The following is a 144,179-nucleotide window of genomic DNA, read 5'->3' on the forward strand; positions in this document are numbered from 1 at the left end:
GTCATGTGTGGGAAAACAAAGCTAATAATTTACAACCATCTCTTCCTAAGAGTAACAGTATGGTGAGTTACTACTGATACATCTTTAACAGCTGCATTTCATGTAGGTAGCATCACTCATTTAACCAGTCCTTTAGTGTTGATGAAGATTTAGGTTGTTTTCAGTTTTTACATAAGCATCCTTAATTAAGTAGCTTTTAAAAATTAAAAAAAAAAACAAAAAGAAAAGCATTAATACTGAAGAAATGTTGTCATAAAATTGTATGCAGGTATGTGAGCATATGTTCTATACATTCTGTGATGTCTTTAGACAATATCCTAAAGGCATCAATGTGGCTCAAAGAATATTCACAGTGTAAGTTAACTGCTCTCTAGAAAAGTTCTCCTAGAAAAGCCTGTATTCCCATTACCACCCTACATCACTCTTCCTTACATTTTTAGTTTTATCAGTCTGATAGACTAATTGTACTCTTTGATTGGTTTGACTTGCTTCCGTTGGTTACCACCAAGGATGATCATCTTTTTCATGAAATCCTGTTTGGGTCCCAGGTCCGCTATCACTTCCCCAGAGATGCCTTCCTGGAGTCCTTATCAAGGGAAGCCTCCCTGGTGTCAATTAACCTTATGTTTTTTAATTGCATGTTCATGCCTACTTCCATCAAGCAATTTTGATGATTGTTAACTATTTTCATAGGGTTTAATCATGGTGCCATGGTACCTTCAATACTGCTAGGTTCACATTGCAGAGAACTTACTGTTTTCTGTGCTTTTCAGTCTATCATTTCATTTAATCCACATAACAAATCTGTAGGATGAGCACTATGGTTATGTCCATTTTACAGATGAGAAGATTGAGGCTGCAGAATATTAGGTGACTCGCCAAAGATCACAGGGCTATCATACTGCCTACGTGCAGTTTTAACCTGCAGCTTAAAGAAGTTAATTCGCCTAAAGGAACACACACCCTGTAAACTGAAGAACTGTCATTCAAACTCCAGTCTGGGTTTTCTAACTTGAATTTAGTCCACTTACGGACTCATCACTATAATTTGCGGACGGATCTCTTTTCTAGATCTCTCCACTAGGTTTCCGAATCAGGTTCTTACAGCCACTTTCAGAATTTCCCTTTTTCACTTTAAACCACACGGCTATCTTCAATTAGGGGCTAAGAGTAGACAAGAAAAAGGGGCAAATAAGAATATTTTACTTAGCTCATTACTTTCCAAGGTGAAGAATGGAAATGGGGGCTTAGCTCATTCTATAAAGCACACCCTATTGTAAGTGATTTATACATGACATTCAATGTTATAAGGGAATTTTCAAATGGAAATACTCACCAGGTCATACGTATGACTTTATTTTTCTCTGTTCTCTTTCACGGACTGCTTCAATTCATTCAAAATAAGCCTGGGAAAGGTTAGTTGTTGTTGATGTTATTTTTTATACTAAAAAAAACTCCTATTAATCATAGCGTTAACCCTAGGGGTTAAAAATGGAGTATTTTGAAATGACTTTTTCGTAACCAGGGGGAAGGCCATAGGAGCCAGTAAGGCTCGGGTTTCCAAACAGAGTATAAATAAAATCAAACATTATCTCAACATCGTGTCCATAAATCCTTTCTCAAATCACGCTACCACATTTCCTTTACTCTTCCAATTTTTTTCCTGTTTCCTCTTAAAAGGGGACCGATAACTTGCCTCTGTCACTGACATAGAATTTTCTTTGTATATTTAAAAGAAAATTAACGTATCCGATTTCTCCAATTTCATGAGTTATTTCCTCATCGCGTTTACCCCCTTCTGACATCTATAGGAACTATTTAGATTTAAATCTCACCATCCTTCTTGAGCTGTGATCTCACGTATTTCCTCAGGTTCACCTGGGAAATAGTCTGGAAAAAGAATCTTCTCTAGACTTTCAATGTTAATGTCACTTTCCAAAACCTCTTTTGAACACTGCCTTAAAAGTTAATGTGATATTCTAGAAATTTGGAAATCTCACTCAGGTTATTTAATCCTTACAGCATTAAAAATTCTCATCTCTGAGGGTCTAGGGGTACCAGACTTAGCGATAAGGGATGCTGGTACCCCTTCCCTTCCTATAGATGGTCATAGTTAGTCCACTGGGGCCACAAAGAAGATCCTGTACACAACCTTATTCTTATCTCTATAGCCTTATCACTCATTGAAGTCTCTTCTGTGACTCGTAGGAAATAGCTAAATGCACCACTCAAAATATTATGTAATTATATACTTCATAACATGAGTGGTGAGTAGGTGAGTAACTGAGGTGAGCAGACCAGTTAAACCACCCAAAACAGAGGAAAATTTCTCCAGGCCTTCCAGGGGAATGGCACTAGTCTTAATATAGCACAACGTGCTCCAAATCCTAAAAGATAATCCAAAATAAACAGAGAATAGCATCAGTGAGTAATTTTCATGAATCCGTTCTCTGGATTATATGCTTTCCAGAAATGTCATTTGATCTAATTTATATTTTAACTCACCCATCACAGGATGAACAGTGTTTCTACCAAGGCTTTGCTTCAGAGAATCTGAATTTTAAAAATGCAGCCATCTGGGAGTTTAAATAATTTTTTTACTAAATTAGGGAAAATGGACTGTGCAAACTGTGATGATGGTAGAAGTGTATCTCAAAGCATCATCTTATCATCTTTATATCCAGTTTGGCTCAATTCTAGTGGGAACTCTGAGGAACAGTCCCGATCATGCTAAGCAGATTAGATGGTATGTGTCTATTGGCCCGTCTTTCGATAATCTAGGAAAATACTGAGAAAAGCTCATTTCTGTGAATGCAGTAAGTGTGCTGCTTTGACCCTTCTCCCTTTCCCTGTCACTCCAGGGGACAACCCTCCTTATCCCAAACGCTTCATCACCTTTCCCAGGATTCAACACCACCATTAAAATTTCTTTCTGAGCTTCCAACGTTTTGAGTGTCTATTTCATCTATAGGTATATGAATATCCAATTATCTGCAGCACTGCTGAATTTCCAAAGCACCTGCCTTTCTCCATGTGATGTGCAGTTTTCTACGCCCACCTTTTCCATGCAACATCAGATGTCCTTGCATCTTTTTAAAGGCTGACCACAATCGGAACTCTCCCTTCCTTCTCTGGTTTTGTACTGCCTGAATTTTCTGGCCTTTTGGAAAGATCATTCTCTAAACCTCATAGCTTGTTAAGTAATTGTCAAGTGCACAGAGGAGCCATTGAATTTGAGACAAATCAACTAAAAGAGCAGTCAGTACAGCAGAGAAGATCAAGAAAATGAGATTGACTTGTTTCAGTTCAGGTGTGGCTCTGCCTCTTCCTAGCTGTGTGACCTTGAACATGGTATTTCTTCTGTCTAGAGTTTAGCTTCTTCACGGCTAAAGCAAGGATAATTGCAGGAAGCATCTTCAAGATTAATGGTGAGAGAAAACTCATGTGGAGAATTTAGCATAGTTTCTGGCACCTAATACTCCCTTATTGTTTTTATTAAATATGTAGTATTTACAATTCATAGAAATAATGGGAAATGGGAAATTTATCTTCATTGGCAACTTCAACATAAAATATATTACGCATCTCTAAGTACCAGTCACTTGCATAGAGAAAATCTGTAGGTTTTGTCCATGTGTTCGCCATAGTAGACATTTTCCTGCAGTAGAAGACAAACTGATCATTGATTCATGATTTCTTTTCTGTGTCACATGTACCTAAAGCTGCTAAACGTCAGAGCAGGGGACACACAGCGTGTGTGTTTATATATTCAATTGGTTCACTAACAAGAAGTTCATGAGCGGACCTTCTCAGGGACCATGAAATTTCAACACACACAACTGGGAAAAGAACAAGTTGACATTTAAAAAGTGTTTATGCTTGCTAATTTCCAGCAGTATTTTTGAAGAACATTATATCTACCGCATCACCTGCAGTAACCAAATCCAATCTAGAGAGGTATTTAGGTTATTTAAATGAGAGGCAAACTAACCACTGCCAACTTGATGCTTAAGAGTTGGAAAGGGTTTGTCTCTATTTGTTCTACTTTGGGTGGAACAGAAAGAGTGCCCTGCTAAGGAGACCTGCAGCCCTTTATTAGGGATACAATTGGTAACAGAGAATAAATATTACTGATACTTTGATGACAATTTTAATCAATAATCATTAGTAGTAGTGCTGATTCAAGCTTCCCTATGTATCTATAGTATATATTTTTGTTGACGCCCCCCCCCCCCATAAAAACATATTCTCCAAAGCAATATCTAGATATGCTATGGTCTAAAAGAAAAAAAAATTTTTAAGTGAAGATAAAATTTCTCCTACTTAAATCAGAGTTGTTCTAATATTCTAGGTTATGGAGAGTGGAAGTTGGCTCTATTAAAACAGAGCTAGTCTGCACTAAACAATGGGAAAATCATTTTTGTTCTCTGGAATCATCTCAGAATTCCTGTCTGTTTTTCACGGAGATATTTACACACAGAAACATTTTTAAAAACCTGTGAATCGGTAACAGTTTATAGGTGGGCACCGTTTTCTTCATCCTTGTAAAAGATGCATGCTTTTATGACATGTTCCTGGGACCACATCCATCTGGACGTATGGGGCCTTTGCTGTGCCATGACTTGCCAGTTTCTTATTCAAGTTTACTTCGGATATTTATTCTCTGATTTGCGATTCCCAACTACCAGCTGCCCATTTTTCCAGACTATTGACATTGGGTTATGAAAATTTCTGGAAAGTGTCTCTGTTTGTCAAGTTAATAATATGAAAACAGCATAATGATGGTCATCTTCAAGGTAGAAAAAAAAAAGGTCATCTGCCCTTTGTGACATACGAACTTCCAATCACCACAGCGTCCATTCCCAACCATCACCAGCACCTCCTGCTAATTGAGGATGCCTCTGAGTGACGCTCCTGAGGTCACAGCCTTGTTGCTTCCTGTTTGTAAACACACAGAACGGACTCTAATTAGGCTCCAGGGCAAATGTTGCCCAGGGAATAGATTGGAACCCACGGAGGTGCTCTGGCAATTCGAGGCTGTGCAGAGAGAGGCTGGTATTGTTGTGCGTGTGTTAGGCCTATTTTTGTTTCCCTGCAAAGCTTTATGAAATAAATGAAACCCCAATAAAGAATACGGATGGCAGGGTGATTTCGATTACATGTCTCAGGTATAAATGAGATGAATTATTCTACGGTAGCGCACCTGTTTCATTGTGCCTGAGAAACAAAAACTATTGAGTGCTTTTAAAGTGTATGCACTTTCATTGTAATTGAGTGAACATGATCGGTTGTGGTATTTGCCTTTGTATAAAACTTTCCCCTCATAATGACACTGCATCATTTTGGCATGTAACATTTCAAGGGACATTCAATCACCACGCTGGAACATTGACAATGGTTCCTAAGACCAGAAAATATTCTCCAAGCTACTTTTTTCACTCTGCAAATGAAGGAGAATTATAATTATCTTCTGCTATCATGCATACAACCGCCCAAAGTTGAGTGAGTTAAACTTCTCCTCTAATTACGTGGACTTCAAAGACCAATACCTCCCGGGTAATAAGTGGTTTTGGGACTCCAAGATACATGCTCCAAGGGCCAGAAAAGGAATGAATAAATTTTCATTACATGTGAAACTGTTCACTTATGGATAAAAAAATAGAATGCTGTTTCAATTGGCCATCACATTTCATTATACAGATGCAATAAGAAATCCTCTAACAACTCTTGCCAGTCCACCACACATAAAACATACTGCTTTATCCCATATATGCCAAATGATACACAGCAGCACAGAAAACCACTCAACTACTACAAAGTCTACATAAAACTCATCATTAAAGCTCAGCATTTGTTTGCGTCTCCAGATACCTAGAGACTGTTGAATTTCGTAAATAAATTGTCTGATGTATTTTGATCTCTCAAAAGCACTAATAATAGCAAAATGACAAATTAAGTCTGCCTTATTTGGATCTTGCTAATTAAGAAATTATGAAAATTCAGAAAGGCTTGGTTAATATTTACCTTTGTACTCTGTGTGGAAGGAACATTTTTCAATGAAAGTTAGGATGCAGGTGGCAGGGAGAGGCTTGACCACCGCAAAGACATCTTAAATTTTGAAGCCTGTGTTAATAACATTTATTGACATGCCAACTGGGAACATAGTCTTAAAGTTATTATCTAAAATAGGTCTAGCAGGTAACACTTTTAGCAATTTCTATCTATATTTAGTACGGTAAAGTTAGCAATTACTGCATGTTTTGGAAATAGTATAAAAACACACATAATTTAAAACATGTCCGTGTCAGCAATTCAAGCAGGATTTTTATTCCAAATCTTATTTTAATTACAAGTATACTTTAATTTTGTGCTTCCGCCTAATCTCTCTTCATCCAGGAAAATGTAAGGATTAAGAGCATGGGCTCCAGACAAAATCATATGGCATGAGTTCAAATTCAAGCTGTGACACTAGCTAGCAATCAAACACTAAGAATGTTACTTTGTCGGGACCTCAACTTCCTAAGCTGTAAAGGTGGTAACAATAGCTGCTTCAAGATGGTACTGTGAGGCTCTGTCGCCATAATATGTGGGCAGCCTGCACAATGCCTGAAACATAATATATACGTGCTTGCTACTGTTATTAACTACTAATCGGTAAGTACCAGGGAAAAACAGAAGATGAGAGAGTAAGAGGGAAGATGGGAAGGAAGAAAAGAAGGGACGACCAAACAGCATCACTCTGCGTCGTGATGTTAGTAAAAGCCAGAGGAATGCTTGCACGTGCTGGTGCCAGGATCCGTACGTTTTGTTGGAATCACTCTCAATTTTCCATTTTCTTTCGCTTTTGATCAATATGTCTGGGTCTCCGTAAGTTGTCTTAAATATCCAAGGATGGCAAAGTGAAAGGGCCTGCTGGATTCTGTTTTTAATGGAATGTGTTTATTCCATCACAGCAGTGGCGCATGACATACTAATAGTGCTGCCATACCCACCAATAAGTGGATTACAACGCTGATCAGCCATCGGATAATGTATCAATACCTAATTTAAGGGGAGTGTGTGTCTGCACGCGTGTGTGTTGCTTCAGCTACATTCACGCTCTTGGACCCTCGTGGAAAACAAAGGCTGCATCGGAGGGGCATCCAGGCAGGGCGAGGGGAAGCCTCTGGCCAGAGACAGTGACATCGGGGGCACATACATGGGCTGAACCCGCAACCTTCTGCACCGTGTATGTTCTCCTATTCAGCTGAGCCAGGTGGATACAGGTGATAAGACAGTTATCCGACTTGCCATCATTTCTCTCTTCTACTATTCGACTGCATCAGTAAGCACGATTTAACAACAGCTACTCTCAAGATGTGAAGCTAAATCTGTAATAATACCCTCTAGTTATTATTCATCTTCCCAGCAGAATTTAGAGCACGTGTATATGTGTAGTAAATAAAATATTATTAACATGATGTAAGCCATTGCTTCATAAGGGAGTACTCTGTGTTCACACAGCTCTTACTGAATGGCCACAGAGAGGCAGAGATCCAGAAACACTGAATGGAAAAACCCCTGATCCCAAAAGCATGACTCGCTATTCTGCTCATTTTACATAGAAATTATGCCCAGGAGTAGACGTTTACATTCTAAAGCCTCCGGACACAAATGTGGGCAGGCATTCCTTTAGGCTTAATACCTATAAATAAGCTCTCGGGGACTGGAATCTTTGTCACAGTTCTCTGCCAACGATTTAAACCAGAAACTACTTATAAAGAACATTAATAAAAAGTATATAAAGAAAAAGGAGAGAAAATTAGTGAGTGGGCATTGTCTGTCTTTCTTTGCTTTCTTTATGTGAATGCTTTCCTTTTCCTCCTGCCATCTTTTATGTGTATAATTATTTCAGTTGTCTACCTCCTGTGTGGATAAACAACGCACAGCAAATACAGCAGTTTATACAACTACGTCATTATCTCTTGGATAATCAAATTATATGAATATGATGTACCTAATGCATGGCTGTTTCTTATCATCCTTCATCCAAGTATAGGGAACCCACAGGTGATTATGCTGAATCTTTCTTGAAAGTTCTGAGGCGTTCAGATGTGTAAGAAAGAAGAAAAACACTGATACCTACCAATGTTGCTTATACCAGCAGAAGGTTCTTAATCAACCTGTTTACCTTTCATCACGGAAAAGCAAGTAAGCACACAAAACCCCTCAGCCTTACCTCCTCTGAGTTATTTTTTTCTTCTTCTCTGCCAGTATACAGTCATCAAGGACTTAATATTTTGGGGTGTGCAGAAATAGTTCAAAGCCCCTGTGCCCAAGAATAGATTTATGTATGCCCATAAGTGTGCCTTTAACCTAGGCTTATCTAAGTTTCTTTTTTTTTTTTTTTCTCAGTAAACTGTTTTTTAATGGATCTCAAATTATGTGATAGATTTTTGGTCAAGTTGTGTTCATTAAAAAGTACTGATTTTAAAAACTAATAACTTAAAACCGCCACACACAAAACAAACAGTCCACAAAGCATTCTCCTTTCCCCTTTCCTTCTGAAGATTTTACAGTACATTGTTATATTAACCTGTCTTTTACTATTAAACTTCAATGGCCGCTTGAGATAATGGTTCTGAGACCATTTCTCCACCACTGATTAAGGCTAGGGTGGCAGGTATTGCGGAAAATATTCATTTATAGGCTTATCTAAGTTTCTGATGATACAAATAGCCCCACAGAGAAAATAGGCAAAGGCAGTATTCCATTCTGATTGCGGAAATTAGAAAACTTTACTAAGCATCCTTTATCTAGTCTCTGTGAACCTCCATATCTGAGAGAACTTAAAGGATGAAAAGAAAACACAGTCACTTGGCCAAGAAGTCAAATGACTGTTTCATTAACACTAAATAATAATCAGCTTCACAAAATCTGCTGCCTGAATAAGCTCCTTGGCTGGGTATGAGATTCATTATGGTCTAAATGTTCTGTAAACTTCACATAAAAATAGTTACTGATGTAGATATCATTTAGGTCTTAATTATATTTTTCAGCAGGTTCTTTATTCCTATAATTTTCATTCTTGAAAAAATAAGAGAATACACAAATTGATTTGAAAAAGGTTGGCTTGGAAGTCAAAAAGAAAGAGTTTAGATAGATAGAAGGGATGAGAGTCATTCTCAGTATCAGTGATTCCAGGACGTGCAGCCTTCTGGGAAAATACCTGGCATGGTTGACCAGAAGCATTCATGAAGCCCCCACGCCAGAGGTCAAGGGGCTGGCTGGCTGACTTACGGTGCTGTGCGGCGCTGTTAGAGCGTGTGGGTTTCTTGCTGCTCCAAATTCCCTCTGTGTTGTTATTATCAAGTCTCTGAAGAGCGAATAACAGCTGTTTATTGATTGCTGCCCTGCTGGGGTAATGAAGCACTCAGCTCGCACCCGTGGATCTCACCGGATAATGGCTTTCTTGGATATCAAGCTACACTTTGCATAACTGGGTAACAAGCTACTTCTCGAGGCATTAAATCAACTCATTCTCTGTTTTCCTTGGAGCCTGAGTCACCGTTTACCCTGTTGACTCATCCTGCACCAAGGGTTCTGCTTTAAGAAATGGCTAGTGGCCAAAAGAACATGTTTCCTGGAAAAGGATGGTATAGCTGTGGTTGGCAAAGGATCAGGGCGGATCACGTGACTCTGGGTTTACTCATTCTTGACTTCTGAGCAAAATACTGTGATTCCCACCCCCCCCCATCCGCCCCCGCCGCTCTGTAAAGCAGATTTTTAAAGGATTGTGTTGAATTTTGGATTTTAACCTTTGGGCCCTGGGTAAACACGAGTTCTGTTTTGCAGAGTTACCCAGAGCACACCGTGAATCAGCAAGGCTTCCTCAAGAAGCCACTGCTTAGAGGTTTATCAGGCAATTATGTCACCCCTGAGCACATCTGACATAAGCAAACAGATGGACGTGCAAACCATAGAACCTGGGGGGGAAAATGCAGCTAATGAGGATGGATTTCTGTGCTTGTGGTAGGGCATTCTAGCTCCTGATTTGAGGACAGGTTGTTGGGAAATTATATTGAATGCAGCTGGGACCCGGAAAGAACTTTTTCCATTCAAATGAGGTGGAATTAACACAATGTTATGCAACCTTGTCTGCACATCGTCAGCACCTGGAAAACCTTCCATTATACTAATGCCTGAGTCCCGCCCCCAGAGGTGCTGATACAAGTGGCCCAGACTGTGACATAGTCATCCAAGTTTTTAAAATGTTCCCCAGGTGATTCCAACATGCAGCCAAAAAAGAGAACTCAGAGTAAAGGCGGGGGTGGATATAACATGGAAAGTAGACAGAAGATAAGGTTGTAGGACTCATGGATTTAAAAAACATGTTGCAATAACAAACACAGAATAACCCGGAAACAAGCCTCGTGTCCTCTGATAGCAAGTGGATTAATCAATGATCACAGGCACACAATGCCTTGTCGTTCAGTGGTGAAGAAATGGACCCCAGTGGCAACAGTCGACATCAGGGAATCTTACAAGCATAGCACCGGTTGGAAAAAAACACACTGCAGGAGAAAATATTTAATACAAAGTCATTTATGTACAATTCGAATATGCAAAACACCTATTGTAGGGACACATACATTTATTTTCAAGCTACAGAGAAAAGCAAGGAACTGATGTACACAAAATTCAGGGTGGCTGGTGGTCGGCTTTCTGGGAAGGGTATTTGGGAGCGTCAAAGCTCTTGGTAATACTCTAATTCTTCCTCTGAGTGGTAAGTATACTGTTTAGAAAGGAAATCCAGCTATAAAACATGCTATAATTCCTTTATGATCACTTTGAATTATTTCACTTTAAGAGCCTTGTGACTAGCTAAAAGTATGAGCTAGCTCAGAATGAAGGTGTGTTAATACAGTTTGAAGGTGCAACTGTAGACAGGAGGAAGAAAATGATCACGTTATATGAGGACAGGGAATAAGAATTCAAAAGCCACTCTCAGGAATTCTTAAGCGCATTGGAATGGCCCAAAAGTTCGTTGGGTTTTAAGTAAAAATAAAAGACGAATTTTTCATTTTCACAAAGAACTTTATGGAACGACATATTCATTAACTGAACTGAGTTTTTGGCCACCCCAGTACTTTCCTCTTAAATTACTGGGAGGGAGGGAGAGATAGAAAGACAGAGACAGGTAGGGTGGGAAAAGAGGGAGAGAGAGGCAAGTGGAGGAGAGACTCATTTTCCCTCATTCAGGGTGAAAATGAAAAGAGTATCTGTGTCCACTCCTGAGTGACTGAATATAGTCGCTGGGCTTTGTAGGTGAGCGTCAGAAAGCCTGAGTGTAGACTCCGCCACTCCACGCCTTAGGTGTTCTTGTAAGTAAAATAGCAATTATTATGGGAGAAGAAGCAAAGCCCTTAAAATGACAGACACAGATAAATGCTCAGTAAATATCAGCTTTATCTTTGTTTGTGTCCCTCAGTTGTCACTTGGCTTCCTACCTTCCTACTCTTGCATCCTTGGTTTCTCCCAGGCCTGCCTGGATGCAAACTGAGAACCTCGTAGTTTTGCTGGCATCGCTTTATTGAATGTATTTTATGAGAGATGATGGCTTTTCCATTGCACACCTCAGAGCAGCAGCTTCAACAACATTAGCGACCTCTGGTGCCCCGTGGTGCCTCTTCAATCCTTGTGCTCTAGTGGGCACCTCACCCAAACGGCTCAGATTTTGATCTCGTCTAGTACACAGAATAGGTTCTCTCTTCCAATGTCTCCTCCAAAGGGCTTGGAGAAAATTAAGTCAATGCTTTCTACAGAGTGGCTATCCAGTGACCAACAGCATCACCTGGGAGCTTTAAAGAAATTAAGATTCCTGGGTCTGCCCCACTGAATCACAATGTGCTGCCCCAGGTTCTCGGGTGTTTTCTATGCAAGGTGAGGTTTCAGAAGCACGGCTCTGCAACCCCAGAGTAGGGTGGCTACCCAGACAGAGGAAGGACCATTGCTCTCCTTTGAATATTTCTCAGCTGTTTTTTTTTTTTTTTTCACTTTAGAATGCAATTGCAGTCTCACTCAAAGCTCTAGACAACTTATCAAAACACATTTTCTAAACAAATATAATATTCTTCCCAGGAGGAATTCTGAAAAACAGTTTTCTGATATTGATCAGGATCATTCAGGAAGCCAGCTGTAGACCCTGAAGTACCGAATAAAGGAAGAATTACTAGCCATTCAGTTTTCTTCTTTCTCAGTCTTACTCACTGACCCAGAATTATGATCCTAGCAAAGCAAGGAAGACATTCTTTAGATTTAGAAGCAGTCCAGGGGAGAATGTTTATTTTGTTCTGCTGATTAAAGCTGTGAAGCATCTTGGCTTGATGATCCTAACTGAAGTTTCAGCTGTGCAAAGTATAAATACATTATTGGTAGAGGAAGAATGTGAAATTGTATTTCTGATATCCCCAGGGTAGAGAATCCTATTCAGGATGCCTGTAAATCACTCATTTTTCAAGAAGAAGTAATGATTTTGAAGCGTCTAAGTCGACCTATATATCATATCCTAGCTGATGGAGTTTGCTCTCTGATCAGTCTTAGCCTTTTGCTGTTGTATTTCCCCATAGTCTTAGCAATAATATAGATGATTTGTCTAACGCAGATGCAGTAAGGCATTTATCACTGTGCTACCTCAGACATTAAGTGGGACAGAAATTTTGAAGTTGAAGATACTCATAAAACTAGTTCACTTCTGTAAAACAGATATCTTCATTTCTCTATGTTACCTAAGTTAATGAGATCTATTTTGCCTTTTATTGAGTCTGCAACTTATAGGGTAGTAAATGATTCTTAGGCGGACCTGAATTCTTTAAGTATGTTTTTATTCTTTTGTGGCCTATTTTAGTTTTGTGCTGATTAACCCCTACTGTGTTGAGCTTAGATTTGTTTCTATGTATTGAATTTTGAAGCCAGGTTCTTCTTTATGTAACATCCTCTTTTGGAAGAGATGACCCAATATGCTCTTCCATCACCTTTTGCAAAATGGCTTGGCTCTTTCCTCCTCCCTTATTCCATGCAAAATAAGGGGCTTATTCATTGTTTTTTATGTATTTATTCCAAAAGACACTTCTCATTGAGGAGGACAGAGGGCATGTGTGGCTCGAAGATTTTCACCTTGCATTAGAGCTATTTAAATCTCTGGATGTCTTTTTTTTCCACTGAGCAACACCGTGATGAGCTGGTGGGAGGGGAGGGGGGTAAGGAAGGGGCTGGGTATGTTGGCAGCTTGCAAAGCCCTTGGTATCCCGGGACTTAACATCTCCTAAATAAAGTGGGCTTTCAGCTCAAGCCTTACTTAAAAAGAAAAGTCTTCTGCAGATGAAACAGATGCCAAATGGAAATTACTCTGCTGACTTTCTCCAAACAACCCTGCAGCTGTTACCTCTTCCATAACTTTTTCCAATGAAATTTTTAGGCTTCACCTGTTGGATGACATGATGGGATTTTTTGTCTTCCCTCCCCCATCCTAGCCTCACCCCCTCCCCAACTTCCCCTTAAAAGGAGAGCAGTCTGAACTCTTAGAAAGCTACAGCTCAGGGTGACATCCTCAATGTATCTGTTGCAGATGCAAAGGAAGACACCGCTTGGGGAGCTGGTAGACTGTAGTTAATTCCAGCTCATGGTCCATGGGCCCCGCTTCTCAGGGGGACAAGGCAAGCCGTGGAAAGGCAGGGACCCACTCCCACCCCACCCCACCCGCCCCCGCCCCTGCTGGTTGTTTCTCTGTATCACTCTTTAAAAACTGTTTTTCAGAACTTAGCTGAAGCTTGCGCAGTTAGGTATAGATACGACACCTCAGGCTGAGACCAGTGAAATGCAAACTTATGAATCAGATCCCAGCTATAAAGGCCAGATTCTCTTCAGCTGAAATTGACTTTAGGAGAGAAAGAAGGGAAAGGGAAGATTTTTCAGCCAAAGAAAGGAGTGCTTTCTCACTACCCTAGACAGATGGCTTCAGCCACTGGGGCCCGTCACTGGTATGCTTTCTTTTTTCTGAGATAATTAGTTCTATTGCACACACCGAATTTGATATTCAAGAATGAACTCCTAATAGAGCTCCCAAGCATCTGCTATCAAAGAAACATAAGACGGCATTAAAAGATGAAGAACTGATAGATACATTGAAAACTAGCGATAAAGTTAATTAACACTCCATAAAATAGTGGGTACAAGTTACATAACACAGCACATGCACTGCAGGCAGCCTACAATTTTCTAATGATTTCCATGATAAATTCCATTTGGGTTTCTCAGGTTAACTCACTCCTTGGGGTTGAAATGGATTTTTTTTTTCAAACTTTGTGATACTTCCCTGTTCTGCCAGCCCTGCCCTCTTCCCCCAGGTAGACGATTTCACCTGCTGCTTTCCAGGCAACAAAGCAGAAGCCCTAATATGGAAAAGCTCTCCTGGGCCGTCTCCAGCCCCTTCTTCCCTTCTGACAAGGGCAAGAGCTGAATGCACTTATCTGTGGTATCCTCCTCACCCCTCACCTTTTTAGGAACCTTATTTGACCAATTTCCTCTTCTCTCAGTTGTACGGTCAACCTTTCTCTGTCCACGGATTCATCCTCACTTGCTCTTATGACGGTCATTTTTCAGGTATTAAAACAAAAACCTTCAACCTAGCATCACCTTGAGGCTGCCCATCCTGTCTTCTTTTGGCATTTGGAATCAGGCATCTTAACCAATGTGTATCTCTATAGATATACAGTTTTTGGTTTTTTTACAAGAGACATTTATATGAAATACCTTGGCCCACCCTCTGTTTCCTCCTGAGAGCTCCCCAAGAGAGAAAGGATAAATTTAAAAGAAGGAACCTAGCATGCTTGGCTCTTTATTGAATAAAAAAACCACATAAACCACCTCCACAGAGAAAGACTAGCAGGGAGACAAGCTTTCAAGGCCCAGAACATTCAAAGAGGTGAGGACAGCCAGTGTTTTATAACACACAGGCCAGAAATACTGGTTCTCAAAAGGCTCTGGGATGAGAGCGGCAGCCCAGCTGCCTGACCTCAGGAATCCACGAGGGTAGTTTTTCTCTAGCTGAACAGACTGTGGCAATGAGAGAAAGACGTCGCTTTGATTTGCTCTGAGTGTGTTTCATGGGCTCAAAGATACACAGAAAATAGGGGCCCTGGATATTGTGGCACAGATCTAAAAACGCCTGCTCAGGGAGGAAACAAGCACTGTGTCCCTAGAGAAACAAACAGCACAGCATCTAGGCGTCAGGAAGGCGGCTTAGAGGGAAAGTGGCAAAAGGCAACCTCCGTGAAAACCGGGTGCCTGGGGCGGCCAGAAACTCCAACCAGCTTCGTAAATTTGGGTGAACATCTTAACCAACCGGTACTGCAGTCTCCATATTTATAAACTAGGGTTGATAATAAAAACTAGCCCCTGTGATGATTTCAAGTGGACTGAAGGATGCCCAGATCACCAGTAAAACACGATTTCTGGGTGTGTCCGTGAGAGTATTTCCTGAAGAGATTAGCATTTGAGTCAATGAACTGAACAAAGCAGGTGGTCCTGCCCCGTGTAGGTGGGCTTCACCCCATCTCCTGAGGGATGATAGGGGACAAAAAGACAGAGGAAGGGTGAATTCTCACTCCCCCTTCTGGAACGGGGGGTCATGCACCTCTCCTGCGCTCAGATATCAGAGGCCCTGGTTCTTCGGTCTCTGGACCACAGGATCAGGACTTATACAAGCACCCCACCCCCACCCCGTCCCTCAGTTCATAGGCCATCAGACTGAATTATAGCAATACCACTGGCTTTCCTGGTTCCCTTGCTTGTAGACAGCATCTCTTGGTTCTTTTCACCTTCATAATTTCATGAGGCAGTTGCCATCATAAATCTCTTATCTACCTATATTCACACACATCCTCTATCTATATTTCTATGTCTCTTCTTGGTTCTGCTTCCCTGGAGAAGCCTTGATCGGTATACCCACCTTCCTTAGAGGGTCATCAGTGAACGCATATAAGGCACTTAGTGTCTGCCACCTATTATATTTCTGCTGTGTTATATAACCGCTCCTCTAAGAAAGAAAATATGCGTAGACATTTTTATCAGCCCTTTCCCACACACATGTGTACTAATTAACAGAATAGATGTCTCCCAGTGGGATTTAATTCCAACTCATGAAAATGAGACAACTGTCATCCTCTGTGTCTTGGGTCACCCTGGAGAGCCTGAGGCTTAGATTTTTTTTCCTATTTCTCTCAAACTCGAGCCTTTTCTATGGTGTTGGACCACAGGCATCTGATGAGATAATACCACTGACTGCTCTAGGGCTGCAGGTTAGCTTCTTACTCTATTTTTCGAGTTTCCATTTGGTGCTGTGAACTCATCTATGGACTCAGAGAACAGAGAATTAAACTAAGTAAACATCTGGAGCCCTGAAAGTATTCGTTTCGAGATGAAGATATCCCCTGCTTGCAGCAGCTAAAGGAACCCCTACTTCATCTTTCTAATGAAATAAAACTTTCTGGCCAAGACAGGCCATGAGATGATTTTATTTTTACATTAAATTTGGACATTGACCTAGGAGTTATGGGCTTTATATAATATTTGTGCTTTTAGGTCTCCTTGTGAATTTTGAAACAAATGGAGATTTGTATCGAACTTTTGGAAATCTCCATGTGGCTGTGTTATATTATATTGTATCACCCTTGTTCCATCATTTAATTTTATTCCCCATAATCTCCCTTGAGCGCCAGACAATACACCCGGGCAGAATTTGAAATGTGAGACAAATTATAAAACACTCCTAGAAATCAATAAGGAAAAGAGGAACCCAAAGCAAAATGGCAAGAGCCTGAAACAGGTGCATCATAAAAGATGTTAAATTACATATATGAAGATACCGTTAACTTCGTTATTCATGAGGGGAAGAGAAATTAAATCCCAACTGAGATAGCACTACCTGCCCACCAGGATATGCACGCTTTTTGGGAAAAGACTCTTGATACCCATCCTCGGCCAGGATGTAGAGCAATTGGTGGGAGGCAGAGGCAGCCAGCGCTCCGTATCCACAGCTGCAGATTCAACTAATCACGTGTCGTGGAGCAGATCCGTGGTGAGCTGAATCCTTGGGTGCGGCACCACGGATACGAGGGCCGACCGTGCTACGCAATTTTGCATAAGGGTCTTAAGTATACACGGATTTTGGTATCTGCGGGGGTCCTGGGCACCCATCCACCATGGACACAGAGGGCCAGCTCTGCTGCTTTGGGGCAAATGGAGTTGTAAAACCACTCTGCAGAACTATTTGGTAGTAACTACTAAACTGGAACATAAGCATCCCACACGACCCCGCAATTTTACCCCTAGATATATAACAACACAGAAACAAACACATGTTCACCAAAGGACACATACACAAATTTTCTTAGCAACACTCTTTGTATAGTGACAAACTACAGATAACACCACAAATAACTCTTTTAAGTTGTGACAAGGTTGGATCTTCAAAGGATCAACAAAATGGTTTTAATTAGAGAGAGAGAGAGAAATACGTATATTTGGTGGGGGTCACGGTTTAGTCCCCCGCCCCCGATTATAGAGATTTGGGGAAAATTGAGAGACCCTTATGAACATACGGTCACAGTTCTTCATCACATTAGTGAGACGTACCTCTCATCATCTCCTATGACCCCACAGGAAAAGACTCCACCCTGAAGGTAGAAATGATATGCTCCCAAATTCCATCATGTTTAGGAAAAATAAAACCTGCTTGTTCGCCCACTCAATTGCAGTTAAGCATAATTTCTCACTGCGGTCAATATGTTTGTGTCTAGCAATTCCCTTCTAGCTCTTTTATTTTTCTTAACTGCTTACTGTTAATTTTCTGTGGGCTCAGTTCGAGGACTTTGCTACCTTTCTTTTGTCTATTCTAGACATCTTTTTTTCTCTTTCTCAGCAATTTTGGTAAAGTGACATTTAGATCAGTAAGCTCTTTTACTACACTTTAAAATACTTTGTTCCCACATTCTTGTGAGTTAAGACTTTGAAGTTACCCAAAGATGTACCTTTAATGAATGCCATGTCAGAATTAGGAATGAATGCAAGGAGAGTTTTTAAACTGAGTTCAAAAGAAATTGATTATTTTCTTCTCTATGGGTTGAGAAAGATTTTATCTACTGACTAAATTCTCCAAATGGTCATAGTGAAGAAGATCAGCGAGGGAAATTCAAGAAGACGCAGACACGTGTCAATAATGATACAAGGAAATCCACCAAAATCCCACTGCATCTGTGTTCTTTCACTCAGTAAATGTCTGAGAGAGAAGCATGTATATAGCTCTGGCATGAAGTCCTGGTGATAGAATAGTGAAAAACAAACTCACACACACACACACTCACACACACAGTCTGCTCACAAAACCATGCCATCAAACGAGTGTCATGGAGTAGTCAGTGGACAATTTCTGTGTAGCACAGTCTGAGCTATCACAGAAACAGATCTCATGCTGTGCAAATACGTTCCACAGAGCACCTCCATGCAAGGTTTGTAAAGCATCGAACACACAGGCACTGTGTGGGCCGCAGGAGAGCAGAAGATTCTAATTGTGGGAGACAAGACAAAGTCAGAAAGCAATATATAATTCAGGATGGGACAAGATTCAGTATGAAATGAGTGTTCAAACCCTTTCGAGGGAATAGGAACTAATAGAAAGGAGAGCCCGCCTGTCGGAAAAATTTTAAAGAGGTGGTAGTATTTAAGAAACGTGGGGTTGACTCTGGGCAGCAGAGGAGGACAAAGAAGGTCAGTGATTATGTCTAGATTTATGAGGTCTCAGTTCCTGGCCGTTGGGACAGAATAAGTTGTTTTTATTTATAATGATTTTGATTTCATGCTTTTGAAACCATGAATAGCACGACGGCCTTGACTAACCTAACCTGAGGTGTGCTGTAGGTACCAGTTAATGGACACGGTATTTGCCGCAACTGAACCTTCTTATAAATTATCCAAACTACCGAGATGGCATATGCCATGTGTACATAATGGCCTTAATTTGTTTAGGGAAATATTATTGGATTAAAAACCAGACGTTTTTAATTTAATAGAGCTCCACAGAAAGAGTCATAAATGACTCACCCAAGTGCCTCTTCACGGTTCAATGTTCATTTAACACCAATATAAAAATAGTAAAAAATAACATACATAGAATTTAACCTTAAGCACTTGACAGATGAGCACTAGAACCAGTTTTAAAGATAACATGGGAGGCACCCACTGAAAGATTATATAAACACTTTGGAGAAAAGAGTAGAACAAAAGAAAGGAATCACGGTTTAAATGCAAGCAATTAAAGAACACAGTACCCAGTCGGGCATATGGGCTTAAATATGCTGCAGGTCCTTCTCCATCTGGATTTTAATAAGCTTTGAGTTATTGCCAATAAAATACCAAGGAGGCCTCTTCCGGCATTCAAGGGCATCTGCCCGCGTGGTTCAAACAGGCAGCTGATAGGCTGTAGTTGATGATGAGGTCATTATCAAGAAGGATGCTAGCGTTTCAGAGTGCGCCAAGGTTTCACAAGCTACATCACCGAGACTCCAACCTCAACTAGTATTTGCTCACGTATCATTTCAAATAATTTTAAAGAACTCTGAATTCTCTCTCGTATTTTTAAGTAGACGTGTTGATATGTGTAAGTCTTCATCTAAAGTTTAAGTAGTGCTACAGGCTATATTTTTAGTGTGTTGTAAATATTACATTTTTTGGGGGGGGGTACACCCAGTTCAATCATCTGTTTTTATACACATATCCCCGTATTCCCTCCCTCCCTCGACTCCCCCCCCCTCCCCGTCCCACTCCTCTAAGGCATCTTCCATCCTCGAGTGGAACTCCCTTTGTTATACAACAACTTCCCACTGGCTATCTGTTTTACAGTTGGTTGTATATACATGTCTGTGCTACTCTCTCACTTTGTCTCAGCTTCCCCTTCACCCCCCACCCCCCCAAACCTCGAGTTCTCCAGCCCATTCTCTGCATCTGCGTCCTTGTTCTTGTCTTGTCACTGAGTTCCTCGGTACCATTTTTAGATTCCGTATATGTGAGTTAGCATACAATATTTGTCTTTCTCTTTCTGATAAATATTAGTTTTTTAACACCATAACCCCACTCTTTCAACATGATTTGCAGAATCGAAACTCCAAAGGTATTTGGTAAGCATCACTATCTACTCAAGTAATACGTGAACCAGCTTCTCAATGCCCAGAAATATGACTGGACCTAGTCTCCTCTTCGTATTTCCATTTTTCTTTCCCAAGGGAATTTTATATAAACTTCTTTTTTTTTTCCTTCATGTTAGCCATTCTGGAAGGTATATGTAGTGGAATCACATGGTAATTTTGATTTGCATTTCCATAATGGTGTCATTATTTCTAAAACTTACTTGGTAAATTATCAATATTTTAATTATTAAAGTTTTGACATATTTTCTATGTTACAGACATGGCATTTGATAAGACACTTTTTTAAATTAATTAATTAATTAATTAATTGGCTGCGTTGGGTCTTCGTTGCTGCACATGGGCTTTCTGTAGTTGCGGCGAGCAGGGGCTACTCTTCATTGTGGTGCACAGGCTTCTCATCATGGTGGCTTCTCTTGTTGCAGAGCACAGGCTCTAGGTGCATGGGCTTCAGTAGCTGCGGCACACAGGCTCAATAGTTGTGGCGCACGGGCTTAGTTGCTCCGCGGCATGTGGGATCTTCCCGGAGCAGGGCTCGAACCCGTGTCCCCTGCACTGGCAGGTGGATTCTTAACCACTGTGCCACCAGGGAAGCCCTGATAAAACACTTTTTACACTGACTCTATGTTTGACATCCTCCTCCCACCAGGACCTTTACTATGTAAGCTCTTTATGTATGTATGAATGGTTAAGACCAATAAAATTTGTAAGTTAGACTTTCAAGCCATCTCCAACTTCTGCTCCATCTCTCATTTCTGATATTCAAGAAGGACTCCAGGGTGAGTATCAGACATGGAATGAAGATACTGGTTTCACACATTATTTGCTGACAGAAGAAAATTGAAATCATATTTTGGGGGTCGTGATAAAGATGTGAAAATTTAGAAGGTCTAGCATCAAGTAGCCCATTTTGTCATAATGTCCTTTGAAATCTATGCAAAGTAGGCATTTTGTCTGAATATAGAGTATTAAAATCTAATTTATCTGCTCTTTCGAATTAAACTATGATTCAAATTCAGTAGACGTTCAATTTGACTGTGGCTTTGTCCCTAATGAGCTGGTTCAGACTTCAGGTTTGTTCATCTGCAGAATGAAACCCTGAAGGTGCTGACATTTCTGATAAGTCGGTGTCATCAGTTCTGCTCACATGTTGTGAAGGCTGAGGTCACGGGTACTAAGTTCAGCACTAAGGCTCCTCTAATCAGCATCCGACACTTTTATCAATTAAGCCCCATCTGGAATATTTTATTAATACACTGTCTGTTCTTTCACATTTTACAAATATAGTGTTTACAATAACTCCACGTATTTGCCCATAGGATTTTTGAGGGGATTCACGTATAATGTTCCTGGAACCTACAGTGTATATACATACTAAAATGGTTCTAAAGGAGACCAGTTGTACCAGAAATTACCACATGGAAAATAATGGAAAAATCCAGCAAAGGCTTAAAAAAAGGTGAAGTGGAGGAGACGTAATCTTCAAATATTTGATGAGTTGAGTGTGCAGAGGGGAAGGAAGTGACCATCGAGGCACAGGCAGATGGACCGTCAAAGGCTGTAGTACGAGCACGGCCTACAGGTGATCCCTGTAAGATTTACAGTATATGCGGCGCAGCGTGTCTAGGAGGAAAGCTGGGACTGCCTCAGAGGCAGTACTTGGGGCCTGATTCCCTACTGGCCTGTCCCCATAGCCTGTAGCAGGTCCACCATCACTGTAGTGAAGCCACTTAACCTCCACTGTAAACCCAGGACCTGGATGGGTCCAACCCAAATAATACAGGATTCTTGTAGAGATGCAGTAAAATAATATCCACGAATAGTTTTTGAAAAAAAAAAAAAATAGGGCATAAATGAAACAAGAAGTGGTCTCTGTAAAAAATAAGCCATGCAAAATCAGGAAAATGAAAACTGCTTGTCATTAAACAAAGGATTCAATGGATGGTGTACTCTGAAATGGATATTTTCAAAGAGGAAGTTAGAGAGTTGAAGGACAGTACAGGTAATCTCACCCACAATGCAGGGAAGGTACAAAGGATTTTTTTTTTTTAACCAAAAATAGAGCTACCGTGTGATCCTATAATTCCACTCCTGGGCATATATCTGAAGGAAACTATAATTTGAAAAAATACATGCACCCCCGTGTTTGTAGCAGCACTATTTACAGCAGCCGGGCTGTGGAAGCAACCTCAATGTCCATCGACAGAGGAATGGGTAAAGAAGGTGTGGTACATGTATACAATGGACTATTACTCAGCCATAAAAAAGAATGCCATTTGCAGCAACACGGGTGGATCTAGAGATGATCATGCTAAGTGAGGTAAGCCAGACAGAGAAAGACAAATATCATATAATATTGCTTATATGTGGAATCAAAAAAAATGATACAAATGAACTTACTTACAAAACAGAAACAGCCTCACAGACAAAGAAAACAAATTTATGGTTACCAAAGGGGAAGCAGGGAGGGATAAATTAGGAGTTTGAGATTAACATATATTCGCTACCTACACTACCATATATAAAGTAGATGACCAACCAAGGACCTACTGTTTAGTACAGGGAACTAAACTCAGTATTTTATAATAACCCATAAGGGAAAAGAATCTTAAAAAGTATCTATATATATATTCAATATAACTGGATCACTTCACCATACATGTGAAACTGACACATTGTAAATCAACTATCCTTCAATAAAAAAAAATTTAAATCAATAATAAAAATTATTTAACCCTAAGAAAAGGATTAAAAAGATAACCCTTCAAAACAAGAGTGAGAGAATCGTGGATCGATAGACAGACAATGGGATTTCACAGAAACAGAATAGAGGAAATGGTAGAGAAAAAAACTCACCAATTTTTTTTAAATGCTAGAAATAACCAATGAGAATGGTATTATCAAATAAGGGCCACAGCACTATCTAAAGGCATTTAAATTCTTTTTTTCTTAAGCTGAGTAACAACCAAACCAAATTGAAATACTTGACAAATTTGGCCAGTAGCTTGCCAGTTTTCACAACTTACAGCAAATATCACTGATAAAGAATTAACATGGAAAAGAAACCATACAAGCCCTACCAACAGAACAAAACAAAACGAAAAAACCCTGCCATAATTAGCACAGTTATACTTCTTAAATTCAAACTTGATCTGCTCTCCATGTCAGTGTCTGTTAGGGTCACACGTGTGCCCAGCTGCTGGCAGGGAGGCTGCTTATATGCTGTGAAGTACCGCCGGGTTCATTTTGAAACCCTGGGGATCTGTTTCCACCATCAGGGGTTTGTGTTATTAGCAGCAATGCTCTCTATGCATAAATGCCCGGAAGTGTAGGACGGCTGATTTGTCAGCAATGAAACCCACAATAAGACTTCTCCTTCTCTCCTCTCTTTTCTCTACCCCACCTCCATTACATAATCGAGGGACTGTGAACAGCTCCTGGTCATGACCTCTGTGTAATAAAACAACTCTGAACTTTTGTTCCCACTGTCTTCATTCGTGAGTGTAATGTATGCTTTGTGCCACCATCACCAAAAAAGACTGAGATTTATAGATTGCAATTTACATCATCCTGGCTCTATTTTCCTTTAGCTTAATTTTTTTCTCATAAAAAAAAGGAGTAAAACCAGGGAAAGGGTAGAGTTTTAATAGGAAATGTGGGTCAACCTCAAATCCCTAAAAGACCTTCTAAACCAAAGGTATATTTTTGAACTACTCATATGTGGGATTCCAGATTAAGTGAATTCCTTACCACAGCTAAGGAACTGATTATTTTATGTATACATAAAATTGTTGTTTAGTGGTATATCTTGCAATTTCTTTTTTTAAAGAAGAAATTAGCCTGTGTTCTTTTCTGTCGTTTATAGAAAAGAGGAAAGACTATAGTTTTACTTCAATTTCAGGAAATTACCAATGTTTTTACAGCATTGGAGAGTTACTAAAACTAAAATGTTTGTATTTATAACTTATAACTTAAAAAAATTGAAATATATACACCTGAGCTCATTTTTTTTTCAGTAATTTAGAAGATTTCTCTCTGAGAAGAATAGAGAAGACTAGGATTCTCATGCCAATTTTTGCAGCTTGTTCCTAAAATACAAAAACAAGAAACTCGCTTGGCTTAGAGTAAACTGATTTGAACACTGAGACACAGATTTTTACTTGTAACTCTAAACAAAAATTTTAAGTTCTAAATTTGGAGAGTGCAATTCTAGTTTTTGTTTGTTTGTTTGTTTGTTTTTTAAAAGCTTTGCAGGGGCAAAATCTTTCCATCACTGCTTAATGAATCCATTTTCCTTCTCAAATAGGGTCACTTATAACTTCATAGCCAGGAAAGGACCTTTGGGCTCCAGGCAGTTACCGCTAGAGATTACTGTTTACATGCACCACTACATCTTATATCCCTTTAAGACCATCACTAATTGAACTGAATCAGGAATGTGCTTGAGATGGAAACTCATCGCATAGCTACCACTTTTCCTATATCACAAGAATGACCTCATAGGACTCACATGTACAGCGTTAAGCATATTTGTCAGATACATCTGCGTGTACATACTAATAAAAAGTGTAGACACCTCCCCGGAGGCATTGCAGGGAGGCGAGCAAGCATGCGTGGCTGGGTGTAGTCCTGTGTATTTGTAGGCACATCTTTCCGTCTTTATTGCATTTCTTTTCTTCCTAAGGGTTAAGCAGAACCAAGCTTAGAGCTAGGCACGTGTGGTCCAAAGGCTCCAAATAGCACAGGGTCACACAGCGCCCCCGCCCGGCCTCGCCCGCATCTCTTGTACTCTGTTCTTATAGCAAAAGTCCACTGAGTCCAAATGTCTTGACCTTTGGGTTTGGGCCACAACCCATGTAGGGGAGAGATGCTGCTTAAGAGTAAGGAGAGGGCTTGAGTGGTGGATACGCTTCACAAAGTGAGAAGGCAAATGAATTCATCCTTTTTGAGATAGCATGAGAGCAAAAGTCATTGGTTAAAGCATCTTTTTCTCAGTAATGCCCTTAGACTGCATTTTCTGGCTTCTCGTGTGTTCCAATTCATGATCGTGGAGATAGTCACAACAGTTGCTTAATGCTAAGAGTTATTAATATCTACGTCTTAGATGCAATTATGAACTTTAAAAACTGGTTCTTTACCAAATAGACATTGAATGCTAAATTCCTAATTAGTTTTATCTTATAAAATAACATAATTTAAGTAAATTTTCAAAATATAAATTTGAATTTCATCTTTGATTCTGATTTAGTGATATTTACTAATTATAAATCACATTTTGCTTTTTAATTTTAATAGATATTTTAGAATAAAAATAACTTTTGGAAATGTGTAAGAAAATTAATTTTATATATTTTGATTATGTTAATATAAAGTTAATATAAAATAGTTGTTATATAATTAAACATATCTAAAATATAACTTTGTATACTTTCACTACATTTATATTTAATTTTAAAACTTTAAAGCATATCTATCAACAGTATAGCAATTAGGTGAAAATATTGATTGTATAAATAATTGATTCTACTAGAATCAAGACAATGAAAATAAATGTTATTAAAATATACAATCAGTTATGAACTGTGTATATCTTTACTGCATTACTCATCCGAAGATTGCTGGCCTATGAGAATACCAGGCAGGCACAGTAAGAAGTGAATTTACTCATCTTTGGTATTTTGCCAACTTTCAGTCATATAAAAGCCAAACCTTTAAACAAATCCTTCAATTTTGTAATATGTGAAGATACATCTGCCAAGAACAGAACAGATTATATTTAACAGTTTGTTAGCTTGATATGTAACTTTTAAATATTTCACATATAAAATGTGGGCTTCCCTTTTTCCTCTTGCTCCAGGCCTTGCAAATGTCAGAAATGAGCTTGGTATCAAAGACATACACTAGAGATTCTACCTAAGGACCAATACTTAGAGACGTAAAAGCTAGTTCTTTGTCTCGATGGGAGGTCATAGCAGTCTTTCCAAAAAAAAAAATCATTAAGTAATAAGTATGTTATATAACTTAGTTTATGCTAATTTAGTTTCTGTCAAAGTAGAAAAATTCTATAATACTTTAATATACCCATAGTGGCAAGTTCCACATTTTAGGAAAAACATACAATTCCAATAATTCTTTGTTTTGGATAGACTGTTCCTCTAGATCTACTCCCTACCCCCTTGCCCAACTTGCTGTACAGCCGAGGAGGCAGATGTTGGCACACTGCACATTGAGGGTTTAGATGGCTGTCTCGCTTCCAGTTGGGTCTGACAGTATTGGAGGTGAGAGCGGGACAGGAGTGAGGTTCGCTGCTCTCTGCTTGGCCTACTCCTACAGGTGGGCTGCACCCACCCACTGCAGACCACAGCTTCCTTCCGGAGCCGCACCATTACTGCTCTTGACTCGGGTGCTGGCCTTAATGCTCGGGTATGCGCACGGACCCCTCACACACTCCGAGCACCACAGCATCCCTAGTCCCTTCTTCTCAACTCTATGCACATCTTTGCAAATAGCTCCCTTCCCCCATTTTAAACTCTTCCAATGACCAAATCGGCGTGTGCCGACTTTCCCACTCGCTGGTGGGAGATTGCATGGTTGTGACCACTGCACTTTCTACAGATGTAAGTATCACCTCGAACATCATCGTTCAGTTTTTGAGCCACGATCCCATGTTCCAACTCATAGAATGTAAGGGTTCTGCAGAAACTTAGTTTAAGAATAGAGAAGCAACTCTTTCTTGAAAGTACATGCAACGTAAAGACTCTTCCAGTTCGTTCTCTTTGGGGACTACCTCTAGCACAGAAAAGCGTTTCTGCTCATTACTCAATGAATGAATGTTGACTCAATAGTAAAGGACAAACTATGACTTCTCAGAGTCAAGGGTGAAAAAGCTTCCCTTCCTGAGTTGGTTTCCTTCATGTATCTGAGTGTCTACATTTCACCTCTGTATTTACCTGGGCTTGGGTGGTTGTGGTACCTGGAAGGGAAAAAAAAAAACTAGTGGAGGGGAGGTAACATTAGTTGAAGGGGATTTTAGCAGACTTTCAAAGGTATAACATCAAAATGTTTGTGAAAGCCTCCATCTTTGAGAGGCTAGGACTTGAATATCATCTGATTGACAAAGATATGTATATCAGGGAACATGCAAGGTGCACATCCCCTTGTCTTAATACAACTTCGTTACAAATTAAACTGAGGCTAGCTCCTTTCGAGGAAAATTGAGGTGGTATTTGCAGCTCTTTCCTCTACTCATTTTTGTCTTGTTGCTTTTCTACTTTCTGTGTTTAATATCATTTTATATTTTGAATGAGACAGTTATGTAATTTGTTATAACTTATTTTTATGGGCAATAATCCTATGCGACTGCATTTTCCAATGAAGTTATACATCATTCCCTATATTTCTTAAAAATATATTTTTACCAATAGTTTTACCCTCATTCTTGTTCCTAAAATTTCATATTTTTTTTGGTGTCCTAAAGGTGAAAAGAAAATGGGATTTCCTTAGCAAGTCCATTTCTTATGTTACCTAGACCATTAATTTCTGATTTTATATTTGTGAGTTCCTTTCCATACCCCTCACCTTTTTATTTTCTTCCTAGTGTCTACAGGTAAACGCCTATTGATTTGTTTTCACTTTGTGGTTAATAATAGCTGTGGAAGTGACTTCAGGCTGTGAGTTTGAACCTTGGCAGAAGCCCACAGTGGTCAGGCTACTGCCAACCACTAAATAGACTCTAATTGGAGCTTTAATTTTCTCGGTGATCTGAGAGTTATTTACAAGTACTTTCTCATTTCTGAAAACTCGAGGAGCTATAACCAGCTTATTAATTCCTAGGTATATTAACCAACTTATTAATTTCTAGGTATATTAACCAGCTTATTAATTTCTAGTTATATTACATTTAGTTAGAGAACACTGGTTACATGTTTAATAGAATGTGTTGACATTTCTTTGGGCCTTTAATGTGTTCAATTGATAAAATCTTGCAGACATGATAAAGTTATTATATATATTAGCTTCACATATATTATATATTACATATATATTACATATTATATATTATATTATATAATTATATATTATACATATTATATATTAATATATAATATATAAAGCTACTATATATATAATTGAGGTTTAAGAATGTTATTCAGATTCATTTTTCTTCTCCTTGAAACACATACACATATGTATATCATATACATATATACACATACACGTGTGTATATCATCTATTTGCCCAGTTTGCGTGTGCCAACTCCCTCCTGTTTGCTAGTGGTAGATCATATGCTTCTTGTGTTTCCTGTGCTTATAGGATCACATTCCCATTTTCCTGATGGCTCTAAACTGAGGGCCATCCCCAGCTTCTTCTAGGAAGGGCTCCCTTCCTTCGTTGCAAAACCATTAACTAGTTTGTTGGGTCAAGTCCAACCAAGTCAATTCCTTTCGTGTCACCTCTCTGACCTTTCTTCCATCATCACATCTCTGATCTCGGAGGCGAAGTTTCTCCACCTTAAAGACTCTTGGGATGAAATTGGGTCCACCTGAATAAACCAGATAATCTCTTCATCTGAAGATTCCTAACTTTAATCACACCTGCAAAGCTCTCTTTTTGGGATGCACACATCTTTGGGGAGACATTACTCTGTCTCCCACAAGTAGATGTGAAGCAGGTTTGGAGAGGAAAGCGTGGAATTATGCAGTAGCGAATGGATTTATCTGAATGATCTAAGTAACCGAAGGAGCCCTTTAATAACACAGATAAAATATATTGGCTAAAACTGTATCCAAACTGGCGAGATTTTCATCAGGGGTTTTCCAGTGCACAGACATTGGTTCCAGAACCATTGGTGAGGTGTAAATGCTTTCTGCCTATAAAGCAAATGCTGTGATCTTTATCCTGTTTAAGTCACACTTAGAAAGCTCAGCCCCCAATTTCCTCCCTTCAAAAGGGATTGTTGTTGTTGTTGTTTCAATCTTCAGCTAATTTCCTTTATTTATACTGCTTTTGTCGAGCCTGGATAACGTTGACCAACTTCAGGTATTTACAGCTTCGAAACAGCTGCAAACATATAATTAGATCTTATCAACTTTGGCCATATGTTTGCGAACAAAACTCTCTTCCCCTCTGCCACCAAAGAGCTAAAAACACTTTGGAACTTGGCAAGTTTACAAACTTCCGTATTCTTACTCTTCTGACAAGGAGCCTAGATCTTAACGAGCTTCCTCGACCTAATCTATGAGAATTGCAAGTCTATGACCTGTCTTTCCAGAATTGTTACCCAGTTTACTTTTACACGAAGGTTGTATATACTCACCCTTCTGGTGGTTTCCTCCATATCAAACACTCTACCTAGTACTATTGTATGCATGACAGTAAGGATGGCCCAATACTAATCTATAACAAAATCACCCATAGTTACCTATGACTCACTTCACAGGGAAAGGATCTCCTTTCTAAAAACTGAATATACCCAGATTCCTCCTCTTTACTCTGTCTCTTTAGGCATTTGAAATTTAGCTTTGATTTTCTTCAGCTAGAATATCACCGGGCACTTTCCCTTTAATATTGTGAATGCAGAGAGCATATTTCAGGAGAACAGATTCTACAAGACTCAGCTACTTAATACATTCTATTTTATTAGGGCAACTGCCATCTTTCTACCTACACCTCCTACTAGGAGATAACAAGTCTGATTTTAAACAGCTCACTCTGCTGGGAAAAAGTTTGTACTAACTGGTGTGAGTCATTACCTTGTTGAGATTTTATTCCTTTTTTTTTTTCCTTTAGCAAAAGGGAGTCAGTGATGAACTGCATTTGGAAACAGGGTAGAGACTTTTGACCCTTGGTTACTCTAATTCTGTAGAATCAGTAGCAAAGAAAACCGCAGAGATGATGGAAATCGAGGGAAAGCTAACATTAAAAAGTACAAGGAAGCGATTTCAGAAACAAAGCGTTTGATCTAAATTCAAATTAATTAAAAATGTTCTAGGTCAAAAAACATCTGCAATGAAATAACCCAGGATAAATGCATTGGGCTGTTTCAGCTGAGATTGCCGTTTTCCTTAAAAAATAGCATGTGATTTTTGAACTGCATAATACATCTTGCAGGCAGATAACATTAAATTTCATGTTTGTTGCAAGGAGCTAGGAAAAAGAGAATGGGAGGAAAGCGTGGGGCAGTATCTTCGCAAAGCTAATCTGTAGGATACAGGAATAAGAATGTTTGCATCAATCCCTTGCGTCATAGAGCCACAGCTATTGAAGAGTTTTAATCGGCATTTGTGTTTGAATGCAACCATGATTATCAGTAGTCAGTAAAGAGATCAAGGAAGTAAACGGATTTCATAGCTCATTTTACTTTTAAGCATGAATAGGTGCATATTGTCTTCCTTTCTTCCTGGGGGTGTGGGTGGGGTGGGGGACAAGGAGCAGAGGAGACACGACGTGGAGGCACTTTTGAACAAAGCTGAATTTAGCTTATATTTTAATTCACTTGTGTGGGTGCTCCTTTTCCGAGAAGACAGAATCCAAATGATCGCCGGGGAAAATCTGAGCCATAATGAAAGCAAAGCATGTTCTAGAACCAACCAGAACAGTGAAGCATTTTAGCTGCTCATTTCCAAATCCTATACCCTCTTGTAAAAAGGCTGATCTCATAAGTGTTTTTATGCACTTTTCTCCTTTCCTGCAAGATCCCTCCATCAGCTCTTTCTGATTAGATCCTCCACCTCCTTTAGGACTTCACCGATGCAGTTCTTTCAAGAAACCCTCACTCAAAGTCTGACGTGCTTTTCTTTGACATTTTCTTTACAAGTAAATATAACGGCACTTCTCGAGTCTGCCTAAGCAATTTCAGTCCTTGTGACAGAGCCGGAAAGCTCTCTTGGCAAATTCAGAACAGAATACAAATTAAAAGGCAAAACAGCAAACTTAAAATCTGCAACAAAGGAGAGTCAGTGGCTTCTGTTTCCATAAAGTTGTGCCTCTGAAGTTGCCTATTAGGAATGGGTGAAGACTAGAATATGTATGTTAGAGATAGCTGGTCCTCAGAGACACCCAGCTCCTCACTCTGCTTTGCATCTGGGTAAAGCCACGTGCCTAATTCTGCCCAAAGGACTGTGAGAGGAAAGGCAGGATGTTTCTTCCAGGCTGAGGCAGTAAAGCCCACGGGGTACCCTCTCTTCCCCTGACATACAACCCTGGGACTCATGGGTCCCAAATATTAGACCCACAAGCTGGGAGTGGCCTGCTCCGCGGCCCACTTGAGAGGAAGCGCCCAAGACAGACATCAGTCGGACGCAGAATGGTTTTCCATAAATGAGAAATAAATATGCACTGATATTTTGGGGTTAGTACCTCATCACAGAATGACCCAATCCCTCGTGACTTATTCAAAACACAAATATAAAGTTATAAAATTTGCAAATTCAGAAACAAAATTAGTAAACCATGATCCAGTGTGACCTGTTAAAAATAAACATGCAAATTAAAATCAGACAGTTTAATTTATGGTATAACAGCCTTCGGGAAAAAGCCATAATACCCATATGTCACTTGGTGCAGGGAAGCAGATGCTCATGCATGCTTGCTGAAAACGTAAGGGAAATGTTTTGGGAATTTTTCACTAAAAGCATGTGTCATTTTGATCCTGTATGTACACTTTTGATAATTAAGACAAAAAAGAAAATCAAAGGCTACAAAGAAAGCATCATATAAAATACGTGACTTCAGTGTTAGCGCAGGGGAAAAGAAAACACCTTAAATGTAAGGTAGTAAAGCATTTAAATAAACTATAATCAATCAGTGTGATTAATATCAATCAGCCACTGAAACACATTCACCTTCCCAACTGTCTGCCACTTAAGCTCTCGTTCCTGTAAAGATTTCAGCTCCAGATCTAAGATGGTCCCTTTTAATCCCTGCGTTTACAAGGTTTATGGTCCCCTTATTTTCAAAAGCAATTTTAAATGACAGGCAGTAAACCATATTTAAAGCAGGACACTCAAACAGTCAATGGTTGAGTTCAGAAACCATTCATGACTAAGCGGGTATAAAGAGGCGTGTGTCTTCCCGTGGCACCCCAGAACCGCTTTTTCTGTTACGCCCCTTTTTCATACGTGGTGATTCTTCACGGGCGGTGCTTTTTATTATGTGACCTGACATTAACTGAAGGGGGCGCTATGCAATTCCTTGCCTCCAACTGGGCCCGTCCATGTCTCCCTGTAGAGAACTTGGAATGGAGACGAAGGGGATGGATTCATCGCATGTAGAAAACACAGAGGAGAGAAATAAACCTGGGCCCTTAGGAGGGGAGAAAAAGGAAAAATTGTATAAGAAACTAGGGAGAAACAACGTTCTCATATGATAGTGCCTTAATTGGCAGCCTTTCCAAACCAGAGAAAATAGACATGAGTTGCTGCCTAGCATAGGGAGATCAACTGGACAATGGGGGATGCCTTAGAGGGCCAGGATAGGGAGGGTGGGAGGGAGTCATGGGAGGGAGGGGATATGGGGATATATGTATACATACAGCTGATTCACTTTGGTGTACCTCAAAAGCTGGCACAACAGTGTAAAGCAATTATCCTCCAATAAAGAGCTTAAAAAAAAAAAAGACATGAAAGTGTTTCTTACCTCATAGGAGGGAAATACAAATTAAATTTAATAGAATATTCAACTATAAAGGTATGGGTTATTATTGTATTTATTAGCGAATATAATACATTTATAATGTAAACGTTCATACATGAGATTCTGGGTTTCGATGGCCATTTAAATATGCACACAACAAAACAAACCACAAATCTCCAATGATGTGCCGCGGGTATTTTTAGAGCTGGTTTCTGTCTCTTAAGGCATCTGTATTTATTGCTTTGCTTATAACAATGAGAATCCAACCTGCAATTTTCCTAAAACACTAAACATCTTTTTTCAGAAGTTAAACAGGATTTCATTATGTTTACTGTACTGAAATGGAGGTACAATCATGTGTAAATAACTTAAAATATTTTCACAGGAAGGAAGCTGACTGTTTCTTAATTCTTGTGAAACAAAGTTTCATTTGTGTAGGCATGTTGATTTCATCATATCTTATTCCAAAGGCCCAGATATTTCATCAGAATACTTCCATTTTTTATGGAAAATTGAGTAAAATGCGTTTTATGTTAGATCACCAAAAATAGGAGAAAAGTAAAAATTATTTACATTTGAATTGAATCTGAAAATGGTCCTATTTCCTTTTGAACTTTCTGTTAGTCCCATCGGGTAGAGAGAAGATGCTTTGGGATGAGTAGAGAATTGGAGGACATTTTTAAAGACAAGAAGAATGTGAAATGCCGCTCAAATAAGATTTTAATCCTGGGATAAGTCAGCTTTCTTTTTGGAGATGGTGCACTTTGCAACCAATCACGTTTCAGTTCTGGGATGGCTTTGCTCCAGAACCACTTGGCACTTGAGTACCTTTCAGTTATTCTAATGCACATATGGCTTTTCCTACCTCTGCGTGGTGTTGCGTACTCTTCATTTGTCTTACATATTTAGGCTCTTGTTCCTTTCTAGTTCTCTCTGGTCACCATTTGCTGGCCCTGGTCCCTTAATTTTCTGTCTGGTTTTTACAGTTATCCTCCTCCCCCAACCACCACCACTACAAGGTCCCCTACAACTCATTGTGGATTTGGATAAAAACCTTGGATTCACCTTTTTGTGCCTAACATTCTAGTTAATTTTGGATAGATTATTTAATTTGCCTCTGTTTTTTCACGTGGAAAGTAGGGAAACTGAATAAAATTTGTTTTCATTAGCTGTTCTGAGCGTGAAATGAGACAACATCCCTGGCAACGTGCAGGGAGAGGTAATGAGTAAGTATCAATAGTACCAAAAGATAACGCGTTTGCCCCATCAGTATTAGCTAGGATCAGGAGTACACGATCTTCAGGAAGAGCTAATATTATCACTAGGGTATGAACGAACTGGGGGACAAGGCTGAAAACAAACGGGAAATGGAGGAAAGGTTTTAAAAAGGGGAGAGGAGTATTTATGAAAACATACAGTAAATCCATATGAACGAGTTCCTTTCCGAGAGCACAGCCGTTAAGTGCAATTTGTTCTTACGTCCAACAATGTTAGCCTAGGTCCGCCACTAACACAATCGGCTACACAGTACTGTACTGTAATATGTTTATAATACTTTTCACACCAATAGTACATAAAAACCAAACACAAAAAATAGAGGAAACATTTTTCATCTTACTGTACCTTGAAAAGTACAGCAGCACAGTACAACAGCTGGCACACAGGGGTGGCATCCAGTGAACAGGCAGGAAGAGTTACTGATGGAGGAGGGAGATGGTGGAGCTGAAGGACCGCCAGTGATAGGAGACGGACGGCGAGCTGCAATGTCACGCACTCCTGGCATGGATGGAACGCACGTTCACATCTTTGAAAGTTTGAAACGTGAAGGTTTGTATGTAGTGGACTTACCTATGAGGTGAAGAGAAGCCCGCCAGGGATGGGGAAGCACCCCGGGGCTGACTGCAGTGTGAAACTCTTACCAACCTAGGCTTATTTGAGCAAGATGAGGGACGGGGTCCAGAAACGCACACGGAGCTGTGGGGTAGAACCAACAGACAAGAGCGATGGCCTGTGGAAGAGGAAACCGGCTCCCCTCCCCACAGCCCAGCGGGGAGCCAGCCAAGGGAAGCGCTGACCTCACCCTCCTCCGCCGTCTCAGCACCAGCTGATGACCCCATAGGCTGAACCCAACTGGCCCGCGGAGGATGGAGGAGACGTGTAGATGAAAGCGACACCCTCTGAGGCTCAGAGCAAGGTGCGTCCTGGGCAAGAACCATCTCAGCTGCCAGAGGAAGCCGTTCGGCCCATCTGCCCGACTCCACCCTTGTCATGTCCCCAACGAAAACCGTGTGGCCGCAACACAAGGAACTCGCAAAATCCATTCTGCAGTCCTCACGGGTGATGTCATCTGGGCATAATACCACTTAAATCCCAAACTTTAGTCACCACCAGTTTTATTCACATAGAAGCGGGGAAAGAAACACGGGACATACCTGTTACAGTTCTCACTTCTACAGCTCGTCGTGGACCCCACACCGACAACCCCATCAATGTTCTCAGCGGCTCCACTGGTCCGGTTTCAGCCTGTGATTTTCCCATCTCATTCTGCCACCAACATGTATTTTGCAAATACAAACCCCATCATCATAAATTGATCGTAATTACTGTGCAACAATTAAATCCCTGGACTCACTGTACCTGCCCGTGTATATTAACTACACGTAGAGAACACGGGGACTGCACCAACATTACCACCTTTCACAAATGCTCGTTTTAGCATTACCTTACCAGAGACGTTGCATCAACCCAAAGAAGTGTTTCTGAGGTGGTGATTTTTAGAGCTGTACAAGTCAGTCCAGAAGCTATTTAAGGACAAACATTATCTGATGCTTCCCAAATTAGACCTCAGGCAGCCAACTGTGCTTTCAGTTTCAGAGGAGCTGTTGAGAAACTCAGATATACCAGGCTTGAATTTTAAATTGGAAAGGTAACGTATTTACTGTTGTCTTTATTTGTTAAATATCTGGCAGGATGTAACCCCACTGCGAAGGGATGAATGCACTCAGCAGAGTTTTGCAAACTCCTTAAAAGCATATATATATATTTTTCCTATTGTGTTAAAGACACTAACCTCCATCCTTACAACAGTGCCTGGCACATAGGAGGCCCTCCATAAATCTTTGTTGAAAAGAGAGGCAGGATCGGTAAAACAAAAATGACAAAAGGCAGCAGGGTACATAATAGGAAGTGACCATGAGGACACACAGATGAAGGCTGCATACTGTGACTCAAAGTGTTGAAACAGAAATATGTTTATTTGTGAACCAAGCAAGAGGCGCTTGGGGACCAGACCTGTTGCTTATAGAAATGTGACTCTGCAGCAATGGGACCAGTACCCTCCTGTGGAGTGACCGTGGGCTAGTTACATAATGATGTAAGCTGCAATTCTCTCAGCTGTAAAACTGGGGGAAAAAAACTGTCTCTACATGATAGGCCTTGCTCAGAGAAATTGTGGGTTCAGTTCCAGACACCCACAAAAAGCAAATATTGCAACAAAGCAAGCCACGTGAATGTTTGGTTTCCCAGTGCATATAAAAGGTATGTTTACACTATACTGCAGTCTATTAAGTGTGCAAGGCATTATGTCTTAAATAATGTACGTAACGTAATTAAAAAGTACTTTCTTGCTAAAAAATACTAACCATTATCTGAGCCTTCAGCGAGTCATACTAGTAACAAAGAGTACTGATCACCAATCACCGTGATAACAAAACGCTGAAAGATAGAAAGAAACGTTAGAATGTGACACAGAGACCCGACGTGAGCATATGCTGTTGGAAAAACAACACAAATAGACTTGCTCTGTGCAGGTTCATCACAAACCCTCAATTTGTAGCAACAACAGCAAAATGCAGCATCTGCACAGCACCGTGAAGTGAAGTGCAATGAAACCAGGTCTGCCTGTGCAGGGTTGACGGAAGGGTGAGGTAACCTGTAACGCCTGGCACACAGCTGCTGTTCGGTAATAGTAACACTATGACTACGGTCAGGCCTTCACATCCACGGGTTCTACACCCTCAGTGTCAACCAACTGTAGATGGAAAAAAATTGTTAATTTCAGAAAGTTCCAAAATGCAAAACTTGATTTTCTGCGGAGCAGCAATTATTTACATAGCATTTACATTGTACTAGATACTATAATAATCGAGAGATGAGGTAAAGTATATGGGAGGCTGTGTATAGGTTATATGCAAATACCGTGTCATTTCATATAAGGGGTTTGAGCATTTGCAGACGTTGGCAGCCACAGGGGTCCCAAAGTCCCAACATCCTGTAGATACCAAGGCACAACTCTTTTAACGTATTTAAATTGAACACAGTGTGCTCCCAGGTTCGGAACTTGGACTCTTTAACACTATATTTAATAAATAAAATCTTCTGGACTAAACCTTTTCCCCTAAACCATTATAGTGACATTCAAATCTCCTAAGAGTCTCTCTAGCTGGGGTACGGGGAAGCTGCTCTTGGATTTTTCCTGAAAATTTCCTTTTATTTGGGGAAGAAAACACACATTTAATAGAGATTGTCATTTGTAGCAGCAAGGTATAATAATTCCCTGACCTTCCCTGACTTTCTAGCCCAGCCACAGAACCTTTAAGTGCAACCAACGGAAGAGAAGGGAAGCGAAGGGAAAGGAAGCGGGGGAGGGGAATCAGGTCCTCTGCTTGGGGAGAGTCTCCCCAGGGTGATACAAGCTCCAAGATGCTTCCTCTTCATCTCCCTGGGGTGGACTGCTGAACCAGGCAGATTTCCTTATTCTAGAACATGTGATGGAGCCTGAGGTCTGAAATTGTGGTTGCTTTTGTTTTTCTGATGAGGACACTAAAGTATTTGGAGATATTTGATGTAAGGCAATTAGGAGTCTAGAACACCATTAGCTAGACAAAGGAGCAAAGCCCTTTCCTGGCAGAAATGTAGGCTGTAAAAGATGTTTATTGCCAGCCTTCTGCCTCTGTAATGAGATGCTTCAGGCAGCTTTGCCCTGCAGTTGGGACAGACTGCACAGGGAGCCTGATTAGGAGCAAATGACTGCAGTCTTTAGTGGAGGTGATGAATTGGAATTCTCAGATGTAAACAGAAATGGAAGACAGATTTTCATCTTTTGAAAGGAAGTTCCATCATGGTATTATGATTTCCAAAGCAAAAGTGTCAATAAAAAGGCTATATACCAGCTTCAGAAAGTTCAAATCTGTTTATGGAAAAAATTAAGTAATCACGCTATCTCCTGTGTCAAAAGAGTTTCCCTCAACTCATCCAATTCTTCGCAGAAAAGCTACATTATAGAAATAGTTTGGAGTAGCGTATGTCAGTTTTACATAATGTTCATTTTAAAATCATTGAGAAGAACCCTAACAACAGGTCCTTAACGACACGTGATGTAATAAGACTAGAACCTCCCAAAGGAAAGGGAGGACTGAAGCCGAACAGGACCCTGGGGGGCCCTCCCGGGTACAAAAGTCCCTGTGTCCCCTATTTCTTGTTTGTAGAAAAAAGGCTCTCGTCTCCTAGGCTTCCCCTAGTCCAAAGAACAGACCCAAGCATCTGATGATTTGAACAATAGAGTCACAGGGCTCCTGGCTCCTCCTGAAGGGATGCGGATAACCATCTGATACACATCTTTGAGTTGTTCTCCAACAAAGAGGACCACCTCCCACCCCCCAACCTGGTGTAGGATGGTGACTGTAAGCTAATTGCAAGCACACAGACCCCAGACTGTTTGGAACCAGAAGATGTTGATTAAGATTCCTGAAACATCACCCTGTTGCCTCACCACCAGCCAATCAGAAGAAGGTCCACAAGCTGACCAGGCATCCAACCATGCTCTTCTGTAACACTGTCTCTAAACACTCTGGCCTAAAAAGCCATCGGGGAGTTCAGGTCTTCTGAACATGAGCTGTCCATTCTCCTTGCTGGGCACTCTACAAATAAACCCTAACTCTGCTGCAAACACCCCTTGTCAGAGTTTGGCTTTCTGCACCTCAGACCCAGGAGCCCTGGTGTAAGCAGATGGGTTCGGGAATCCCCAGAGAAAGAGAACCAGGCGTGGCTTTCTGGACATGAGAACCCACGTGGGCCTAAGCCACTTTGTGATCTAGGCTTGGCCACAACGCTTGCCCTTGAACAGGTCTCAGGGACCAATGATCTTAAGGGAACAAAGGAACGCAGAACAGAGGAAAGGCAGTCGAATAAGAGTGCAGTGATGAAGCAGAGTCCTAGCTCCTCCTCGAGGGAGACACACAATGATATATCCTTGAGTCCTGCAGGAACCAAGGTCCCCACTCAGGTGGAGGACAGACAGATGCTGACCCTCCTGATTTCAATCAACTAAAGTTTGGACTCTGTCGACCTTTGTCCCAACTCTGTGCTGAATTCTCCTCTGCTCAAGCCCCTTCATGAACATGCATGTGTCCTTAGCCGAAAACTTCCTCGGTTTTGCTGCTGGGGAGACACTGCTTGGGGAAAGATCCCGGTGTTCTCCTCTCTTGCTGCGAGTAATAATAAATCCTAGTAGTAATAAATCCTTCCTTCTCCTGATCTTTGACTTGGTCGTGTCTATTGGCTTGACACCCACCAAGAGGCGAACCCAGTTTTTGGGTAACACTTGCTCAGTTACATAATTATGTAGCATATTAGTTTTTAATAGCGGTGCTCCTCTTTGAAAACATGACTTTTGAACAAAACAAATTTAAGGTCAGAGAGGTAACAGGAAAGGTGTCAGGAGGAAGCATGTTCCAGGTGAAGACAACTGTGAGCGCTAAGGATCTAAGTTGAAAACTTGTTTCCACTGTTTGAGGAACAGCATGGAAGCCAAGGTATTTGGAGCCAAGGGAGAGAGAAGCAGGAGAGAGAATCAAAGAAGGAAGGAAGGGTCAGATCACATAGACCTCAAAGGCCATTGCTGGGGAGGAAAAATTAGCCTTCTCCATCTAGGTGCTTTGACTGGTCTGATAATGGAAATAAAACAGGTTAATAAGAGAAAAACAAATTTTATATGCACAGATCCCCATAAACTATGACACCCAAGGGCAAATTGGATAATGAGGTTTTCACGCCATCTGAGCCAAGGTATGAGACGGGGGCCTGGGACTTCAAAGCAGAGGAGGGTGGTTCTCAGGACAAGAAGAGCAGATGTTTGGTGAGTAGATATACAGATAGGTCATTCAGGTAGAAGTTATCTCTGGAAAGAGCTCTCTCTCTGAGCCAGTCCCCCAATCTAAATTCTTTCAGGCAGTTAAAGGAGAGGCAAAAGTTTCTTCTTGAGTCTGCTGGGTCTCGCTTGCTTTCAGCTCAAAATAATCCACATGCCAAAGTGGCCTATTTTTGGATCGTGTATTCTGCTGCCCTGGACCAGGGAAAGGACTTTGCTTTCACTCTAAGTGAAACAGAAAACAATCACAAGGTTCTATTTATTTTATGTAATTATTTTTTAAATTTTTGGTTTCATTGGGTCTTCTTTGCTGCACGTGGGGCTTTCTTTAGTCACAGTGAGCAGGGGCTACTCTTCTTTGCAGTGCGTAGGCTTCTCATTGCGGTGGCTTCTATTGTTGTGGAGCACCGCCTCTAGAGTACGTGGGCTTCAATAGTTGTGATGCATGGGCTCAGTAGTTGTGGCGCACGGGCTTTGTTGCTCCACAGCATGTAGAATCTTCCCGGACCAGGAATGTAATCCGTGTCCCCTGCACTGGCAGGCGGATTCTTAACCACTGTGCTAGGGAAGTCCCAGAAAAGAATCACAAGGTTTTAGCAGAGCAAAGGCATGATTTATGGTTTTCAGTGATTCCTCTGATTGCTTTGTTGATAATAGACTGTAATAGAATAGGTTGGCCAGAAGCAGGGAACATGTTGAAAGTGAGTACAGTAATTCAAGCAAGAGGTGACAGGCATCCAAGTCCAAGGTGGTGATGTATAGACAGAACTGGGATGAGAGAGCCTGGCCTGAATTCATCCTTCCTAAGCATCAGCTCTTAGTTCCTATCATTTTAAGGAAGTGGGTGATAAAATGACATCTCACACTAGTTGTCTTTCCCAGAAAGACTGGTATAGTCTGTGAATAATATGGAGACGTTTACTGGACCGCAAAATTCCTCTTTCCCTCCGAGACCTAGTTCCATTCAATCCCGAATCTAATCAAAGTAACTGGTGTTTAGATTTTTTTTCCCCCTAACAACTTTATGATCACTAGCTTTTATGACTCTCTCATAAATCTGCCAATCTGGGAGTCTGTTTTATATGGTATTTTGGCTCTAGACCATTGAAAATAATGGTTTCACTCCCATCCATATTTTTGGCATCAACTACATTTTTCTACATCTGTTTACACTAATTTATTACCGTTTCCATTCCTTCCTATACACAATTTGCTTTCTCATCCTTGTTTTCTCAACTACAGTCTCAAACTATTTTAATTCATTCATCACTTAGTATCTTTACTTTAAAATTAGAAAAAGAAAGACAGATGCTGTCTAAAAACTCATTTTAGCCACAACTTTTGGCATAGATACGGTGAAACACACAAGTGGTTAATACCAGCTACCACAGGTGAAGACGTGGCTTGAAGGTGGATTTTAAAAATTGAAATACATTTGCCATTTTATACAAATATAGTTAACCAACATATGAATCAAAGCTAATTATTACAATTTCCATTCTGGGAAAGGTTATTCGTGGCCACGTTTGAAAAGCAAGGACTTGGTGCTAGGCAGGTATTGCCAGTTTGATAAATCTCAATACATTGTATACATATGTCTGAACATGATGCATTTTCTGGGGCAGGGGTGGGGTGGGAGATGTAATGTCCCCCCCTAAATTCAAGTTAATTTTATTCATTCATCCATCCATCCATCCATCCATCCATCCATCCAGCAATCATGTGTTGAATGCCTATTACATTTCAAGCACTAAGGCAGCACGAACAATAAAACATGGGACAAACACAGGAGTAATTCCTGCTTCCACGGAGCTTCAGGTCCAGGGCAGGTGCCTACATGGCCATTAAAAAACAATCACGCTAGTGAATGTGTCATTAAAAGTGGAGGAAAGTACGTCCAGATGAGAAACAATTTATAAAGCCACCATTCTGGGAGAATGAATTTCATAGAAAATAAAACAAGGCAAATGTTTGTGACTGTTCTTATCCAAGAACTTTGTTAAGGTTAACTTACAAATATTTAAAAAACTGAAAGTGAGGCATGTATTTAAAATCTCCACTATATTCAATATGGCAAACCATAAAGGAAAAGAATATATTAAAAAAGAATGTATATGTATACATTATATATAGTTATATATATATATAATTCAATCACTTTGCTATACAACAGGAATTAACAGAACCCTGTAAATCAAGTATATTTCCATATTAAAAAAAAAATCTCCTTGAAAATCTATAGATAGATGGTCACTCAGGATATCATTTCCCAAGAAGGAGACTCCACTCCCACGTATTGGTAATTTTCTTTTAATAATAAGAAAATGCCGAAAACAAGAGCTTACTTTAAGTTTACATTAACATGTATTCAATTTGGGGGTTTCCATTTCATTTTGTCCATTGCCGTGACCATTTGCTAAGCAGCTGTCATCCACAGAAATCTGGGAGAATGCCTCAGATTTCTGTTCATTTTCTTCCCCAATAAAGTATGCAAGGAAATTAGAAGGTGCTTACTTCTGCCCCAAATGTCCTGGACAAATCAGAAGTCCTTGTATTAGAGACAAGAAAGGACATTACATAGAGATCAAGGGATCCATTCAAGAAGAGGAGAAAACAATTATAAATATATATGCACACAATACAGGAGCACCTCAATACATAAGGCAAATGCTAACAACTATGAAAGAGGAAATGCAAGGCAGAAATAGAGACACAGATGCAGAGAACAAACACATGGACACCAAGTGGGGAAAGCGGGGAGGGTTGGGGGGGAATGAATTGGGAGATTGGGATACCACATTGTACACTCTAAATATATGCTGTTTATTGTCTGTTAACTGGATCTCAATAAAAGTTCTAAAAAAAAAAAGTCCTTGTATTAGTGAGCCTGCTGTGCTCTGTGATGCATACTGTGCTGAAGATTAAGAGTACAGCATAAGGCAGGTGGAGGAAGGTGTGGCTCAGAGAAATAAAGTGATCTCTCTAAGGACTCACAACTCCTAAAAAGCCATTCAGAAGTTCAAGCCCAAGTTTTCCAAAGCTAACGCACGTTCCATATTCAGCCTGACATCTTTGTTACAGGAGTACCATCGTTTTCTTTCAAGACGTTATCCGCAAGGCACATCTACTCTGATTAACAAACAAAATGACAACTGAGTAGGACACGTACGATGTACAGCCCAAACGGCACCAGCTCTTTTCATCCTAAAAAAACATGCTGACAAGTCATAAAAACTCTGTGAAAATACTTTGCGTCCTGTGACACGCCATGGAAACACAGGGTAGAGAAAGCAGTTTGACTCAGGAAGGCCTCAGATGAAACTTAGACAACCATCCAGTGTCTCCCCAGTGGTATCCATCTCTCATGCTTGATCATCTGTGCATTCTTTTTGTTTTCCTTTGAAAACCAGCTTTTTCTTTTTTAGTATTCCCATAATTTAACATGGCCACTCTTTCAGATTTGGGGGTTGCTACATTCTAGCAACCATTACCAACCAACTAGCATGTCTCAGTAAAAATTCATATTTTCCAGGGAGAGAATCTGATAGGCCTGGTCTCGCACAAGGGTTGACTTCAATTCCGGCACCCGTGGCTGGAGAGTAGAAGACATCGTGTATCATGACTAATAGGGACCCAAGCCCTACAGGAGCAAGGATCAGCAGAGAAAGAGAGTGAGAGATAGACACTCCAATAGCTGATCCCACAGGTCAGAACTTAAAGACAAGTTTTAAAATGTATGAAATTAACGATAAGGTGCCAATGTATAGCAAAGGGAACTACATTCAATATCCTGTAATAAACCATAATGGAAAAGAATATGAAAAAGAATATATATATATGTATAACTGAATCAATTTGCTGCATAGCATAAATTAGCACAACGTTGTAAATCAACTATATGTCAATAAAATTTAAGAAAATAAAATGGAAATAAAAATGAAGAGCACAGCATACAGTTAAAGTCTGAGGTCTCAAAATTGTTACAGACATTGCTGGGTGAAACAGTTCCAAGTGTGAAGGAGAAAATGAGGCTTTGAGCAGAGAGAGAAGTAAAATAAAGGTACTGCTATCAGGGCAAGATGGGAGAAAAACAGGCACACGAAGACGCAACGAGTGTTCACAAGGCAATGAGAAAGCTAAAGGGAAGAGGCTAGCGTGAATTAAGTACAAAAGGCTTACTAAAGACATAGCTGACATTTTTATTTCTGTAAGGGAAAAGTATGGCAGATTTTAAAAGCCCAGAGGAAAACTTAAAATCTTACAGGTTAATAGACAACTTGTTCTAAGTTTTGAACAGGAATTAGAAAACACAAATAGAATTTAAAGAAAGTAAATGTGGGAAAAAGCATCCTAATAATACTGTAGATGGTCCTGTAACACTGAGCTGGAGTCTAAAGTGTGCAAAATCTCAGTATTGGAAACATCAGGGCATGGAAAAAAGAGTTGTCGGAAACTATGTGTAATACAAGCTTGAAATGAAGGACTATTTGTTAGGACTGTGATACATTTAAGTGACCATATCATTAAATGGTAAATTGATAACTTTGAGTTTAGACAGAGCTTGTGGAAAAATAAATGAGGGAACAAGGAGATCACTGAGAATTTCCAAACTTCTTTTTTGTCATCTTTTTCTGTTTAAAAAAAAAAAAAAGGCAGTACCTTTGTGTAGTATACCTTCCATAAGCAGAAACATCTACTAAGATTATCAGGGGTTAGGTTGCTGTGTAATTAGGAGGTAGTTTGTATATAATTAAGAGAACTGGTTTACCAGCTGTTTAGTCCCAATAAGCACATGTTTCAAGATACTGAAAATCTTATATGTTCTTTTCCTTGAGGCTAAGTATTATTTTTTGCTTATTTACTCTTAAACCAAAATCTTCCATCAAATGTTGGAGGGTAGAGGCTTTAGAGTGGTGGTCAACTCTCCAAGAAGTGGTCTCTCTGGACCACCAATACACACACACACACACACACACACACACACACACACACGATTCTGGTAATATACGGTATACATACATTCCTGTGTGTATACTGTGTTACTGTAATATTTACTGGAATATACAATACACGGTGCCACTGTAATTTACATCCTCTTCTCACATGTGCAGCTTCTTTGCCCAGGACCTTTTCCACAACTCTTTCTGCTTTAAACGGTATCTGGAACAACCATCTCCAAAGAAAATCTCCTGTACAATTCTCTCCAATGGAGTTATTTTTTATCTCCCTCTGATCTCCCTGGGAGAGAAGAGGTCTGCCCAGGTCCTATTCCCACTTGTGAATAATAGTTCCCCGGCCCCAATCCAACTGCATTTCTTCTTGTGAAGTCTACAATTTCTGCTAAAATATCCTTTAAACATTCGATGATTAGGGAAAGACAGGCTCCAAGACGCATGTTCCTCTTCCTCCATTGTTTCTGCGTTTAGCTCACATTTTCCTTCTATGCCAGGTCCCCTGATCATCATCTGTATAATCTTTGAGAGTCACAGCCGTGAGCTGCACCCAAAACTCAGTTCCTTCACTCAATTTTGAAACCTTTAGTTCTATTCTGAGTGGTTACACAGCGCAGCAGTTAATGGCACAGACATTGGTGCCAGACTTCCTGGCTTAAAATCGTGTTTTTTCTTTAGAGATATGAGTGATATCTAACGTGCACAATTTGATGAGTGTGGACATGTGCAAAAAATACCTGTGATGCCATCACTCCAATCACGGTAACAGACACATCCAACATCTCCCAGAGTTTCTTTGTGCTGTGTCCCTGTGTGTGTGTGTGTCTGAGTGAGAGGGAAATGAACATGACATGAGATCGACCCTTTTAGATTCTGAGGTGCACAGCACCATATTGTCAATGATAGGGCACTATGGGGTGACATGGAGCATGTATTAACCTCCCTATGTGGTCCTTACCGCGTGTATTAAACAGGGATATTATCACTGTAGAACTCAGTGAGTTATCTTAGCAGTTCTCAAAGTTCAGTCTGCAGACTCCTGGGCATCCCCAAGACTCTTTCATGAAGTCCAAGAGATCAACATATGTGTATAATACTAGGACGTTATGTCTTTCACTGATGGTGGAAAAGCCGTAAGGGGTAAACCTGCTGATGCCTGAGTATAAGTTAAGGCAGGGGCACCGTGTGCTAATGCGTATACATGACATCTAAAGAAACGGTACTGATGAACCCAGTGACGGGGCAGGAATAAAGATGCAGACGTCGAGAACGGACTTGAGGACACGGCGGGGATGGGAAGGCTGGGAGGAAGTGAGAGAGTAGCATTGACATATACACACCACCAAATGTAAACTAGATCGCTCGTGGGAAGCTGCTGCAGAGCCCAGGGAGATCAGCTTGGTGCTTGGTGACCACCTAGAGGGGTGGGATAGGGAGGGTGGGGGGGAGGTTTACGAGGGAGGGGATATGGGGGTACATGTATACACATAGCTGATTCACTCTGTTGTACGGCAGAAACTAACACAACATCGTAAAGCAATTATACTCCAATAAAGATCTGAAAAAAAAATACCCAGAAAAAAAAAAAAAAAGGCAGGGGCACTAAACTGTACTTGGGGGTCATTGTGTTTCCATGACCATGCACGCACATGCAGTTAAAAAAAAAGCCAGTTTCACTTAGGAACATCCTTGAGGAAGAAGTATAATTTATTAATTTTATTAAATTCCCACCACTCAGTATCCATATTTTTAATTATTGTGTTAATGGAATTGGAAAGGTTCCTGAAACACCTCAGCTGCCTACTGAACTACAGTAGTTGTCTCAGGCTTATGCAATTCTTTGAGTGACAAGCTGAACTAGCTCCTTTTTTTTTGTTTTTAAGGAACACTATTTTTACTTGAAAGAACAATTGACAGACAACTATGGTTATTCAGACTTTGGTATTTGGCAGACATTTTCTTGAAAATGAAAAAAAAGTAAGCTTGTCAGTTCAAGGAACTAAACTGACAGTATTTGCTGCCGGTGATAAAATTTGAGCTTTCACGAGAAAACTGGAAGTTTGGAAACCTCATATTGGCCACTGTGAGCTTAACAATAGCTAAGATGTGTTGATTTTGACGGCAGTCAAATTCGGAACGGTGATATCTAGGTAACTAGGTCTCTCTACCGTGATATCTTATTATGCGCTGAATGTTTTTCTCATTAGTTTATGTGAATTCCATACATGCTGTAAGTTTTCCTCTTTGCCCTATATATGGCCAAAAGAAAAAAAAAGTTCCCATTTGTTTACCATCTCAGGTGATCCATCCTTTCCTTTAAGCATAGAAAGTAATCCCTACTGCAGTAATTTGATGAATAATTATCTTTAAAAATCCATGTCTAAGTTTAGGTGGCTTATTCTTTATTTCCAATTTATCTTGGTAGATAGTATAATATTCCCACTTACCTTTGCTTTATCATGTATACTCTTTTACATTATGACATAGATTGAAAACAGATACTCATTCATACATACTTATTTTTCTCACGGCACTTTCCTGAAGAGCTGAATTTATGTCGGCACCATGAAAGGCACTGAAAGAGCAGAATCAACACAGCCGGATTTACAGCAGTTGCCGTATAACACTGAAATTTGGTAGGGTTTTAACATTGCACTTCGTCTAGTTAGTTCACTTCACATAGCTTTCCTAGGGCACTCTGTCCTCAGAGTGAAACTGTTATTCATATTAATAGCTCAGGATTCAAAATTCTTATATGTTTTGGTAAATATGTGCTTTTCCTTTGGCCTGACAGATGTAACAGGCATGGCCCTGGGAGCACGCATGTTCTGATACAGCAAAATTATTTCCGCTCACTGATCAAAAGCTAGATCAACTAAAAAGGCTACAGAACATTTAACAACAAGAACAAAGCTCTTGGAGGTGTCCAGGAAGCAAGCAACGCAGGAAGGACTTGAGGATGTGAGATGCCGAGAGAGTCGACGTTGAGGTGAGTCGGACACTCTCTGCTTCTTTTCCATCTGAGGCTTGTGCATAAGCAGGGGAGGGGCTAAGAGGTAAAAGGAGCGGCTTAGAACTTTCAGGAGTATTACAATAGGAGCCAGAGATTGGGGTTCAGGGATACCAAGGCAGCAAGGACTTGAGGGACCAAGATTCCAGAGAGGAGGGACACAGATCTAAATCGAACATTCTGCGTCGATATTCCTTTTAGGCATTTGCTTACAGCAAACATGTGCAGGGGAGAGCCTGGGAAACCAAGCATAAAGGAGCAGTTTCAGGCTAAATAGCACAGCTATTGGTAGTCACATTATCATGTGAAATAAGATTTGGGTTTAAGCCAGGCTTCAGTGGAGACCCCATTAAGGTCTACACATCAGGAGAACCGGCATTCTGGAAACAGACCAACTCTCATAAATGCTAAAAACTTAGGCTGCTATAAGAAAAGCAAATACTTTCTGTAGAAGGAGACTATCTTCCAAAGTTTCAATAATTGTCCATACACGATAGCTGGTATCCAATAAAAAAAATCAAGAGGCATGCCATTAAACAGGATCCTAAAATAGTCACAGAAACTAGATGATCCATTCACTGGAGTTTCCAAATAGAAATTCTAAGTTAGTGATAATTAATATATGTAGAAACCTAGATGTCAGGCTTGATAATTTCAAAAAAGAGCTGGAACTTATTTTAAAAATCAAATAGAAGTCCCCAAACTGAAAAGTCCCCAAATTGAATCCAATAGATTGCAGTAGATCAGATAGGATGGAAGGGAATGATTCAATTTTAAGATATGTAAAATATCAGACAAACTCAGAAAGAGGAAATACAGAAAAGGACATAAGAAATAAGAGGAACATGGTGGAAAAGTCTAAAATGTTCCAAGAATAACAGGTGAAAGAGAATGGGTCAGAAATGACATTTGAAGAAATACTAATAATTTTCCAGACATGCTTAAATACATCAACCCACAGATTCAAATGTTTAGAAGCATTATTTATAATTGCCAAGATATGGAAGAACCTAGGTTTCCATCAACAGATGAATGGGTAAGGAAGATGTATATGTATGATATATACAAAGGAATACTACTCAGCCATTAAAAAGGAATGAAATTTTGTCATTGCAACAACATGTATAGACTTGCAGGGTATTATGCTAAGTGCCATAAATCAGACAGAAGGCAAATACTATATGATATCACTTATATGCAGAATCTAAAAAATACAACAAACTAATGAATATAACAAAAGAAGAAGCAGACTCAGAGATACAGGTTGTCCATAGTGATCTCAGTTTATAATAGCCTTTGCTCAAGTAAAATATTTGCTCTCTGGACGTGCAAAAGAATAAACAAGGGCTTTTTAATCAAGACATTAACAAACTAGTAGTTACCAATGGGGAGAAGGAAATGGGGGAGGGGCAGTATAGGGGTAGGAGATTAAGAGGTGCAAACTATTATGTATAAAATAAGCTACAAGGATGTATTGTACAACACAGGGAATATAGCCCATATTTTATAATAACTACAAATGGAGTATAACCTTTAAAAATTGTGAATTACTATATTGTGCACCTGAAACTTACAATATTGTACACCAGCTATACTTCAGTAAAGACAGAAACGAAGCTTAGCAAACTCCAAACGAGATGAACGAGAGCACCACCACATATAGGCATATCAAATGAAACCTGTGGGATATCAAAGGCAAAGAGACATTTTAAAAGTCACCTAGAGAAATGGACAAATTCCTTCCAATGGAAACACAGTAAGTTAGACATTTGGCTTATCAATGAAAAAGATGACATCCACAAGACCCTCCCCCAAAAGTTCACCTGTAAGTCTAAACTGAGCAAACGTTTTCAGCCACGAAGGTAAAATAAAGCTATGTTCAGAAAAACAAGTGCCAAGATAACGTGTCATCATCAACATGAAAGTAAGCATGAGAAGTCTTCTTTGACGGAACAGGATGCCAGTTGGAAGCACTAAGCTTGAGAAATAAAGCACAAAAGAAGGGTAATTATACGGATAAGTTTAAATAAATATTGATTTTAATAACATCACATAGGAGATAAAACATACTTGAAATAAAAACCCGTGATGAAGTAGAATTGAATACGGACGAGAAAAAATGAAGTTAGGATTCTGGAGTCTTTGCATTGTCCAGAAAGTGAGAAAAGCACTAATTCGTAGTCATAGACGTTGTACTTTGCTAACAGAGGAGGAAAATGAAGAAGTATTTGATCACTAAAAGAAAATAAAACATGAGAAATGCCTATTAATGGTAACACAATAAATACATAAAATTATACTCCAAACTGGAAATATAACATTGAAAAACTGGAAGTAGTTCAAATGTCTATCGGTAATATAGGGGATAATTAAATTAGGTATATTCATAGAATAGAATATTATGTAACAGTGGAAATGAAAAATGATAAAAATAAATTATAATGTTGAGCAAACATGTGTGACCCAAAAGATCCCATTTGCCTAAGATTTTTAAAAACAAGTAAAATTAATATGCTACAAGTTAAAATAGCGGTTATCTTTGTGCAGAAGGAATGACACAGAGGCAATCGGGAAATTTCTCCGGCGCCAGTATGTTCCATATCTTCATCTGGGTCATGGTTTCGTGGCCTTATCTTGTAAAATTTTATCAGACTGTACTTGTGATTTGTGCGATTCTGAAACTCCTCTACAGTACAGTTAAAAACAAGAAAGTTTACTGAAAAAGAAATTGGTGGTATATCACTAAATACTTCACATTCCTTCAAAGCATTGCTCAAAAGGCTAAGAATCAGTGTTGTAGACAGCATGATCTGCTCGTTTCTTCTGCTCTCTTATCTTATCACTCATATAAGCTCTGTGATATGCTTTACTGCCTGGCAGCCCAGTCCCTTCTTAAATTTTTAATTTTCACAAATGTCATCGCTAAGGGAAAATGTATTTACATATCTTTTAAAAGCTGGTGATTAGCTTATCTGATAAGCTAGGACATGTTTATTGTTCACAGTGAATGATGAAGATCGTGATGGCTACTTTTTAGTTAATAGCATTTATTGAGCACTGACTGTATACCCACATGGTTCTAATCACTTATATTAACTTGTTACCCTTGCAACCATCCTGTGATATATGAACATGCCTCAAAATATATCCGGGGCCCTGAAACTGGCTAGTTTTGTATTGATTGAATGCATTCAGGGTGCTTAGAACAAGTGTAAAAACATGATGTATCCCACGAAGAAATATATTTCTATGTACAAAAGTGATTTTACCATTATGAAAATTGTTTTCTGAAACTTCTTTCCATTTCTTGGTATCTGTTTCCTTCTTTTTCACTTCTTCTTCCTCTTCTTCTTCTCATTATTTTTTGCTCACATCACACAGCAGTGAAAGCACAGAGTCCTAACCACTGGACCGCCAAGAAATTCCTGGTAACTCTTTTATCCTGAAGTAGCTTTAAAAATGCTTTGTTCTGAATATAGGAGTTCCTTCATTGGCTCCTCTCTTTCTAGCCCATCCATTTCTTCTTGGGTATGTAATTTTCTTTTTTGTTTTGGGACGACAGAAGGCATTTGTACATTGCAAGAATTTCTCACGTTGCAGCTATAGATTATAATAGGTGATGATCTAAACCTCTTTAAGATTGTCAGCTGGTTTCTCCCCTCTGCCCCACCCCCAGGATCTGTTGAGAAAAATCTGCTGCTTATTAGCAAGGCTGCCCATAGTGATCTAAGTTTATACTAGCCTTTGCTCGAGTAAAATATTTGCTCTCTGGACATGCAAAAGAATAAACAAAGGCTTTTTATCAAGACATTAAACTTAGGATAATTAGATGACTGTGGTTCCATGGTACTGGGGACAGATGGAGAAAAGCCGTTAGTAAATGCACAGCCATCATCACGAAGCATTACCTCATCTTTCTCTTGCCACCACTAATGGGAATTTCCCAATGGTGACCCTCTGTAATTTTACCTATGCTTTGTCCTTCCACGTTTTCTTTTTTTTCCTGATAATTTTTAAAAAAATATTCTTGCCAGACCTCTGTCCTCTCTTAGCTGTCCCTAAATCCCTCCCTTCCCCTTTTTCCTGTGTCATTTATTAGCTGACTTAAATCATCTGATTGTGTCTACGATGAACTGAATTCTGGAAACACTTTTGCACCTGTTGTCAGCTCTTTCCTTAATGATTTGACAATATCTCATGAATGGAGCGCTTAATGGTTGTTAAGGAAACCAGAATTTACTACTACATAAAGAGAGACTTATTGTGCATTCCTGCTTCCTCTAAATTATTTTCATTTTGCTCTGTTAGAAGGTGGTGGGGGAGGCATGGCTGAGCTTGGGAAATATGTTTATTCCAGGAAAAGGGTTCATAGATGTGCTGATAGACTGACTCTCCTGAAATCAAGTCGGAGAGTTTATTCCAAGTCAATAGAACATTCAAGTAACTGAATCCTTCTGTTTAGCCAATTAGATCCCTGCTGTGACAACACCCATATACACTCAGATGCTGTTTATAGGAATCAGTATTGGAAAACTAGAAATGAGGAAGGATCTTAATTCGTGAATACTTTTAACAAGTTCCAAAGATGAGCCTGCCTTGCCAAGAAATTAAGCATGGTCACCAGACCCGTGGTCCCAGCATCATCTGGGGACTTGACGGGAAGGCAGATTCTGGGTCCCTTGAATCAGATTCTGGGGTTAGGACCTCTTAACCTGTGCTTTAATATTCTGCACGATTCTGGTTGCATTTAAGTCTGGGAAGCACTTGTGTTAAAACGAAAAAAAAAGTAGGCAGGGGTTTAGAGAGCAGGGTTAACATTACAGGGAGTTTTACTGATGGCAGCATGCGTTTCCAGAGGTCAGTGTGAGTGGGAGCATTTGAGAGGTAATAGAACCAGGGAAGACTGAGGCACGCACACATCCAGGTGGCAGAGGTCTGGGGGACCTGGACGTCCACTGGTGGTTGGGATGGAGGGTGTTCATCCTGATAGACTCTTAGAGGAAGACAAGAAATTGATTATCACTAGAGTTTTAGGAGGAGCAAGAGCTCAGCTTATCAGGAAGATATGATGCTCTGTTCCCTCCCTTGAATCTGATGTCTTCTGTGACTCAGAAGAATCAGTTAGAGGATGAAATAGCAAAACAGAGAAAACATCCATGGAGAAAACGGACTTCGAAGTTCATTGATCTCTATTGCATTGTACTGATCCACTCATTGACCTAACCCTTAACTAGTTAGAAACTGCAGAATAATGTGGCTACTTTACCCAAGCATTCACAAAATATACGACAAAGCTGGTTCATGGATTTTCTCTAGACCTTCGGCATTTGAATAAATCAATCATGTTTCTTCTAAAAGAGAGGAAAAAGTGATTTTCAAAGATCGGACTTGGGAATCCGAGCCCTTAGTCAAATACAGAACACATATCTCAATAGTAATAAAAATATAACATATGGGTCCTATACAACTTAGTAACTGATTTGCTATCTGAGTAAAAATGTAATTTCTTTGAAAACAGTCAATGCACCTAATGACCTAAAAGGACGTGAACCCTTGTCATATCATGTACTCTATACTGCTGTAATACTGATTTGTAAAATCACTAGCACTGTTAGTCAATGACTTCCCAGGTGTCTTTTAATTGCATATCATGATAACCTCAAGTCATACATTTTTATCCTAATTCATGATGTATAGTTGACCCTTGAACAAAACAGGTTTGACTGCATGGGTCCATTTATGTGCAATTTTTTTCAATAAATATGTGTATTACTGTAAATGTATTTTCTCTTCCTTATGATATTTTAAGAACATTCTTTTCCCTAGCTTACTTTACTGTAAGAATATAGCATATAACACATGTAATATAAAAAATATATGTCGATCGATAGTTCATGTTATCAGTAAGGTTTTCCATGAACACTAGGCTATTAGTAGGTGCGTTCTGGGGGGGAGTCAAAAATTACATGCAGATTTTTGCTGTGCAGGGGGTCCATGCCCCAATCCCTGTGTTTTCCAAGGGTCAGCTATAATTTGTTTTCCTAAAAAGGACTTTGCTTGAAGATACATTCAGAATGACAGTTCTATTGAAATATCTTTAAAGAGCAAAAAGTTACAGTGTTTAAGAGGAATAAACTGTAGAAAAATATCAAGAATATAAGACAGGATGAGTGCTGGGTAACGGACAACATCTTAACAATAAAAACTGAGGATAATGTTCATCTATACCTGGTTTCCAACCAGGTCAAGGACGTCCTCTGGCAGCTAATACGTGTTCAAACCATTCACCAGAACAAGCTTTGAGAGGGCCTCTTTCAAGGGGTTATGCCTATAGATTCCAGTAGACAAGGTATGTCAAGTCTTTACTTTACTCTTTGGTTTTCTACATGCATATGCTCATTTCTCTCTCTCTCTCTCTCTCTCACACACACACACACACATACATACACACACACACACACACACACACACACACACACACACACTGGATTTACTGTTAGCATGCAAAACTTTTGAGTGACCACACACTGGCAATCTAAATAGAGAAGGCAATATTCTCAAAACAAAGTTTACAAAAGGGGGAAGTACACTTAAATAGCATAGATCAGGTGACAGTAGAAAGCTAATAGGGAATTTGAGACTGGAATACCAAATTGTACACTCTAAATATATGCAGTTTATTGTAAAAAATAAACAAATAAAAAGTTTAAAAAAAAAAATTCCCCAACGGCTCACAATGTTTAAGATTCCATTTCTGTTGATGTACTCCTCTTTATTTCAGATACCATATTATACATTTCCACAGAAAAAATGCACATTTACTTCGTCCCAAAGGTTATTTCCATTCAGCATTTTTTTTTTAAAAGAAAGAAAAACAAGGCCCCAAAGAACTTCTTAATGTGATCAAAGTTACAAAGCAAATTACAGGCAGTGAAAGGATACAGGCCAATTTCACTCACCTCCAAAAGGTTTGTGTGCTCTGCCCACTACCTCAGGTAAAATTTATTGAGAATTTATGACTTTTCAGTTCTAAATGCCGCCCATGCACTAATTCATTGGAAACCTACCCACAACTGCAATCAACCAGATCCGCCTTGTAGGTGGCCCAGGGAGGCACAGGGAGAAGAACCTCATCCAAGATCATGTACCCGGCACGTAGCCGAGATGGAAGAAAAACTCAGCAGCTCCCGTAGGAGGAGGCAATTTTGCTGTCTGCAGTTCAGAACAAAGACTCTGAATCCAAACCCTTTAGGTTCCAACCAAGGCACTACCACTTACACCCGAGGGACCACAGAACCACTAATGAACCACTCGGCTCCTACAGAAAACATGCACAAGACCAGTACCCACTCAATAGTGGCGTTGTGGAGTTAATATGAGCAGTGTTTGCAGCAGTGGTCACCCCGTAAGAAGCACTTTGTTTGGGATGAGTTGTTCGCGTTGATGCCGCAGCTGTTGTTATTTGAAGGCCCCGCTGGTGAGTATGTTGACTCCGCCACAGTTGTGGTTCCTAAAAGCAGAGGGCGAGAGCCTTTAGAAATGTCCTTACACACGGACAAAGACCTCCCGATCATACTCAGGGCTATCCCTGCACCCTTGTCACCTCCTCTGTCGAAGATCGATGATTTCCTTCCTTCAAAAAAAAGTCTTATTTAGAGAAATGCTAGATGTTATTTTCTACACCACCCCCAGCCCCTTTGTTTACGGCGTTGTTTTATGCCAGGTTTTCTCGACTTCATTGCTATAGACATTTGGGGCCAGATCATTCTTTATCATGGGGGCCTGTCCTGTGCCTTGTAGGATGTTTACAGCATCCCTGGCCTCTACCCGCTAGACGTCTGTGGCACCAAACCCCTCCCCAGGTGTGACAACCCCAGATGCCTGTAGACATTGATAGAGGCCCCCCTCCACACCACAGACGACGTCCTCTCCTTGTTTGTGGCCCCTTGAATGCATCCAGTAGGGTTTGGGAGGGACGCCCACGGGCATCCTTCACGTTGAGGACACGTCTGACTCACCTGTGTATTTGTCAATAGAGCCCAGCCCAGTGGCAGATAGTAAATATTAAGTACTGGTTAAATCCTAAATATTGGAGTTGTATTCATTATACATCAGAATAAAAGTGTGGCTGTGTTGACCTTGGAATGGAAAGAGCGTATTTATGTACCATACCCAGCTTTTGGATCAGAGGTCAGAGGAAATACATCAATTCCTATTTGCCAGGGAGGCAGACCTCTTTGCTTACCTTTTGGGACTACCATGCGCCCATCCCAGAATTGTGGGAAGCATACACAGAATTTTATTCCTAAACCATCATACCCTGTCCCATGATTAGGAGGAGAAAAGCAGCTGTCCGTTGGAACAGCTGTCAGTCCTTGTGGACAGAATAGCTGAAGGGGATGGAGAGAAGCTGGTTTAGCTATTTGCCACGTGTGCATTTCTATCCTGGAGACCTGAGTTGAGAGCAGTAACGGTGGTAAACTTAACTAGTGCATCATGGCCTTTACAGTCACCCATTTCAGAGCTCATTGGTTGTAGAGAAATTAACTGATGGGAGATGACCAGACTCTACCTTGTAACATCATTACACTTAATAATTACACACACTCTTCCCCTGATTCTTGGAACGCCTGGCTGAATTATCACGAAAAATCGAGCCAGACACTTCTTCCCCTCCTGCTCAAGAGTTGTGTACTATTTTCCACTAGTGAGAAGGTGACTGGGTACAGGATCAATGTTTCAAGGGGCAGGGAGAAGAGGAAGAAGGGCGCCAGATGTGTTATCACGAGTCACACGATGTGAGCTCTGCTCTTTTTCAGCAGTTAAGAAATTAGAACAGATTTTTTTTTTTAATTTTTTTTTGAAAGAAGACAGGCTGAAACATTTGCTGCTTTTGAAAGGTACTGTGGTGCTGTCAAGCTTATGATGTGTCAGGATTCAGTATAGGCATTCTGTTTTTATAATACAGAGATCAGAGAGTCAGGCAGATTTTGGCAAAATAACAACAGGAAGAGTCCCTGTCTCTAGAGAGACCTGCCACACTTCGAAGTAATTTACATCAACAGTGCAATCAGCCCATAACAAAAGCTCCCCGCTTTGCAAAGCTAGTTACTAAAGAACTTGCTCAATCATAAAAATGTTTTGAGGAAAGCAGAACTGAATAGGTTAGGTAAGTGACGATCTGAGATATAAAAACCCACTCTGGAAGAGTCTTGAGATTTGGTTCTCTTTGAGAACAAAGGGGGAAAAAAATCATACTTTCAATTTCCAAGGATCCAATGTGTTGAAAACTTAACACATTATCTCAGTAAAACGTGACTCACCTAGTGCTGGAACTCAAAGAATTACAGAAATGGCTCATAAAGGAGTGTATGTTGAATAAGGAAACACAAAAGCCCAGAGAACTTGCACGTTGAATTTTGATTAGAAACTAGACTCATTTAAATAACCTCCAGTTATCCACCTATTAAAAGTCACTTGTGTGCCCAAGTTCTACCATCTTGTAGGCAAAGTAAATACTTCCACATTTAGTTGTTTTGAGATCAGCATGGCTTTATGGTTTTAGAGTTTTGAATATATCTGAATCCACTTAAAGATTCCAAGTGGACCATCATACTCTCACTGGGCTTCGGTGTTATGGAAAGAAATGAAAAGTGTTGGAAAAGACCAGCCTGAAGGAAAAATCATTTCTTGGCACAGTTTTTTTTCCTTCTATGCATCACATGAATCCCGCCCCCATGTCATGAGACATTCACTATCTTTTCTGTTTTTTCTCTCTTGGCTCCAAGGAAGCCATTCACTGCAGCTCCCCATTCAAGCTCCCCTTTCCAGAGAGCTGTTCACATTCTAACCTACCCGCCCTCTTTTCATCCCTCCCCATCCCAATTAAATCCTATTTTACTATGCTTCCGTCTCCCAAAGCAATGCTACTTAATTTGATAATTCTAACCTGTGCCTCAGTGTTTTCGCATGAAAATAATTAGCAAACATTTATTATGTTCAACTAATCATTTAGTGAGTTGTCTTTTTTTATTGGTATTTACTCTTACTTGAGGACTCCTGGGAACCAGGACCTTTCGTGTTCGCTCTACAGGCTAGTGAATGAGAGGCTGCTTGGTATGAATCCTGGTTTTATCTGTGTTAACCCCATGACTTTGGATGTATCACTGAGTCTCTCTGGACCTCAGTTTTCTCATCAGTGAAATGAGATGACCCTAAGAAACCCCACCTTGCAGGGTTATTTCACTGAGATAGGTCATCTAAGATATTTATAACAGCAAGTGACCATTAATATACACTAAATATACATTATAATTGACATAAGATATACACTAAGCAATATACGTGATAACTAAAAAATGCTAAACACTATATAATCTGAAGAACTAGGTCATGATTGGTCAATTCCATCCCCTATGGCTGACAATTCAGAGATATTTTTGCAAAGGGGAGAGTTTGTTCTCCATTTCATAACATCCTTATGATAACTCTCCCAGCTCTATGTAAGAATGGTCTCAGCTGCAGCCTCAGAAACATATAGCCGTAACAAACTGCGATAAACTTGATTATTTTAACAAACAACCAGACCAGGCTTCAGTGGCTGTCATTCCAAGAGCAGCCATCATATGAGATTGTATGAATAGAGTTTTAAATCATGGTAAAGACAAACACTTAAAGACATAATAGATCGCTTCTGGTAATTTCAGACAGCCATGGGTCGCATTGATTTAGTCAATTTCCTCTCCTCCATTGGAATAGGGGAAGAAAATAGTATCCTTTGCTAGAAATCTCTTAACAACATGTTCCGATACCCTAGTTAGTGAGATATGGGGGGGGGGGGATAAAAGCTATCAAATTTTGAAACAGGACTAAGAATCTCCAGCCTTGATTCCAGAGCAAAAGCAATAATAGCCTAGGACTGATCTGTGTGTCCTCTAGTGGAGCAGCAGTTATATTTAAATTTGCAGTTTAAAATATACAACTTCTGGTCAGTTCTTTAGGCCCTCAACTGTCTGTGTCAAAGGCTAGGTTCTCCAGAAGGTGACGCTGAGACAGAATTTGGGGGGAATGATGTTCGCTAGGGATGCACCTCTTTGCAAGGAGGCAGGAGGCAGGCTTGGGCAGAGGGAGAAGACAGGTGGGCTACGTCCAGATGCAACCTCAGCCAAGCCCGTGGGGAGCTGGCCACTCTGGCCACAACCGATCATTGGATGAATGACCTCCAGGCGTTGCCCGGCCTTGGGCAAGGCAGCTCTCTGCAGCTGCGGCCGGCACTGCAGGAGCACAGGGCCGGAGGGCTTTGCTGATCACAAAATCTTCAGCTTCACAGCAAGTCCTTCCTTGAAAGGCCATCTGGGTGGTGCAATGATGTCTGCCGCAAGCTATCACTTATTTGATTCAAAAGAATCCTTTTTCTTACAAAGGTTTAGCAAGCATTTGCTTTTTCTTGTGAGCCCGCAAGGAAATGAACAAGAGCCTTTAAGCAGTTACTACATTAAGAATTAGAGCATTTGAGGATGTTTGTTTGTTTCTGGCCACGCATGTGGGATCTTAGTTCCCTGACCAGGGATGGAACCTGTGCCCCCTGCAGTAGAAGTGAGGAGTCTTAACCACTGGACCGCCAGGGGAGTCCCTGGGGCATTTTGATTAATCTACACTTTTGCTGATCTCAACAATAGGTCATAATGTTCTTCTAACCATTGACAAAATAAATATTTCTAAAAATAACTTATTATAGAGGTCCACAGCTGTCTTTTAAAAGTTAATGAAGAGAGAGGAAAATACCCTAACTCTTCCACTTGGGAAATGCATGAAACAATTATTCACTTCTACCTGTGATGAACTACCTGAATAAAGCCAGATTAGATTCTTAACCCTAAGTTACCTCTGCTTCCACTTAGATAATCTAAATAGCATCATGACTTACCCAGTTGTTTTACTGTAATAGTCTGTGCTCTGGTTTCTTCATCCATATAAAAATTCAAAATGACACACTAACCTTTTAGTTCCAGGCAAATAGATTCCCCCAAAAAAGAGATATATCAGTCAGGGTAATTACCACCATTTGCTATAACTACAACAAAAACGTAAAATAACTCAATGGAAAGTTCCAGCTCGAATTTAGCTGCTGGGCTTGCACCAATCACCTAGGAATCCTGGCTTTTTTCTGCTGAGGGTGCGAATCCTTTCCAGGGTCTCCTCGCAGTCCTTTCCTGGATCCTCTACCCTCAGCCATACAACTAGCAAACAGAGAGCAAGAAAAGTCACCGTGTGGCCAGATCTAGCCGTGCTGTGCATTTCTTCTTCCCTAGCCTCAAACTTAGCGCAAGAGAGACTGGGAAGTGTAGTCTTCTAGTGTGTACAGAAATATAGAATAAAACGGATAAGCATTTATCTATCGAGTCTCTACTACAGAGGAGTATACAGTCATCACATGTGTCTGACTGTTTACTTATTCCCAGTCTGTCCTAAAACTGTCATTTCAAAATACTACTTGGAAGAGAGTGTTAGGGGGAGGTTAGCTGGATCCAAAAGAGAATTTGGTGTCATGAAAACATAAGTGCTTCAGTATGCATCAGGGCACTGCCTATTTCTAGCGGAACCAGCTAAATTTGGGATTGGCGCTTATTTCAAAAGGAGCGAATCTTAGGGTTTGGCATTGTTGTAGGTGTTGGTAGCTCACGCGGCAACAGTCTTAACATCTTCCTCTTGGTGGATGCCAGGTTAAGAAAGATTTGTACTTAAGGCTAGAAGAGATTGTGATTTTAGTCACTACAGCCTTGATAAAATGGGGGTTCACAGACATCTTTCTCTATTATCCCATTTAATGTTGCTTCTCCAGGCTGCAAGCTCAAAGGAACCCGTGAGTCATCTATTTCCCTCACGCTGTACTCCCCGAGGTGGTGGTACACTGGAGCCCGCCTCCTACCCGCTTGTTGGAGTCTGTTTCTCTGAAGGACCCAACTCTTGTCCCGACTCTATATGCAGGGCTGTCACGTCAGCAGCTTGAAATCAGCCCCAGTGGGAGTATTTGCGCCATAACAACCACCCAACGATAGGGAGGAAGGCTTCCTCCACCCTCCGAGAGATGAGTTACCAGCACACGGCTGACAGTATACTCTATGCAGCTGTGTGATGGTCTCAGGGGAGACTGGGTTGTGCTGTGGTTCCAAACATCCTCCGAGTATTAGTGTCTTAACAAACCAAGTGTATTTTTAGGTCACATTACGTGCACTACATACGATGGCTTTACTCAACGTGGTCTGTCCAGGTGACACTTGGCCTCACTCGGTTGACAGAGGCATCACGTTGACATGACCTTCCATCATCCCTGTCACAATGAGAAGGGAGCTCTTGAAGCCTCCACCCAGAACCGAGTCCTCTCACTTCTCTCAATTGGCCAAAGCAGATCTTGGCTACACCAATCTCAAGAGAGTAAGGAAGTGGAATCACATCATGTTCCTTAAAGGGGGGTGAAAGCCGGTCAGAGAAGGTCATCAAGATGACATGACTATTGGTTGACCTGAGAGGTGGACCCAGGCAATCAGAGGCTTCTCACCCCCACTCCTGTGCTTGGAATGTCCATTCTGCCCACTGTTTCCATAGCGGAGGCTGGAAAGAGTAAGGGGGTGTTGAGACCATCTGGATGGTATACATGACTGAACCCAGTTCAGGCCTCTATGTCAACTTCTAGAACTTGGTGGGTAGGAACAGAGATCTACTCATCCTGCATCACCCAAGACAAACCTTGTATGTAAGTTCCTTCTCTTCTTAAATTTACCACCTACCAATCTGGAGGGGCTGCCTCTTTCTTTGGTCTCTCCCTGCCCTCTGTGCACAGAGTCCACTTGCAAACCAAAAGTGAACTAGAATTATTTCATAGATGTGATTCATGATAATTCCCACAGGGTTTGAGAAGAGCATAGCCTTGATCAGTGTATTATTGTCCTTCAGAGAAACAGACCCAATAAGAGACAGATACATATAAGGAGATTTGTTATAAGAACTGGCCAAGAAATCTCCAACCTGCCATCTGCAAGCTGGAGAACCAGGAAAATCAGTGTTAGAATTCAGGCTGAGGCCAGAGTCCTGAGAAGCGGAAGGCTGCTGGTGTAAGTTCTGGAGTCCAAAGACCTTAGTGTCTGGAGTTCCACCATATGAGGACGGGAGATGAAGACATGCCAGCTCAACAAGAGAAAGCAAGAATTTGCCCTTCCTTTGCCTTTTTTGTTCTGGTTGGGCTCTCAGTGAATTGGATGCTCTCCGCCTCTGCTGGTGAGGGGCGTGTTCTTCACTCAGTTTAATGATTCAATTGTTGATGTCTCCTGAGTGTGTCTATGCAAGGGTTTCAATGTTTTACCAGCTCTCTGGGCATCTCTTAGCCCAGTCAAGTTGACACATGACATTAACCATCACAATCAGATAAACCTAGAGTCAGATGACAGTTTCACCTCTGATCTGCTGTGCAACTTTGGCCAATTCAGCTACCTTCTCTATGCCTCCAAGCCCTTACCTCTAAAATGCACGGTAATCAACTAAATTGGCAGTTACGTTTCCCAATCTTCTCTATGCTTTGGAAAACGGAGAGAAAGGTGGTGTTTATACCGATCACTGGATTGAAGAGCTGCTGCTTGTGGCCAGAGGCAGGTTGCTGGGCCTTCTGGTTCCCTGGAGGCCAGAGACGATTGATATCTAAGTACATGTGTAATCATTCTAGGCCATGGCTAAACTCCTGCACAGAAAGAGCCTGATAGAGCCTAGTTTCCACTACTCTTTTTTTTTTTTTTTAACTGGTTGCCCAATGTTAAATGAATAGATGGATGGACACTACCTAAAGACTATTATTCACCAGTTACAGGTGAAGCAACTTCAGGCCATGAGAGCTAGCCATCACCCCAGTCCCAGATGTGCGAGAGGCATTGTGAGGGGTTGGCTTATGAACCTCAAGGTCAGGTTCAGTGCCTTATGATGATGCTGTAGCCGCCACACTTTCTCATAAAGAGGAAATCTAGTGACTGCATGCGAGAGATCAATGTTCACCACCTGCCTCCTCTAAACAAGAAAGTGCCCTGATGCTCTTGGAGGACATTTGGATTGAATTTTGCTGTAACACAGATTCCTGATGTGTAAAATGAGGGCAGCACCTATATGTGGCCTAAAAATGTGAGGAAATGGCTTTTCCCCTGGTAGATAAGTTTTAAAGAGATGGATTGAGTTCTGGAAGCCCAACCTTTTAGAAGAGTTTAAACCCACTCAAAGGAGACAGTGCATTGTCTTGACTTAGCTCCTGTCACTCCACCTAACTACTTAGAACCTTCTCCAACCCATAAAAAGTTACCGCTGTGATCCTAATTAAAAGGGCCAGATTTATTAGATGGCTATTTTTAACAAAATCCCAGTGGTTTAAATAACCTATAAGCTTGGCTACCAGGAAGTGATCTCGCTGGTTACCCGAGGGAGAATGAGTTGTTATCCCAAGAGGACTTGTATGTTTTCCAGTGCAGTGGGACTTTATTTCTTTCTCTTTCCCTCAAGAAGAAGGGGGAAAAAAAAAAAAAAAAACACCAAGAAACAGAACGAGAAGAATTTTAATATAATTTTACTTGATTAACTTGATTGAAGTAAAGATTAAACCTGTCTCTAAGGTCCCTTAGAATAATTGCGAACCTGGTTCCCTCTCTACTCTGTACCTTAGCACAGCCCCAAATCCCAAGGGTAACAGGAAACGGGGACTAAAGCAAAGTCTCTCTTCAAAGCTGTTAGCACCGTGTCTGCACCATGGGAAAGGAAGCATTTGATAAGGGAATTAGAACAGAAATCTTAATGGATTGGGTGGGAGAAGGAAGTTTCAGTTCTGCCTGGTTACTTCCCAAGGTCCCTGTGAGCTGTGCCAACTTCATTTCATCTGCAGCATCACCTTGTAGGTGGAGAAATATGATTTCACTTCAAAGCAGGCAGGGGGTGACTACACTGGATTTAGATTGCTTGTAAGATGTCACTCAGTCAAATAGAATTATACTCTTTTTTTCTGCATTTTTTCCCCAGAGAGAGAATTCTACTGTCATATATCTTATGAACACCGTAACTTCTGATTCATGAAACATGGGCTTTAACCACCTCCATCAGTGAGTCAAATACATTGAGATATATACCAATGACATTCACAAACAGAAATCAGTATAAAAGGGAAGAGTGATTTCACTCGTACAAGAAATCGTCCAATAGTATACTTCTATTAAGAAGCAAAAGAAAATTTTAAAGTATAGAAAAATGCTAACAACCAAAAAAAAGGAAGCAAAAGAAATAGCCTTTCAGGGTAGCCATGTATGTATTCAAAGCAATCATTCCACTTACAATCTTTAAAACCGCTTCACAAATTAGGGAGTTTTTTGGTATTTCTGCCCAAAGGATGCTCCTGTTTCTTTGATTTGGAAACAGGAGTTGGCTTGAGTATTTGAGTTTCCCAGGGCTGTGGCCCCAGAGCAGAGTGAGCTAGACGTGTCTCAGGTGACACCCTGAGTGTCAAACACAGATACATCTATCTCACAGTGAACTGGACAAACCCTGGGGTCAGTGCCTGGTAAGGATGGGTCAGGACAGAAACAGAGGGTCCCATACAAGAGGCTCCAGGACCTCATAAAAAGGACAAAAACCTCCACGGCAGACAGCAGAAAGAGGTCAAAACCCTGTACCGTCCGCAGCCAGTCACCACCAGTGAGAAAGCAATTCTTGCAGGACTCCTTTCTTTCTTATCCATAAAATGGATTACTGATACCTAGCTCACAGTGCATCTGGGAGCATTAACTGGACTTATGTCACTAAAGCACTCAGTACAGTACCTGACACAGTGACAGTATCGGGACCCAGGCACAGGGTGTTTGGTCGAGTTTGAATTTGGGTCGAATCTCTGAGTATTTTCCGTGACGTCACGTGTGTTCACATTTACGGATTCCTCTGCCTGGAATGACATTTCTGCCCCTACATCTCCCTCCTCTCAATCTGCCAGGAAACTCCAACGCATCCTCGAAGACACACCTGAAACTCTGCTTCCTCTGACATGTCAGGACTTCAGGCTACATTTTTTTGTTAGCACCCTGTTCTTTGTCTGCAGAGAACCATCAGAACTGCAGTAGGTTAGAGATAACCAAATACCTACATACCTGGCTGCAGTTTGCTTCAGTGCCTGCCCTGTAGCATCTGCCGTGGAGCAGAAACTCAAATGGGGGGGGGGGGGTGTGTTTCATGGGAATAGCCAATAACTGCTCAGTAAACACTTGTTATTTTGAGGCAACAGAGAAGTTACCTGCAAACACTCTGAAGCCGTAATACCTGGGTTCCCATTCCAAATGAGCCACATCTTAGCGCTATAATTTCAAGCAATCCTTTAACCAGGTAATGCTGCTAACAGAACTGAAAATCTGATCCTACCTAGGAGTTGTGAATTTTCTCCGCAGGACGTTGACTCTGTAATTTCACTCGAATGTGTTGATGAATAAGCGAACCCCCCATGAAGTGACCCCGCAGGTGCTGAGCTTTTCTCTACCTCCCCCTGCAGAGTTCCAGTGAGGACTGCACGAGGCAGTGTCCGACAACCTGCTTAGAAGTTATTAAAAACAAAGCTCAGCTACTGCAGGGCCATCGTCTCTAGCAGCGCCCGAAATCATCTCTCATCTCCGTGTTTACCGTTGGTTCAGCCTTAATGACAGTTTCAGACTCTGTTGTTTAAACAGCCATTCTCAGACTTGCAGGGGAGCAGGTGGAATCAGTAATTGCTTAATCGTATGTGTAGAATAAGGCTTGGCAGTTTCAATAAGAGTCACCATGATAAAATCGTGGAGAAAGAGAAGTCCCCCTGGATAGATCTAAAAGTCTGTGACAGTGTCAACAATTACCCAGCTGTGTGGGCCCTGGGGTGCCACGCCGTGTCTGTAACACGGCGGGAAGAGGCCCTGACTTTAGGAATATGTGACCTGTTTTGGATCGGAACTGGATTCTCTGTTGTGACCTAGTGTCTCCTGGGATGCCCTGCTTGCTAAAGACACACAACATGCTGCTCGCATAGATACAGATGATCCTAGCTCAGGGTACATATGTCACTTGAGTCACTTCTCTAAAATAAGGCTGATGACTCTGTAGGCGACTAATTACATTCTCAGTCATGAACTCCCCGCGGGCCACAGCATGAAAATGTGAAATAGTGACCGCGGAAAGAACGAAAATCTTTGACAGTGAACCAGTTTTATCCGTGATGCCAACTCACTTCTCAGCGGCATGTGATAACCAGTACATCCCTCTGCCTCACGTATGCAAACACGATGCGTTTTACTGTCACCCTCCATGCCCGAGCAAAGGGGAATCGTAAAGAAACCTCGTGCTGCAAGCTCAAGCACTCTGCACAGGGTCAGCAAACTTCTTCTGTGAAGTGCTAGAGAATGGATATTTCAGGTTTTGCAGGCCACAGTGTCTTTGTTGCAACTACTCAACTCTGCCACTGTAGTGCAAAAGAAGTCATAGACAACATGTAAACCAATGGCTATAGCTTCTTTCCAATAAAACGTTACAAAAACAGGAGGTAGGCCAGATTTGGCCTGGGGACTGAGTGGCCGATTCTGATCTATGTTACTCTTGTGAATATTAGCATTTTACATAGCATATAATTTTTATAATTGTGGATATCCAGGGGTACACAATGCTTCGGGATATAACATTTTTGAGTGGACTGGGAGGTTTTTAAATAAAACAAGAGCAGGCCCAAATTTCAGCATCAAAAGCATATTTCCTAGCCAATTTCTTTTACTCAAAAGTAGCACTTCTTTACCGAAACGTGTGTCCTGATTTTCATTTTATAACTGATCATGGAGTGGCATATTGAACTTGATGAACTTGTTTGAAAGGGACATCAAGGAGAGATTTTTAAATGTTTGCTGTTCAGCTGAATAGGTCATTCACTGTAGATAATTAACCAAGTAAAAATCTCTGTCCTTGTTTGCCTTCGCTTTTATTGTTTGCCTTCTAAATAAGCAACTTGTCAATTAGTTCAGAAGATTTAAATCTGAATCATCATTTAAAGTCTTTAACAATTTTATCAGCATCTCACTTCTAAGGGCAGGCAAACACCATTGCCACCCTAGCCACCTGAGACAGACGATTCCCTTCCTGCCATCTTCCTCCATTAGAAACCTCCTTTTTGTAAAGTTATTCAGTGATCATTACTGAAAGGAAAGGGCTGATTTAGAGTCACTAACCCAAAGCACTAGAAATGGTCTAAAATATCAACCGGCGCCTTCAACTTGCTACGTGAAGAACTGTGATGTTGATAGTGATGCAGATGAAAAGTACATCTGTTTTTATGCTTTGTTCTCGTTCTCACGTTTGTCGCTCTCTGCTTTGAGGGAACTAGAAATTTAAACGGCAGCCATGTGAAGGAACAAGGAAAGGGAGTTAAACAGAAAGAAGGAACTGCAAAGGGGTTGGGTCCAAGGAATGCCTGGCACCAAAGGTCCTTAGGACACATTGTTAGCATCATTCCTAATACGATTCAATCCTATAAGTGTCCACGGCAAGAATGGGAACTGGAGAATGCTCGTAGGGAGGTGAAATCTCTCTCTTTTGTAGACAGGTCAGGCATGAAGCGGGTTGGCCCTTTTCCATTATTTCAGGGAATCTAGTGCATGATCTTAATTCTGCTTGAGCTGTAACCTGATACACAAGACTGGGGAGGCGGGTTCTCTGACGCTGCCTGAGATCAGAGCAGCTGCAGCTTTAGACTAACACCTGACTCTGATTAAGCACTTCGGTGCCCTTTAAGCTGCCGTCAGTAGAAAGGATCTACACCAGGAGCTGAACCCCCAGGTATCACGTCCTAAGACGTCGGTAGTCCTTTCCCCGTTCTCCAAGAACCTGGGTCCGAAACCCAACTTAAGGCTGTACCTGGTTAACTTCACGGTAGCTCTATAAGCGATTTTATAGAACTTAGAAAAGAACCGCAAAAACAATCCGCCTTTCCAGGACTAAAACCAAACATCTGAAGGTAGCCAATTCATTGATGTCTACTAAAGGGGAGTGGGCAGGAGAAACAGACAAGGACCTTAAGATAGAAGGCTCCCCCTCCCTTCTCCTTTATCAACCCTTCCGCGGTTAACAGTGAGAACATGAACTTCCTAGAAAAGAGAGACCTGGGTGTGCTTCAGGGCTCTGACCTCCTCCTGGCACATGGCCCTTGGAAGGCCGGTCACATTTCTCAGTTAAGTATGTGAGCGGCTACTGCAGCTGACCTAATACTCTCTGTGTGGTGGCTCATCCGGTATCTATAGCAGCCTGTTCTGTTTCTTGGTTTTCACACACAGTGGCAGGAGAAATTAGTGGGGTCAGTTAAAATTTTCAACTACTATCGGTTTGCCAGGTGATCACGACATACACGCATCGGCCGTCACAGGCAGCTACACAACCAGGAAGTTACAGGTGAGCATCAGGGGGAACTGCTGGGTGAGACGATCTCAAAGTTTGATTAAAAAAATAATAAATCAGAGCGTTTTCTGTGCATTGAATTCCACTCACGGTATTAAAGCCATTTCAGCAAATATGTGGATTTAGTTCTGTCGAACTCTGGTCATTCACCCTTCAAACACTCCTTACCTAACTGCCACGAAAATCTAATTTTCCTCACCCACCAGGTCCCTTTTCATCCAGCCGGGGAAACTCACATGGACAGGAAGAGGGGTTCTTGCCCCTGACTGAGGAATTTAGGTAACAGGAAGAAGAAGAGACGTCTCCATGGCAAATCCTGTGTAGAGAAAGAGAGAGATCATTCTCCAGATTTTCCAAGCAAAGTGGGTTGTGTCACATTCTAAGGCCAATGACTTGGACCAAGTGCAAAATGAAACATATAAAACTGCAGAGATATACCTCCCGTGCTGATCCTTTAACTGGAAGCATCACGAAGATGACCATTATTAAGAACAACTTACTTGGTTATCTCCCTTTTTAGACTAACGTGGTCTATGACGCCACCAGGGTCTCCTTTAAAAGAGCCCCGGGCACTGCACCTGGCATCACCTGTACCTCACTCCACTCTTGCTTGACTGCAGACAGGCGTTATCCCCCAGCAGACGGAAGACTTGTCTGACGTCAGAGTCTCTATGAATGCGTCTCTGGTACACGCAGATGTATTTTAAAAACCAAGATGATCACCGATGATATACCATGAGTCTGTCTGTTCTCTGGAATAATGAGAACTACAAACTATAAGCAGGAATGGCTGTCTGGAGAATTTCCTGATCTAACTTGGATGTGCTGAAACCTACAAACTAGCATCACTCTTAATGTAAGGGACATATTTAAATGGATCAGTATTTTCCTCGGGCTAGAGCACCTTTGTAGGATCCCACCCTCCACCAGATATTCAGAAAAAACTTTAGTTTCTTCCCCATGTTGGTTAAATATTCTGATTTTTGTGCCCACTCAATTCGTTTTATATGATCCCTACTTAAGTGGTTTACCTCCTTTGTAATAGGTAATGAATAGCATATATATTTAACTGGCCCCATAGATTTTCATGTCAACAGAATGTATTATCCCTCATGAATTCAACACCTTGATTTTGAAGACCATAGTATAATCGGGTTTAACGTTACTAGGAAAAATAGTTTTCTGCAAGAGTTAGTTAAAATCAGGTTGTATTTAGACTCTACTTATACACAGCTGTGTCGATTTTCAATCCACATTAAAATAGGAAGAGTTCAACACTGTTCCGTTTCCTCCTCCTGCCTCAGGTGGACCTTTCCCACCCAGAAAATACACACACACAAGCACGCACATCACCACCCCCCCCACACACCCAACACACTTACACATATTGTTTCTGTTGCTTTGAACAGAGCCCTCCACAGGTTCAAACCTACTCCATATGCAGGTTAACAAGGCCCTACATAGTCAGGAGACCCTGAGAATAATCAGGTAATGGATTAACCTGACTCTACTGCCTCGAGACCCTCATCATAGATATATTTCAGTGAAACGCAGCTAAGCTTTAGGACCACAGAGAATCTCATTCTTCGCTACGGCACGTACTGTATAAAGCAGACTGGACGATTGCAGGTTTGCAGTCCGGGGAGTGACGGCAACGGCTTCCCAAATGAAGGCTTCATGGCCGTTCTTTTCATCCTCAGATTTATTCACTGTGTTGCCACTGGAGTGGCCTTTATAAATGCAGGATTCGATTAATGAGATTCCTTGCTTACAAACGCCTTCTAGTTCTTAGTTACGTTCCAAGTAAAATACCAAATCCTAAAACAGGGAAACCAAGGCATTTTTGCAAACGGATTCTGCTCTCCCTTTAGGCTTGTGCCGTATGACAAAGCCTGCTCATCCTCTTATCCTGTGTCTCTCGTGGACAGTGACACCAGATCATTTGCAAGCAATTCAAGCATGCCATTTTAGGAACCCTTGCCTTGTATGTTGAGGACTGCCTGTATGTCTTGCTCTGTGGTGGACCAGGGCTAAATAAACCAGAAAATGTGAGAAGGGATACATGATCCTTTTGGAGACTGGGATGAGGTCCTCAAGCTTCTGTGGGAAATTTTGACATGGCCCCAAGCACAGATTTTTGGATTCTTAATTTTTCAGAATTCTACCTGGGTGTGTGTAGAAGAGTTTCCCTCAATACACTCCTGGGATTCATACCACTGCTCTCACCACCACCCAAGGGGGAGGGAAAGATGGACACAAGGGATGGGAGAGGCTCAGAGACGGAGCGCAAAGGCACCACTTGAATTCATCTGACATGGTTACCATGGTTTCTAAAGGACATCAGTTAATTCAAAAGATGGTCTGTTCATCTCCAAGAATCACTTGCATCTAGAATCATCTGCCCCCCAAGTTCTTTAGGTTTTTCCTGAAAGTCATAGATTCTAGAATGAAGGGTATTTGTCCTACAGTATGATCTATTATCTCTCGACCCAAACAGTAACGTTACTGAGTCCTCTCAGATTTCAATACCACACATGCACAATATTTAATATCATGAAAGTCTTATATGATAAACTTTGTGAAAAGAATGGGTGCCTTCTTAGAAGCTAACCCAGTTCAAATAGGATTTTTGAAAAATACTTTTCTTATTTGTGATTTACGAAAGTAATATATTTTAATAAAATTTCAAACCATCCAGAAAGAAAGTAACTTAAAATTATCTAAAACGGGAATGGGGTTAAAGACAGTGAAAATATAAATATATCTTATGTACATCACTGTAATAAAAGGATTTTTGCGCTTTGATGGGGACATAATGATGACCCCTGCTTTAATTTGAGTACAGGGAGTCATGTATAATTATAATTGGGTTTTCCCATCTGAGTATTATGTGGGGATGCTGCCAGAGTGCTGTGAGGATCACGGAGCTGCCCTTTCTGGGGGAAAAGAGGGGAGATAGAGTGGGCTACAGAAAAGAGTAACTGTTAATCTGCAACTTGAAGACTATTTAGAAATGTATCGACAATCTGGGGAGCAGGACGGACGTTCCACGCAAAGGAAACATTCCTGTACAAAGGCCCTAATGTACGAAGGAGTCACATTTTAATGGAAAAAGACGGTTTAGCATAAATTGAACGTTGAGCCCCATCAAGGTCCGGGTGATGTTTCTGGCTGACCAACTTTATAAGTGGTCTGGGTTTCAGAGGAATCCAGCGAAACATACAATAGTGAATCTTATAAAAGTCAACTGTATTATCCAAGACAGTTTACAGTATAAAATCTCACTGTAGTAGACTGAAAAACAGCCCCTCGGAGCATCCACATTCTAATCCCAGGAATGTGTGACTATGTCACCTGACCCAGTAAAAAAAGACTTTGCAGATGTGATTAAATTAAGGGTGTGGGCTCTTGAAATGACCCTGGGCTACCTGGATAGGCCCAGTGCAATCACAAGAGGACCATATCCTTATTTTATGAGAATACGGGGGAGGCAGGAAGGTCAACAGCAGAGAGGAGATGTGAAGATGGTAGCAGAGCTCGTCCCAGAGTGCTTCGAAGCGGGTATAAACCAACGAAGGTAGGGAACCAGATTCTCCCCTGAGATCTCCGGAAGAAATGCAGCTCCACGACATTTGCTCTTAACCCAAAAGATCCATTTTAGACTCCTGAACTCCAGAACCGTGAGATAATACATTCTGTTGTTTTTAAGCCATTAAGTTTATGGCAGTTTGTGACAGCAATAGGAAATTAACACAGGCGTTCTCCCGGATATCATTGTGGTTCTCCATTTTGTGTATTTTGCTGTTGCTTTTGCCATCGCTGTTTTTCTTAGAATAATGCAAAGACCAGAAAGCACACGTTATCGATGTCTTTTTCCCTTGGGTTTTCACTTTGGTGAAGTGAGATACGTCTATTAAAAAAATACCCCCAAGAAATGTTAGTGATCAGTAATCAAGATCTTTGAACAGAAGCAAGAACCATTTAGGCTATAGAGCCCTAAGCAGCTTTCACTAGTAACATTATGATGGTTAGCACAACTGTGAAGGGATTAATACAGTGTAGGTAGACGTTGTCAAAACAAAGCGATTGAAGCATACACAGACTAGCAACGACTTCCTAATTCCTCATGCAGAAATCCCTTTGGGGAATTGCCTGTGCGTGGTCTCTCGAGATTAATGGCCCCTACATTTTAATTCTTTGCTCCTTGCTGGTATATTTTTCAAGATGACAGGGAGTCAGTACTCTTAGAAACAATAACGTGCTCAAATGTGCAAAATATATTTGACTTAAGTGCAGGAGAAAAGTAGAAATATCTAGTTATCATAGCAAGATTACACTGAAAATGACTACGTACATCATGACCAAAGTACCAGAAGATTGTAGGATCAAAGCTTAACCAAGCATTGAAATTTGTTCCTCAAACAGTCCAGACTGTGTCCATTTAGTGATCTTCTACAAGTACCCTGGCCAGTGGTGTGGTTTGCTCAGCTGAAATTTGTTTGGACAAGTAATCAAAAAGCTCTAGAATGATTGGATGCTCCTTTCAGAGTAGAGTAATCTAGACTTCTTCAAGCTGGTCCATGTGTTTGGATTCCTCCCAGATCAAGGGCTCAGCCATGAGTATTCCCTAAAAGGCTGAGACCCCCTGTGCTTTGCAGCCTCCTGGAACTTTTTTTTGCTCTGCATTCAAAATTCACTATTTTAAACCCACCGTTCACCCACAGGTTGCAATTCAATTTTTGTTTTAGCCAACCGTAAGTTTTAGGTGCCATTCTGGGATTTCACTAACTTCTCAGCTTACCTGGTTGATTTAGATTTAACCTGCCTTTCAGTTCACCCATACTCTTGGGCCATAAGTTAACTTGCCCTTTGCTCCCTATTTCTCAGCCATGGTCAGCCATTCCCACTCTAGCTTTTGGAACACAAAAGCAGGCCAAGCTCTCAGCCCACCGTTGCTCTAGGGAAGAGGTCAAACCCCAGTTACACGACTGTCTTTAGTTAAAAAAAAAAAATTGATGGTATCTACTGGTGATGTAAGTGAAAGATGAGTAATTTTTCTCAAAATTCAGCATAGCTAGATGAGAGTGATTCTAAGACTAGGTACCTGGAAAGGAAGGGAAAACTGGGTGGGGCAAAGATTCAGGGAGGCTAACTTGGGTCTAAAGCGTGACCCCACAAAAACAGCGGGACGCTCTAAGGTGTGGTGTGTCTAAACAAGAAACGTGGAGGCCCCTGGCCTGGTACAGGTTGGTGTGTGATGTCACATCTGATTAGTGGGACATTAAAAGTGACATTCTAGTCTGGTGGTTAGAACCCAACTCAGAAGTACAGCATCTCACGTCCCAGTCACCAGGTGTCATCAGTAAGGTCCCAGTAGTTCCAGAGGGTATCTGGCTGGGGTACGAAGGCAGAAATCTAGTCAAATCACCAAGTCATGATGGCAGGCTAGGCCTTGGTGGTGATTCAGCGTGCAGGAAGATGCCCACGGCCCACGTTGGGGTGTCCTAATATCAGAGATAGAGTCATCTGACTCTAAATCCCTCCAGCTGGAAAGATCAAGCTACTGCTGGACCCTTCCTCTGAGGGACACAGCTTGGCAATTGCAGGAGACGTAACCTGCAGATGAGGCACCAGGGATTTCAGCTCATCGGATGCACAGTCAACACGTTCAGTTAGGTCCTGGCAGAACACACAGATGAAGTCCAATGGCCTGAAGCTAAATGACTAATGAATAGTCATGGGGGAGACCTGAAAGGACACCTTGCCCCACTTTGAAAAAATTAACATCTTCTACTTCCTCGTACATGGCAGGTCTCTGGTTTGGGACACTTTGTAACCAGGATTGGGGATGGTCCGAGAATCAAGGCTGACAACTTCACGCATCTGAGTAGGGCACAATGCCCATGAAAGGTTGCCTATTTCTTGAACCTTCCAAAAGACCCTAAAAGGGAGCCCTAGAATGTCATTACCCTTGAGGGAACTGGCGAAGGTCCAGGGGAAGAGGGGACCCCCTCCTGGGGGAAGATACCCTGAAGAAATCAACTATAAATAAGTTATGACGCTGACCTGATGGAGTTTTGCCAATTATAGGTGGGGTTTCTTTCTCGGGAACTGTTTCATTTTCTATTAGAATAGAAATAAAGAGGGCGGAAGGTGGGACGAAGAGGAAGAGGAGGATCTAGGTTTAGATGTTTGTGTTGTTGAAGTCAGGAGCAGCGAGTCGAGACAGGAGGGAGGATTGAAACGGCAGGCTCAGGAATCCACCTGGAGGCAAAGGTCTAGAGTGGTAGTTATTAGCATCGGTGCTGAGTGCCAGCTTTCTCAGGACGCGACACTAGACTGTCTGGATCACAGAGTCCTAGAGGTCTGCGTTTTTGTTAAGCACGGCAAACCTCCTTCCTATACAGCGAGGTTTCAGGTGTCTTGGCCTGCTGAAAAGGGGGTAGAAAAGGGAACGGAGGGTATGAGGTTGGCAGGGAGCAGGGAGCATGAGAATTTGCGAGAAGGATTGGAGATTCAGGGTCTTTTTTAAGCTTACCGTTCCGTAAGTGATACAGTCGATGGCTTAGGGAGAATGAGGTGGGATGAAGCATAGTGAATTTCAAGTCACAAGCCCTGGGCTCAAGGCCTGCCTTGCCATTTATCGGCTGCGTGGTTTTGGCGAGACACCTGTCACGTATCAAAGATGATTTTAAGGATCAAGTGAACGTATCATACAAGGGGTTTATGGGTCAAAAATATGTAAAGTGACAGTCATGATTTTCCCTGTAATGTCATATTTCTAAATACTTTTTTTTAGTGCAACAGATATAATCCTATAGAAGTATATTTGACCAAAGAGTCACATGTGAATTAGGAGAAATTTCATATGGTTGAGAACTATAGAATTTACAATGCTTTCTATCTATGTGTCTCTGCATAATTAAGGCAACGGCTAGACCAGGGATGACTGGAGAGACTCAGGGCATTGTGTGCTACACACTTTAAAGACTGACATAGAACATCCCCTTCTCAGCAGCTCAGGTAGGCGACCCCCATGACTTCTGAAGCACCATCCAAGAGCTGATGGGCAGCGTGCCCGAGAGTCTCTCTAAATAATTGAGTGTCTGTGGTTCAGCCCCAGGAAACACGGTTCTGTTCTTCAGAAGGGTGGATTCGCCAACTCTTATTATACACCCAAGAGTCACAAGATTCACTTAACAAGATTCCCCTTTATGGAAAGGCAAAGCATATTCTAGTCATTATTAGTAGATATGTGTTCAAATACTACCTGTAACAGGTGTTGCAACTCCGTACTGCGTGCACTCGGATTTTTTTTTAGTCTTTTAGCTCCTTATCTAATATTCCCAATTGTGGACATTTTTTTGGCAAGACCTTCAGCCCACTACTGTACATCCTGCCTCTACACTGCCTTCTGACAGACTGGGGTTGACCCACTTGGAACTTTGCCAAATTCTTTTTAGCATGCTTGAGGAAAATATAAGGAAAAGGCAGAAACTCATAGGTCTACAGGAGAGAGAACAGAATTCAGTAGCTGCTATCAGAGATAACATATCTTTGGATAAATCATAATAGTGATATCATCATTTAGGCTTTACATGCTTCAGTTAGAGAAACTGATTTATATACATTTCACTTATACACTTCAGTAATTGTACAAGATAAAAAAAATGAAATTGAAGCCAGTACAGAAAGGTACAGTGTAAGATGCTCAAAATCCCACAGCAGTAGACAGTCGGGATTTCAGCTCAGAGAGTCTAAGTCCAAAATAAGTCTTTAGTCATTGCTCTACTGCTGTTAATTGCTTGTAATGACTTAGAATTTCTCCAAAAGCCAAATGTTACTCCTCTCTGTTGGTATAATTTGGCAATTAGACAGCTGGTTCAAGGAGATGATTAGTGTGGTTAATCCAATAATTAAATTGTGGGCTTTCCAGGCTCAGCAGTCATCGGTGGTATGAAACAGGATTTTTTTTTGAAAGTGCGTGTGAACTGTAGCTCTAGTTTGCCTGGCCTGACTGGTGAGAGACATACAGAGGAAAGAAAGAATTTTAGTTGTAGGAGTAAACCACTGTTAACCACCAAGAAAATACTGTTGAAATTATGTTTGCCCAAGGAATACATGCCAAATATGAAAGAAGTGATGGACCTGTGTAATCGCATGAGGGCAGGAGGTGTAATTAACCCATCTCATTTTGAGTGGGAGGAGAAAGCATCTTTGGTCTTAGTTAAGACATAAACATAATCGTAACCATGACGTTGAAAAGAACTCCACCCTTAAGCCACTGGTGTTTGGGAATGTCATTCTTCTAATCTTTGGGGAAGTCAGTTTTACCCAAAGTCTTGCAGTAGCAGCTGCTTGCATGATTGAGGGCTTTCTTCAGGGCAGGTGTTGTGCTCAATACTTTACCTGCATTACCTTGTTTTAACCTCATGACAGACCTGTTGGGATCATTTCACAGATTGGGAAATGGAAGAGAGGTTAAGTGACGTGTCCAACTTTACATTTCTAATAAGTGGCAGGGCCGGGATTGAATTCCAGACCACCTGATGTGTCTGTACTTAATGAGATGATGCCTCAGCTTACATTATAGGGCGAAGATGTTGACTGGGAGTCAAAGGATGTAGGCTTTGGTCTCAAAGCCACCCACCATTGGTCATCTGCCACCCACCATTCAGGAAATGCCATACAAGTTCCTTGCCTGTCATGTCAAAATGCAGACAACCACTGCCCTGCTTCTCTCACATTTTGTTTTCATTGAATGAAAAAGTTTCCTACGTGAAGGGTCTGATCAATACCGACAGACTCTCAAAAATATTTTTCAACTGAAACCAAATCGAATGAATTTTTTGGTCTTCCCCCATGATCAGACTAGAATTGCATTTTATGGAAAATAGCATGGCTTTGGTAAATAAAGATGTGTTGGGAAGAACATTCCAGAAAAGATGAATGATGTGAGCAAAGGTGCAGAATGATGTTGAAGCCCCTCCCCAAGAATATTGAAAAAGGACAGAATTCAATGTGTACGCTTACGCTTGATAAATGTCCGGCAAAGCTGCTTAGATTTCTCCTGCAAGCAAAATAAAAACAGAGGATTTTTTTTTTTAACGTGGCGATTGTGTTCTGTGTGAGTGTCTATTTTTGGTAGCAACGCCTAGAATCAAGTAAGGGGGGTGGGGTGGGGAAGGTCAAGTTAGGACCAATAATCGCAACGCTGTATTAGTTGAGGTCTGAAGTGACAAGCTAGAGACATGTCAACGAAAGAGACTGGGCAGATGGAAGGGAGGGTATGAGGTCTGTATGCAGATTCTAGAGGCTGAGCAGCTATTGGAAGGAAGAAAGACGACTTGAGTATTTTGATTCTGAGCACCTAGAAGAAAGGCTAAGTGGGGAAATCCAGATTAGAAACCCGCATGAGGAGGAAAGATGCTGCTGGGAAGTTGTGGTGGAGGTGGCAGACGGGCAGCTGAGTGTGGAGATCCAAAGCAGTGGGAGAGCACGTGGGTCCCAGAGGAAAGAACGTGAAGCTGTCCAGGCTTTGGTTCACTGGACAGGGAAGCCCTGAGAACCGCTGAGATTCAGAGCCAATCCCAAGAATGATGTGACAAGGGGTTCAGTTCCACGTGTCCCTGTATCTGGGGGATTGGAGAAGGAATGTTCGCCAGGAAGCAAAAATGGGTCCTCGTGAAAAAGATTAACCTAAAATGATAGAATGGTACACACAGGCACCTGTGTACGTAGACACATATATACACGTGTGTATGTCTGTGTCTATGAATAACCAGATTCCAAAGTGAGGGATTTGAAGGAAAACATGATCAGATATCAACGAGGCTTTTGTACTTTTATGGCCTTTGCTAATACCATTTTTGCGTTTCTTAAAATCTGAACGGGCTACTTCCTTTAGGTATACAGATTGTTAGAAATGTCTTCCATGCCCAAGTGCACTTGTTTTATCCCTATTTTGGTGCCGTTCATTACATAAGTTCCCTCATCGCCATCTCATTTTGCTTCCAGAAACATATTCTCAAGTGCCTGGCTACGTAATAAATACTCTCTGTGGATGCTACCCAACTCTTGGTTCTGTGCAGAATTGCTGAGCTGTAATGCGCTACCGACTAATATTTCTAAAGCCTCTTGGAATCATACCAGCATTAACCATTTATAAAGTACCAACTGCTACTCAATATGTAGAAATGCGATTGCACTTCACTGCTTGCCAAAACAACAGGCCTTTCTGAGATCATTTTTCTTTTTTTGGTTTCCGGGAGAATACGCTATTGAGATCCGTGGTCACTTGCCAAGTGCAAGCTAGCAGTAGTTGTTTCTTCCTGAATGATTTTATTATATTGAGGATTTGCCTTGGAACAGAATGTTCTACAGAAACTAATACGTGAATAAATACATATTTTTATTTGGTGACCTTTTACCCCATTCCACCTTCCTGTGTTTATGTAAAGTTTACTAACTCCAAATGAGGGAATTTAAAATGTCTTCAAAAAGTCAGACAGTGAATCTCTTGTGCATTGGGAAGATGCAAAATGATATCTGAGTGATAGGTCAAATCCACTTTTAAAAAAATTTAAACTAGCATTGAAGGTAGATAATGTCATGGTTAAACATGGTCTACCACTGGTCACAGAATGATACATACTAGTTTGTAATGACTCAGGCTATTTCTACTTTATGTAAAAGGTGGGATTCAGCATGCTATAGACAGAGTCATCAGATAAGGTCAGCTGAACATCAGAGTTCTTTACTAGCTTTGATATAAATAGTCCCACTCTACTGTGTCCTTGAATAGATCTAATATTCATCTGTGCCGGAAGAAAGTGTTTCAGAACAATGTTTTCACTAGGTCTTCAACAGAAGAAACATATCTAAACTCAAAGTTGTCAATTCGATCTCATCATCTCAAGAATCGTTATAAACATTGAGCAAAGAAGCAAACTCAATCACATTAATCATACTGGGGAAAAGCCAACAATTGATTAGGATAATATTCTACAGCAAAGGTCCAGAGATGTGACCTTGACAATATATTTGTTCAATAGTAGCTATTCGTCAATTGATACACGCACATATTTTGTGTTTACGGTGTCAAATACGGCACTGGTTTCTAGGAATACAAAGTAACTCTGACATGCTTCATATTTTATGTAGGTAAGAAGGAATAAAGGAAGGCTTCCTGTAAAAGAATTTCAGTGGGGTTTCGACAGATACTTAGAAGCTTTCCTGGTGAGAAACAGGAAGAAATAACACTGTAGAAAAACAAAACTTGTGTAAAGCTTTAAAAATTGTTTTTCATTGTTTTACATTTTTAGAGTCCCACAACAGTAGGGAGAATTAGGTGGGAGTAGCAAAAGGAAAAGCTAAGAAGGGTGGTTCTAATATTTTAATAGATTATTCAGGGTGAGATAAAGTAATTGCCCCAGTCATAAATCATGTGAACATGAAGGACATTTAAACACAGTTTCCTGGACAAGAAATGTCTGTCATGCAATGAGTACTTTATTTCTTTGCTACGGCTGCAATGCCTGATGTTAATACATGCTGCTACAGCCAACATTTCTCCCAAGCCAATAAGCTCAACCTTGAAGTTCAGCTCAAGATCACGACACCTGTTACTTAAGTCAGTGCAAGCATAGTCAAGTTCATGGCATTTGCCTAAGGAAAAATCTGTAGCAGAAGGCATCTCAGATTATTCTCCCAATTACAAAATAATTCTTTATAAACTTGACTAATTAAGACCTCAAATTAAGAGCCTGAAGACTCCCCTATGTTCACAGCAGCACTATTCACAACAGCCAAGACATGGAAACAACCTAAATGTCCATGGACAGATGAATAGATAAAGAAGATGTGTTTATATATATATATACATATATATGTATATGTATATATATATATAGTGAAATATTATTCAGCCATAAAAAAGAATTAAATAAAGCCATTTGCAGCAACATGGATGAACCTAAAGATTATCATAATAAGCAAAGTAAGTCAGAAAGAGAAACCACATGATATCACTTACACATGGAATCTAAAATACAACACAAATGAACATATCTACGAAATAGACTCACAGGCATGAAGTCTGTGACCTGTGGTTTCCAAGGGGGAGGGGAGGCAGGGGTGGGGGATTGAAGGATGGGGAGTTTGGGGTTAGCAGAGGCAAACTATTACTATAGGATGGATAAACAACAAGGACCTCCTATAGAGCACAGGGAACTATATTCGATATCCTGTGATACACCACCATGGAAAAGAATATAGAAAGTGTATATACATATATACCTATAACTGAGCCACTCTGCTGTACAGAAGAAATTACCACGACATTGTAAATCAACCATACTTCACTAAACTTTTTAAGAAGGGGCCTGAAGACTCTCTTGGACCAATGGCTCAGCAACCTGCCCAAGTATCTTCTCCATCACTAAGAGCACTAAGATGGCTCAGGTTAGAGCTACAGACGTGAAATTTGAGCTGGCTTTATAGGATGAAGGAATTTGAATGACCCAGGTTTAAGAGGGGATAGCATTTCTCCCCAAGGGAAGTTCAGAGATGAGTCTGATTAGAAGCCTCTGACTAAAGCAGAGGGCTTGTGTGGGGAAGGAGCTGGAATTAAGTCTGGGTTAGACGTGTGTTCTTGAGGACTCTGCACACAGGATGAGAAATTAGAGCTATCAGAGGAAATTCTTATTTCAGCCCACCCTTGCAGAGTAGCTACTTGAGTTTCTCTGTTATCCTAGCGCAGGCTGACCTTGACCTCATGGCATCCCACTGCCCTCCTGCCTCTTCAGCATCGTCAAGAGCATCACAAGAGCCAAGACATGGAGATAACCTAAGTGTCTATTGACGGATGAATGGATAAAGAAGTTGTGATATGTAGTGGGATATTATTTACCCATAAGAGATGAGGACATCCTACCATTTGTGGCCACATGGATGGGCCTTGAAGACATTATGCTAAGTGAAATAAGTCCGAGAAAGATAGATACTGATCTCATTTATATAGAGAATTTAATCAAACAAACAAAACAGAAAAAGAGATCCGACATTTGGTTGTCAGAGGCAGAGGGCCGGGGGAGAGGGAACTGGAGGGAAGTGATTGGGGAGGTGCAGATTTCACTACAAATGATTCTGGGGGTGTAATGTACAATGTGTCAACTATGCTTAACACCGCTGTATTATATATGGGAAAGTTGTTAAGAGAGTAAATCCTAGGAGCTCTCCTCAGAAGGAGATTTTCTTTCTATCAATATTATGTATCTCTCTATATCTCTATGAGATGATGGATGTTAGCTGAATCTATGGTGGTCATCATTTCACAATATATGGAAATCAAGCCATCATACCATATGCCTCAAACTTATATCGAAACAATGATGTATAGTCAATTATTTCTCACTAAAACTGGAGGGGAAAAAAAAGGAGCTTCAACCCCAAAAATAAGAGTTAACATTTGTTCAGTGATTACCAGATGTCATGCTCTGTACTAAAGAGCTTTATTCTCTTCGTATGCTCTAATCCTCACAACAGACCCTCTTTATAAACGAGTCAGTTGAGGCTTAGAGAGATTTAATAACTTATACCAGGACACAGGGCTAACTACGGGCAAATCCAGCATTGAAATCCTAGAGCCCAGACTCTTAGCCACTTTACACAGTGCCACCCATGACGATCAGACATGCAATTTGTGTTTCTTACCTGGAGGATATTTTCTGAATGTCTAGTTTCTTAGGCACCACCGAGGCTATGCATGCTAAGGGCTGTGTAATCAATTATTTCAAAAATGAAACTGAAACACAGATCGAGGTATTCAGTCAGATGAGGTGTCTAGAGTGACCCAAGCATGATTCACCCAAAAATTGCTTATATATTATAGCCAAAATCTCCAGCTGGCTACAATAAAGGATGATTCAGTGATCAAATAGAAACCTAAACTGAGTTGCATCTGAGTCCGAAAGAATGCCTGGCATCTTACACCACGAAAGAGCCTGCCGTGCCCAGAGTGACTAGACTGGGGAGCAGCTGGGGCTCCTGGAATTTAACGGGTTAACAGACCTGCTTTGGTGTCTGTCTGCGGAAATGGCTTCCTTGGCTCCATATATTATCTTCATGTATTGTCATGACCTGAGGGTACCTGGACATCTGAGAAGAACCTAATTAACCCTGCATGAAGCTGACAGAATGAGAGAACGAGTGAACACACAATCAGAGAACTGAAGGCAGCCAGGGATGTTAGCTAAAGCTCCCCAAGAAACCCAGTCATGCCTTTCTGTCCTACGACAGGCAGCCTGCCGGACAGTGCTTTGTTGAAATCCAGCTTATCGAGTTGAACTTTAGAAGTTAGGAGCTTGCGCTTTTGAGTGAGATTTAATGAAGCATGCGTTAGCTTGTAGAATGGAAAATGCCAAGCCACTTAAACAAAACATCTATTTTTGTTTAAGGGTAAGAAAGCAGGATGCATGTTACAAGAATTGAAGTGTGATGAACTGATCATTGGAATCAAATTCATTTTTAATGACAATCAAGTTGTAAAAAATAGAAAAAGGTGACAAATAACTTTTTATTGGTGGCACATAAAAAATATCCCAAGTCATTTCTTATCTACTTGAAAGCCAATATTCTTCCAGGAGAATAAATTTCTGTTTTGTTCTCATTGTTTGATTGGATTTAAAATTGCTTGTGATTAGGGAATATAAGTATATATACAAAATTTGAACAGATTAACACTCACCCCCTCATCCACGTTACTTAAGTTTTACTCCTTCGGAGGCAATCGGGTACTTTCCGATCACTCTGTAGAGCTACGGATCTGTAAATCTACATGCCTGCATACCTAACCATTCACACGGGGTGTTGATAAAAGTCATCACTGGGAGATGATGGATTAAAATCCACTTTTCCACAGGCAAATAGGTGGAAAGCATTTTAAAACGATTTCTTAAGATATTAGATTTTTAAAAACAGCTACGAAGGAAAATAAATGCAACTAATGGAGTATGGGTTGTGAGTTGGGAAAGTGATGGCAGTGAATCGTGGGCTCAGGAAACAGACCTCAACTCTCATCTGGGTCACCCCTCTGTGCCTTGGGTGTCTCATCTGTAAAATGGGGATACAGACAGCGTATACCTCGGAGGATTCCCGGGACCATCCAGGCAACCCGTCTTGCACAGTGCTTGGTACGTATTAAGAACTCAAACTTTAGAAGTAGGAATGAAAAATTAATGGGGAAGGAGGAAGAAAGACAGCAGTTACAGGTATCTGCATCTGTGCACACCTGCAGGTACTGAAACCCAGCTGATTCAGAACAATTTCTGTCTTTAGAAGTATCTTAGGTATTTGCTTTCAGAAAATGGGGGTATTTATTCATGTTTAAGCTCAGGAAACTCAGCCCTGGAGAGCTCACTTACAAATTTGGAACTTGAGACTGAAAACATGGTTCACATACATTTCTCACTTTCTCTCGGCAATGGATCACAGCCAGGGATAAAGCCATATCAGAGTTTTCGAATCTCAAAGACTTAGAATCTAAGTGATCGGTCAACAAAGTATTGGTGTCTTATGAGTCCAGCTTCTGCCCTGATAGACTGCTCAGGCTACTATACTCAGTCTATTATGAGTTTTTATTCCTTATGATTCTACGGGACATCTTCAGCTTCCATACGTCTTTGGCATCTGTTACCTTTCTTTATCTGCTCTCTCACATTTGAGGAATATAGTAAAAGATATTCTTTTAAAGGACCCAGCCTTATTGTATGCTAACTCATATATACGGAATCTAAAAGGAAAAAAAATGGTACTGATGAACGCAGTGACAAGACAAGAATAAGGATGCAGAGAATGGACTGGAGGACACGAGGCTGGGGGGGTAGGGGGTGAAGGGGAAGCTGGGACGAAGTGAGAGAGTAGCATCGACATATATATACTACCAACTGTAAAACAGATAGCCAGTGGGAAGTTGCTGTATAACAAAGGGAGATCAACTGGATGATGGATGATGCCTTAGAGGACTGGGACGGGGAGTGTGGGGGGTAGTTGAGGGAGGGAGGGGATATGGGGATATCCCATAAATACAGCTGATTCACTTTGGTGTACCTCAAAAACTGGTACAAGAGTGTAAAGCAATTATATTCCAATAAAGAGCTAAAAAAAAAATAAAAAATAACTAAAAAAAAAAAGACCCAGCCTTCTCCTTCTAAACCACCATGCACAATGTAAATTTTAAAAGGGCAAGAAAAAACATTCGCAACTACAGCAAGTGGACACCAAAGTGTGACTCTCTGCCACGTCCCTTGTCATCACTACCACCAGTTAAGCCCCAGCTCCTCCGGTATCACCAAATGCCCCGCAGGAGGGGAGAGATTGGGAAGTTGCTGACAAAGAGCTGGGAGAAACTTAACCTGTTGGCACACAGCAGAGAGACGTGAAAATAGAAGCAAGCGGCCGTATCCAGTTCCCCACCACCTCTCCTCAAAGGACCTCCCTCGATCAGTATCACCTTGGCTCCCGTGACAACCCCCGACAAGGATAAATAGAAGTCAAGCATGCTCTTGCTCCTAAGGCCTCTGGGCGCTGGCAGGGAACACAAGTGCTAAACTCAGGCTGAGTTCCTCTCTGCTCTGCCACGTAGTGAAGGAACCACGGCACACAGGCTTGCCAGGCCAGGCTGCTAGTCTCATCTCCGCGGGGCTGTCCACGCCCTCTAAAGAGGTGGGCTGAGGAAAGGAAGCAAGCCGTTTCTGCTGGCATCTTCACACCCTATGCAACACGTGTTCTGTTATCAGGGCTGTAGGATCTTTAGGGGATACAGGAGCATGAAAAGACTTCTGATTACAGGATTAGGGTCTCCACTTCTAAAATTCGGTTGAACCTGTAGCAAGTGAAGCAGGGCCTTTCTTGGAAGAGAAGATTGGACCATCATATAGTGACTTTGAGCCGCAATGTCATTCCTAGAAAAATCAGTGCTTGCCCCTGTCACTCAAACTCTGAATCTCCATGCCCTGTGCAACACAGGCTCAACAATGAATTCCTTCTATTTGAGAGGGTGCTGTCTTCTGTAGAGAAGAAGAAGACGGGTACTTTGAGGGTCAATGTTTGCCTTTACAAAATTTAATGATACAGCAATGAAAAATTCTACCCAGGCCAAGATCCCAAATTTTACATAGATGTTAGTAATACCTAGTGTACCGCAGTGGTTAACAGGTCAGCTCTAAAATCCAGTGATCCTTCTCTGCTTACAGGGTGGTAATACCAGTAAATGCTCCACTGAGCCCATTTGAAGCTTAAAGAAAAATCGAACGTAAAGGTCACTGCATAGGACCAGACACCAAGTAATATACTGCATACATATTAATGATATTTTTTGTAGCTGCCTTGAGTCCATATTGATTGCTTTATTCTATGTTCATATAGAACATATTTACTGTATCTATTGTGTGCTATGTGGGCAGAAACTTCCTGGAAGGAAGAGAGAGTAGCTGACTCCTGCAGAAGAACTAGGAGGGCAGTGGGGAGATTTTAAGGGCCAATAGTCTATATTTTCTCCATGTCTTTGAATGTGAACACTTCTCCCTCAAGAAGGAAATAAGCCTGAGGGGATAAGAGCTGGGAATATGTTTGTATTCATGTTGCATAGAGCTAGGAGTAGAAAGAGCTTACAACCCCTAACCCCTCACCGTTCCTTCTTTGAGTTGAGATTGCTTTCGCCAACTGAGTTAAAATCAGGTATTTCCAGCTCCTCTCTTGCTGTTTTAATCTCAAGTCTCCAAACAATACACTGACTCTCTCCCAACTCTGTCCTCTGACAGCGAAAGGTCACTAAAGGGAGTAGACGTGGAGTCAGAACCTTGGCGGCAGCTGCCGTGTGGTTTATTGGCTTGTGATCTTAAACTCTCCAACCCACCGCTTTCTCGCTGAGCTGGGAGACTGAACTCACACGCGGCCGTTCACATCCAGGCACTGGGCTAAGTAGAAAACACATTTGGCTTTATTTTATTGTTTTTCCTGTCCTGGAAAGTTGTGTGTACAAATATCACAGTACATAGCTAAAAAATGACTGAAAACCAACCTGACAATGTAAGGATTATAACCTCAAGCTGTTTTGGGGTTTTCATTTTCTTCAAGAGTTAGGAAGCCTCAGGCTTTTTTTTTTTTTTGTCCTTTTTCACATAATTCATTCAGAAATAAACACAATGTGATATGTCTTAGTCAGGTACAGAACGCTCCTACTTTTGTCGAGAAAAGGAAATAAGATGCACAAACTGTGATGGTTGGGAGACGTTTGTTAGGGGTGTGCCCTATCAGGCTTTTTTCCTTTCCCGGTGGCACTGCTTTTTTTGTCTACCTTCGCAGGTTTGTGAGAAGCTATATCTAAGGGGAGGTCCCTTGAAGGTCATCTCTCTCAAAACAGCCCAGCTTTATCCATTCTGCTTCTGTCTTGCTTTCTCTTTAAACGGAACATGGCTGAAATTAAATGAATCCACCCGTTCTGAAAGCCTATCTCCCAGTCCCCAGCGGGTGCTATTTGAATTTTATTACTTTTTAAAGATTCACCCATGCTTTCAGTGACATGAAAAGCAAGTGACCTCAGAGTGGCCGCTTTTAGGTTGAAAGGACTTAGACTCTGAAGCAGTGACTTTTGTAATCCCTCTCCACTTGAAAGGCTGCAAAGCCTCGCTGGATGTATGTTTCACAAGTTTTGTTCTCTGGTGAAAAATGAGGATGTTTATATCTTTGCTGAAATTGTAAAAAGACCCAGGTAGAAAAAATTTTCCATTACAAGTCTCCTTTCCTGTCGTGTCACTGTGGGTAGAATAAATGGCCGGGATCTGATCGCAGTCTTGTAAATGGGAAAGAACTCCTGAGTGATGGCAAACACCGTAGCTACCCACCCCCGCCACCCGCATGTCCCCCGGGGCCCCTCGAACACGTCCCACAGGACATCACGCTTCCCTTCGTGACTCCAGGGTTGCGTTGCACGAAGACGGATGCATGGGATACAGGCATTCGGGACACTCAGCCTCCAGAGAGCTCCAGGCTGTGCTGGGGGTGGAGACGGTGGTTCCACGCCCACGCACAGCTCAGCTGTCAGAGGTCCAGGTCGGACAGCTGCCGCCTGAGGTTTGCCTCATAAGGGCTGCTGTCTAGTTTCAACAGAAACCTCAGGGGGGAAGAGCTGAGGACGCGCCCAAACCTGCCTTCAAAGGCTTGTCTCTGCCTCTGCATCCTGCAGTGCTGCTGACTTTCTAACTGGGGATGCGGACGGGTCCAACGGTCTCCCCTCACCTCCTCCCTGATGCTCTACAAACACAAAAAGTCAGCTGGTTTAAAAAATGGTGGGTTGAATTACTAACAAGAAAATAATATCAAACTGTACACTTTAAATATATGTGGTTCATTGTATGTCAATTGTATCTCAACAAAAGTTCTTAAAAAATAAATACAAAAAAAGAGAATGGTGGGTTGAGTGGAAGCAAGTGACTCCCTTCCCGCCTCTCCTCCGCCATGACTGTGAGATCAAGCCCTGACTCGGCCAGCGGGTAGTCTTACCTGAAGAAAATCCCCGTACCTGTGATCAGCTACCTGGAGAACAAGTGGGGTGCTAGGTAAGCCCTCTAGTTGTGAGGAAACGTCTCCGACAACAGAACAGAACATAAAAACATCAGAGCCATTTTCTTCTAACTAAAACCAAGTGCAAAGGTGTTTGGTTTCAAGATGTTCTAAAATGCCTTGTGATTATTTTGGTGTAACTACAGCCCAAAATTTGTGTGGATCTGTCTCTTACCAATGAATTTCACCCGTCTTTTCTGAGATTTCACTAGTAGGGAGGGCCTTCACGAGTACCCCCTTTTGAATTCCTCTAGCAAATTCCCCAAATGACACGTATCTCCAATTCTGTTTCCATCATCTCTTACTTTCAGTAAGTTTTTGGTTCTTCGCTGAAAAAAATCCAGGTCACATCAGTTATTTACTGGCGCATAACCACACTCTCCAAATTTAGTGCCATAAAAAAAAAGCATCATTTAATTTGCTTATGATTCTGTGGGTTGGTTTGCCAAGGCTTAGCTAGGACAGCGTCTCCTCCTTGTGTTGGCAGCTGGGCTCAGTCATGTGGGTGCAATCTGGTCCTGGGGAACCAAAGTGGCTTCCTCCACACACCTGGTCCCTCAACGGAGCTAGCTGGGATACTGAGGCCTCTCGGCATCTTTCATCTTCTAGGTTCTTCCTCCTCCTGTGGGCTTTCACCCTTCAGGACATCATTTGCTCCATCTGGTCTCTCTAGCAGGGGAGCCAGACTTATTTATATGGTAAATCAAGACTCCAAGCAAGAAAAGCCAGCATCTGCCGGACCTCTTAAGCCCTAGGCCCAGAAATGGTGTATAATCCTTCTCCCACCTGCTAGCAGCCAAAGCAATTCTCAGGTCAGAGAATACTCAAGGGAAGAGGAAACAGTCTTCTCCTCCTGGAGAAAGGGCAACATCCACATATAAGAATGGGAGGGGTCACTGGCATCTATCTTTGCAGACAACTGACCACATATATCATACCCTGAGTTCTAGAAGCAAAAACACGGGGGCCGGGGAAGAATGCATGTAGGAATTCAGTACATATTAAATTGTATGATCCAAACAGGTGGGGAAACTGATCTACTTAAGTTGCGTTGAAGCCATTAGTTAACCATTAAGAGAAAAAAAAAATCCAGCTAAATTAAAGAATGCAATGGAATAAAAACATACAGAGCCATAAGAAATACTTTTTATCAGCATGTAGAAGAGAGTTGAAATAAAAAAAAAGGAGCCATAAAAGTCAATTCTGACTGGTCTGACAAATCTTACCACATACCAACTTTAAAAGCAGATAGCAAAACCTCATTTTGCTGCTACTTAAAATGAATATACAAGAGAATGCTGCTCCCACCCTAAGAATGAGGTGGGGGGTCGGGGAGGGAAGCCAGATAACCTATAAAAGCATAACCTTTTTTGAGTTTATCACAAAACAGAGGTTACACGGCAACCAAACGAACCGAATTCCAACGGGTAACAGCAACTCTAAGGAGAGATCAAACAAAACATTTTCACCTGCGGCAGAGTAAGGACGAACACGTCAGCCACCATAATAGCAGGTAAGAAAGCAGCCAAAATTTTAGCAAGTTTCCAAAAGCCAATTACAGGCCAGCAAGACAGCTTAGACTACCCGGGAGCCCAGAGCTGAAGGAAGCCCACATTCGCTCCCAACCTCTTTTTCATGGACCCCCACGGTGTTCATCAGACATGGGGACAGAGCTTGAGACCCAAGAGACCCCCCTCAGCAGCGACACTCAGCATGAAACCACACCCGCTTTCTTGGAAGCTTCTTGCCTATGAAATAAACATGCTGAATCACTGGGGAAGGCGCAGGCAGCCTTTCCCTCCCAAAGGCTCGAAGATTCACGGCCTCAGAGAGAAAACACAGGAGGCGTCAGCTACTGACGGACCAAGGATGGATGGAAATCCCTCCTGCCCACAGTCACAAGCAAAGGTGAACCTCTGCGTGGAAGCAAAGAGATCTGCCCCCAGGCAGGGGCCACACCATCCCCAGCTGGGGGAAGGGCAGAGGCACTCCTGCCACCCGTCTTAGGCAGTGGTACCAAGCTGCTGGGAAAGAAAAAGAAGCAAAAGCCTTCTGCTTCTGGGGGAGAGGCAGGAAAAGTCCTCCCACCCGAGAACACCCGCCTCCACCTCGGATACAAGGCAGAGGTGGGATGCCCCAGGGGAGGAGCAGGACCGATAGCATCACCCCACCCGCGAGTGGCGGGCACATCCCGCGTGCCTGAGGCTGGAACAGAGAACAGAGGACCCCCGGCCCAGCACGAGCTCTGCACCAGTAAGGAGCGGCAGGACTCCTTCTCACTGGGAGACGAGTTCGAACATAAAGAGAACTCTTACCTGTTGATGCCACGCAGGACCCGCAGAAAGCTGAGGCTGGAGCAGGTACCCTGGGCAGAAGCCTCCGGCGGCGCAGGGCCCATGCAGGGCTCTAGGTCTCGGCGGCCCACCACCAGGGGAATGTAAAGTCTCTGTTCACTTAAGGCAATTAGCACCAGCAAAGCCCAATCTGCCTGATTACCAAGTAGCTTGACTCAACCACCCACACGAACAATCTGGAAGAAAGACAGGTGTGCCCATTTAAGGGCATACACGCTGGTATTTACCTGAATCTCTACTCTTGTATGTAACCAATGTCCCGTCTTCAAATAAGAGTGATAGAAGGAGGGAAGGAGAGAAGAAGGAGGGAAGGAGAGAAGAAGAAGGAAAGAAGGAAGGAGAAGGGAAGAAAGAAAAGAGAGAGAGAGAGAGAAAGGGAGGGAGGGAAGAAGGAAGGGAGGAAAGGAAGAAAGAAGGGAAGAAAGTACATCCCCTAAACTGCATAGGAATTAAACTAGAAATAAATAAGTGAAAGAGAAATTGTCTATGGGTCAAAGAAGAACTCACAGATAAGATTAGAAAAAAAATGTGCATTGAGTGAAAATGAAAATACGGAATATTAACATTTGTAGGATGCAATTAAAGCAGTACATAGGAGGACATTTACAGCAACAAACTATTACACTAGAAAATAATAAAGATTCACACCAATGGTCTAGACTTCCCTCTTAGAAACTAGAAAAAGAAGAGCAAGTTACACCCAAAGTAAGCAGAGGGAAAGAATTATAAAAGTAAGAGCAAAAATCAAAGAAAGATAAAACAGGTAAGCAATCCGAAATCTCAGTGAAACCAAAAGCTTCTTTAAGAGATCAAAGCAAATATGGATCAGAAAATGTAGAAGGAAGTTTAATTTACCAATATCAGGCCTGAAAGAGTATATATCATTCCAGAACCTGTAGACTTTAAAAGGTTAGTGAGGAAATAGTACCCCAAAATTTATGTTAAGAAATCTGATAACATGTATGAAGTTAACCAGTTTTTTGAGACACTACTATCAAAGCTCACTCAAGAAGATCTATTTCCATTAAATAATTCATTTCATAATTTAAAACCTTCCCACAAAGAAAACTGTAGGCCCAGATGGCTGCCCCAGAGAATTCCACCAAACAATAAAAATTAATAGTAATATTACCAATTGTACACAAAATAGAAAGGCAAAGAACACTTCCCAACTCATTTTGAGGGCAGCATTTCCAAGTTAGCAAAACCGGTCAATGATATTACAAAACAAAACAAAACAAAAAGATACAAAGAAATATCTCCTGTTAAGATAGAGATATAAACCCTTTACAAAATATTAGCAAATTAAATCTATCAATACATAAAAACAGATAACACAACAGGACAAATTAGATTTGGATTTTAGGAATGCAAAGTTGGTTCAATATTAACAAACATCAATGTACTAGATTGTTTAAGCAAAGTAAAAAGGTGATTCCAATAGGTGCAGAAAAAGCAGTCAACAAAGTTCAATGTCTACTCATAGAAATTCTCAGCAAACTAAGAGTAAATAAATCCCTCAACTTGAAAAAGTTATCAATGAAAAACCTACAGGAAGCATTCTGCTTAATCGTGAATAACTGAATGTACTCGTCCTAAGGTGAAGAAAAAGTCATGTCTATGCTTACCAATTTTATCTAACATCATACTGGTGGTTCTACCACTTTAATAAAGTAAGGAAAATAAATAGAGGTATATAGATTGGAAAAGAAGATAGAAAACGACTTCTTCACAGAGTACCTGATCATTTACATAGAAAATCCCAAAGAATTTACAAAAGAACTACCAGAACTAAGTGAGTTTAGCAATGTTGGAGGATGAAAGTTAATATATTGCATTTCTATATATAGCAATGAACAATTAGAAATCGAAATGAAAATAGCATCCAAAATTACAATAACATCAAAATAAAAAAATACTTAGAATATTCTGATAACAAAGACCTACTCTATAACCCAGGGAGCTATATTAAATATCTTGTAATAACCTATAATAAAAAAATAAATACTTAGAAATAATTTTGACAAAATATATGCACTATCTGTAGACTAAAAACTACAGAACTTTGATGTGAGAGGCCCAGTTTTAAAAATAATTTACATCATGGAAAAATATATTTACCGATCAGAAGGAAGACTCAATATTATCAAGATGTTATTTCTCCCCAAATCAGTCTATACATTGGACACAATTCCAATCAAAATCCTTCTAGGTTGTGTGTGTGTGTGTGTGAGTGTGTGTAAAATTTGACAAAATGATTCAAAAATTTATACAGAAAAGCAAAAGACCTAGAGTAATCAAAACAATTTTGAAGACAAAAGAATGTGTGATTGTTTGTAAGATATAAATGATACGTTTGTTTGGAGCATATAAAGAGGGCAGAGTGTCCCTATGAAGACAAACGTTTTCTAGGCACCTGAGGGTTGAAAACAGGGACTGAATTTTGCAAAAGAAGCTGAGGCCAAACTTGAGGATTCAAGAGCTGTGAACCCAGGAGGGATGGCTAAAGATACTGAAGCCTAACTGAAAGGAAGAACTTAGAGAAAGATGAACAGGGGTGAAGCACCCTTGGGAAAGGACCAAAGCTAGGCTTATGAGAAGGCTCCCCAAAGAAGGCAGGAAAAGAGAAGTCAGCAGTCAGGAAAGGAAACCGGAAAAGTGCAGCGTGACAGGCGGAAGGGGAGAGTTTCAACAGGAAGAGGGGGTAAATTCTGTGTACTTTTCAGAGAGGGGAAACGTTTCGAGAAAATGCAGTCATTGGGATTTAGCAAAAGGAAAGCTTCAGTTTCTGTGGGGGAAAAAAGCAGCCCAGAAGGAGGAAGGCAATTGTGTAAATCAGCTGAGTAACGGAAGAAAGCAGGGAGCTGAGGTGCATGTCGAGCCAAAAACGAATTGTTTTGCGATGGAATGGTGATGAACATTAAAGACAACTAACAAAATAGACATGGTCTTGTGTTTTATTCATCTCACTGTCCCTTACGTTGTTAAGACCACAGGGTCATAACATATGGAGAACCCTATGGAAAAGTACGTATGGGTCTGACGGGCAGCTAAGGTTGAAAAGCATTGACCTGCTCATCTTTGGATGCAGAACTTGGAAGTCATGAGGGGTGAGGCGGCTCGATCTGGGCACCCAATTTGAGGAAGCCTCACCCTGACGGCTGGGCAGAAAGTTTCATTCATCCCCTGTGGCCTCTGAAGAAGAAACTCTGTCCTCTTTTGATATGAGCTGACCGGACTGTCCCCGTTTCTGAGATCCTCAGCGACGTGATACCTACCGGGAGGAAGATAACCGTGCTGACAGTCTTTAGGGGTTGAGGGGTCCCCTCCCCGACTTGCCCGGCTCCCTTTACCGAAGCGAATTCTGAGTGTGTGAGGAGCCCAGATAGGAAGAAGTCAGCCAGTCCTCCTTTAAACAGCAAAGAATGAAGGTAGAAATGTATGGGGAGAACTTGATAGATGAGCGGCTACCTTAATTGACGGACGTGCCGCTCCAGCGCTGCACAGGGAAGCTGAGAACGGTTCCAAGTGTCTCCAGCGTGTCGCACGGCTCTGCCCAGGGCAAGCCAAAGCCACAAGGGTGCCCCGCACATGACACGTCAGTGACTGATCAACTGTAGCAGGGGGGGCAATGAGAGCAGATGGAAACGGAGCCCTGGGACTGAGCTGTTTGTTCTGTCCGGTTTTGTGTACTCCTCTGTTTGTTCTCATTAAATGCTTTGAATGTGAAGCTCTGTGTTGTATTATCATCATGAGCAGTGGCCCATTCAGGACTTTCTCCCAACCTCATGGCAAACTACCTGCCTCTCTTTTCTCTTTTACCCCCAGGATGTCCCCTTGTCTAATACGTTTCAATTCCCAATTTTCCCTCTCCTTGTGAGATTTTCTTTTTCTGAGAGGTCACTGCTTAAAGCCTCAAAGCCTGACTTCTCACCATCATTTCCTCTTTTGGTTCACCACGGTTAAGAATGTTTCTTTTAAGTTCTCCAGTTACAAGAAAAACTGGAAATAGTAAAATGTCCTGTGGTTTGTGTTTTTTTTTTTTCCTTTAACTGAAGTAAATATGTTCACAGGGAGGTAGGTGTTGATCTGTTGTCTTCTTTACACATGCTAGAATTTCACAGACACTGATTGAAAGTAAGGAACACCAATACGGTCTTGTTTTGCCCTAATGGAGAGACAAAAAGGAGTGAGTGACTGAAAATGCATATGCCTACGATTTCTAGCATTTGGGGCTTTGGAAGTTGATTTTTTACATACATGGGAATATATCTGTGGTCCTTATGCTGTGGGATATAGCTTATAATGAGATGTTGAAGATAACTTCTGATCACTTGGCCCATGAGAAGCCACAAAGCTGTCTAACCAGCCACCCCAATCCCTGCTTTGACAAGAGATGAAGGTTATAACTTGAGAAAAACATCCCTGATGTCTCAGTCTAGAGGAATCAAGACCTACAAGAATCAATTAACTAGCAGAGTTTCCAATTCTTCCTGGGATGGATAGTAAATCTAAATTTAGGGCTTCCCTGGTGGCACAGTGGTTAAGAATCCAATGTGGAGGACGGGAGTTCAAGCCCTGCTCTGGGAGGGTCCCACATGCTGCGGAGCTACTAAGTCCGTGCGCCACAACTACTGAGCCTGCTCTCTAGAGCCCATGAGCCACAACTAACGAGCCCACATGCCGCAAGTAATGAAACCCGTGCACCTAGAGCCCGTGCTCCGTCTGCAACAAGAGAAGCCACCACAATGAGAAGCCACCGCAATGAGAAGCCAGTGCACCACAACGAAGAGTAGCCCCCACTCTCTGCAACTAGAGAAAACCCTTACATAGCAACAAAGACCCAACACAGCCAATAAATATAAATAAATAAATAAATAAATAAATAAATAAATAATTTTTAAGAAGGTTTAAAAAAATCTAAATTTAGATCAAATACAGAACAAGCTTTCACAAGACGGTCCAATTTGGCAAACTACTTCAAGTGTCTCCAACAATTGGAAGCATGTTTTTCACAAATTTGCTCCCAGAAAGCCAGGCCTACAGAAAATCCACTATTTTCTTCTCTCTGTTGAAAAATATCTGTCTCTGAACTTTACTGCCCCATTACTTGTCCACTGGTTTTGAAAATACAAATAGGACCGTGTGTTTTATCCCATCATCTGTGAACTCATCTCGTGTTTATAAGATTTTGGGTTTTGAGAGCCTTTTCAAGCTTCTGAAGCTCAGAAGCTCTGAAAAATAAGTGTATTTGTTTGTTGTTGCCGCAGATTATTAACAGGTGTCATTATACTATCTGATGAAAGGTTTAGGTCCTGGGGGTACATAAATCTGGGTTCAAATAGCCTGAGGTGCCTAAAATTTTTGAGAAACTACCCAAGTGCGGGTTTCCTCATACAGGTGAAAGGCCTCCTTATGGCACTAAAATCACATGATTGTTGTGAGAATAAGCTAAAATCACCAATTTCGATGTTTACTGAGTGACATGTAGTAAGCACTCAATCAATGATGATTTTAGTAATTAATGAAATACAACATTACTACATTATATTTGAATCAAGATTACAGTACAAGGATCTCTTTATTCCAAATCATTTTTTGAAATCATAAACTTAATTTCCCCTCATGTTAATTTACTGTACCCAGATAAACATTGGAAGCTGAAATATCATTTTGAACTTTATGTAAGGACACCAGGCTATAATTAATCAACACGAATAGGAAGGATGTTTACAGCCACCAGTCCTGGATTTTGATACATCAGGCATGCGAAATTACAAGATATTGATTTAAGCAAAACACACTCAATATGGCCTCCCTGTACAGTCTTGGGTTAAATTACAGCAGTTTGTAGTGGATTTATGACTCCTGAATAATAAGTCTACTGGAAGAAGTGATCGTTTCTTCATGTCTCACTGGAGTGAGGTAATTAGTTTTTGTACAAACAGCACCACATTCCAGGTGTCGTTCAGTAAAAAATTGTATCTGTCACTTGGATAAAACCTTATACACATAAATATTGTCCCACAACTTTGCATGACACACAGTGAGAAGATAACGCCAACATAAGGCACAACAGAATCACAATTCCAAACAATCTCACCAGACTGGAGCAGTGACATTTAAGAGAACAAAGTCAAAATCTAACATTCCGATTCAAAAATAGTCACTGAAAAGATACAAGATGGGAGGAATCAATTGAAGTTGAAGTTTCCCAAATAGAAATCCGGGAAATACTACAGTTATCCAAGAGGATAAAGCATCCCTTCCGCCACCAAACAGTACATCCTCATTTTCCTTCCTCCCCCCCAGTTGCATACAAGAACGCCTCCATCTAGATAATTCAATACATATTAACAAGGAAATCACTACGTAGTTGAAGTAATCCAAAACACAGAGTGGACTGAAAGCAAACATCCTCTCTGACTCCTGTATTCTCTATCTTGAATGACGTTGACATTTATACACACACCAACCATCACCAAACTTAGGAACCTTTTCTCCTTCTCTTGGCTCCATCTGCCCAAATTTTCATTTTTTTTAACTTTTTATTTTATGTTGGATTAGCAATGTTGTGTTAGTTTCAGGTCTACAGCAAAGTGATTCAGTTATACGTATACACGTATCTGTTCTTTTTCAAATTCTTTTCCCAATTAGATTGTTGCAGGATACTGAGCAGAGTTCCCTGTGCTCTACAGCAGGTCCTTGTTGCTTACCCACTTTAAATATAGCTGTGGGCACACGTCAACCCCAAACTCCCTAACTATCCCTCCCGCCCCCCCTTCCCCGCCCCCACCGTAACCATAAGTTTGTTCTCCAAGTCTTTGTATCTGTTTCCATTTTGTAAATAAGTTCATTTGTATCATTTGTTTTAGATGCTGCCTATAAGCAATATCATACGATATTTCTCTTTCTCTTTCTGACTTCACCAAATTTTCATTTTCATTTTGGCTCCAATTCTCATTCTGTTGGAGGCTCCCACTGTTATTCTGTCTCCACTTTCTCCTCTGTAGAATCTCTGTGTTAAACCCCATCCTTCTGAAATGCGCACGGGATCCTAGCATTTCCCTGCTTAAACTCCTTCCATAAATACCTATAACCTGGACAATTAAGTTAAGATGCTTTTCCCGAGCACAGAACCCCTTTTTAACCTCCTTGGTGGTCATTTATCCCCGTGTTCAATCATGTTGAACCATTGAGCTACTTCCCTCAATGTCCCAACTTTCACAAGTCAGTGCCTTTTGCATCTAGAATTACCCTCATTTCCTATTTCTTATTTTCTCATGCTTCAAATCTAAAGACAGAAATCAAATCTGCATAGGAAACTTAGCTGATTTATCCTCTGTTCCCTTTGCAATGTATATGCTTTGGCTCATAAGTGTTCGTGTATATGCCTTTTCCTCAAGCAATGGTGAGTGTCTTAAAGCTTTATATCACAATGGTGTACCCCCAGCTCCTGTAGACTAACTGACACATTGGCGATATAAAGATTTGAAAAATGAGTGCGTTGATTGAAGGAATGGACGTATCAGATAATTGGGATAAAGTGATTCTTCAAGCTACTGAATTGTGAAATTTGGAGGTTGTCATTGATCAGGTAATTTCCACACTATAATCCTATAGAGTAATGACATTTCTTTGTTTCAAGTAAATAAAACAAAACTCGGGTATAATTTGCTGAAGAATGCTTATGACTAGCTCTTTATTATGCTTTCCTATCGGCATCTTATTTTCTCCTAAATTCTACAAGAAGAAGCATGCATTTGCCTCCCGCACTGGAAAGCCTTGACCTAATTTTAAGGAAATCCTAGAAGAATCTGTAGTCATTAACTTTGGGGCTGACATTTCGGAGAAACGAATCAATCAATATGTGTGTATAGACTGTCACAAAACTGCAGGCACGATTCCAAGGTAGGAATGCAAATGGCCACAATTTCACCCATGACTTACTCCCATTCCTGAGCCAATCATTGCCAGGGAAATACTATTTTGAATTGAACAAGTGATTCACGTCTGTTGAGTACAGAACATGCATTCCCCACAGTGCAAATCCCCAGCTGGTGATATAGCTCCGAAAGTATGCTGGTCAGACTATCAGAGCTGAGTGTCTCAGGCCTGAAATGACATGACATGTACTCAGCTATTCTTAAGAAAATTTCCAGAAAATCCTCTGGAAGGTACATATTGATACATCTATCTGCTGTTGGAAAAAATACCTTCTTTGGGGTCTTATTTTAATCCTCTAAATGGCAGTCTCCCAAGGAATAGATCACCTCACCAACGCGGCAGCACCATTGGATTGGGTGGTTTCCAAGGATACTGAAGGGAAGGTAGACACTTTGTAAAATGGAAAGTGCCTAAAAATAAGAGAAAATCATAGAGATGCGGAAGTCACCGATTAATTGCATTCAACACAGCAGCCCATGTAGAAATTGAGGCTGTGAGATGAGACATTTTCAAAGGTCTCTGATATTTTCTAATGGTACGTCTGAGCCTCAACTTACTCTGTGTCCTGTTCGGTGATTGTATCAGGGATTTCCTCTTTGAAAATCAGGATTTTGACAGGGTTAACTTATTAGGCAGGAGGACTTCTAAACCAGAGGGAGACTAAACTGGTACCAATTACACTGCTACCCATCCTGAGTTGTGTTTTCGCTTACTTGAGCCCTTCCCAGCCACTGATCCTTGTGCAGAACTGTCTGAACCACACTCAGAGGGCAGACTCACAAAAAATAATTGAAGAATAAACTTTCTGCCCAGGCCAATTGGGTACATTGCCTTTGTGCTTTTCCATGACTTGCTTTTGCCAGATAGAATACTTGGCACTCAAGACAGTGGTGTTGGACCAGATTTTGGAGCAATGGGGTTTTTGAAAATGATTTATTTTTTCCCTCTGTCACAGACACTCTGGCACAGATGGCTTCTCTAAATGATGAGGCCAGAGTCTTTTCCATCCAGTTTTGCCATTGTAAAAATCTATCTGCTATCGTCTCTCTGATGTTTTGGCTCTGTGTATCCAAGAGAAGGTGTAAAAGTTTAGAATGAAATCCAAGTTTTGGCCCCAAATGTGTGTAGCTCCAGGGCCTTCAGAGATGGCTCTGTGACTATGATAAACGAATACTTCTTTCCCCTCCAACCCTGTTCCTCCTATGAAATTCCATCTTCAACAAATAATGTTAATAGGAGGAAAAAAACAACTAGACGAGAATGGAAAATTAGAGCTGTCTTTCCCTGGACTAATAAGCGAGCTTTGATTGGGTTATATAAATGCTCAGTACTTATTGTGGACCTTCCCCGACAGATCAAGACCTCATTAGGAACATCATATTAATATGGTAGGAAGAATTACGTGCACAGGAATATGATTCTGTCAAAAGTTGGACATGAAGACAGTGCAGGCGAGATCTTGGGAGGGGGCACCTAGTTTCTGTGCAAAGAAATCTGCCTTTGGAAAAGAATCGACATTTCCTGAGAGGCAATTGTGTGCCATAAATGTAAACCTATAAAGTCCCGAAGACTTTGCGGATCCTTAGCCCCATTTTATAGGTAGGTAAACTGAGAATTAGAACGTTGCAGGAGAGACAAAAGATTATCGGTTTGAATACCCCCAGAGCTCTGCACACTGGGATAACATGCTCCCTCCATATACATCACGTGTGGGATACGGTGATAAAGGGTATTTTGGTGGAGAGAAAAGCTGATAGTGATGCATGCCTTGTGATCATTAACGAGCAGAAAAGATGAAACGATGTGCCTGGCATAAGGCACTGCCACTGGGAGCTACGCTCGCTCATGGAGAAAATGACGGTACTGACTGCAAGGTGTAATGATACCACATGAAACTCAGCCAGAATGGGAGCCCATCACAGCAAAACGGGGCCCAAGGTGTCATCTCATTACACTGAACAGATTTGGCAGGAGAGGACACGTGTGAGTATGGGCATTAATCGCGATTAATTATTGTACTGCAATCTGTCATACCTGTGCACTCTGGGATCCTTAAAGGAGTGTAAGTGTCTTCCTACTTTTCTGTATTGGTGCCTTGGATATTTTGAGTACCTGAAATTAGATTCGACAAAGATTCTATACAAAATAAATCAATGACTTTATCAGCAAGCAGGGACGTGTGTCTGTGTGCGCGCACTGTTTTATACCAGCCACACAAAATAAAAATTGCGCTGGGGCTCCCGCTCTCAGAGTTTCTGAGAGTCTTGGCTCACCTCTGTAATTTTTGACAAGTCATTTTCCTTGTGGTCAGTTTCCTCATGTGCATGTTGAAACAATGGTATCTCAGCTAAATTTCCTTATTTGTTAGTTGGGAGTCCACAGGAGACGATTTTGAGAAACGAGTGGGAGAGAAAGCAGTCGGTGCAGGCCTGTGCCACAGTTACCACTCACTGCTGTTTTTTGTCATCAGTCTGATGAGCTAGTCGAGCCAGATGTGCTCCAAGATTCATCCAGCCCTCACAATCTTCATTTTTCACGTCATGGTCCCTTGGTCCATTTTTTTTTTTTTAAAGTCTCTATATATTTCTCCTATCCTATTCAAAAGAGAGCCATACATCTTATTTGTCATTCATATCCAGCCCACCCCTGCAAGGAACAATGTATGCTTTGTGTTCGTTTACCGAGAAGTTCACAAAAATATATTAAAATTGATGTCTCCTCTTAATGAGGGAATCAGAAAAAAAAACAGTAAAGACCAATGAAAAGGAGATGGAACAATTTAAAATCTCATAATAACCATGGGCAAATCTTCCTGAGTTTGAGGATAGATAGTCTTCCTTTTCCAACCTTTGTTATGTATATAAGCCAAATATATACAAAATCTATTCAAATAATACATATAAAATTGCTTCTTTTCATCAGAGTAGCCATTGGTTTATTAATTTAGCTGAAAACATAGTTCAGCAGTGGAAAATAAGGCATAAATGTGAACTCCAATTATGTTATTTTAAAATATCATTGAATTCACAATGAAGTACATATTACAGTAGATGGTTAACACTGAAAAATGAAAAAATCAGTCTTTCAAATCTCTCCCTATTGTAAATTAAATCTGGGTATATATGGAAAGAAAGCTAAATATTTTATAAGAAAAACTAGGAGGAAATAGAAATGAACATTTGTTAAAGACCTGGAAAGGAGATAAGTTTCTAAACGGACAAGTAAGTGATGAAGACACAGAAAGAAAAAATAAATCAGTGTTTGTGATATAAAAAATCAAATGTGTATGTGTTAAAAGCATAACAAAAATGAAAAGACAAAAAGCAGAATGGGAAACTGTTTTTACAAAATAGGATAAGAAAGGAGCTATAAAACTTTATTTAAAATATAAGAATATCTGACGGGAAAACAACTCACAGATAGATAAACGGGCAAAAATATGGAAAGGCATTTACAAGAGAAAATATACAAATAGTAAATCAACATGATAGAAAGATTCAATATAAATACAAGCAAAATAAAATGTAGGAACGACATTTTTTTCAGTCTTTTAGTTGTCACAATCCACTATGGTGCTTGAAATTATTAAAAGCCATTTTAGTGTCAGCAGCAAAATATATTGAAGATGTTAAAGTGATTACACTTTTGACAAGATAATTGCACTTCTCTAAATATGCCTTAAGGAAATGATCTGAAATACAAACACTTTATGTGCAAAAATGTTGTTTCTTCTGATAAGAAATGAAAGTATCTCCATTGCACAATACTGATGACAAAAACGTTACTCAGTCTTTAAGTAATGTGGTCGTGAGAATCAGAAATAATACTTAAGATGCATATACATGTGTAAATACACACACACACACACACACACACACACACCTAATACTTAAAATACAAGAATCTGGGACAACTAAACATCAATAGGCAAAAAAAAAAAAAAAAAAAAATGAATCTAGACATAGACCTTAAAACTCAAGTAGGTCACAGACCTACATGTACAACTCAAAACTATAAAATACCTAGAATAAAGACATAGGAGAAAATCTAGAAGACCCTGGGCTTGGTGATGGCTTTTTGATACAACTCCAAAAGGCCTGACCCAAACAAAACGCTCAATAAACTGGACTTCATTAAAATTAAAAAACTTCTGCTCTGCAAAAGACATTATCAAGAGAATGAAAAGACAAGCCACAGATTGGGGAAACATATTTGCAAAAGACATATCTCATTAATGTCTGTTATCAAAAATATACAAGGAACTCTTAAAACTCAATAAGAAAACAGCTCGATTAAAAAATGACTAGAGATCTTAAGATACCTCACCAAAGAAGACATACAGATGGCAAATACGCATATGAAAATTTACTCCCTATCGTATAGCATCAGGGAAATGCAAATTCAAACGATGGGCTGCCACTACCTGACTGTCAAAATGGCCAAAATCCAGAGCCCTGATTACACCAAATGGTGATAAGGATATGAAGCAACAGGAACTCTCGTTCATTGCCTGTGGGGGTGCAAAAATGGTACAGCCATTTGCAAGACACCCTGGCAGTGTCTTACAAAACTAAACGTACTTATACCACACAGTCCAGCAATCACCCTCCTTGGTATTAACCCAGAGACACTGAAGATAGACGTCTGCATCGAAACCTGTGCACAGTTGTTTGTAGTAGCCTTCCTCATCATTCCCACAACTTGGAAGCAACCAAGGTCAAAGGCCTGGAGGCAGCCCAGAATGTAGTGTATAAGAAGAATTTACAGATGGCCAGTGTGTTCGTGGTATGGGAAAAAAAAAAAAGGAGGGCTCCCATTTTTATCTATTTAAAATAGATTGCTTGAAGTGACACAGTGTAAAGTTACAGACTTTCCAAAGTTCCCTGATAAAACCGAATTCCACCAATTTACTTTTCTATAAAACATATATTAAATGGTGTCTCTCACTTTACCTTCTGAAACTTTAAGTATTCCATCCTTTTTTTTTTTTTAATGAACTTGTTTCATGTGTTAGTCACTGGGTGAAACAACATCTTTTAAGAGTTAGCAAAAAGGTACGTTCAAAATCTTTCCTGGTTACCTCTACTCAGCTGAAACAGCTGCTATACGTTATATTTTTCCACAATTCAGATATTGATTTTCTACCACGTTACTTTGCGTTTTTAATTCTGATGCTTTGTCATTCTCTTAATGTTGTTTCATGGGCTTAGCCTTTTTCCCAATTAGATTAAAAGCCGTACAAGGGCCGTTCAGGACAATTCAATTCAGCTAATGTTATTGAATTCCTGCTTTGTAAAAGGAGTAATGCAAAGCCCTGAGCGTGAGAAAAGCCAAATGCGTGATCTTTGCTCTCAGAGAAAGATAAAACGGGCACAATTAGCCACGACAGAAGGCAAACCTTTCACTTCCGCCTTCACACAAAGAGTAATAAATAATACTGGTAAGTAACAAATGATAAAGTGAAGTTGAAAACTAATGTGATGTAAGTCAGGAGAAGGAGACTTTAGCAACAGCCAGAGAGACCCGGGAAATACTTATGAATTGGATGATTGGAGCAAAGCTTTGATGAATCGGTAGGAAAAGTGGACACAGGTGTGGAGACAATGCTATTTTTCTTTTTAATCTGATTGGAGTATAGTTGATTTACAATGGTGTGTTAGTCTCAGGTGTGCAGCAAAGTGATTCAGTTCTACATAGACACGTATCTATTCTTTTTCAAATTCTTTTCCCATTTAGGTTGTTCCAGAGTATTGAGCAGAGTTCCCTGTGCTCTGCAGCGGGTCCCTGTTGGTGATCTATTTTATACATAGTCGTGTGTGGATGTTAATCCCAAGCTTCTGATTTATCCCCCCACCCCCTGCATTTCCCTTTTGGTAACCATAAGTTTGTCTTCAATATCTGTAAGTCTATTTTGTAAATAAGTTCATTATTTTTATCATTTTTAATTAGATTCCACATATAAGAGATATATGATATTTGTCTTTCTGTGTCTGAGTTACTTCACTGAGTATGACAATCTCTAGGTCCATCCACATTGTTGCAAATGGCATTATTGTGTTCTTTTTACGGCTGAGGAATATCCTATTGTATACATGTACCACATCTTTATCCATTATCTGTTGATGGACATTTAGGTTGCATCCATGTCTGGCTATTGCAAGTAGTGCCGCAATGAACACCGGGGTGCATGTATCTTTTCGAACTACGATTTTCTCCGCTTACATGCCGAGGAGCGGGATTGCTGGGTCATATAGTAGTTCTGTTTTTAGTTTTTTAAGGAACCTCCCTAGGGTTCTCTGTTAACAGTGGGAAATGGGGGTTATGTACAAGAAAATGGGGCTGCCGCCCCTCATGGCTGAGTTATAGAAAGTTTATTGAGATTGCAGGCCAAGGAATTACTTTCGATCCTGAAGGGCTTGCTGAGTTAGGACGTCGTTCTATGATTAATGAACACTCCCTAAAAGTTTTAGGCGGGAGTAGGGAGATAATTCCCTACGAACAAAAGCCCTAGAATTTTGTGGTTGATAGGATATTCACTGGTAAAAAAAAAAATATTTCCAAGGGCACAGCTAAATATCCATTACCATCCATCATTTTCAAACACAGGTTATCTTTGTTTGTCGCAAATAAGAATATACTAAACACTCAGTTCCCTTACAATTTGCCTCAGGGTCAAGCTGAAGCTGCTTCTAATAAAGAGCGAAGTGTGTTATCTTCACTAGAGATGATTCTTCTTAAGAGCGAATCTCTCCCTGTCAGCAGGTGGGCAAACCAAGTGACAAAAGAGGTGATGATTCATCTAATTCTGCACTCAGCCACTGTTTGATGGCAGCATTTACAAAAGAGTGAGGCAATTGGATTGCTAACCCAGACATCTGCGCTATTGACAGCCCTCTATTATTCCAAATATAGGACAGTGTGATCTGACGACTCGAAATGGGGAGGAACTGGGCAAGGATGTCTCAGGAGTGAGTGGTAAAACGAATGTGATTACCTAGATGCGTGTTTTCACAGAGGATTCCGATTCAGTCACTCACTCAGACGTCCGTTCAACAAATGTTTGGTACCTGCTGTACCAAACGTATGTCGTCAGGTGCTCTGGCGATCACTACACAAACTTTACCGTCTGGAGTTTTATAGCCTAAGAAAAGAAAAATGTCTCTCTCTTTTTTTTTAGAAGTAACACACTTCAGTTGGATTGATTCCTGTTAACTTGGTGTTTCAGTCTTCAACGTCTTACTTTGTCCACAAAATAGTCACAGATACCTCCCCCTCCAACACAAACATAGTCTCTAATCGTCCATTTGGCCCCAGAGAGTGGAAAAACGAATTGACTTTTCCTACACTTCTCGGACCAGATCAGGTTGAACTAGGTTGCAGCTGCACTTTGGCGAATGTACAACTGAAAATAAAACACTCATCGAAGTCCAGCCCCCGACCAATGCTTTGGCAAACTGACAGCATTGGCCAGACACGTGGGGGTCCTATGACATTTAGAGAACTGACCATAACTTCCAGGGCACTATCCTGCTTCCATCAATGTGGGGGCTTTGCTGCGATGTTTTTGTTGGGTTTTTTTTGCGATATGTTTTCAATTTATCCCCAGCCTCCTTTCAGGATGAAGTCAAATTCATCGTCTTCTGGATTCTGCTTTTTCTCTGAAACATTCATTTTTTTCTCTACATCTGTGTGAGAGGCTCTCACCAATGCTTTATTTATGTAAGCAAATGAAAGGTCACGTATAAAGGATACTTCCTTTCCTTATCTACGCTTGGTAAATGCAAGTCTTTGCCTTTTAATTCAACAGATTAGGGAGACAGTGGAACTATAAACACCCATGTGTCCTGGTGGTAAAATTCACCCCCATCAAATATTAGGAATAGTGTCTCCAAAGGGACCCATAGTTTGTGGACAAAAAGACAAAAATTCGGATCCTTTCCTAGGTGTTGAGCATTTCTGCAGCAGCTGAGAGGCATTCTGTTTCTTCCTCCCTCCCTCTCTTCTTTCCTTCCTTCCTTCCTTCCTACCTTCCTTCCTTCCCTCTTTCCTCCCTCCCTCCGTTCTTTTCATTTTCTTTCTTTCTTACTCACTCCAGCTATTCCTGCAGCATTATTACAACGGAGGCTGAATCTACAAATCAAGAAGCACTAGGCTCACAGGTGCCTCCTCTGTGTTCGCTTTGGACAGCTGCCCGCCCGCATCATGTCCTGGAATCTCTGTCGCTCTCAGCTCTGTGTGCTGTTCTCACCCCTAAATCACAGAGCAGCAGCAAAGCCCGCCCTCAGATTGGTTGCCTCACTCCAAAACTGATCATTCCACATCGGGTCATCCTTCCCCCAAGGAGGAGTAGACCATGAAGCCAAAACCTACATAGGCAGCATCTCTCTCCTTAGAGGTTTCAAAGGAGGAGTTTGAGTACCTTTGCGCTGCCCGTTCACCGAAAGGATTTCAAATGGCTTACAGGAAAGGATGCAGTCTTACCTCAAAGTATGTATTGCCTGCTTTGGCCAATTTAAACAATTTGTGTGTTTTAACATGTTACAAAGAGACGACATAAAACTTATGTGTTGTTGTCCAATCTCCACTTCCATTGAAATGGAAGCAACCTTCTGACAAGAACAGTGACAGAGCATCCGCCGAGAATGGAGAGGGAAAAGTACGAAGCGTGTTTATGTTGTAAATTGTGTTTACGCTGCAACAAAAATGAATAGGTGATCATGCTTTTCACAGATGAGTGTTTCTAGAAATCTCAGAGGGATGGGTTTAAGGGCATTTTGGTGTCGCGTCTGTTTTTCATTTGTTTAGCAAATGTACACTAAAGAGAGAGAGGCAGGGGTTGCAGAGAAAGAGGGATGAAATAAGGACAAGAGAAAATGAATTTGAAGGTCAAATGACATATCCCAGTTACCCTGCCACTTATTTTAGTCGCTGATTCAGGCTCAGGACAGTCGCCTGTTCTCCCACACGACGGTGAGGACAGAGGACAGAATAGCTCAGTGAGCTGGTGGAGGCAGATGAAGAAGGTTAAGGAACAGAAACTTTAAAAAAAAACGGCAACGAGCAGTTGCTGTGCACTGGCTGTATTTCACCTGGAACAGTTACTTCAGTCTCTTTTTTTTTTTTTTCTTTGTTTTTCCTTTTGCAGTTCAAAGTATGGCTAGTTGAGATGTAGGAAGACTCAGGAAGTAGGAAACTTACTTTGTTAATGCTCCTTGTTTCAAACGTGAACATTAGCAGAAACGGTCCCTGCTGTTACATTTTGTTCAATGAGACAAATAGGGAAGATACTTCATTCAGACTATTTCAGTAACCCTGCAAGCTCTGACAACAAAATAAGCAAATTCAATCATGTGTTTTCCAACATGACATCTACCTTGGGCGCAGCTTTGTGAGATTCAGGGTGGGAATAGGATTGGTGGGGTGGGGGGAAGTTTATTCTCTGCTCTTAGAGGTCTAAGAAACTAGCCTTCTGCAAACGTGAACTGGAGGCAACTCATCATGAAAGTTCCGAACACTTTAAAATAAAAAATATCAAATTAAGAAAAGATATAAAATATTTGGGGAACAATAAAATAAAAAATAAAAAGTTGGGTTTTTTTGGTCCAGATGCTATCAAAGATCACAGGAAACTAAGATGAGTAAGAGACTGGAGATATGATCCCCTTCTATTAGAACGGTGAGCACGTTTTGAATGGATACAAGAATCAAGCTCATTTCTTTAAATAATTTACTAGGATGGCTGCTGCTGTTATTACTATGAAGCCAGGTGTCTTTAACATCTTGCAAAGACTGAAAGAAGAGGAATGCATTGGCAAAAGATGGGGAATATGGTGAGTTAGCCGGAGTGAGAAGAGGATTCTTGTATCCCAAGATGAAGATTTTTAAGATAGATTTAAATCAAGTTAGGTGAGAGAATCAGATGATAAATCAGATGCTTTTAACTCTTTCTTCCCAAAGCTCTTTGCCTCTTGAGCACCTGCCCTGTTACTCCCCCCCGCCCCCTGCCCCTGATTGGTTCTCCATTTCTCACCTCTACACTACATAGTGAACTACTAGGTATTAGATAACATACCTTCTTTCTCCCTGTCTTCCCAGTACCTTGTAACATGCCTGGTTGGCAACCGTTACTCAATACTTGGTTTAAGGGATACATCAAACCAAGCCTGGGTAATGAGGTCCATCTGCTTTGGAGATGGATTTAGATATATCAGTGGCGACATTTGTAAAAATGCGATGATCACACAGTAAATAAATTGGAATACATATTCCAAGGAGAGCAATTTGCTTTCATTTTAATGGGCTATCAGTTACGGAATAAGGACATCTGTGGGGTGGCTGAAACGTAATATCACAACTGCCCGTGTTTAATGCCATCACAGTTTTTTTTCATGTGCACAGTAGCCTTACCTTACCAAAATGTTATCCCATTGACTGCACATCCTGCATTTAGCCACACTTCCATCGGCACTGTTTTACAAATGAAAAAATAAAAGCCCTGTGTCTCTACATATTCCAGGTCCTTCTTAGATGTGCTAGTTTTTTTTTTTTTTTTACTATAGTTGATGTACAATACTGTGTTAGTTTCAGATATACAGCAAACTGATTCAGTTATACATATATATGTGCGCGTGTGTTTATCTATATACTTTTTTCTATTCTTTTCCATTATAGTTTATTACAAGATATTGACTAGAGTTCCCTGTGCTGTACAGTAAATGCTTGTTGTTTGTTATGTAATAGTAGTGTGTATCTGCTCATTCCATACTCCCAATTTCTCCCCCCCCACCCCACTTCCCTTTTGGTAACCATAGTTTTGTTTTCTGGGTCCGTGAGTCTGTTTCTGTTTTGTAAATAAGTTCACTTGTATTGTTTTTTTAGGTTCCATATGTAAAAGATATCATGGAATATTTGCTTAGACACATTATTTTAAAGCCTTACAATAACTTTGAGAAAGTTACTCTTAATTCTCTTTCACAGTTAAGAGAATGAAAACCCAGAGATCAAAACCTACCCCAGACTATACTCGTGGTAAATGGTAAAGCTGGGATCTGAACCTATGTGCGTGTGTGTGCGTTTTCAGCTTAGCATTCTGCTTATTTCCCATGTTATCACGCGTATTGTTTTAACAGCTGTATGGGGTTACATTGTAGGAAAAGACAAATGCAGTTTCTTTGTATATGTGTTTTGTGTTCTTGCTGTATATCTAGGAAGGATTTGCATATTTTCAACTTTCTAATGAAATTAATTTCTAAAATGATAGTGCCAATTGCACCCTCCTTTTAGCAGTGCAATGAGAGTTTCCATTGTTCTATATTTTCCCCCGATATTTGGAACTGGCAGGCTTTGATTTTTTCCAATCTGGAGGTTGTTTGTTTGAATTTAAGAATCTCTTTGTGCTTTTAAATTATGTCCATACACGTCCAAGTCACCTGCCAGGGAAGAAAAGATGCACTTAAGGTCCACCAGTGGCCAAGCCCTAATCCCAGCATCAAGTACCGGGACACACCCTCCTGCCATTAACACCAGAAGCGTGCCTGCCCCCAGTAGGGAACAATAGGCCACAGCAGAACAACAGACTTTGGATGGGAAATGGAGGTGGGGAGGAATGACTATGCTTTCTCTCTCCTGTCTCTGCGGGGCAATGGCTCACTCAGACCTCAGCCAGAGCCCAGGAAACGTGGTGTTTTCACTGGAGGATGCTTGCATATTGCTGTTACTCACATTTCCTAGGCTGAGTTTATGAGAATTTTCAGGACAACAAAGGCCAGAGTTCCTGTCCACAAAACAGATTACAATCTATCAGTGTGAGCGGGACAGTACAGCTGGTGCAACACGGACTCCGTTCTTGTTCATAAACACTTTGTTGGCCTTAGAAATGCTTGTGACCGACAGCAGGGCATGTTTTCACAGCTCCTTCCAAAAATAAAATTGAAGGAAAAAAAATCAGTAAAGTCAGAATGTCACCATTTCCCAAACTCAAAAAAAAAAAAAAAACAAAACAAAACACAGTGATATTTTTGCTTTCAGTTTGGAAAATTTCCCCATTGAGAAATAAAGTCCCAGATACTAAAGAGAGGAGTGGATTCTAAGTACAGTAAAACCCCAGAATCACAAAAAGGAGTAAGTTCTCTTCAGTAGACAAAGAGAAGTGACAGAGATGATTTCCTTAGATTAAACTCTGGATATTTTTTTTTTATTCTTTAAAGTACAGGAACTTGATTGTAGAAGCACATGAGGAAACCCAGCATTAAATCTTAGTCCTCCTAATATTGATCTGAAAACGTGTAATCGACTTGTTTACATGCACACGCTTAAGAAAGGATGCCATTGATTCAAACTACTCAAGCTCATCAGCCCTGTTGACTTATTGGTCAATGAACTGACTTTCAAGATGTTTCTCTCAATCCTGGAAAGACATAGAGTTCAGTGTGATTTGTTTGTTTGTTTGTTTTTTAAAGTCAGTATCTTCCAATGCCACTGAACCAAAGTGCTCAAATTAGCTTTCTGTTTTTAACTTGACCTATTCTTTTTTTTGAAGATTTTTTTTTAATGTGGACTATTTTTAAAGTCTTTATTGACTTTGTTACAATAATGCTTCTGTTTCATGGTTTGGTTTCTTGGCCCCAGGCATGCGGGATCTTAGCTCCCTGACCAGGGATCAAACCCTCACCCCCCTGCATTGGAAAGTGAAGTCTCAGCCACTGGACCGCCAGGGAAGTCCCTAACTTCACCTGTTCTTATTTGATGTTTCATTATACAAATGTATTTCCCTAACATTTTTAAAATACAGAAATAAAGAAAAGAGGATACACAAAAATATTTTACTCTACCCCATTCCACCGCCTTCCACAGAAGTTATCACTATTTTTGTTTGTGTGGTTCTTTCCAGACTGCTTCCTGTATATTTATTTTCAAGTTTTATTCATGGCTTGTGTTTTGAATATCTTTACCTATGTGACATATTATTCGACAATTTGCTTTCATATTCTTAACTTATCTTAGAAAAATTGAATTGCTTTAAATGGTTGTATGATAATCCCCAGTGTAGGTGCAGTCTAGTTTATTTTACAATCCCCCGGTAATTAATAGACATTTAGGTTGTGGCTAATATTTGCTGCAGTACTTACAATGCCACCATAAAAATCCCTGTGGATGCTTTTTTGTGTCAGAAATTCCAAGGTAATCTGATTACTTGACTTTGACCATAGAACGTGTGCGTTGTTAATTTAAACTAAAGGGCAGGGAAGAGAGGTAACATGCAACAACCACTGCTAACATTTTTGTTGAGTGCTAAGTGTTTACCAGGTACTATTTAAGTTCCTTACATGCGTTAACTAAATGACCTTCAACATCACCCTATAAGGTAGCTACTATTATTAGCCTTATTTTGTACATGGAGAGACGGGCCTTGGGGATTAATTGCATTGCTAAAAGTTGTAAAACTGGTAAACAGAAGAACAGATTTGAACCCGTACAGAGCCCTGGCGCCTGTACCTCAAACCATTCTCCTGCACTGCCTCTCAGCATGATTCTATATAAGGAATCAGTAAAGTAGTTAAAGAAAGTTCTTGGGTAACTTTCGTGTCTACAGCTGTTCTTGGATGGGGAGAGGGTGTGTGGATTCCTGTGGTGATATCTGAAGGGTCTATGAAGCGTAAATCAGAAAACGTGACGGCTCGGTCAGCCTAGGTGAACGAGATTTATAGAGAGCAGCTAAGGAAATCAGACTCTTTAAAATATTCAGATGGATTCCAGTGACGCAGTTTTATGCTTCACACGTGTGTCCCTGGAAGGTACTTTAACAATGTTACATTTTAAGGATGTTGAGAATCTGGACTGTCTCCAGGAAAAAGGAAAAACTAATAAAAAGGGTAGAAAGTACATCCTAAGAATAAAAGCCAAGGAGAGTTGTTCGGTGGCTGTTTGTTTTTAACTGGGTACACGATCCTGTTCTAGGTTCGGTGGCGGAAATGAAGATGAAATTCTCTAAACATTCTGAAATTCCTCTGAGAATTTGCTTGTTGAACTACAGTGGAGCTCAGACCTGGGGACCAATTCTTGTGGTGTGACACAGGGGTCATGCAGATGAAACGCAGGAGCGATATGGTGCATTTATGAGACGCCCAGTGTATGCAGACACTGCCTGGGGACTCTGACGTATGAAATCATGCGCTCAGACACATAGCGAGTAACTCTGATCCAAACGCATACCCCTCGCTCCAAAGCTCAAAGGCTTCTTAGCGCCAGCACTTTGTTTAGAAAAGAAAAGAAAAATGAAAAGCAATTACTCTTTTCATATAAGTGAAGCGTTCTTATCAGAGGTCCATAGAATGGATGGTTAGTTAATCTAGGGAGATTTCAGATGAAGGCACTGAGGAACTTTGTGTTAGGTGAAAAATACTTTAGGGAGAGAAGTCTCATTCTAAGAGAGTGTGTGTCACTAGGGCCGGTATCTGTGTGGTTTGCTCCAGAAGACGCATATTCCTTGTAAGAATATTGAAATTCATCCAGATTGCTTCATACGTAGCTATGGTCCTGCGTCCCCTGACTGCCTTGTAATACCCCAGCCACCCTGGCTGTATCCCTGGCTAAACCCCTGTTATCCAGAAAAAAAATGGTTATAGCATCTGGAACAACTTGAATCCTCTGGAATCCTTCGTCAGAGAGGCTGCCACTGTCCACTCTGATTGGTTGATGCCCATATCATACCAGTTATCGTCATTTTGAATATAATTCCTGTACATAACCATCTGACCATACACGTTCAGGCAGAAGGCTGTATCACGTTCCCTGTCGAGGTCCCCTTCATCTCCACAAACATTATCTTCTGTTAGTAGGGGATTTATGAGTCTAAATTTCTATCAGGTGCTGAATGCTCACCAGAGAAGGTGGTTTGTACACATCAGGGTTTGGCATCATCCTTTTGGTCTTCTTTCTGTTTCTATCAGCATGCCTAAAGAATAGTCAGCATTTGGATCCTAATCTTAGGAATCCTAAACTTTAGGATAATAGAACCCTGTCTCAGAGTGATTGATGAAGCCCCAAAGAACCCGCTAGTTGAAATCCTGAACTGTTACAGTTGTCACTTGAAGTGTATGGTAGATACTCAAGCTGATGGATAAAGGCAGCAGGAACAAGCCCAGTAACCAGGGATGCGCATCTTAACGCCCACCCTGTGTACCAAGTACCACGTAATCGGATTTCCCAACCTGTATGTCTTTTAACCCAGAACTAAGGGGAAAGGGAGAGTGGCACTCTGACATCGGGATCTCTCAATAAATACTCAGCTGCATATCAAACCACATCCCCTATATGGGGATATGAGGAAGAAAAGAACAGATTAGTCTAAGTTGGCGGCCAGACCAGAAGCAGCCAGTTGTAATCCCATAGGGGTTAATTTGTTCATCTGTCTTTCCTCTAAGGCCAGGAATCTTTTTTGTGACTCATAAAAGATAAATATTCCCAAAGAGATCGCGGAGGAGAAAGGCACGTTGGCGCAACGGAGCAAACATTTTTAACCGTCTTGCAGCTAGGACTTCTGGAGACGTCAAGAAAGTCTATTGCTCTGTGTTTGTGCGTTCCTGCAAACACGCGGCACAGGGTTAGGGTCCAGGTATGTTTGCTGAGGTTAGGAAAAAGCACTGGAAACCAACGCGTATAAACTGGGGTTTTCAGCAAACTTGCTCTGTTTCTCATACAGGGAAAAACAACGGTCCCGAACTTCAAGTGCATTCCTGAGCCCACCTGATGACTTAGTTACAGCAATTTTCAGCTATAAATTTCAGCCATAAATATCATTTATAATGGGTCGTTTCTATTACCTCTCACTCGTCGGCTTCCGTCTCTACCCCACTCCCTTTTACAAGAAGAGTGAAATAAAGGAACTAAACTACTTTATCAAAGCGAAGACAGAAGTGCATAAAACACAGATCTGAACGTCGGCTCCCCGCCCACCAGCACGTGGCCTACTGTCCCCTCTTGCACTGTGTGGAACTTTGCACTTCCAAGCTTTGGTCCTCTGTGTCTGTGCCCAGCGTGGTAGAAACTATCGTTTTGAAGTGATTCGTGTCTTCTGCTTTCTTAAGCTGGCCGGTCGTTTCTGTGACATCAGCACTGACCCGTAACGCCTCGACACACTCACCGTCACGTGCACACAGAGCTCTTTAACTCTGTCACCTTCTGACCCTCTGCAGACAGTACGTGGTCGAGCGTTGCTTCCAAAGAATACAGGATTAACAACCTCCCGGCTATTTTAGCTCTTGATTTTAACCTGTATACTTCTTGGGTGACCTTGGCAAGTTATAGAATCTATTTCTTCCTTTGGAACAGTGTGATAGAACTATTTTTCAGAGTTAATGTGAGGATGAAGTGAAATTATTTGAGGCATAGGGTCCAGCATAAAGCGAATACTCAGCAGCAGGATCTAGTACTGTCGTTACTGTCCTGAAAATGATGACATCAAAAACGATAAAGCTGGATGTCCCATTGCCCACTTAGCTTCTCAGTAAAAAGAGGCAAAGAATCCAGAGGCCAAGTTAAAAGGTCATGTAGATACCAGTTCTTGCATTTGTGAGATGAGGAAACCGAGGCTCTAGATAAAATGAATAGTGATTCTGATTTCTGTAAGCTTTCAGCTACCACATAGCCAAAGTGACCTGCTGTGTTTTAACCAGTATTGGGATGGTCTGTAAGAAATGTTATTTTCTGAATAGATACCCTTGTCTGCTTTTGAGACTTCTATGTTATACCTTCTCGTGGCCACCTCCCCAGGCAATATGAGCTCAAAGAACTAAGTTCATTTTCATTTTAGCTAGAATGAGTCGTACTTCAATAAGGCAAATCACGATCTATAGAAAAAAAGTAGCACACATCTCAGATTTTAAAATTTAAATTATTTTCAATTGAAGTTTTAAATTTTAACTTGTTTGTATAGCAAGGGTGTGTTTTCCTTTCGTTGAGAAATCTGCCTAGATAGAGCAAGATTGAAACTGCAGATCTTTTCTGAACTCATTCAAAGTAACTACCAGTTACCATATGGCTTTGTCATCAGTAGCAAGAAAAGGCGTGTTTCTCTGGCGCACAAACACACACTTATATGTACTCACACGTGTATACACACATGCATTTACACATGTGCACATGCATGCATGCGTACACACACATGATCACATATACTCACACACACATGGACTCACACACACTCACACACATGCATGCAGTCTTTATATGTTGATTACGCAAGAGCTACCAGAAAACTTAGAATCAAATCTATGACCCATGTCTAGCATTAGTATAAAATGATTTGGTGTCCATTTTCAGGTGAGTTTATACTATCCTTGGCCTTATCGTCATACTTTATTTTTTGACCTGGTTCTTCCTCGTATTTATTGTCTTTCTTCTTCGGCATAATTTAGTAAACTTCTCAAATCCTATGTGGTAAGACAGAGAATGAATAAATGAAGACAGAGAGTGAAGATAAAGCTGTAGCCCACATGGTGGGTTAGATGGCACTTCACTCCCAGTGTCCCAGAAAGTCCACTTAACAGGCAGCACAGATGGCACTGCCCATCTTCACTCATTTACACTCAGGAGTTTCCGATTTAGGGCATTTTCTCTTCCATCTGCCTCTTTGTTAGGAGAATCCCTTTTTTGTTCAACAAACTGCCTTTAAAATTACCTAAAATTTACAGAATGTAAGTACAAAACCGTGCTCTCAGATACACTATTTTAAAAAAAAACAGTTTAATTTGCAGGAAAATGGCATGTTTGAAGCATTTGAAATGGCGTGGGAATGTTACGTTTAACAAAAAGGTTATATTTGACTGCATTTCTTAAATATGTGTGGCCTACCTGCACCTCAGAAGCCCAGATGGGATCCTCTACCTCTCTCCTTAGGGGCCAGGTCTACACCTGTCATATGACCTTCTCTCCCTGAAGCAGCCCAAGATGACAAGACCCACACCTGTTTCTTGCCATGGACGTTGCAGCTGTAGAAACCTGCCCTTGGAATCACTGTCCTGCTGTCAACAAGGCAAAGCAGGATCCAGTTTGTAGGGGACCCATGGGCTTGGAGAAGGACTTCCACCCTCCTTCCCCGCTACCTGCCTATGCCATCTGCTTAAAAAGGCGAGACAAAGGGCTTCCCTGGTGGTGCAGTGGTTAAGAATCCGCCTGCCAATGCAGGGGACATGGCTTCCATCCCTGGTCCAGGAAGATCCCACATGCCGCAGACCAACTAAGCCCTTGCCCCACAACTACGGAGCCTGTGCTCTAGAGCCCAAGAACCACAACTACTGAGCCCTCATGCCACAACTACTGAAGCCCACGTGCCTAGAGCCTGTGCTCCCCAACAAGGGAAGCCACCACACTGAGAAGCCTGGGCACCGCAATGAAGAGTAGCCCCTGCTGGCTGCAACTAGAGAAAACCCAGGTACAGCAGCAACAAAGACCCCACGCAGCCAAATTAATTAATTAATTAATTAAAGACTTAAAGAAAAAAAAAAAGAGGTGAGACAAAGACGCCTCATTCCCTCTGAACTCAGGATATATCTCTTTCCTGGGTCAATGGCAAAACAGAGGCAGCATTAATTCCGTCTTTTGTTTCATTCCTACAACAGGTGTCCGTTGTCTGGGTATAAAGACCCATCCGCGTTACAGAAAGGGAACCTGATTGATCTACTTTTAAAATCTGAAAGAAAAAAAAGAAAAATCTGTACCAGTAGTGTTTGATCCAATTAGCACCTCCACTAGCTAGCTGAGCAAACTGCTTCAAGTCGCCAGGACATTCTAGATTGTTGTTTCCAAGATTAGTGATCCTCCAGTTAAGCTCTCAAGTTCCTTCCAGGTCTATTTAAGAATCTGTAATTTTATCCCAGTATCCTGCTTCTAAGCCAGGACTTTAGCTCTCATAAATGAAGACAAAAATAATTTCTGTACAGAGTATGCAACATTCAGCCCAGGAAGGACAAAGGTTCTTCCCATTTGAAGCTAGGTGTCATAGCTAATGTCTCAGTATACATTCCCTGTTAAAAATGACAGTGGGAGGAATTTAAAATAAGACTTGGGAATGGCTTCCTGATTCTGTTTGTTTCCCAGTAAGAGTCTGGGCTTTTTGAGATTCGTTCACTATCTTTCAGGAGATATTTTTCTTTTCTGAGCGCAGGTCTGCACAGAATCCAAAACACGAAATGTTGGTCTCAGGAGTTCTTCCATCCTTGTAGCTTATTTTTCTCCAGTACTGCTTTTTTACGTTTTCCCTGATCATTAAAAAATAAAGTATCGCTCCTGTTTCACTTCATTATAGCTGCTATGAGGCAAACTTATGACATGCTCTCAGACATTGTCCTTTGAGTCTGTTTGACAGCTTTTTTTAAATCGTCTGCTCTTTGGGAGGGGAATTCGAGATCTGAGCTTCGTATTGGGTGGGCGCCCAGAGTAGAAGACAGTAGGAATGATTCTTCAGAAAACGAAGAGGAGCAGCTCTATTCATGGGCACTCAGAAGGCACTCACTGAGTACTTTGGCGCGTTAAAAATGGGAAGAGAGCTCTGGGGGTGAGTTATTCTAGTAGTGAAAGGGAAGCAGCTCCATTCTTGCAACTGGAGGGAGCCTTAGGACCAGACGGATCCTTTGTTCAAGGTCCTTTATGAGGAGCTGTCTCGTCTACTCCCTACCGCCCTCCCCCGCATTTCCCTTTTCTTATATAAGACAAAGCCTAAAGCTAAAGGAGTGACCTGAGACTCTGAAAGAGACATGAAAGCATCCACTTCATGAAGGAAATGTCTGCTCGGGAGCAGGTGATGTTTTTTTCCAAGTCGAACAGTTCTTTTAATGCATTTTAGAACAAGTTTCACATCTCTAAAAGGCAGAAGCTCCCTTCTGAGCCTTAGAACGACACTGCCCGTTCAAGGCTGTGCCCACACTTGTCTCCTGCTCAGTCTGATTAACTGGCCACCAGGACGGAACATGCTGAGAGCAGAGCACGGCTGAGAACCCGAATTCTTGGGCACAAGAAGTACAGCTCGTCTGTGTGATCTGCTCATATGCCCGCATCACTTCGTTCTCAAAGCCCGTGATAATCCTTAGGGGAACTAGAAGAACTCTGTGTACCACTGAGAGTAACTATCATGAAACAGAAATTAGTCCCTAGATTTTACATAGAATGTAATGTTTCCCTTCAATTCCAAGGACACCGTGAAGTATTAAGTTCATTCCTTTTTCGCATGCAATGCCCCATGCGTGTTTGTTTAATACAGGATGTCATCTACTCCTCAGATCCGCCCCCCCTTATTTTTTCCCTTACCTCCTTCTTGGAACACCCAGCACCTCTTATTCCTTCCATGCTAATTTTTTAATAAATGTGAATTAAATGAATTGAATTTGGAAAATACTAGGATCATTAGAAGTCACTAGGTTTGCCACACAGCACACCTGGGAATTAATGGTTTTGAGCGGGAGATCAGGCCAAATCCAGTCCACCTGCTGTTTTTCTATATCTCATAAGCAAAGAATATGTTTACACTTTTAAATGATTTTTTTAAAATCAAAAGACTGATATTGCTTAATAGGTGAAAATTATATAAAATTCAAACATCAGTGTACACGACTAAAATTTATCGGAACACAGTCCTGTTCACATGTCCATGCATTGTCTAGGGCTGCTTTGCTTCAACAACAAGGTTGAGAAGTTGCAACAGATACCCCGTGGCCTACAAAGCCTAAAATGTTTACTGTCTTGTCCTTTACAGAACAGGTTTACCAGCCACTAATTTAGGGCTTCGCCTTTATTTAACCCTCTAAGCTTTGTATCTCTCAAAAACAAGGGAGTTAAGAAAGTGTAGGATTCATGGAATTTAAAGTCACAACTTGCTTCCGCTGCAGGGTCCTCTGGGGAAAAGGTGAGCTTTGCCTGCAGGAATGTATTGTGACAAAGGAAACATAGGACGTTGAGAGACATATTTTACCATCTGCAGATGCCTGGGAGTTAGCTAGGAAGGGGTAATATGTATACTCTGAGGTCAGAATGTGCTTGCTCTGAGAGTTTGAGTAACATCTTCTTCAGCTGAAGACGCTAAGGGTGGGAACAGGTGTCTCTCTCCTTACAGGATATGGGTTTCCTTGAAAAAGTTGCCCTTAAAGTCTTTTTTTTTTTTTTTTTGAGTAAATTGAATAATAATGTCCACACGGGAGAGAAGAACCTATGTATTTAAGTCCCCTCCTTTGTCATATTATATATGGTATTACAATACTGATCTTGTGTCGCATAACAAATTATCACACACTTAGGAAGGTAAAACACGTGTTACCAACGTCCCTGTTTTGGTGATGGTGCACAGCTCAGATGCGTCCTCTGCCTCAGGATCCAAAGGTGGTAGCCGGGGCTGCGGTGTAAACAAAGGCTCAGGTGGGGAAGGATCCATTTCCGTGCACACACAGCTGATGCAGAATTAGCTTATTCGTGGCCTGTTAGACTTGGAGCCTCGGTTTCTCTTTTTTCCCTATCATCATCAACTCTTTATTATTTTATTTTATTTTATTTTGCTTTATGCTTTTATTGGAGTATAGCTGATTTAGTATGTTGTGTTAGTTTCAGGTTACAGTAAAGTGATTTGGATATCTATATCTATATCCATATCTATATATCTCTACTCATCTATCTCTCCTTTATCAGATTCTTTGCTCTTACAGGTTATTACAAAATATTGAGTAGAGTTCCCTGTGCTATACAGTAGGTCCTTGTTGGTTATCTAGTTTCTATATAGTCATGTGTACCTGTTAATCCCAAATTTCTAATCTGGAGCCTCAGTTCCTTTCAGGCTATTGACCAAAAGCTGCAACCCCTCCCATGTCACATGGGCCTTTCTGTAGAGCAGCTTACCACGTAACACTTGGCTTTATCAAAGCCAGCCATGGGGTGCATCTTCCAGTAAGACAGATTATTATCATGACGTGTAATTATGGAAAGACATCCCACCACCTTTTCCACATTCTGTTCATTAGAATCAGCCGTAGATTTCACTCACATTCAAGGGAGACAGGACCTGAGGGTGCAGGTCCCAAGAAAGGGGATAATGGGGGGGGTCACCTTAGAGAGTAAACACAACATAAAACTACCCTTTTTAGTTTCTGCGGATTCACCAGGGATGTCCTCAAGGACAGGTACGCAGACGTGAAACTTGTAAGAGAAGGTCCAAAGAGAACTATTCATTTTATTTCTCATTTGCTTGATTAAAATCTGTTTTGAATTTGTAATAATTAAAAATGAAATGTTTTTCTCATAGTGTTAATGTTTCCCCGGCTGGCACATAGGCCTCTTCAGGCTCTCATCACCATCACGTGTTCTATTCCAGCATCTGTGCACATAGGCCAACATCAGCGGGCACATCTGGTTCCCTCTCTAGAGCCTCCGTTCCTTGAGGGCAGAGACTTCATTCTGATTGTTGCAAACCTGCCTGGCACAAAAGAGACTCTCAATAAATATCTGCTGAGTGTGTAAGTGAAGGAACACATAAATGATTTTTCTGCTTGCCTTTCCTCCTATGACCCAACCCCTAAAATAACCTAGTAGGATGTAAAGATCATTTATTTATGTATTTATGTTATACATTTTCGTGCAATCTCATATACATTTTTTCCTCAAATATTGCATCCTTAAAACCCAGAGCTTTCAGAGGTTGCTCAGGGCCAGAATTTAAAACCCGTGTTTTTGATTTAAATCCCTTATTTTTTTCTCCCAGAGCTGCAGCCTGATGTTTGACCTTGTCTTTGAAATGTTGACCAACTGACCTTGATTCCAAGGACCTTGATTCTAAGCCACATGTTCCCCTCTGAAGTGTGGAATAATAAAGGAGGGAGGAGCCAAGAACATCTGGTCAAAAGTTCTTTGATGGAGGTGGGAGGTGGGAAGGATGGATGCACTTGTGTTTTATTATGATTAGAATCCAGAATGTTCTGAAATGTACTAAAAATAAATTTATGTTAGCAACCCCTTTGCTGGGGAAGGCTGATTTTTGAAAGAACTTGGGACAGAATGTTTGGGTGAACTTGTATACCGTACCATAAATATTTTTGCTAAAATTATAGAATTGTCTGTTTCCTTTCAAATTGCATCAGGACCCGGGCAAGAGCGATGAGTTTTTAATGTGGAAATTTCATGTGCACATTTCGGCTTCTTCCTTTTCTTCTTCAGCTTTGCCAAGTCTCACTTTATGTTTAGTAAAGATTGATTTATTGATGCTTTTTTGGCCTACCTGCTGTGTTATGCAATTCCTTACCAAACTCAGAGACATGACCATCAGTTTGCAAACTAGTTTAGTTGCAGCCAAAGAGAGGTTTATTAGAATTTGGGCTGATTTATTTGCTCTGCTGAATGATTTTTGCATCACCTAAAGCCTGATCCTTCTCTTTTCCTCCATTTCCTCTTTGAAATAAAAAAAAAAAATGTTAATGGGACACAATGCGACTTGTTCTGTTCCTTAGGGTGTAGGAAAAAGGCTCTCTGATCTGCTGCTGTTTGGAAACTGCAAAATGATAGAAATTGTTACTTGGAATGACCTGAGAGAGGAAGTTCTAGAAGCTGGATTATTTTTTCCCCCAATAAAATGTCAGTAACGAGGCAGAAAAGGGAACCCAACAGGACAATCTGTGAAAGCAAATGCGCTGCTCTTTGGTTAGTGTAAAGAGCAGAGGAAGGTGTTGAGAGGCACTGATGCTTTTCAGTGGAAGGCGCTGTGACCAGGGTCACGGTGCCTGGCCTCCGCTCTGCGGTTTGCCCTCTGCGGCCGCACTTCAGACGTGATTTCAATCCCTTCGAGTGTAATTGACATGACTGCTTTGCTGGGTCACCCTCCCGATAATTTCTCTGGCATCTCCTTCTCTCCGGGCGTCGCCAGGAATAGAATCCAGTTCAGCACAGTGCGCGTGAGCTCCAAGTCCTCATCAAACATAATTTCCGCTTGTTTTCAAACCGATACGTTTTGAAAGGAGCATCTCCTGCTCACTCTGGTTTCCCGAGATGACTGTTCGGCCGCACATGTCTTTGCGTTGCATCAGCACAACTTGAGCTGTGTTTATAATTCAGCGCATTAGCTCATGTTCAAGAGCACATGTTAGTGAGTGAGTCAGGAACCTCCGCATGTTGGCGGAAAAGGAATGTAAAGTGATTAACCCATGGAAATTGGGTGAGGTGCCATTAGGGGTGGCTGTTACAGCCTGAATAGTGTCCCTCTACCCCCCAAATCCATATGTTGAAGTCCTAACCCTTGGTACCTTTGAATGTGACTGTACTTGGATATAGAGTCTTTAAAGAAGTAATTAAGGTTCAATAAGATCTTTGGGGGTGGGGTACTCCAATATGACTGCTGTCCTTATAAGAAGAAGAGATTAGGACATAGAAACCACAGACCAAGGGATCTGCAAGCCAAGGAAACAAACCCCAGAAGAAACCAAGCCTGCTGACACCTTGGTCTCAGCCCTCTAGCCTCCAGCATGGTGAGAAAGTGAATTTCTATTCTTTAAACCACCCAGTCTGTAGTGATTTGTTATGGCAACACTAGCAAACTAACATCAGGAGTCAGCCTGCTCGTGAAGGTGTCCTCTTCAGGCAAAATGACTCTTTCTGGAATTCAGGTTAGACCCCATGGAGATGTGGCTTCATTTTTCTTGTCGTACGGTTTATGCGTGCAACTGACTTGCCGTGTTAACCCACAGGCTTTCCCCTGACTTTCTGTTGTTCGTTCTGGCACTGGGACTTGATGCTGACTCCTCCATGGGAGTGAGAAGGCATTCACGGAAGATCTGGAGGACAATTTTCTTTGAAGAGATTGTATTGATGAAAATGAGAATGACTGGGGTGTAAAAGGACCATTGTTTAGGTACCTACTTGGGTGGAGTTAATCACATTACCTAACAGCACTTTAAAGATGGCTGCTTGATAGAGTAGAAGAAGCATTAAACTCAGAGTAGATAGGGAAATTCCTTGGACTCTGAAGTGCTAGACAAGTGCAGTCTGATCTTTAGAATAACCTTGGGATGTAGGTGGGGCTGTAGTAACACTGCCATTTTTCAGCTAAGGAGACAAAGACTCAAAGGATTGAAGAGATTTGTAAATTAAGTCTTTGAACCTCAAACTCAGGTCTTTGGATTTGAAAGCCTATCTATTTTCTATCCCTCCACACTGACCCTGTAGATTTCTACATTCGGTGAGGCAATGAAAGAAGGGCTGTAGTGTGTGGCTTTCACATAGAAAATGGTCATCAGTGTTAGCTGAAACTGATGTTGTTACTGTAGCAAAAGCCTCAATGAGAAGCAAGATACACATGAGGGATTGATCCGTTTTTAGTTCGTTTATTACTTAATGAGGGACCTTCATCAGGTATGTCTTTTGTTAGACATTCTTGATAAAAAATCATCAAAAATGCATTAGTCTATTTTATTAAAATGCATGATATGATATGCATAATTTGTATTTTATTATATTTATTAGTTATGATATTATTTCATTTTTGAGTTTTCAGAGGAGGATAGACCATCGTGGAACAGTATGAGATGGTTTGAAGCTAGTCTGACCTAGAGTTCTTCCTGAAATAAGCCACTTTGATTTCAGAAAATGAGCAAATACCCTGCAGGCACTTTCTAGTCAATGAAATTTGGGGAGATTAAATTTTATGTTTAATGGGAATGTACTGAGAACTTATTTTGTGCCTGGCCCTATGATAGGCAACAGAAACTATATAACAAAAATAGTATCGAGGAAGTAGAACGTGCAGCAGTGAGAAATAGGTATGGGAGCGAGAGATAAGGAGACTTCATTAGGAGGCTTCCTGTAAGGTGGGGCTGATGTATGATCAGAATAACATTTTATTGACACAATGTAATTTTTTTATATACAGTTCAGAGTTGGGTCACATTTTAAAACTCACTCTGAAACTTTCTGTCTTTTAATTGGTGTATTTAGACATTTATATTTAATGCAGTCATTGATACTCTTAGAATTAGGTCTACCATTTAATTTTCATTTGTGCTTTCCCTCTGTTTCCTTGTCTCTTCTTGCTCGCCTTTTCTTATTTTCTATTAGGTTATTTGAACCATCCCCCTATTTTGTATTCCTTTTTAATGTGTCTACTGAGATTTTGACGATCCCTTTTTGTAGAGTTATTTTAGTGATTATTCTAGGGATTGCAATATACATACTTAACTTTACATATGTACTTAACTTAAAATGAAAATTTTACCACTTCACCTTGAAAATAGAAACTACTATTTTTTTTGCTAAGTTCTTTTTATCCTCCACCCTTTGTGCTCTAGTTGTCATATATTACCCCTCCATACTTCAAAACCCCATCAGGTAGTATTATAATTTTGCTTTCAGCTAGTTTAAAGAATTCAAGGAGATAAAATTAGTTCCTTATTTTTGCCTAAATATTTCCTGTTTCTGTTGCTCTTCCTTGGTTCTCCATGTTTCAGATTTCTGTCTGGTATGACTTCCCTTCTGTCTAAAAAAAACTAAATTTAGCAATTATTTTACTGCAGATCTGCTGGCAAAAAAAATCTCTTAGTTATCCCTCTCCTGAGAATGTCTTTGTTTCATCTTCACTGTTGAAGAATATTTTTCCTAAATATAGATTCCGGGTTGACAATTATTTTCTTCCATCATTTAAAAAATGTGATGCTATTTCTTTGTGGCCTTTATGGTATGTGATGAGAAATCTGAAAGAATGTCATCATCGTACCCTGTCGACAACATATTATTTTTTGGCTCTGGATTCTTTCAAGATTTTGCTTTTGCCTTTACTTTTCAGCAGCTGGATTATGATGGTTCTTCATATGAGTTTCTTTAAGTTTATTCTTTCGGAGAGTCACTCAATTTCTTGACACTGTGGATTTATTCTTTTGCCCAACTGGAAAGTTTTCAGCTCTTATATCTCCAAATAGTATGTTGATAAGAAAAAAAAAAAAACTATTTGCCATAGATGTATTAGAAGTAGAATTTTCATTTGGCTGAAAAGAACCCCAGATTTCATTGTAAATCAGTAACAACCTGGTTACAAAGCAGCACTGTGTGAGGGGAGAGTTTGAAGATTTAGGATTCAGATACCTCATTTAGTCGTATGTCCTTGATCGTGTTATTTCATTTCTCTGGGATTTATCTTATTCATTTGTAAATCCAGGGTGTTAGATTCAAACAGAATTCCCTCGTCTTTGGTTAATGGATTTCTAGTGGATTTGTGTGTGGGTTTCTATTAGTGAACTGCTGATATTATTGGGTATGTGAGTGTCTGTGACTATCAGAGGTTGATAACCACTAAAATGACTAAATACCTTAACATCCATTATTCTATGAGTTGATCTAAGATGAAAACTAGATTATTTCACAAAGTCACCCCAAAACAAGAACCCAGGTGGAATATTATTGATAAAACTGCACTTAAGGAATAAGATTGTGAGAATAAGAAAAAGCCAAACGGGATGCAAGGAGGAAAAAATCATGTGAAGGTTGTAAAATATCTTCTTCTGATCATTCCCTTTGGTTTAGTTAAGATGATTTTGCAGAAAGATCCTGCAAAGCATGGGTTAGTTTATACGTGACTCAGCCGCAGACAGGAGAATACTTCCGCAGATATCTGATTCTTTTGCTAACGAGTGAATAGTAAGTAAAACTGGTGAAGTGATCACGTCTGCTAAGTATTCTAGGTGCGAGCACAGAAAATAAGAGTGAACATAATTGCGGAAACTGTCAAGCAATCCACACGAAGAGGGCCACTAGTCCAGTGGCCAAGAAGGGAATAGGTGTGTCGGGTCTGAGAGAGAAGGAAGGCTGTGTGACCGGTCCTGGTGGGCAGTGTGAAAATTCATATAATGTGGGGACAGAGACAGATGAGTGGATAAAGAAGATGTGGTACATGTGTGTAATGGGATACTACCATAAAAAGAATGAAATAATGCTATTTGCAGCGACATGGATTGACCTAGACATTATCATACTAAGTGAAGTAAGTCAGACAGAAAGACAAATACCGTATGATATTACTTGTATGTGGAATCTAAAATATGGCACAAATGAACCTACCTACAAAACAGAAACAGACTCACAGACCCAGGGCACAGACGTGTGGTTGCCAAGGGGGAAGGGAGCTGGGAGGGATGCAGTGGGAGTTTGGGGTGAGCAGATTCAAACTATCATATAGAGAATGGATAAACAACAGGTCCTCCTGTGGAGCCCAGGGAACTGTATTCAATATTCTGAGATAAACCAGAATGGAAAAGAATATGAAAAAGAATGTATATACATGTAGAACTGAGTCACTTTGCTGTGCAGCAGAAATGAACACAACATTGTAAATCAGCTGCACTTCAGTAAAAAAATAAAATAATCACCAATGGGGTCAGAGAGACACGCAGGAGCTGGGTCAGGTAGGACTTCGTCATTCAAGATTTTATTCCCATTCTCACTAGCGAGCATTTGGACTATTTGAAGGCAAGAATTTAAATGATCAGATGCTGAAAAGCTCTTTCCGACACTCTCTGAACACAGATGGATTATATCTTTATTGTTTAGTAAATTTCCGTTAATTGAGTAGCTACTTCATGTCAGACATTGTTGTTAGGGGCTTGGAAGGCAAAGATGGAGTAAGCCTCACAACCCAAGGGGCAAAGCGGACATGTGATCCCATAACAACACTTTAGGATGACAGGGACTTTTTAGAGCGTGTAAATAATTACCCCCCGAATAAATCCCTTCTTCCACGATTTACGTGTATGTCACCCATGTCCCTAACGTGAGAATCACCTTTCTTTCCTTTAACAAATACTCCACACCAGAATCTTGGTTGGGATGTATGGAGGAGATAAAAAAAACCAGAAATGGAAGTCTCACGTTCATTCATCCTTTTTTCTCCCCTCTGAAGCATAAGCACGGAAGCTCAAGAATTCTTTCCTCTTCTGTGGAATAGGAGTATCAATAGCAGTAAGAGAAGTAGAACTAGTAATAGTAACAGTAACAAAAATAACATGGATCTCTTGTTCCTGTGTGTTGTCCTGTGTAGTGTGCACAATGTTTTCCATCTGTCTCGTATCCCTTATCCCTTTTATTCTCAATAACTTGCGGTGGAATGATAAAAGCTCACATTTTACCTTCTCTATGTCACTGCTGAAAAAACAAATAGCAAAAGAAGTTATGTCAGGGACTTTCAACTTTTTAAATGGCAACCCAAGATAAGAATTGTATTTTGCTTTGTCACATAATAAACACATTTATACCTACATGTGGTCTAGTGCAACCAAAAAAAATTTCATGAGACAGGACTTATCCTTATTATACACAAAGCAGGCTCCTATTCTGTATGTAATCTATATTACAATATTCTATTCCATTTTTAAAATGCTGATCACTACCAACTAAATTGATGGGTTGCAACCCACAGTTTGAAAACCTTTAAGTGTTTGCCCAAGACCTCACAGCGGATAAATTAAGGGTTTGGGGTCTCAACTCAGGTCTCTGCGCTCAGCCTAATGTTCTTTCCACATAACTAACATCTCTGGTCCCTCTTTTTATCTCCTCCAACCCAACCTGCTAACTTCATCTTCAGTAAGAGATCTGGATTTCAAAGTGGAATGGTCTCCCTCGTATTCTTCCCTAGTGTCCGTGGATGCCCCAGCAGGTGTGTAAATGAGGTTCCGGTCTCGGTGACCCTCCCGGGTGAACGTCATGTCTTCTCTCAAATCTCCCTCATACCTACCCTATGCTTTATGTAAAACACGATTCCCTGAAGACACCAAACATGTCCCGACCTTAGACACATTATTTGTAATGTTCCTGCTACTGGAAATATCTCATCATCACAAGCCATCCAACACCCGTAGACTAGTAATTACCTACCTCTTAGCCTTCTCTGCGAAGTAGAATTTAGTTACTTCGGTTTAAAGTTAGAATTAATCTGAGTTTCAGAACATAAAATTACACTGGGACAAGGGTATCAGATAAGTGCGAATACATAAGCAAACTAATTAAATGAGTTTTAGTCAATTAAGGTTGAAGAAAAAAAGGGGTAGTTTTCTCTTTAAGTGCCTGGTTGTTGCAGAAGTGAAAAATCACAGTGAGAGGAGAGCGTGAAAGGATACGGGAAGTTGTCAAAGGTTTGCAGAAAAGGGGTTTTTCTTTGCTTTGCTTTATTATACCTGCAAATACGTGAGCCTGAAAAGAAGTAATAAAATGTGTTAAAATTTTGCCAAAATTGGCTCAGTAATTGGTTAATTTAAAAGGAAAAAAAAAAAAAAGGCTGGTGAATCATTTACTGCCAAATATTATATTAAAGTGAAATCCAGACTGACTCAGTTAAAATGATAAATTATTTTTAGAGCTCTTACAAGGGGTTGTAATAAGTTTTTTTTTAATGGTCTGTGTAATCTGCCCAGATGGCAAAGTTTCCATATCTTATCATATAATTGCCTGTGATTTCTGTTCACTTTATTACACCTTTGATTATTTACAAAAAAAAAAAAACACTTGTGATAAAATTAAGCCTCCTTACAATCATGTTTCTTTCTATGTGAATTTAACCTGTGATAGTGTAATATCACTTTATTTGGATTAAATAGGTAACCGATGATTCTTTCTCAGGCACCCATGAGCCTATTGCAATTGTGTCAAAATCTCCTGTGTTAGCACATTTCATTTCGTCTCCCCAAGATCAAGCCCTAAAATTGGGAGATAAAATCAGGACACATTTTACACCAAAAACTCCCTTTGGCATTTCTTACAGGGCCCCTGGCAACTCACAGTGACCTATTCTCTCATCTTATAAAAGGAGAGATGCTAGAAATAATTTTGATGGTTTCATATGTGCCAAGCTTCTTAATTAGCTCAACTTTATTATAAAAATCTGCATAGGAAAAACTGTCAGATCAGAAGGAACATTCAGCCCTTTCTAGATTAAGTCAATGTAGGTAAGATGTGATTATTATGGTTTTTTTTCAGATATTGTACACTTTATGGGAAAGCCCCACAGATTTTTCAATGCTTTCTCTGCTCATAATACATTCTTTTTTTTTTTTTTAATAAATGTGTTTATTTATTGGCTAAGTTGGGTCTTTGTTACTGCACACAGGCTTTTTCTAGTTGCAGCGAGCAGGGGCTACTCTTCATTGTGGTGTGCGGGCTCCTCATTTTGGTGGCTTTTCTTGCTGCGGAGCACAGGCTCTAGGCGCACGGGCCTCAGTAGTTGCAGTACACAGGCTCAATAGTTGTGGCACATGGGCTTAGTGGCATGTGGGATCTTCCTGGAACAGGGATCAAACCTGTGTCCCCTGCACTGGCAGGCGGATTCCTAACCACTGTGCCACCAGGGAAGTCCCTCATAATATAGTCTTATCCTCAAGGGAAATAGTGATTTCTCTCTACAAAATGGTTGGTACCATATTCCAGTAGAATTTTACTCCCACCCTTATAGTTTTGGTTACAATAATAGATTAACCACAGACTGTCGTTCTTATTACCAAATGCCTCTCTGTTTTTCTGTGATGCTTGCCTGCCAAGCCAGCTATAGCAAGCTGATGGTGTTTCTACTACAAGCTACAGGCTGGAATTTGCATCTTTAATATAGAAGAGTCTGCGAGTCCTGTGAAAACATTATCTGAACTTTTGATCTGTCCAAGAATGGGCTCTGGGTACAGAATTACGAGCTAACATTGGTTAGACAATTTCAGACTGCTTGGGTAGGCTGAGTCAGGGTTTCCGGAAGCGGTTCAGAAGCAGACCAAAGTCCAGAAGCAGACGTACTTCATGAAAGCAAACCAAAGCTGGGATGAAGTGAGAGAGTAGCATAGATATAGGTACACTACCAAATGTAAAATAGATCGCTAGTGGGAAGTTGCTGCATAACACAGGGAGATCAACTCGATGATGGGTGATGCCTTAGAGGGCCAGGACAGGGAGGGTGGGAGGGAGTCACGGGAGGGAGGGGATATGGGGATATATGTATAAATACAGCTGATTCACTCTGGTGTACCTCAAAAACTGGTGTAAGAGTGTAAAGCAACTATATTCCAATACAGAGCTTTAAAAAAAAAAAAAAAGCAGACCGCTCACCCTCAACAACCAGCAGAACGTGAATATATTATATAGAACATAATGAACTAATGAGAAGAATCATATTATGGTTACTTGTTTAAACAGAATAAAGTTAGGACTGTTTTTTAATGTTCATGGATACAGGAAGAACTCTTCTTCTACAAGAGTATCAATTTAGTAGGCTATGCACTTGAAAACAGAATGAAACATTTTAAAGTGGTGTTACATCTCCCTGTCTCTCACAATTCAGAAGCAAATACTTCCACTGAGCTCAATGAGACTCAGTCCTCCTTTGTATCAGGACACAATTGGACAAATGAAATCTGTAAGCAAGGTCACGTGGAAGCGTCATGTGTGAGAATGACTTTCATTTAATTGAGTCTGACAAGCCCAGTAGTAAAGAATAAGGATTGAATTTATGTGTGGAGCCAATGCCTGTAAAATTTTTCGAAGAACATGAACCTGGGCTTGGCTCACGGGTAGTAATGGAGCCACTTCCTGGAAGGTCGGGAACTTTAGAAGAATTTGTAAATGTCAAGAAGAGAGAAATTCACCCAAATTCATAAATGCTGGGAGTGAAATCCCGTGGAGGATATGCCCGGGGCATGGCTTTCTAGCCTCGGGATAAAAAAAGTAAATGAGAGAGCCTTTTTTAAAGTTCAGTCAAGATTCCTTGTGACATTTCCAAACAGAAGTTGATTCTTTAGCAATACTGTTTACTCAGTGCTATAAGGTTCTAGTTTTATTAGAGCAAACTCAAGGAGGGTTATATGATTAGTTTACACTCTAGCCACAGTCAAATGTAACAAGACCAGCCTTTCTTGATCAGAAGAGCAGGCTTTGAAAATTGCTTCTGATCACAGGAGTTAAGTGGGCAACAGGGAATGCTAGAAAAACAATGCAAAATAATCCAAAACTTCAAAATAGAGAAAAGAGATTACTGGAAGTTCTTTGAGCGAAGCACTGGGCTTAAATTTCTACCATCTGCCTATTATTTTACAGCTTTATAAGGCATAGAGGGGTAGACTTTTGTCCAGCAAAGGTGTAAAGGGTTTCTGACCAGCAAAATAGTAACCCCAAAGGTATATTGCCCTGTGTGGTATTAGCCAATTTTGTATCTGATTCAGCAATCTTACCTTTCTTTTATTAAATTTTATATATATCTCTGCATGCACATATACACAGGCACATATGTGTCTGTGCTTTAAATTGGCCATAACATCCTGTTTACGTTACCCCTTCGTTAATAATGAATGCATTAATTAATAGAGTCAATGTTAAGTAAAATCTTTGATAGGTGTTTATATTTGGCCCTTGCTTGTGAATGAAGAACGGTTGCATGTATACTGAATTAGCTCACTATATTATACATGAGCTTGACTTTCTGTGGCCTATAGAGTAAAAGCTTTATGACATGGATGAAGGGTTAAAGATAGTGTAGATCTCTAGTCATAGGAAACAGGTGAGTAAGGGAAGAAACGCCTAGAGGCACTAATTAGAATTTAGTACAGATTGAAGATTTGTGTTTGTTTGTTTGTTTTTTTGTTTTTTTTTTGTTTTTTTTTTACACTTTAAATATATGCAGTTTATTGTATGTCAATTGTATCCCAATAAAGGTTCTTTTTTTTTGTCTTTTTTTTTAATCTTTTTTGGGGGGGTACACCAAGTTCAATCATCTGTTTTTATACACATATCCCCGTATTCCCTCCCTCCCTCGACTCCCCCCCCACCATCCCTCGAGTCCCCCCCATCCTCCCCCTCCCAGTCCTCTAAGGCATCTTCCATCCTCGAGTTGATGTGTTTATTTGTTTTTTAAAGGAAAGAGAGGGTATGTTGATTGACATGTTGGTTGACTAGGTTGAAAGAGCTAGTGACAATCTGAGGACAAGTGTGAGAGAAGAAAATTGTTGAAGACAAGCATGGAAAAGGGATAGGGTAGAAGCTTTGGGATAAGCTTTGGACGGAAGACTGAAATTGCATGGAAAAAGTACACAGGAAAAAGGACATATAGGCAAAAGGAATCATGGAGGGCAGTAATACTGAGAAAATGAAATTGTGGATATCGGTTTGATGGTAGATTTTCTCCTGTAGCCCAAATGCCATTCAAGTTGAAAAACAACAAAATGAAGCATTGTTTCTTTGCACTGATAAACTGGAAAATTCTATAGGAGCCCATGGGACCAGAGGTCACAGTGAATTTAAAAATCAGAGGTAGTGAGAATAAGAGATTGCAGAGTTGAAGAGCTAGGAACTGAAATATTAGAGTTTAATACCTTAAGAAGGCAACTCTAGAGGTCATACATGGGAGTGAGAAGGTTGTCAAAAGAGTAGAGTTAAAAGTCTAAGTTATAGGTTTAAGGAAACGGAAAACTGGCATGTTGGATATAACATTTACATTGATACAGACGTCATCTACTAAAGTTGGGTAGTGACTATAAGTCGTCAGTGATATTCAAGCGAATGACTTTATTACTAAAGAAATTGATAAATGTACATAAAGGAGGGTGGAGAGAAGTACAGATGACTAATTTGACCTATAAAGGAAAAGATGGGTTTTTTTGTTTTGGTTTTGTTTGTTTCCAAAAATATGTAAGAATAGATTGAGAGTTGCAGGGTAAGAGAAAACTTACCCTAACTTTGGTCCATGTTTGTCACATATTGTGTGAACGTTTAAAAACCAAGCCCTGGGGAGGACTCAGTAAAAACTGGGGTTCACGGGAGACACCCAGGATTTAATTAGGTTCAAAAAGAGGATGGGGCAGCTTGTAAAGGAGCAGATATTATGAAGTACTTTGTTTACAGTGAAACAAGGAATTTAGAGTTTAGGAGGTCCTGCAAATTACCTGGTTTAAATCCTTTCTCTTCACTTGCCAGCCAGTGAAAATTATTTTACCCCTAAGCCTTGTTTATCTATTCAAGAAAAAAACAGATGATAATAACATTCTCTCCACGTTAAATACTTAGCCAGTGCTTGACATGTAATTAGTGCTTCGTAATTGTTAGGTATTTATAGTGTGCAAAATAGATCAGCAAGGGCCAAGTAGCCAGTGAGAAACACAGAGCCAAACTGGGGAAAGAACGTAAAAGGGAGTTGGTGGCTGAAGTGTTCGGCATTGTGGGATGGAGGGATACTTTAAGAAACAGATAACGTGGGCCAGAATTGAGCCATGCCACTGAGAATGTGATCCCGTGGGAGGTTAGAAGAAGTATTTTGGAGACAGAAGCAATGGGACCCTGCAAATAGTTGTAGGTAGTTATGGGAGATAGAGAGGATGAAGGGTGATATCCATGCTGTGAGCCTCTGTGATTAGAATGGAGATTCCGTTAGCGAAAGTAAGAAATTTAAGAGGAAATTCAATCTGGGAGAGAGGTACAGAGATTTAGGGATTCCTTCTGTTTGAAATAGAGTGACTTGGCGGATGTAGAAAACAAACATATGGTTACCAGGGGATAAGCGGGGGAAGGGATAAATTGGGAGATTGGGGTTGACAGATACACACTACTATATATAAAATAGGTAACTACTAAGGACCTACTGTACAGCACAGGGAACTCTACTCAGTACTCTGTAATGACCTTTATGGGAAAGGAATCTAAAAAAGAGTGGATATATGTGTATGTATAACTGATTCACTTTGCTGTACACCTGAAACTAAGACAACACTGTAAATCAACTGTACTCCAATAAAATTTTTTTAAAAAATAGAGTGACGTGGTCATGCTAGTCAAACATTCAAGTGAAGATGTTCTCTTTGTCTTTCTGCAGTTTCTTTACGAATGGTTTGTGAATGTCTTTTTTCTTTGAAATACCGCTTCAAGTCTACTGTGATGCCAGAAGCTAAGGGTTTGAGTCTTCAAAAAAATTCTAGAGTGTTCTTCATTATTTTCTCTGTGAATGTTGCCTACGCCATGTTTTCCCTACTCTTTCCTCCTGGAGTGTTTTTAAAAACATGTGGTGGAGCTTCTCCATTTCCCTTGACCTCTCTTTTTTTTATTTTATAGATGTTTGCTTCTCTGTATTGCATTGTGTATAATTTCTTGAGATCTATCATCCAGTTCATTAATTCTCTCTTCAGCTGTGCTTTCTTAATCTTCTGTTTAACCTTTACATTGAGTTTAATTCCAATGACTATATAACCATATTTTCCACTGCTACATGTCATCCTAGTTTTCTTTCAATACTGTAATATTTTGTTTCATATATTTGGCTCCATCATTTCTCTATTAAATCAGTTCAAATGCATTTTTTAAGTCTGCCTCCAAAAATTCCTCTATCAAATATTTTTGGAAGTCTAACGTGCTCCTTGGATCGGAATCCTGCTTTTGGTGGCTGTTTCTTGAGGAGTTCATCTCAAACATGAATGCCTATTTGAATCATATGTGCATCTTGCTAAAACTGTTGCATGTGATTTGCTTGGTCTAGGATGAGGCCTGAGGCTCTCCATTCCTAATCAACTCCCTGCGATGCTGATGCTGTCGGCTCCACACACCAGCCTTTGAGTAGCAAGCCCTAGAGTATTTTATTATGTCCCATCATTCACTTATGTTGGAGGGGGACTTATGTGGAGGAATTTTATGTGAGCTGGATTGAAAATCCCTCTGGAAATTGCTTGTTTTCACTTCTGTCCGGAACATTAAGCCAGGACTGTTTCATGGGTATGCATGGACCCCTGCTGATTGTTTTTGACTTGTGCTTTTCAGGACCATTGAAGTAGCAAGACTTTTGTATGCCGAACGTGCTTCAGGGCTGGATGGTTATGAGGTCTGAGAGGAGAGGTTTTCTCCCTCTCTTCCCCTCTAATCCAGAGCCAGAATAAGAAAGCCACGCTCCTGAGTCCTATATCTGCTCGTGGGTGGACGTTTTCTACTGCACCCCCTCGTTAAGGTGTAATCCTCCAAAAACCCTGATTTCACTTGGTGGTGTCAGGTCCACTTCCCACCTGGTATGAACCAAAGACGTTCACGTTTCTTCCAGCTTATTCACTGAACCCCAGTCCTCACAACAGCCAGACAGCAAGTGGGAGCCTACCCTATGGCTCCAGCCTTCTCTTCCTTTGCTGACCTCTTGGCACGTTTCTTATATTTTATCTAGTATTTCGAGCTGTTTCATATTGGAGACTATTTCAAGTTATCTAGGATACCGCGGTATCGGAATATAAATCTGTTAAACATTTAGGAGGGTTTCTAAACAGGATGGTTAGAGGGTTTTGTTCTTTTAATGCCCAATATTAACAGTTAAAATCCTAAGAATCTGGAAGGTCTCAGTTCTAAAAGACTTCCAGAGAGATGCAATTTTACTTTATTTAGAATGTTGTCAACTAAACTCCACCATGATTACCCTGAATTTTTCCCTTTTTAACCGTTGGTGTTGGCGTAGTATAGACACAGCCTGAATCATTGTGAGGGATGGAAATGGGGTTTGAATCTATAAAAAGCTTAAAAAAATAAGATGGGATGCCATGGAGACCGGTGGTTTTTTTCTCTCTCCTGGGGAAAGAGTCAGAAGCAAAGTCACGTGCAGATGTAATTTCAGAGGACTAAATCCGCGTACAGGTGTGTCAGCCAGGGGCATGTGCGGATGGGTCTGGCTCTGATAACTAAGGCACTCTCTAAGAGATTATTCTGCCAGTGCTATATTCCAGTTTCTTGACAATGAACTGGCTAAGAAAATAGTAATGTAGGCACTTTAACTCTCAGATTCTTTCATTCTTTAACTGTTTCTATAAAAAAGCAAATAAAACACAATCTAAGCAGACAAGTGCCGCGCTCCCCCACCCCAAACTTGAATATTTGCGGCCGTCTTGAGTGTAGAATATGCTGGGATCCAAGGACCATAGGGGAAAGTGAACAATGGGCCCACGTGGCTTAGAGGCTTGGGAGAATGAAAAGACTTTAGAATACCTAGTGTTCTGCTCAAGAGGCTTTAGAACCCAAAGATGATTCAAGCACTCTTTGGTAATAAAAACAGCATAGAGAAGTATAGGAAACTACTCTCTAGTAGGGAAAAATAACAGGAGGAAGGTCAATCTGTGAGCAATAATCTTAAATACAGCAAGCAGTAATGGAGATTCAAGGAACTGTTTCTTCCAGGGATGAGCAGGTGGGAATGGAGAGGAAATAGAGCAGTCAATTCAATGTGCACGGTCTAGAGACAGTCTATTCCACCTCTACCACTTACTAAATGTAGGATTTTACACAATTCATTTCACTTTGCTAAGCCTCAATTTCTTCATCGACAAAGGAAAAGTAGCAAACCTCACAAGGTTGCTGAAATCATGATGTTGAAACCGTAATGTAAAGTGCTTAGCACAATGCCTGGCATCTGCTGTATGCCCCAAAATAGTTAAGATGTTGAAGGTGATGATAACGGTGGTGGCATTGGAGCTCGCTGGGGTCTGGACCAGAGGCTGAGGACGTGACAAAGCTCTTTCATTGGATTGTTCATTCACCCGCTTAATTACGCATCGGACATCCAGTACACACCAGATATCATCCTAGGTATCTGGACTTCCAGTCTGGAATGTCAAGCAGAGGACAGAGACCGATGCACCGTTTCACAGACTGGCCAAAGCTAAGAACGTGCTGCCAACGCGAGGCTCTGTAACGAACGAAGGCTCATCACTACCATAATTCACGGACTCCACCAACAATAAGTCCGCTTCGGGGTGACGCCAGGTGCTAAGCCTGAATCCACTGATGTGTCTCCTCACCTGTCGCTCCCGACACGGTTGGATATGAAAAAAAAAAAGCTGGCAGTGATGGTAGCAATATACGGCAATAAGAAGTATTACTGACATGTGATAGACTATAGTTAATCCTGAATTACCCATCTTCTGCCAGGAGCTTGACTCTTCCTGAGGGTTGTTCGGGTACAGTAGAAAGTGCCCTGAAGGGGGCCTAGGAGTCTGATGTTTATGTTTCAGTGCTAATTTGGCCACATCCTAAATGTAGAAAACTTAGCATATGAATTCTCCTTTCCGATCTTCAGTTTCTTTTCTTCTTTTTTTTTTTTAACGAAGTATAGTTGATTTACAATGTTTTGTTAATTTCTGGTATACGGCAAAGTGATTCAGATAGATAGATGATAGATAGATAGATATTCTTTTTTCAGATTGTTTTCCATTATAGTTTATTACAAGATACTGAATATAGCTCCCTGTGCTATGCAGTAGGACCTCGTTGTTTACCTATTTTATATGTAGTAGTTTTTATCTGCGAATCATAAACTCCTAATTTATTCCTGCCCTGCCTTTCCCCTTTGGTAACCAGTGTTACAACAGGAACATTTTTTCCTACGTCTGTAAGTCTGTTTCTGCTTTGTAAATAAGTTCACTTACATCATTTTTTTAGATTCCACACATAAGTGATATCATATGATATTTGTCTTTCTCTGTCTGACTTACATCACTTAGTGTGATAATCTCCAGGTCCATGCATGTTGCTGCAAATGGCATTATTTCATTCTTTTTTATGGCTGAGTAGTATTCCATTGTGTGTATATGTGTGTGTATATATATATATACACCACATCTTCTTTATCCATCCATCTGTCAATTACATTTAAGTTGCTTCCATGTCTTGGCTATTGTAAATAATGCTGCTATGAACATTGAGGTACATATATCTTTTCAAATTAGAGTCTTCTCCAGATATATGCCCAGGAATGGGATTGCAGGATCATATGGTAGGTCTATTTTTAGTTTTCTAAGGAACCTCCATACTGTTCTCCATAGTGGCTGCACCAATTTACATTCCCACCAACAGTGTAGGAGGGTTCCCTTTTCTCCACACCCTCACAAACATTTATTCTCAGTAGAAATTTTGATGATGGCCATTCTGACTGGTGTGAGGTGATGCCCCATTGTAGTTTTGAGTTGCATTTCTCTAATGATTAGTAATGTTGAGCATCTTCTCATGTGCCTGTTGGCCATCTGCATGGCTTCTTTGGAGAGACGTCTATTTAGGTCTTCTCATTTTTCGATCAGGTTGTTTCTCATCATATTTGGGATTATAAAATTAGCTAGCTAATGGGAAAGTATGCACTACACTAGATAATAGTGGATGTGTTGAGAATTTCCATACCCTCTCTCCATCATGTTTCACCCAACCCACATGGACACTGCATCAAAGGGCGCCCTTGCCTCTGAGGTTGGTTGAATTTGACTAACAGGAAGCACTGGATGGGGGGGAGGAGAGTGATATCAGAGTATTTATCTCCTCCTACACCGCACATGACCTTTATTAGCAAAGTTCATAACAACCGTGAGAGGTCCTCTCCGTGTAGTTTGCTCTCTAGCTACTGGTGGTTGCTACCTCCCCACATCCCTAAGGTAGCAGTCAGTAAATCAGTTGGCTCATCTTCTTTTCTGGTTTTTCCAGTTTTTTGTTTTTTTTTTTTTTAATGTTTGTTTGTTTTTTAACGAATTCCAATTGTATCCAGAGCACGAGTTCCCTACTGAGCAATGTGGTTTGACCACAAGGCCATCTCAGTCATGCACTAAATGCTCCCCTGCGTTATGATTCATTCATTTTTTTTTATTTTATTATTTATTTATGTATTTGTTTTTGCTGCATTGGGTCTTTGTTGCTGCACACAGGCTTTCTCTAGTTGTGGGGAGCAGGGGCTACTCTTGGTTGTGGTGCACAGGATTCTCATTGTGGTGGCTTCTCTTCTTGTGCAGCACAGGCTCTAGGCACACAGGCTTCAGTAGTTGTGGCTCATGGGCTTAGTTGCTCTGTGGCATGTGGGATCCTCCTGGACCAGGGCTCGAACCCGTGTCCCCTGAATTGGCAGGCGGATTCTTAACCACTGCACCACCAAGGAAGCCCGATTCATTCATTTTTTGAGGCGAGATAACCTCTATGAATGGGAAAGGTTTTAAAATGTATTACCTGTTGTTGAATGTATTTCAGTGAAACATTCTGTGGCCACCGAAGTTTTAAAATATTGGATCTAGAATTGAAGATTGCTTTTTTTGCACTAGTGGTAAACTAAAAGCATAAGGTGAAAAGATTGACCAGTTTCCTATGATTACAATCTTTAATCTTTCAAGATCTGCTTCATGCAGTATTTCTTCCAAACGTTGAATCAAAACAAAAAAAAAAAAAAACTTCTTCTGATATTTTTGTCACAGATTCCAAGCCCTTAGCCTTTCTCTTTGCTCTGTTCCACAAATACCTATTTTCAGATCTTTTACTTGATTTGGTTTGGTTTGCAATATCATGGCTACGTGGCCAAGTGATTTGTAATTTTGGAGCCTTGAGTGTTAGCATTGTCATTCCTACAAACAAATTCTCTATCCGGGGTGGGGGTAACATGTACCTTCTCTGTCTTTTAACATATTCATAACTAAAGTGGGAATATCACTCTCTATTCTTTTCTCAAAGGATTAGTATCAGATAACCTAAGTTACCTTGTCTATAAGTACTTTAAATAGAATATCTTCTCAGGTTTCAAACAGTCTTGGATAAGCCAATGATGTTGGAATAAAATCCAATTACATACGCATGTCACTTACAATAGAGCTCATTGAGATTAGCCTCATATCAGGAGAAAAGAAAGGGTAACACACCTGTGCGAGTACATTGACGCCCATGTTTTAGTGATAGATGTTTATGTGAGGCTACAAGACTGGACGAATGGATGCAAATTCATACCCTTTTCACCATCAAGAGTATCATTTCATGTAACAAGAGGCACACCATGTCCAAGGGGTTGAAAAAATATGTCTTTGTGTCAAAGTCCTAGATGCACATCAAAGATCTTAAGGAGACTGTTCCTCAGTTTGGAAATCCTTCCCGTCAAGTGGTGGCAGGCCGCTTGCATGGTCAGCTGAGTTGGTGGTTTCACAGTGACCCATGACTCCGGCAGACAGCATGTGAAATATCTCCCATTCAGTGAGGGCTCACCAGTCCTCCACCAAAATCTCTTGGTTTCTCTGGGCTCACAAACTTCCATTAAGAAATGAGAATCATGCTACAGGCAAGGTAGATTTTTGAACTGATAGTCACATGAGATGGTACATGCCAAGCCCTTCCCATCACACCTGGGACAAAGTTCTCAGTAGACCACCATCATCAATTTTCTCATGTAAGTGCATCCTTTCCGTAAAACATTGAAAAATAATGAACTCACGGAAAGTATCATCTTTCGCAGGACAAACAATGCTCCCACTAGTATAATCCCTGTAATTATCCTTTAAAGTCACTTACATCAACCGTGACTATTTATTTTTTTGCTTTATCCCTCTGCAGAGAAGGAACACACCTTTAATACTCTTATCTTTATATATTTCAACACTCACACACTCAGCTTAGCTTCTCCGAAGGTAAACACAAATCAGAAACGCAAAGAGAATAAGCAGACAAAACACAAGGAAGAAAGAAACAAAAAAGTCTGCAGTATAGGTAGGTCTGGACCTAAGGGGAGAAGATAAAATGAAACCAGATGGAGGTTTATACTTTATTTTTGTTTCACTGAATGGAGCAGACAGATAATCAAAAACATTTCCTCAATGTTAGTTTTCTAATCTCCTCTGTCACCTTCCACCAAAATATTAGGCCAGACAGAGGTTCTGTGTGTTCCTCTTCTATCCATCATCGTTTGCTTTAGAGAAACATATGCTTTCATGACCAAGCTCTGAAATGATCACTGAAAGAAGCTGAGTAAATATTTTCAAGATAAGCCTGGAGATCTTACCATTTCTAAACCATCAACGGACCGAAAGAGAGACAGGGAGAGGCAGTTTCCTATTCAGACATGCTATAATTGATAGACCCAGAGACTCTGTCTACAGGAACACTTAATGGGGTAGGAACTGACCAATATTTACATTGGAGGTGAAGCCACATTTTACTTCATCTGGGGTCAAATATTACCGAATGTGAAATACATTCCTCCCACGGACACTGCCTTCCTTTCAGCCCAACCTGGGTGTCTGAGAATCCCACAGAATCTCACCATTAATCTCCGTGTATAATACTTCTGAGCGTCCAAGTCAGCTGTTAAGGAGGAGGATGGACTGCTTCATGTCTAGGGTGGGCGAATCACAAACTAAAGGTGAGAAAAGCATGTGACTCTGGGCTCTGAAAAACTATAGATGCTGCACGAGGCAGCAGGCGTGCACAGGCCTGTTAAAGTAAAATGTCTCCACGTAGATCAAAATAGTGGGGCGAAGAGGAAGACTTACAGGAATCACAACGAAATAATAGCCATGTGGTCCTGTAATGAATGACAGTGACTAAAAACAAGGGTGTTACGTATTCAACCCTTCCAGCTGGTAAACAGAAGGTGACTTTCATATCCTAGTTTGATCTTCCGTCGTTGTGCACAGAGAAATTTCAGGTTGGTGCATTCTTTTCCTTTCTGGTTTGTGACACTTGCATGAAAGTGAAGAGAACCAGGTGCACGTCTGAGATTAAACAGAAGGAGCATTCTAAGGAGCGCTTTGGAAGGCTCCTCAAGGCCAAATCCTTGCTTTCCGTTTGATAACCAACTGCCTTCAGCAAAAGAGAATGGAGACCAGCTCAGGACCAATGATGCTAGCGTCTTCACTCCAGGATTGACGCCTGGCACCAAGGTGTTGTCTGTGTTTCTCCCTGTTTCAAATCCCTCGACTCCCCTTTATCTTTATTTTTATATATTTTATTTATTTATTTATTTTTATTTACTTACTGGCTGTGTTGGGTCTTTGTTGCTGCACATGGCCTTTCTCTAGTTGCGGCGAGTGGGGACCACTCTTCATTGTGGTGCATGGGCTCCTCGCTGTGGTGGCTTCTCTGGTTGCAGGGCACGGGCTCTAGGTGTGCAGGCTTCAGTAGTTGCGGCGTGTGGGCTCAGTAGTTGTGGCACCCAGGCTTAGTTGCTCCGAGGCACGTGGGATCTTCCTGGACCAGGGCTCGAACCCGTGTGCCCTGCGTTGGCAGGTGGATTCTTAACCACTGCGCCCCCAGGGAAGTCCGCATTTATCTTTAAATCTACTCTGATCAAGGTTTTGCCCTCACTACTCCGCCAAAACTGCTTTCATCAAAATTATCGCTGACCTGCTTGAAAAGCCATGGCCAATTATTTGTTTGATAAAGCTGACTGTTCCTTTCTCCTGGGCTTCCAGAAGGTTACATCACCCAGCTTTCCTCGTGCCTTTCTGGGATTTTCCAGTGTCTTTCCTCGTTCTCCTCATCTCCCCAACCCTTAGGTACAGGTGTGCTCCAGGGTCCAGGGTGGGGACCTCTTTTCCTTTCAAACTACGCTCAATCTTTCAGAAATGCTGACAATTCAGACATTTATTATGGCAGCCAAGATTTCTCCCCAGAAATCGACTCATGCTTCCAACTGCTCACCTGACATCTCCACTGGCACAGAGAGTACACATCTCAAAGGAAGGATGTCCCGTGCTGAACTTCTGATCTGCTGTCCAAAACCTTTCCTCCCTCACTTAATGACAGCTCTCCCCTGATTTTACTCTGCAGTGTCGAACCAGCTATGCAATCTACCCAGTGGTTTTTCATTCCAATATATTTTGCATTTCTAAAATTCCCATTTCTTTCTTTATATAATTTCCATTTTGCTGTTGAAAGGCTCACTTTTTTCCTTTATTGTTTTCATATTTACTTTTAAATCCTTTAGCATGTTGATGATTGTTCTTTTAAAGCCTTTGTTTTCTAATTCTATTATCTAATTTCTGAGTATATGTATACTTATTGATTTTTCTCTTGGTCGGGGTCACATTTTACCTACTTCTTTGTAGGTCTCATGATTTTTATTAGGATGTCTCCCTTGCTGTGGTTTTCTTACTGTTTATTCTGCCTGAAACTTATCAAGCTTCTTGGATTCATGTATATTTTCCAGCAAATTTAGAAATAAAGTTTACCGTGAATGTATACTGCACACTTGGACAACAAGTTCTTGAGTATCTGGATGTTGTTTCCTCGTTATTGAGTTTTCTTCTGGAAGGCGTTAATTTACTTTCATATCATTTTGATAATTTTAAAGTGTGTCTTCAGTCTTTGTTGGGGATGTAGCTAGCTACGCCCTCCTCCTAATGCGTGGACTCAAATCTACCGAATGTCCACAAGGTTCAACAAGATCTCTTGACTCCACTTGGTAGGAAGTTAAAGGTTTCACAGCCCTGTTCAAACTCTGATCATTGCTTAGCTCATGACTCCGCAGAGACTTTTCCTCGCTCAGTAGCTGTTCTTTGCCCAGGCTCCTGGAATATCAGCTCACACGTGTACAGCTTAGTATTCGCCAAATACTCCATAGGATCACTAGGCAGATTTTAGGAGCTCCTTCCCGACAGGGTTCTTTCCCACAAGTTCCCACTGTGCATCAGTAGCCCTGCACTCTGTCTCTCTCTCCAACTCGGCCAGACCCCTCCTCTCTCACGGGGCATCTCCCTCCCCCGCTCCAGGGCAGAAAAATGGCTCTAGACGGAAGGCTGGAGCCACCAAGGCTCTCACCACATCCGCCTCCTCTTCTCAGGCATCACAGAACTGCACTACATGATCCAGCTCCTAGAAACAGTAATTTCACATATTTTGCCAGAGTTTCTGGTTATTTCTAGTGGGAGGATGAATGTAGTGCCGTCACTCCATCGTGGCCAGAAGCTGGGATCTCTCCTTTGTGTTTTCATTCTCAGTTACTGTTGTCAGCTTTATAATTCCACCCTCTTCTTGAATGTTCTTTAGGGTGTTATCTTTGGCCTTCTCATTTGATTTGCTCTCTAGGATGACCTCATTTGCTCCGCGAC

At 40.8% G+C, this 144,179-nt stretch overlaps 1 long non-coding RNA gene across 1 annotated transcript; it reads right to left on the minus strand.

Moving 5' to 3' along the window:
- Positions 1 to 54,726: 54,726 nt before the first annotated feature.
- On the minus strand, positions 54,727 to 90,676 carry LOC130840747 (uncharacterized). The gene is made up of 3 exons (XR_009050053.1): positions 90,382 to 90,676; positions 68,683 to 68,762; positions 54,727 to 55,490 (listed from the first exon to the last, which is right to left on the minus strand). It is a non-coding gene; the product is annotated as an uncharacterized LOC130840747 (long non-coding RNA).
- Positions 90,677 to 144,179: the final 53,503 nt, after the last annotated feature.

Source organism: Hippopotamus amphibius, chromosome 17 (genome assembly GCF_030028045.1).
Source record: "Hippopotamus amphibius kiboko isolate mHipAmp2 chromosome 17, mHipAmp2.hap2, whole genome shotgun sequence".
NCBI classification, from domain to species: domain Eukaryota; kingdom Metazoa; phylum Chordata; class Mammalia; order Artiodactyla; family Hippopotamidae; genus Hippopotamus; species Hippopotamus amphibius.